This window comes from Dasypus novemcinctus, chromosome 17 (assembly GCF_030445035.2).
Source record: "Dasypus novemcinctus isolate mDasNov1 chromosome 17, mDasNov1.1.hap2, whole genome shotgun sequence".
Lineage (NCBI taxonomy): Eukaryota > Metazoa > Chordata > Mammalia > Cingulata > Dasypodidae > Dasypus > Dasypus novemcinctus.
The window spans coordinates 509,193-651,303 of NC_080689.1; the positions used below are offsets into that span (position 1 = coordinate 509,193).

At 50.0% G+C, this 142,111-nt stretch overlaps 3 protein-coding genes and 1 long non-coding RNA gene across 7 annotated transcripts; 2 read left to right on the forward strand and 2 right to left on the reverse strand.

Annotated features, from left to right (window-relative positions):
- Nucleotides 1-14,798: 14,798 nt before the first annotated feature.
- Nucleotides 14,799-20,128, reverse strand: IL1B (interleukin 1 beta). The gene is made up of 7 exons (XM_004475744.3): nt 20,059-20,128; nt 19,598-19,659; nt 19,071-19,125; nt 17,714-17,918; nt 17,218-17,373; nt 16,045-16,175; nt 14,799-15,465 (listed from the first exon to the last, which is right to left on the reverse strand). Exons 2-7 carry the CDS (start codon nt 19,642-19,644, stop codon nt 15,253-15,255), a joined length of 807 nt encoding a protein of 268 aa, XP_004475801.2. The 5' UTR covers nt 19,645-19,659; nt 20,059-20,128; the 3' UTR covers nt 14,799-15,252.
- A 36,287-nt stretch (nt 20,129-56,415) lies between these two features.
- Nucleotides 56,416-84,302, reverse strand: LOC105744398 (uncharacterized). 4 transcript variants are annotated; one of them, XR_011646057.1, is made up of 6 exons: nt 84,022-84,302; nt 71,359-71,515; nt 67,307-67,445; nt 66,306-66,579; nt 61,924-64,813; nt 56,416-58,889 (listed from the first exon to the last, which is right to left on the reverse strand). It is a non-coding gene; the product is annotated as an uncharacterized lncRNA (long non-coding RNA). The 4 variants fall into 4 exon arrangements; XR_002793657.3 differs by lacking the exon at nt 56,416-58,889 and adding an exon at nt 83,515-83,576 and having other exon boundaries at nt 64,220-64,813; XR_002793658.3 differs by lacking the exon at nt 56,416-58,889 and having other exon boundaries at nt 64,220-64,813; nt 67,307-67,441.
- IL1A (interleukin 1 alpha) lies at nt 69,846-77,180 on the forward strand. Its single transcript, XM_004475738.3, has 6 exons — nt 69,846-69,928; nt 70,689-70,728; nt 71,258-71,477; nt 72,620-72,790; nt 74,075-74,196; nt 76,198-77,180. Exons 1-6 carry the CDS (start codon nt 69,882-69,884, stop codon nt 76,396-76,398), a joined length of 801 nt encoding a protein of 266 aa, XP_004475795.1. The 5' UTR covers nt 69,846-69,881; the 3' UTR covers nt 76,399-77,180.
- Nucleotides 84,303-84,505: 203 nt separating the features above from the next.
- Nucleotides 84,506-108,318, forward strand: CKAP2L (cytoskeleton associated protein 2 like). Its single transcript, XM_004475735.5, has 9 exons — nt 84,506-84,591; nt 85,830-85,896; nt 87,153-87,204; nt 90,451-91,661; nt 94,422-94,629; nt 97,504-97,659; nt 104,576-104,639; nt 105,938-106,106; nt 107,219-108,318. Exons 1-9 carry the CDS (start codon nt 84,561-84,563, stop codon nt 107,445-107,447), a joined length of 2,187 nt encoding a protein of 728 aa, XP_004475792.3. The 5' UTR covers nt 84,506-84,560; the 3' UTR covers nt 107,448-108,318.
- The last annotated feature ends 33,793 nt before the right edge of the window (nt 108,319-142,111 follow it).

Consider the following 142,111-nt stretch of genomic DNA (forward strand, 5'->3'; position numbering starts at 1 on the left):
CATAGTTCTCATTTATGTTACATATTTGTCAGAACGCTTATCCTAATTTTAGCTTGTCCAAAAATAATTACCAAATATAAACATGGCCTTCACCATAAATTTTATACACTGGCATTATAGCTTTATTATTAATCATGATTAATAATTATTAATAATTTTAATTATTATTATTAATCAATCCCTTATGAATCTGATTATGCCCAATTATTCCCCAAAGAGTCAGACCGCTGGCGGGTTAATAGAAACAAGGAACACCTGGCCGCGCTGCACAGGCCCTTGACCTCGTGGCTGCGCCGAGACACCAGCGAGCCTTGACCTCAGCAACAGGGCTGGCTGGGGCCAGGCGAGGAATCGGTGCCACAGGGCCCCTGCACGAGCCACGTTCCCGGGCACACCCCAAGTTTCTGTTTTAGGAAACTCAGTTACCTTTCACAAAGAATCTCTCGCCTATGCGATAGACACTAAGTTCAAAAGCAGGCGGCTCGTGTGACGCTGTTGGCAGTTTGTCGCCCCTGGAGCCTGGGGGCAAGTGGGAGGAGGCGTGTCTTCAGGCATGGAATGCGAGGCTTATGTTCGGAAGTCCCCTGGAGGGGTGGAGGGCGCTGGAGGGGCCTCCGTGCGGGGTCCGAGCACGTGGGCAGAGCAAGGTCAGAGGCGTCGGGTGGGGGCGGTCGGGGCGGGGGGTGGCCCTGGATGCGCCCTGGGCCCTTCCCTGGGCCCTTCCCTGGAGCGCCCGGCAGGTGGCCTCCCACTTAGTGAGAAGCGGGCTGCGGGCGGTCAGGCCAGCAGGAGCGGCAGGAGCACCGATTAGAAGACGCCGAAGCGCGGGAGCTTGTGGGCAGCCAGGGGACAGTGTCGGTGCATCCAGGACGCCGGCCGGAGCTCGTCCTGAGCCACCGCCAGGCCACGGAGAACTTCCAGCCACTGGCTTGGGTTTCCCCAAATAGGTTCCAATTGTCGCAATGCTGTAACCTACAACCTTGGGTGACAGGAGAAAGCCCACCAGACGGCTTCTGAACACCACCTGGAAGCACAGCCGTCAGGAGGCGGGCCGAGTGCCGCTCGGTGGAGGCGGCATGGTCCTACCAGCCCTCCCCACTCCAGGCCCCCCAGAGCGGCCCAGCTGTCCCCAGGGGCCTGCCCCGGTATTCCCAGGCCCCTCAGAGCAGGCCACTGGGGCAGGGCCCCTGTATTCTTCCTCTCAGAACCAAAATCCTCCTCGTCTCGGGCACCGTCCCGGCGTGGAGCGGCTCTCACCCTCCCGCCCCGCTCTGCCCTGCCCAGATCGTCCCCCCAGCAGTCGCTGCTCTTTCCCGCAGGTGAGTGAGCGCGTTTGTCCACCTGCATGTGGAGCTCTTGCCCACCTGGGGCCTGGCGGAAGAGCAGAGTGCCTGAGAACCCGACAAGCCCAGGCCTGCCCGCCTGGCCTCTGCCTGCTCACGTCGCACAGCGAGCCCCCACCCAGAGCCCACCTCCAGCCGATGGCCATCGCCGTCCTCACCTGCGCTGCCTCCATCACCACGTCACAGCTCAAGTGCCACGTCCTCCTTCAAACAAGGCCTGACTGCCCAGTTGGGCGCACGCTGCTAATTCCAGGAGCACTGTGTCTCCTTCACCCTCAGCATCCCGGGAGGCAGGTGCAAACCCACTCATAGGTGGGGAAACGGGCTCAACGCCAGTCCGTGACAAAGCTGAAATTCAAGTCCAGATGTCTTGCCCCAAGAGCTGTTCCTTTATCCACTGTATTATTTCATGTTCCCTCCTAAGCCAGTAGCTCTCAGCCCGGACTGCAGGTAGGAATCGCCTGATGCCCAGGACACACCACCTCATTCTCAGTGCCCGGCGGCCCAAGAGCACACGCAGGCCGTGCCCCGCCATCTCAGGGCCCCTGATGGCCATGCCGCGGACACGGCTCGGAGAAGCCCCTCCCGTCCTCCCTCGCCTCTGCAAAGGTGCCCCCTCTCCCGCTGAACTCCCTACCCTTTGTTCCTGCTACCAAGCGTCCATTCACGGGTCAGTGCCGGCCCCTGCGTGGCACCGGGGGCCAGCATGCAGCAAGAACTCTGCCTCCAGCCGAGGAGGCAGGCCATTTGGCATTAGAAGGCAGAAAGGTAAAAGGCAAGACTGTGAAACACTTGGGGCAATATCTCGGAGACTTTGGGCAGGGAAGGACTTCTTACACAAGACACCAAAAGCATAACCCATAAGTGAAAAATTGATAAATTTAACATGATTAAAATTTTATACTTTTCATTAAAAGACATCATTAAAATGTGAAAAGAGAAGCTATAAACTGTATACAATATTGGCAACATATACATCTCACAAAGGATTAGTATTCAGAATATATAAAGAACCCTACAAATAAAATAAAATAAAATAAAAATAAAGATAACATCTTCAAAAAAATAAAAAAATAAAAAATAAAGAACCTTACAAATAAGTAAATAAAACATAATCCAACAGAAAAAAGGTATAAGCATTTCACAGAAGAGTAAATACAATACGAATGCATAATAAATATTTGAAAAGATAACCTCATTAAAAATTACAGAAATGGAAATTAAAACCACAATAAAATGCCGTTTTACACCAAATAGAGTGTCAAAACATTAAAAGTCTGGGCCCATCAAATGTTGCCCAGACTGTGGAGCTGTGGAGCCCTGAGATGCTGGGAGCAGGTGTGTAAACTACGGGGTCTCTGAGATGCTAGCAGTGGGTGTGGAAGTCAGTACTGCAAACAGTTGCAATAAAATTTAACGAGGCTTCAGTTGTGAGAAGATGGCAAAATAGGGAACTCCAGGAATCAGTCCTTCCACCAAAACAAGTATTAAGCAGGCAGGAACTGTTCTGAAATTCCGGAGCCCAGCAGAACGCTGTGCAGCACCCAGGGAGAGCAGGAGGCAGAGCTGGGGAAGGACGGTAGTCCAGCCAGCTGCTTTCTCTCCACGGCAGCTGTCGGCTCCTGCCCTCTCGCGGCAGGCTGCCATGGGCCTGGCTTCTGCACAGCTTGCCAGTACCAGAAAAGGGCATGAAATCCCTCTTCAAGATCTGGGGTGCGTCCCGGAGGGCCACGCTCGGAGGGCAGCCACGGTGCCCACCCAGCTCAGACAGGTGGCGGAGGAGACCTGGAGAGCACACTCTTCCTCAGGGCCGCAGAGGCCAGGCAAAGGGCAGGGCCGGTGGGGGTGCCGAGCCACGGCCGCCCAGCTCAGTGGAGAACACACAGCTGCGCGATTCCTCCAAACCCCACTGACGCACACTTTGGATGGACTGTATGCTTTATTAATATGTATCAGTAAAACTGATTTGTTTTTTAAAAAAGAAAGCACAGATGTGGGGAGCCGTGGACGAAGCTCCTGCGCCTTCCTGGTCCCTCCTGCATCCCCCCTGGAGCGGCTGGGAGCTGGCCAGTGCTCCTTTGTGGGCCCCCGACTTTGTTCCAGCTGGAAGACTGACTTGAGAAGCTCCTCTCCAGTGCGCCCCCCGCCCCAGAATTGCTCTCAGGGCAAAAGCAGCTTGAGACAACGAAAGCAGAGTAAGAATTGAGGTGGACAGCCTGCATGGGTGTACCTGCTTTAAGTCCTGCGGTGAAGGGAGGCAGCAGGGCTGTTTCCTGGGAAGCAGAGCAGGCATTAAATTCCTGAGGCCACTGGCAAGCACAGCCCAGGACAAGGCACAGGCCTAGAGAGACAGGATCAGGCACTTTGCGGCCACCTTGGGCTGACCTTCCTGCAAGAGCGCACCAGCCAACAACAATTCTCAAAGATGGTGAAATGTGTCTTTTACTTAGATTTGCTGAGCTTTGTTAACTCCCAACACTTAAGAAAATTGCTGTCATATCATCAGCTGGTTACAAACTCAAGAAACAGACATCTCAGGTAATAAATCCCAGAGTCAACATTTTAAAGTATTAAAATGTAGTGTGCAAGAAAAGATTACAATATAAACAAAGAAACAGGAAATGGTGGTCCATCTAAATGAACAAGTAAAAATTCAGGAAGTATCAACAATGAAGACCAGACTGTGGACATACTAGAAAAAGACTTTTTAAAAAATGATCTTCAGTATGCTCAAAGAGATGAAGGACAACACAAAGGAATAACTGAAGGATATCAGGAAAACAATGAATGGACAACATGAGAACAATAAAGAGACAGAAGTTTTTAAAAGGACCAAACAGAACTATTGAAATCGAAGACCACAAAAACTGAAATGAAAAATTCCCAGGAAGGTTTCAACAGCGAATTGGAGCTGGCAGAAAAAAGAATCATCAAATTTGAAGACAAACCAATTGAAATGAGTCAGGCTGAGGAGCAGAAAGTAAAAAGAATTATAAAAAGCAAAAACAGCCTAAGACACCTCTGGGACACTGGGACTGTTTGAAGTTTTTCTGTGAATCCCAGAAAAGAGCCTGTTCCTAAACTAACCCATTCTTGCAGACGTGGGGCCCTTTGATTGCCTTAAGGGGCCCTTTGATTAGATCACTTGATTAAGGCCTTTGCTTGGACTCTGTCAGTGAGGCATGATCCAGCACAGGTCTCCGACCTCTTATTGGGGTCTTTTATAACCTGAGAGCTGAAAGGAGAAACACACAGAGAATGACGGCCACCGTTTTCACCCTGCCCTGTGAAAGAGGACTCCAGGATCAGTTACAGCTGAGATAGAGGCTGAGAGAAACCCTGAGAGGCTGAGCAAGAGGCCAGAGACTGGAATCAGGGGAGCACAGAGGCACGGGGAGAGGCCCGTTGGGGGCTGGACCCATGGAGCAGCTCAGAGCTGAAGAGCTCAGCCGTGTCATGGGCTTCATCACCCACAGCTGAATTTTAGGGGAAAGTGGCCTGAGGGAGAGGGCAGAGACCCAGATGGAGAGCCGCCATCTTGCCTCACCACGTGGCCGGAGTCTAGGATCCGACCAGCTGCCAAGCTTTGGTGGGAAAGCATCTCTGATGACACCTTGACTTGGACATTTCACAGCCTCAGGGCTGTAAGCTTTTACCTAACTAATTCCCTTTATAAAAGCCAACCCATTTCTGATACTTTGTATTGGCAGTCCTTTGGCAAACTAAAACAGTCATATAGTGATCACACAATTGAATGTAAAGGAGAAAGAGAGAATTCTGAAAGCTGCAAGAGAAAAAACATGTTATGTCCAAAGGAGTCCCAATTAAGTGCTGATTTCCCATCAGAAACCATGAAGGCAAGAAGGCAGAGTGTTGAAATACTTAAAGTCTTGAAGGAAAACAACTGCCAACCAATAATTTTATATCCAGTAAGACTTTCTTTAAAAAAGGAGGAGGAAATGAAGACATTCTCAGGTAAACAAAAGCTACGGGAGTTCATCACCACTAGACCTGCCCGACAAGCAGTGCTAAGGGGAGCTCTTCAGACTGGAAGGAAAGGACACCAGATGGTGGATCGAAGTGGCCTAAAGAAATGAAGACCTGTGGAAAAGGTAACAAATGGGTAATTATAAATTCCCCTGCTATTGTATATAATGTATGTTTTGGTATGTAACTTACTTCTAACTCCCTACAGGGGCTAAAATGAAATGCATAAAAATTAGTGATAGATAGATTGAGAGGTGACTGCTAAGGAGTGTGGGGTTTTTCTTTTTGGGGCAATGAAATTGTTCTGGAATTTTTCAGTGATGAATGCACAACACTGTGACTATACTAAAAGCCATTGATTGTATACTTTGGATGGTATGTGAATATATCTCAATAAAACTGCTAAAAAATAAAAAGTAATGATAAATCTATGACTTTGGACATACAATGTACAAATATATAATTTGTAACAAGGATAGAAAAAGATAGGGGAATAGAATGGTAGAAGAACAGTGTATGTGTATACTAGCAAAGTTAGGTTGATATCAGATCAAACCTGATTGTTATAGATTTAGGATGTTAAATTTTAACTCCATGGTAGTCATAAGGAAAATATAGGAAAAATATATCCAGATAGAAACGAGAAGGAACTCAACACCGTACAAGCCAAAAAATCAAATAAACATGGTAGTAGGCATTCATAAAAGAACTGAGGAACAAAAGAGGTAAAATACTTACAAAAACAAAATAGCAAAATGGCAGAAGAAAGTCCTGCATTATCTATAGTGAATTTAAATATTAAACACTCCAGGCAAAAGGCAGAGACTGACAGAATGGATTTTTTTTTTTTAACTATATGCAGGGGAGGGAGTATACCTCAGTGGTTGAGTACCTGCTTCCCATGTACAAAGTTCCAGTTTCAACCCCCAGTACCTCCTAAAAAATAAAAATAAATTTTTAAAAAACTATATGTACAATTTCCAAGAGACTCACCTTAAATTCAAAGATATAAGTAGGGTGGAAGTGAAAAGATAGAAAAAATATATACCATGCAAGTAGCTACCAGAAGTGACCTCAGGTAGCTATATTAATATCAGATAAAATAGACTTTAAGTCCAAGAACTTTTATAAGGTACAAAGACAGTCATTATATACTAATAAAGGGGTCAATTAAACAAGAAGGTATTAATTATATACCATACATATATATAAATATTCACTGAAGAGCAGAGCTCCAAAATATATAAAGCAAATACTGACACGTTTTACATTAATAGCAGGAGACTTCAGTCCACCACTTTCAATAATGCATAGAGCATCTAGAGAGATCAATGAGGAAGTACAAGACTTAAACAATACTCTAAACCGACTAGACCTAACTGACACACCCAGCAACAACAAAATACACATTCTTCTCTCCTGCCCATGGCTCATTCTCCAGGACAGACCATATCTTAGGTCAAAAAACACATGCCTAAATTTAAAAATATTGAAAGCATACATTGTATCTTCTCTGACCACAGTGTAATGAAGCTAGAAATGAATAACGAGGGAGAAATGGAAAATTCACAAATACGTGGAAATTAAACAAGATACTCTAAACTGACCAATAGGTTAAAGAGGAAATTACAACAGAAAATAGGAAATATTTTGAGGCAAATGAAAATGAAAATACAACATACCAAAACTCATGGGAGGCAGCAAGGGCAGAGCTCAGAGGCAAATATATAGTTCTAAATGCTTACATGAAAAGGGAAAAGCTCTCAAATCAGACAACTAACCTCAAAATTGGAAGACCTAGAAAAGGAAGAGCAAATTAACCCCAAAGTGAGCAGAAGGGAGGAACTAAGGACTAGAATGGAGATAAATAAAATAGTGGTTTAAAAAAAAATAGGATCAACAATGGAATCAAATTGAGAGTTCATAAATCAACCCTCACTTTTATGACCAACTGATTTTTTTATAAGGAAGCAAATTGCACTTGATAGATGTAGGATAACCAAATACCTGAAAGTAACTTGTTCACCCTGTGGCTAGGATACAAAGAAAAGAATGGTATGTAAATCAGAAGGTTATGAGATGCAACCCTCTCTTTGTGTCGCTTTTGCTGGTCAAGAACATCCTGTTGAAGCAATGAAGTATGAAAACCAGCTTTGACTGTTGGCCAGACCTGCACAGAAGAAGCCCCTTTCTGTCCCCACTTCGACTTGCTTAATTAACATAGTATAACTCCCACCTTGCTTAATTAACATAGTAAAATACCCACCCAGCAGTGGAGTTATCCGCCCCTTTCTTGATCATGCAATGCATGTGCAAGAGTGATTTCCTGAACATACTAATTATACAATTATATAACCAGCTATGTGTGTTCATCCATATGCATAAAAACTAATGCATAATCAAAGCAAATGCTAAGTAGTAACTTGGGTATTTAAGCAAGAGCGAAACTGCAGCACAGGGAGTCGGGTCTGGGTCACTCTGGACTGGCCTTGGCTCCTCACCTCTGCAGACGTAATAAATGTGAGTGCTGGAGAAGCTGGATCTCCATTGGCACAAGAATGAATTTGGACTCCTACCTCACACTGTGTATAAAAATCAACTCAAAATAGTTTAAAGACCTAAATATAAGAACCAGAACAATAAAACTAGAAGAAAACGTAGGGAAGCATCTTGAGGACTTTGTATAAGCAATGGTTTCTTAGACTTTACACTCAAATGGGACCTCATCAAAATTAAAAACTTTTGTGCCTCAATGGACTTTATCATGAAAGTAAAATGATAACCTACATAATGCGAGAAAATATTTGGAAACCACATATCCAATAAAGGTTTAATATCCAGAATAAATAAAGAAATCCTACAGATCAACAACAAAAAGACAAGTCAATTTAAAAATGGGCCTAAGATTTGAATAGACATTTCTCCAAAGAAGATATTCAAATGGCCAAAAAGCACATAAGGTGCTCAATATCACTAGACATTAGGGAAATGCAAATCAAAATTGCAATGAGATACCACGTCATATCCACTAGAATGGCTACTGTTCAAAAAATGGAAAATTTCAAGTGTTGGAGAAGATGCATTGAAATGGGAATACAGAGTCATCACTGTTACACATGTGAAGTGGTGCTGCCCCTGTGGGGGATAATTTGTCAGTTCCTCAGCAAATTAAGTATAGAATTACCATAAGACCTGGCAATCCCTCTCCTAACTAACTATATACCCAAAAGAATTGAAAGCAGTGACTCGAACACACCTGTAGATCAATGTTCACAGTGGTATCATTCGCAATTACCAGAAGATGGGAGCAACCCAGATGTCCCACCATCCCCAAGGATCTCTGGAAACCTAGCAGAGCCACCTTCTTCAAATTCTGAAAAATAGTTAAAGGGTTTGTGGCAGTTTGAGTCTTTTGTGGACCCCAGAAAGTCCATCCCTGTGCTTGTAACCCTACTGCAGATGGGACCTTTTGATTAGCTTCAGCTTAGGGGCCTTCCTTTTGAGTAGGTCACTTCGATAGGGCATGACCCGGGGTGGGCCTCAATCCTCTTCCTGGAATCCTTTGCACACGGAGGAATGAAGAGCCACAGAAGAAGCTGCAGAGACACAGAGTGCCTCCAACATGGGAGAGGGAAGCCACAGACGAGGCCACCTGAAGCGGAAGCAAGGAGCAAGGAGGCCGGAGGAGAGGGGAGAGGCCCTGCCCTGCGCCTGATCAGCCACAGCCTCAGCTCCGTGAGTGAACGTTGCCGGGGGTTCCTTGATTTGGACACTTTCACAGCCTAGAACTGCTAGATTGTAAGGTAATGAATCTCCACTGCAAAAGCCAACCCATTTCTAGTATATTGCATTGGCAGCTTTCAGCAAACTAAAACAGGGTTACAGTAACTGGGCAAGAGCTGAATCAAGAAAAAGCCATCTAAAATGGTAAGCAAAGTCCACTGTGCTGGTCTCACCCCAAACCTCCCTCGTGAGGTGTGGACACGGCCGGCGATCCCACTGCAGGTCCCTGGCCTGTACCGGGGGGAGTGGAGCAACTCTGCATGTACCGGGGTCCCACGTGCTAGGGCCTCTCTATCCAGGCAAAGCCTAAAGACTAAACCAGGCGCCTGGCCTCAGCCCAGCAGTCCCACCGCTAGCTGTGTACGCGAGCCTCAACCCAGCAGTCCCACCGCTAGCTGTGTACGCCAAGAATGGAAAGCAAGGGCCCGGGCAGACGTCGGCAGAGCAGTGTTCCCTGCAGCATCATTCACAAGTGTCGAGAGACAGACGCAAACCAAGGGTCCGTCAACCGATGAATGGATAAACTCAACGTGGCAATGGAATGCCATTCACCTGTAGAAAGGAATGTCCTGATCCACATGACAGCATGGGTGGACCGTGACGACATGGTGCAGAGTGAAATAAACCGGACACAGAAGCACAGATATTCTCAGAGTTACTGCTGGTGCCCCCGTCCCGTCCTCCCTACCGCTGAGAGCCACAGCCTTTGACAATGCGTGAGAGGGGCTCAGGAGAAGCCAGGAGGCGCTTACACGGGCTGAGGCCGAGCAAAGCAACACCTGGAGTTGGCAAAGGATGGCCCCAGGAGAGCCGGCAGTGGCCGGGGCGGCCGGCCTGCTTGCTCTTGCTAGGCCTGGGTGTCCGCAGTGCTCAGGGAGCCGGGAGGCCTCCGACTGCGCCGGAGCAGCGACCCCAGCGCCTGGAGGCTCACCCTGCGGAGCGCACTCCTAGGGCTACCTCACCCAGAAAGCAGGAGCCGTCAGGGAAGGGCGTCTCCAGTTTCTGTCCCAGGAATTACTCAGCGCCGGGGGTGGGTCTGCTCGCCGTCACCTCCGGCCTGCGCCGGGGTGGCTTCGCGCTCCTCCCTTCGCCCTCCTGCTCCTCACTCCCCGCTCGACTGCCCGGTGCCGTGGACCCACAGGGCCCTGACAGCTCCGTCCTCGGCCTTCGCAGAGCAGCCGTCTGCGCCTTTATCCGTCCGTCCCCTCCTTCATGGGCTCAACCAGGCTTCATCCTCGCTTCTGCTATGACCACTGACCTTCCTTGTGGGACCCACCCTCACTCAGCCCCAGCACCGCTGGGCAGCCCTCTCCTTCAGCCACATCTCCTCCTGCCTTCTCCGCTCTCCAGAGTTTGCTCTCACCTCGCCCGTGCCCTCTGAGGGCCCCGCTCGTCCTTCCAACCTCCCTGCGCCGGCCGGACCAGGGCTCAGTCTTTGGTGGTCTCTCCTTTCTAGCTATGGGCTCATGAGGTGGTCTCAGGTGTCCGTGAACCTTCCACACGCCTGTTACTCCTGAATCTGAACCACCCCAAGATGCAGATTTTATATTCAACTACTCACCACCTTACGTGGGTGTCCAACAGGTATCTCAAACATAACTTGGCCAAAACAGAGCTTTCGATCCCGCCCCTCCCTGCCACGACACCTGCTTCTCCCTCAGCCTTCTCCAGGCCCTGTGGAGACCACCCTTTGCCCTGAGCTCCCCTCGACTCCTCCCCTTCATTGCCCACGGTTGCTCCGTCAGCCTGTTCTGTGCTCACCCCCTCCTGTGATGTTCAAGACCCCGAATCTCTTGCCGAGTCCTAACTGGACACCGTCCCGCCGCCCGCAGGGTCCGTCCTCCACGCAGCAGCCAGCGGGTGGTCCCAGCTTCGTCCCTGCTGCGCTCAGCTCCTCCAGGGCGCTCATGGCACACCCGGCCAGGGCCAGGCCTCCCTCCTGAGCCCGCTCGCCTCGTCCGCGGGCTTCAGCCTCACCCGCCTTCTTGCTGACCTTTGCGCTCGCAGGCCCTCTTGCCAAGCTGCTCCCCGAGGACCCCTCTCTGTCTGCCCCCACCCAATTGCTTCCCCATCACCGAGGCAGAGCTGAGACACAGAACACCAGAGCCGCCCACTGCCTTCTCCCAGGAGGGCTCAGGCCACGGCGCCCTGGCTCCGACGCAGTCACTGTCCCGCTGGCCCCTGCCTTGCCCACTCCCCGGGAGCCCAGTGCCTTGCTCGGTGCGGTCACCAGCCCGCTGGCCTCTGCCTTGCCCGCTGCCCTGGAGCCCGGGCGCATCCCACCCACCTCCAGCCCCTCGGGCATGAAAGTGCAGCCTGGACGGTGTCCCAGGACTGCGCAGCTCTGCTGGGTTCCAATTCTTCATGCCAACAAAATTGAAAGAGGACCAAGTAAGTCGTTGATTAATAAATCGTTAAAAATAACTTTTGATGATGAACGAATACGTGACTTTTGGCAAGCAACTCAGAAGGATTTCAAAGAATCAAGTGACGTTGCTGTGCTAAAATTCTTTTCATTCCCATCTACTTATTATTTATACGTACAAGTTTTGTCCGCACTTAATATTTAAAACACCAAAATAGAAGAGGATCAATGTTGAATCCTCATTATAGTTATGAGTAATATAAATATATGAAGCTATTTTTAAAAGCCCTCTCTTATTGAAATATATTGCTAATAAAATCAACATTTGTAATATATGTATTTTTATGTATTTATGTTATTTTGACCAGTTGTGTGCTGCTAATGGTTCTAATGATAACTCAACTCAGAACTTTTTTTAAAACTTAGCACCTTCTGGTCACCTAATTGATCTCCCTGCTTCTACTTTTGACACTTCAACTTTACCATATTAAATTCTGATTGAACCCATATTTTTACTGTTGTGAAGATATCATAGTATGATAAATAAACTGCTTTTGATCATAATATATTACTATATTAGATTAGCATAAAATGTCATTGGTGAAATGAGTAGAAATATCAGTTCAAGAAGAAAAAAGAATGCTGTAAATTTTCTGAGTGTTGAATATGTTCATGTAATTTTTAGGTGGATTACAGTAGGAAACTATACTGGGATTTTGCTGGGTACATTTACAAAGGCAGTAAAACAATTCCATTTTAAAATGTCACTATTTACAACATTCTGGAAACAACATTCGCAACTTATTATTTTTAATTATAGTGAAAATTTTAGATATTAACCTAAAATATCTGTGTTTAGGAGGGATCACAATTTTCAAAATTCTTGTAAACAACACATCTGCTGTGGTTTTTTAAGACCAGTGTCCCAGCCTCAAGGCTGGGCTGCCACGGCTCGGCCACACCTGCTTCCTGGGCTGGGTCCTGGTAACAGGCAGAGTCCAGGGAGGTCCATTTTAAAACCAGACCCTGTGTGCGCGGGTGCTCTACGCGTCCAGCGCCGGCACACACTGTGGCCAGGTGCTTCTCGGGGCGACCATCAGCACCAGGGAGCGCGGTGGTGGCTGGGCCTGAGCTGCCTCCTGATGCGGCGGGCAGGGGAAGGAGCTCCTGCCTTTTGCTTCTGAGGCTGCAGGGTGCAGGTGGCCGTGGTGGGGGCTGGAGAGAGGGACGGCGGCGCTTCCCAGCAGAAGCAGCGGGAGAAGGTCGTGATGGACACGCTCTGCGGCCCGTGGCCAGGGACGGCGAAGGTCACGAACACGCCCTCCTCGTTGTCAGGAGCACGCTTGTCTTCTTCCCTATCTTACCTCAATCCAGGACATAAGTTGCATTAGTTTCATGTCATAGTAGTTAAGTTACACGATGTCAAGTTTAAGAGTGAATAGCGCCTCATTACCTGAGAAAGTTGGCCTGAACCTGCCCGCCCCACCTTCCTTGCAAATGCTTATAGCGTCCGTTTGGTTGGTTAGTTGGTACCGGGGATTGAACCCAGGACCTCGTGCGTGGGAAGCAGGCGCTCAACCACTGGGCTACATCCGCTCCTCTACAGTGTTTCTTAAGGGAAGATACCAAATAGTGGAATTGCTGAGTCATAGGGCAGGTTAAAAAATAAATAAAAAATTAGACACTGGCAAATTGCTCTGCAAAGTAGAGTAGCAATTTATGCTCACGTACGTCATGTGGAATCTAGCTTCTCACGAGGTGAGATGTCTTCACAGTTTGTCATTCTTCCTGGGAGGGACGTCTGGGTGGAACTGCTTGGCTCAGCGGGGAGCAGGGCAGCAGCCCGTGAGGCTCCCAGGGGCCTCTGCCCTCTGCCCAGCAAAGGCGAGGCAGGGGTGGGCGCCGCAGGCTGCCCCGACCCCCCAGCCTCTGCCTTATGAGGCAGCCGAAGGCAGCAGGGGAGGCCGGTCAGGCGGCGGGCACCGGGAGAGCACGAGGAGGAGGCAGGCAGTGCTCCAGGGCCAGTGCTCCAGGGCCAGTGCTCCAGGGCCAGTGCTCCCGGGCTCCCTGAACCACGTGTCCTCATCATTCTCCCTGCTCTCATCATGCTTGTTTTGGGCTTTTTCACAAAAGGCTTTTAAAAAGTATGATCCTGCCTTGACTTAAATTTCTTAAGTAGCCTCCAGAAATTTTCAAGTTGAATACGAACAAGCCTCTTTGGTATGTGAAAGTTAGCAGCCTATAAACACTCTCGGTTACCGTGTGCCCTGAAGAACGTTCCGGAAGCGCAGCGCCTTCTCTCTCCCTTGCAGCTGCGAGGGGCTCCACTGCACGCAGGTCCATCTCCTTGATTGCACCACGAAGGCCGGGCAGTGGGTAATTTTGGTGTGTGTAATTTCGCACAGCTCCACGTCCCCCTCAGGGGAGGTGCATCTGCAGTCTCCACAGCTACTACCCTAGTTCCCTCCGCAAGGGCTGCGCCCGCTGACGCGGCCACCGGGACGTCGCGAGGGGTCTCCCCAAGGAGGCCAGCACGGCAGGCATTAGCTCTGGGGCCTTCTCTCTGCCTTTCCCATTACGATGTTGGGCGTTTTCACTCCACCCAGGACCGCGGTGTTTCTTTTTCTGGGGACAGCCTGCTCTCCTCCTTGCCTGTCGTCGTGCTGGGTTTCGTTCTTGGTTTTTCCAGCGTTTTGAGGGAGCTCATTGATTACGGAAACCCTCCAAACCCTCCCTCCGCCGGGGCGCGCCTTGCAGACGTCTTTCCTCTGGGTCGTTTTCTGCTTCGGCGTTTACTGGTTCGCCGGCGCGCCCCCCACCTGGCTCGCTGGCCGGTCCGAAAGGCCCGTCCCTTCCTTCCCGGGACCCCCAGTTCACCCTTCTCGGCCCGGCCCGCCCCTCACGCTGACCACAGCCCTGCTCCCTGATGCCCCCTCGCACTCTCCTTCACCTCTGCTTGTCGCCGCCTCCTTCTGGCTCGCGCAGCGCCCGCCTGTCCCGCCTCAGCGGGAGCCCCCACCCCCGTCTCTGCACTTCCCGCCCCGGCACGTGCATTTGCCCGGTGAGCGTCTGCTGGATACGCGGGTGTTGCGCCTGCCCTCCCTTCCTGTGACGCCTGCTTCAGCCTCCGCGTTCGCAGGTGAAGCTCGTGCACCAAATGCCCTTTTGCTAGAAAACAGCCCTGAGGGGGAGCGATGGGGACACTCGGCTTTGCAGCGCTGGCAGTGAGGGGCAGGCGCTGAGCCCCCGGGGGATGCCCAGAGCCCCTTTCACCCTTCTGTGTCAAATCCAAGAGAAGTCAATTACCAGGCAGAGGAAAATTAATTTTCAGTGAAATTTATTTCAGATCCCTTGAAGCAGTGTGACCACACTCCCTCATTCATAAATATTGCCACTTAAATAATCTGAGCTTATCTTCTCAGCGTCCACGACAGGACTTGATATAAAGACAGAGCACGCGCGTCCAGATTAAATCGGCTCTGTAGAAGCTGAAGACTGAGTGCTTTCAAGGCGGACACTGCCGCTTCCCAGCCTGCTTCACCTGAATTAAATAAATCAGCCCACCCGCAAATAAATAAATAAATAGGGACACAGCCGCTCTTCGCGAGCTGGAGCGAAGGACGCAGAGTTTCTCAGAACCCAGCCTGCGGCTGCCTCTCTCGGGGCGGCTTCGAGGCAGCGGCGCGGCCGGGGCGAGGGCCGCGGGGCACAGGGCGGCCCCCGGCTCCGAGCCTCGCGTGCCGGCCGCCCGGCCGCCGGCGCCGGCCCCGCAGCTCAGGACGAGACGACCTCCAGGGTGAAGTCCACTATGTCCCGGCCGCCTCTGGAGTTCCCCAGGAAGACGGGCATTTCCTCCTCCTGGGAGGTGCTGATGTACCAGTTGGGGAACTCGGCCGACTCGAATTCCACCTTGTCCTTGATCTCCAGCTTGTAGAAGACAAAGCGCTTCTCCATCTTCTTTTTGGGGTGACTTCTGGGGTCCACTGTCTGGAGCAAAATAGAAACAAGAACGTTTTGTGAAGAGCGGGGCCGGACTCTGGCAAGACGTTCGCCGGGTGCTGAGAGGAGACGGACGCAGGCGCGGGCCCCGAGTGTCCTTCGTGCAGGTCCTGGGGGGCCCTGGCCGCTCTCGGGGACGCAGTCCCAGATGCTGGGGAGCACACTGTGTGGGGCTCAGGAGAGAGGTGAAAATGGGTTTAAAGCTCCTAGGAATACCTAGTTTCCAGGAACTTCTGCCAAATTTTTCCTTATGGCCCTGGCTAGAGCGGCATCAGCTTGGAAATCAATCTTTTGCTGGGGAAGCTGGAGGGGTGTGGTTTTGGGGGTGCAGGTGAGGTGATAAGCTTCCTGTCTATCACCCATCCAATGAGAGCCGCCCTAGCAGGGTGTCTGTGGGCTCCACAGCGTCGGCAAGACACGACCTTCTGTGCCTACGTGGCACACATTTAGCAATGCTGTGGCAACACGTGCACACACACAGACTGCTCCCAGCCTTTCCCGGGGAGGAAGGGGCTGCCGTGAAGCCACGAGGCCGGGGGTTAGCTCGCGGGGCCAGCCCCCACTCACCTCCAGCTGCAGTGTGGGCTTCCCGTCGCGCATGACGCAGGACAGGTACAGGCTCTTCTCCTTGATGCCCAGGGCCACGGGGATCTTCTCTCGACTCACCTCCCCCTGCACGAAGCTCATGCAGAACAGCACTGGAGGGGAAGGGGCCTGGGTTCAGGGACCTGCGCGGGCCAAGCCAGGGCCCCACACCCAGGGGGAGCTTCTCCTGGGGCCCATAGGGTGCCCCGGGCCTAGGGGACCTGGCTTCTCAGAGGAGAGCGTCGGGTGGGCCAGGTTCCTCAGGGCGAAGGGCAGCGGCAAGGCAGAGGGAAGGGAGGCCAGCGTCAGATGAAGGAAGGGGGAGGCCGTCTCATCCCGACTGGCCCGAGGTGCCCTTGGCGGGAGCAGAGCAACTTGACCAAGACTGAAGACAAGAAAGGTCAAGCTGGGCTCCCGGAAGATCTCAGGGACCAGGGCCGGCTGCGGGGCATGGAGCCGCCGACGGGCACCGCGGAAGAGCTGGGAAGGGCAGTGGTTTCCTTGGTGACGTGGCTCCTTGGGGTCTTTTCAGTAGAGCCCTAGCAGTTGGGGCCCTGAGGCCACCCTCGCCGCCTGGTTCTCAGGAAACAGGACCGTTCTGTCCTAGCTGAGCGGGACGCGCTCCCCTGCGTGGGGCTCTCCAAGGACAGTGGCTTTGGAGGAGGACGGGCCGCGCTTGCGGCTGCCCCTTCTCTCTCCTGCCTCAGGCTGGAGCCTCGATGGGCAGAAAGAGGCCAGTGGCCAGACCAGCCAAATCCCCCCAACTCACGGCTCTCCAGCCTGAACCCTCTCCGGTGGCAGCAGAGAGATGTGTGTCCTGCCTGCCAGCAGAATTTCCCTACAGGGAACCCCTGGGGTCCGGCTGTCGGGGGCGGGGCTGGGCCCTCGTCACCACCCAGCTTCACCCCAGCCCAGCGCAGTGGAGCTCGGGCAGCACCCGGCCACCGAGGGCCTGGCCGGACCGCAGCGTGGGCTGTGCTCGAGCAAACTAATCTCACCGTCACACCTCTTCCTCACGTAGGTGAGCTCCCAGCTTGCTTTACGGCTGGGACCCAACAAGAGGCCTGTGCTCTTAGGGCCAGCTGAGCTCGCCGACGTGGGCGGTGTGCCCCCCCTGCCCCGCTTCTTGAGGGGTGGAGCCGGCTGCCCCGTTACCTTGGCGGCTCACGTTGTCCCCGTTGAGGTGCAGAGCCTGCAGCTCGCACGGGCCAGATAGCACCATGCACTTCTGCTCCACGTCCCGGAGCCTGCAATTCAGGGACCGCGGCGGCGCGTCAGACACGTATGCGTCGTCCCACGTGCTGATGGGTTCTGAAACGTGGAGCAGATCGTAAGGACCCGTGTGGCGGCACACCTGGGCAGGTACGGCCAAAGTCCTACTGCCCATTGGTGGGAGAGAGCCCGGGACGGGCGGTGGCCGGGCGGGAGCTCTGGGCGCTGCAGCTTGCTCTGCACCGGCGGGGACGCCACTCTGCGACGGGGCGCAGCCCAGCGGGGCTTGTGAGCGAGGGCACAGGCGGCTGAGCTGTGGCCGGGGGCGCCTGGCATTGGGCTGCACGGCCTCTCTGTTCCCCCCTCGGCTGGCTCTCCACCTGGAGGGTTTGCACTGCAGGGGGCAGCTGCCGGCCGAGCGTTGCCGGCTCTTGCGTACCTTCTTCGAAGATGCAGTGGAAGATGTCCCTCAGGTCTCCGTCCTGGAAGTACTGCGCGCAGGGAGCCAGGATCTTCCTGAGCTTCTCCAGGGCCACAACCATCGACACGACCTGCCTGAAGCTCTTGTTGAGGTACTGCTGGGAGACCTGGAGCCGGAGCGCCCCGTCTCCGGGAAAGCAGAGGTCGAGGTCCTGAAACCGGTGCTGTGGAGAGACCAGGAGCGTGTGGGAGAAAACGTCAGCCAGGGAACTCCCAGGGTGACATCAGAGACGGCCGCGGCTGAGTGGCTCACCCACCGGCGCAGCCCTGCGAGAGGCAGGTGCCGCTCGGCCACGCTTCTCGAAGAAAGCGCTCGTGTGTGCCGCCGTGTTTGTGCATGCCCTGCCGGGCCCAAAACTGCTCCTACCTTCCCCTCTTTATAGCTTTCTGTGACCCTAATGCTGTGCAGTTAACTTTTGGCGACGATGGTGAGCACAATATGCCTGCCTCATCTAGGCTTGTTCAACACATTGTCAGTTTTTCTGCACAAGCCTTTTTTTTTTTTCAGAAAGCTGTCTCATAGGAATTCCGCAAACACAGTAAGAATGGTTACTATTTGTGAAAGACATTCCCACTTTCCCATTTTTCAGGGAAATGATTGGGTTTTCCCCGGGGCTGGTTTAAAGGCCTGACGGACAGGGCGGCCGCTAACCGCGCAGCAGCGAGCCTGGAACTGGGCGAGCGTGAAACAAGCCTGGGGACTGGATCCTTAGGCAGCTTCCCGCAGAAGAGAAGGGCCGTTTGGAAGCTGACAGGGCCCCCGCAGGAGGAGAGACTGGTCGAAGCAGCCCATTTGCTGCGTAAGTGCAGCTGCCACTAAACCCGTCAGAACGGAAGGTCGGGCGAGGTCTGGGAACTGGGAGACGTCTGGCCCACGTCTCATTTTTCAGAGGTGAAGTGACTTGCCCAAGGTTGAAGAGTGAGGTAAGGTTCCAGGCCCGTCTCTGCTTACAACACCTCTGCCTGTCCTGAGCTCCACCCAGAGGACAAACGGCCATTCCACCTTGCAGGGGACGGACACTCGTCAGCTGACAAGGCCGAATTCTCTGGGGTTCAAGGTGACTAAGGCCCAAGGCAGGCAAAACATCTCCTAAAGGAGAACCAGGCCCTGCCTCGCAGCCTGCCGCCCACCACAGCAGACACGGCCGCCAGCTCCGGCCTCCGCGGAGCACGGGCGCGGTCAGCAGGCCCTGCCGCCTGCGCCTGACCCACTGAAGCAGCCCGAGCCCGTCCCACACCAAACACCACCACCACCCTCGGCTGGGGTTTCTCCCGGGCAGGGCTCCTGCAGGGGCGGGGCGGGGCCGTGGCCTCACCTTCATCTGTTTGGGGCCGTCCATCTCAAGGAAAAGGCTGTCGTCGTTGCTGCTGCTGCAATGAGAACAGAGAAAGCTCAAGGAGCCTCCCGGCAGGCGTGTGCCTCCTTGCTGCCCAAGGGCCTCCACTGTTAGCAGGAAACTACAGAACGCGAGCCACTCGAGGGGCCTGAAGGCTCCTGGCAAGTTCCACGGTGGCACGGGCGGCGCAGAGCAGGCAGCAGTTTCCGCCAGAGGCGCCTGGAGCACCCGGCCTCCGGCCTGGCAGAGCCCTCGAAGTCAGAGCTTTCCTCTCACCCAAACCAAACTTTGGAAAAGGGTGCCGGCTACCACCCACCAGGAATTTTTCTTCCTATCGGCTGTTTGCAGGAAACCCCTTAACCCAGGAGCCTGAGTGTCCCCAGCCTCGACGTGCGGTGGGCAGTGAATTGACCGGGAGCCTTGCCTCCGCTGAAGGAGGCAGATCTGACCCCCAGGCACGGTTAAGCCACCTCCATCGGGGCTCATGGTCTCGGCCTCCCACTGACCTGTAGTAATCCATCACGTCACCAGCACATTCCACCACCGCTGCCATGGCCACTTCAGAAACCTGTGCAAATAGGAGGAAGAGCGGCTTGCAGTGGCCACCCACAACTGCATCTCCCTCAGGACCTAGCATGCAGCAGGCTTGCCGAGAAACAACCTTCTGATGAACGAGGGAATGCATGGAAGTGCTTCCTTGGGGTCTAGAGGGAAGCATTTGGTAGACGAAACTCTGACCAGGAGCAGCCAGATGTGGAGCAGGGGTTTCGGCCCTCAGCTCTCACGTGCCTGGTGCTAGGTAAGTACTATTCATTCCCAAAAATATTCCACAAGGCACTGCATTATAGCACACCCAGCATTTCTGCAAAAAGCCAGAGAGAGACAGAGAGAGGCAGAGAGAGAGACAGACAGAGAGGGAAAGAGAGAGCCTCCCCTAGGACATCAGAAGAGCTGGTTAAAACCCTACCTGAGAAATGAAAGCTGGCTGCAGAGAACAGTGACCTGCTGTGCCCAAAGAGATTTGCTGTCTGCCAGATTCTCCCTCCCTGCTGTATTAATATAGCCTAGAAAGCAGAAGTGGGGAGCTGAGAAATTTCCCCTTTGGTTCACTGATTTCACAATCAAGTAAAAAAGGGATTGGTGGGAACTCCTGGGACAGAGGGCTGCTAAGCCGAAATAATGCTGAATACACGGAAGGGCAAGTGCTGGCCAATTATGACACATTTTGCAAATGTGTCATCAATGCAAACACATTGTCTTTCTGACAACCATTGGGCAGATGATGCTAATATTAAAATATTGGATTTTCCTAGGTTAAAAGAATATCGTCACTGAGCAGCTCTGGGGCAAAATGAGCAGGCAGATATGCCCCTGCACATGCCCCCTCTGTATCCTGCCGCAACTTGGGAACCTTCTCACTGGAAGTGGAGAGCCTCCAGCCTGCTCTGCAGGTGGTGATCCCTGCAGCTCCCGGTCAGCTCCAGGCATCCCTGGAGCACCTTTCTCGAGGCGGGGAGCAGGCTCCTGGTGGCGCTGGGCAACCTGGACACACCTGAGACAGGTGCCCCGGACAATCTCGTGCTGAAACATGCCAAAGTCCCATCAGCAGGGACACCGTTTGTTTCCAAGTCTGCGTTCAGGTGTACTTTGCAATGGTTGTGGGTAAGCCAAGCTGTCACGGCCAGACTCCCTGTTTAGGTGCAGAGGGGTGCTCCCAGCCCAAAGGCAAGGCGTTAGCGCTGAAACACCAAGTTTTGTTTTATAAGAATATCCAGCTGATACCATATCTCTAGTCACTCCAAGAGTCACCAGTCTCAAACCCAGAGGCCACCAGAGGGCCTGCCCCCAGGTACAGCTCCCAGGGCGGTGCCCCCCGGGTGCTGCCCTGAGCGTTGCCCTGCCTAGTCCCCTGCCTGCGTCTGCGTACTGCCCCGGGTACTGCCCAGGTACTGCCCCGGGTACTGCCCAGGTACTGCTCCCAGGTACTGCCCTGGGTACTGCCCCAGGTACTACACCTGACTCCTGCATCTGGATACTGCCCTTGGGTACTGCCTCTGGTACTGTCCCTGGGTATTGCCGCAGGGCACTGCAGGTGGGTACTGCCCCTAGCAACTGCCATGATACTCTCTGGGTACTGTCCCTAGGTACTGCCTGCTGGGTACTGCCCCCAGGTATCGTCCCTGGGAACTTCCCCTGGGTACTGCCCCTGGTGAGTACACCTGCGTGCTGTTCCCAGGTACTTCCCGGTACTGCCCCTGGCCAGGCCCTCGTGTGCGGACCGAATGGGCGACCTGGCCACAACGCAGGGAGTTTAGGACGGGGTCCCCGGCCCCGGGCACACTCTGCTAACACGCTGAGCGGAAGCCTTGCCCGCCCGTGGCTCCCCCAGTTCCGAGGTGGAACGAAGGCTGTGCCTGGTGATAGAGATTTGCTGCCCGGAAGGGAGAAAGGGCCCATCCACTGCTCTGTCCAAGGGAGAGAGCCCGGATTCGAGGGGTGGGAGGGAGAGGGCTGTGCTGTGGACGTGGCAGCCCAGGGGGCTCCAGTGGGCTCCGGCCCCCGGCAGCTGCTGCACCCTCGTGCGGACCCCCAGGGCTCGGCCTCAGGAACACGGACACGGGAGCTCCCCCGGCACGTCGGACGCTCCACCGGGACTCTAAGAGCCGCACCCCATCCGGTTTCTCTCGAGTTGGGTAAAGAGCCAGCGCCCAGCCCTGGGCCCTCTGGATCACCCTGCAAAGCTGGGCTGCGGCACCAGCCTGCTCCCCTGGAGCCCGCCTGCCTGGGGTTTCCCCTGGCCCCAGGCCCCAGGCCCCTGGCCCCAGGCCTCCTGGAGGAGCCAGGCCTGTGAGGTCTGGCTAGGAGCGGAGCGGCTGGTGGCAGGAGGCAGGCAAGCAGCCCGAGGCAGTGCTGGGCCTCGGTGGCTCAGGAGCTCTGCGCTCCCCTGCCACTGCCTCTAAGGGGGCACTGCAGGACCTGGCCTTCCAGCCGCAGGGCTCGGGGGACCTAGCGGGACGGTGCAGGGGGACCGAGACCACTTTCCACAGGTGAGCACAGATGAGGAGTCCTGGGCCAGGAGGAGACACCAGGGTGCATGAGCTCACGAATCTTTCTGCCTGAGGGAAATTTTGGAGCCATGAGGCAATGCCCCTTGACGCAGCGGCCTCTGCAGCGCCGCCGTGTCTCATCCTGGCCACAGAAACGGGCACCATCCTCATCCATCTCAGGAAGTGAAACCGTCTGCTCTGGCAAGCAGGCGTGTTGCACAACGCTCACAAGCATGGAACCGTCTTCCCACGGAGGCTGCTCAGACCCCAGCAGGTGGTAGAACCTGCTGAAAAACAGCAGGAGGGAGAGCAGGCGTGACGGTGTAGGGGAGGGAGAAGCGCGGCCCTGGGGTGCCGTGGGGCAGGGCAAGCTCAGATTTGGGGGGTTCTTTGGCTGGAGTCGCCAAGGCCTCCCTGGCCACAGGGTCCTCCAGCCTCCGTGAGGCCACTTCCCCAAGCCAGAGCTGGCATTTGCTCGGAGCCGCAAGTGCCAAATACCTTGTCATCAAGTGTGACTTGGCCTCCCAGCTCTTACTAGGTTGGCCTCGCCTCAGTGGTCTTCAGTCATTTTTATAAGAAGACCCTGAAACAGCGGCAGCCTAGTTCTCACGTGCCCGTGGGTAAAGTCATTTGCTCGCTGTGGTGCCCGTTCCTCCCTCATTCGCCCCTTGTTCAGGACAGGGTTCAAGGACCCTGCTCCCCCGTCTCCCCGGACCGCGCTGCCTCGGGCCTCACCCCCTCGTGGCTCAGCCTGCCCTTCCCTGCGCCCCTCCAGGGTCCTGCCCTCTGAAAGCGCGGGGTCCTCTGCATCTGGGCTACCCCCTCCTTGCCGGGCAGAGCTGGGGCGGAGCGGCCTGGCTTTCCGCCTCGAGGCCCCCCCTCCTGGAGCCGCTCCTTCGGCCTCTGCCTCTCGGGCCGGTCCTGGGGTGCAGACAGGACTCTGGGACATGCTTTTCTCCTCCCGGCCCAGGGCAGGCGGCTTGCGCTGGGGCACGGGGCGTGTCGGGGGGCCAGGGGCGCTGCGTGGCCTCTCCGTTCAGGCGGGTGGGCAGGCAGCTGCCCGCGCTTCCCCCGCTCGGGCTCCACACTCACCATGGGGTGAGCCAGGCACGAGCTCAGGAAGCGTCTTTGGAGTGGAGTGACCGCTCGGGCTTTGTGCCACGGGGTCTGTCACAGCGGGAGGCAGGCGTGGGGGTCTGCAAGGGCGTGGGCACCCCACGGGCCTGCAGGGGGCCGGGCAGCCCGTCTTAGACCGTTATTATTATTATGCCATCTTTTCTTAGATACTAATTTAGAAACGAAAGGAAGAGAGAGAGAAAAGGAGAGAGAGGGAGAGAGGAGAGGAGGAGAGAGAAAGAGAAGGAGAGAGGGAGAAAAAGAGAGAGGGAGAGAGAGAGGAAGAGAAAGAGGGGAAGCGAGAGAGGAGGGAGGGATAAGATTGCCCTTACTGAGCACCTACTAAGTGCCAGCTGTGTTTCCTCATTGCCTCTTCACAGGAACCTTTCAGGTAAGTCATGTTGGCCCATTTCACCTCTTGGGAAACCGAGGCTGAGAGAAGTGGTTTACCGCAATGCACGTGCCAGGCAGTGCTAGGACCAGGACTCCAGCCCAGGTTTGCCTGACCAGAACGGACCCTCTGCCTCATTTCTCACGCCTCTCGCATCTGTGTGTGCCGGCCCCCTGCAGACCCTTTTCCGGGCGATGCAATTATATTCTGAACGACACTGACTTGTAGACTCACCACCTCCCCCTCTGCCCCGAAATGTCCCCACCCTGCCTTTTGGGGCTCGGGTAAGCTCTGGTCTTGCCCCCTCTTCTCCTCTCCTGGCTGAGCGCTGTGCTTCTCCTCCCGCAGGGCAGCCCGGGGTCTTTCCAGGCAGGGCCTTCAGCTTTCTCTCTTCCGCTTTCCTGAGCTTCCTTATTTCTCTTCACTTTCTCACCTGCAACTGCAGCTCCGTTTCCGGCTTTCCTTTGGCCCTTTTGTTTCCTGAAGATGTTGTTATCCCACTCTCAGGGAAAAAAGCCCCCTCGGGCGTCTGTCCTTGGAATGGTATGCTTTTTTTTTTAATGGTGCTAAGATAAACTTTTCTCTGAAAACCCAAGATGAACCTTTGCCTGGTGTTCTACTCCCTATTGCGAAATCAAAGGTGATTTGGCCATTTCCTTCCAGAGCTTTGTTAACCTCACTTCTCCAGTCACTTCCTCCTTGTTGGCTGGAATCGAGTTTCTATCTTCTGGGAGAGGAAGTTCTCAGCAAGACCAGGGTTTGCCTGTTTGGGACGCGCCGCCAGAGCAGGGGTTCCTAACCGGGGTCCGTGAGCGTGAATGTAAGTTTTTGAAAAACCATTATTCTTGTGGGGACATGCTGGTGCCGGTGTGGATATTTAATAAATGCACAGCACGGGTGGACTTAGGAAGGGTCTGTGGCTCTCACCCGACCAGCAGGGGGTCCCTGGAACCGAGAAGGTTAACGGCCTGCTGCACAGGAAGGAGGGTCTGACTGCGCTGTGAGAACACAGGACGTTCTAGGATTTGCCAGCCTGGCGTTAGAGAGTCGCACGTCTACACATTCCATAAGGAATCTGTGCGGCTATCCCACAGGACCCATTTCTCAAAACAGGTTTTCACAAGGAGTGGAAATCCTAGAAAGGATGTGCCAAAGGTAACTGATGATATGAGCAAACAAAAAGCCATATGGTAAAACTCAGAGTGGTTTTTAAACCATCTTTCTTAGGCTTTTGCTCATGGGCACTCTGATTCCCAGAGGTCCAAATAACACAAAAGCACTTAAAGGGAAGGCCCTCCGTGCCGGGTCCCACTGTCCCCTCTCGTCCGGCTAGGCCACTCACTGGGAGGGGTCCTCAGCTCCCTGCCACGCCAGCGCCGCCCCAGCCACCCCTTGGGCTCCACACGCTCCCACTCCGTGCGCCTTCCCGAAGGCCTGGGGCTGCAGGCTTCTCCACCCCTCTCGCTGCCTCTGGGCCCAGCGCTCCCGCTCAGCTGCTGGCCTGACCGGCCGGCTCCCAGCCAGAGCCTCTCCAGCCACGTCCGCCTGTAGCCCATGACCACCCTCCACAGCAAATCCGGGCTTGACCACAGCCTGCCCACAGCTCCCAACCCGCTATGGACAAGCCCCGCGTGCTCCCGGGCTCTGGTCGGCCTAGCACCCACCTGCCAGCCCCAGGCACTGTCTCCCGGCCCCTGTGCCCACACACACCCTGTTCTTTAGGCTGGACCCAGCTCGCCCCCCGAGGCTCAGCCCCCTCCCCAAGCCATGCAACTCCATGCCCTGCGTTCCTTGCTTGGGAGCCCCCACCCTGGGGCTCCACAGAGGCCGGCTGCGCTAGTGGACGAGCCAGCAGGGCTGCCACTGGGAGGGCACCCCCCGACAGGAAAGTGCTTCTCAGAGAAGGGTAGCTCTGGCGGAAAGCAGGGACTCACGAGGCCACACAAGCACCGAGACCAGCTGGGAAGCGCTGCTCGGGGACAGCTTCTACCCAGAAAGTCGGCGTCTGAGCTGGAGGTGGGGGGCAGTGGCCCGAGAGGCCGGGTTCTGTGCCAGGAGGAGGAGAGCACGTCCGGCCTCGGGGCTCGGCCGACTCGCTCGCAGGGCTCGGGTGTCCGTGCAGCCCACCTGCTCTCCCAGGACTGCCGGCCTCGTGAGGTTTTCAGGGCCGGGAGACACTGCACCCAGGAAGGGCAGCGCCTTCCGAAAGTTCCCTGCCGTTTCTCTCCCACAGCGATTTCCAGGGTTCCCTAGGGCAGGCCCAGCCCGGGTGGTCCCTGCCGGTTTCGCTCAGTGCTCCTCGCTGTCCTGCTAGCCCGGGGATACTGAGGGTCAGCTGCATGGGGACCGCCCCCGGCTCCTGCCCAGGAGGCTGGGCTGGGGCGCGGCCGCCTCTCACTTCTTTCTGGGATTGAGTCCAGAGGACGACCTTCCCGACCTCAGCCTCACGCGCAGGGCTCCCAGCAACCAGGCGCCATCCGCCAGTGCCCAGGAACGCCAAGCGCGGCCCCGGGGACGCCCCGCCACCGGCCGGGTGGCGCTCTCGGCCCTGGGCGTCAGATGGGAGCGGTGCCCTTGGGGAAGGCGGCCTGAGCTCACGCCCGGCGGTGCGCACACATCGGCCAGGCTTGCCAGGACGGGCCCCGCCGGGCGCCTTTCCCAGTTGGCTTCCCTGCCAAGACAGCTGCGCAGTGCGGGCCGAGGCGACGGGGCGCTCTGCCTCCTCAGCCCATCTCCCCGGCTGGGCCAGCATCCTTGTGCGGTCGTCAGGTCACTTAACTCTCATGTTCTTCTGGACACAACAGGCCCTCAAGGAATTCGCCAGCCTTCTTCTTTTTCACCAGGAGGCCCCAGGAATCGTACCCCAGTCCTCCCGTATGGTAGGCAGGAGCTCTATCACTTGAGCCATATCTGCTTCCCATACCCCCCATTTTTAAGTTGGGCTGTCTCTTTTATTGTTGTTGAGCTGTAGAATTTCTTTACATATTCTGGATATTAAATCCTTATCAGTGGTTTCCAGATTTTTATTTATTTAACTTTGATATCTTGTTGTAGCAGTCTTAATTCCACCAATTATATCTGCAGCTATATACTTATAGATATATATATACACCATGTGTCTTGCATATCCTCTTTGAACTGGCTTTGCTCCAAATTGGTTTTCTCAGTAATGAGTTAAATAATTTTTGTCATAAGCTACTATGCATTTTTAAGACAGTTACATTTTTAACTTCTTAAAAGTTATACTTTTACAACCTCTTTATCAATCAATTTTCCTTTCCCTTTAAAACCAGAATCCCTTGGGTTGACCTGGCCAGACTGCTGCCCCGTGCCCGAGGCCTGGGCGCCCCTCCTCCAGCCCTGGGCAGCTGGAGCCAAAAGCGGCTTGGCTGGAGGACGGGGCTGGGAGCATCCAGGGAAACTGAGAGACAGGACTCCGCTGGAAACCTACGAATGACAAATGATTTAGATTAGTGACTCATATACAGATGCGTTTTCTATTACCAGATGGTTGTATCTACATGTTTGTACAGACGCTGTCTCTATTACCAATAGCAAAAAAATTAACGTCTGAAATCACTGGAGCCAGGAGAGCCCCCCCTGCCTGTGCCCCAGAACCAGGAGAGCCCCCCCTGCCTGTGCCCCAGAGCCAGGAGAGCCCCCCCTGCCTGTGCCCCAGAGCCAGGAGAGCCCCCCCTGCCTGTGCCCCAGACTTACCCTTGCCCCTGTGTACGCTCACTGTTGTGATGGCGATTCTAGAGTGAGATGACGCTTTAAAATATTAAAGCGTGCAATGTGCAAAAAAGATTACAGGACAAAGAAACAAGAAAGGATGGTCCATTTAAAAGAACAAAATAAAAATCCAGAAACCATCAATGAAAAGGACTAAACCTTGGGCTTACCAGACAGAGACTTTTTTAAAAAATGATCCTCAGTATGATCAAGGAGATAAAAACACAGAGAAAGAGGTAAAGGAAGCCAGGAAAACTGAGTGAACAATATGAGGGAACCAAACAGAAATATTTTAGTGGAAGGCTCTGAGTTCTGGGCTTCTAGGTTCTTGGCTTATGTTACATAAAAGAATTTAAGGACGTGCCATATGGTAGGCAAGGGAGTAAAGAGTTTATTAAGAATGAAGGGGGCAGCAGACTTGGCCCAGTGGTTAGGGCGTCCGTCTACCACATGGGAGGTCCGCGGTTCAAACCCCGGGCCTCCTTGACCTGTGTGGAGCTGGCCATGCGCAGCGCTGATGCGTGCAAGGAGTGCCCATGCCACGCAGGGGTGTTCCCCACGTAGGGGAGCCCCACAGCAAGGAGTGCACCCTGTAAGGAGAGCTGCCCAGCGTGAAAGAAAGTGCAGCCTGCCCGGGAATGGCGCCGCCCACACGGAGAGCTGACACAAGATGACGCAACCAAAAGAAACACAGATTCCCGTGCTGCTGACAACAACAGAAGCGGACAAAGAAGAACACGCAGCAAATAGACACAGAGAACAGACAACCGGGGTGGGGGGTGGGGGGGGGGGAATAAATAAATAAATAAATAAATAAATCTTAAAAAAAAAAAAAGAATGAAGGAAACTGGAAATGGTAAGTACACAACCCGAGGCGAAGGTTGCAGGCATGCTACAGGGTCAGGTGTGCACAGGGTAGGGGGGCGGGTTAGGCCTTTCAAAGCCTCCCTCCTCCCCTTTCCTAATGTTGGGGAGGGGCCCCAGCTGTTCGATGTTCTGATTGGCTGCTCCACCTGTTAGCTCTCAGGGGACCAATGGTGAAGCCTTTTGTTTGGAATTATCCAAGGTTTCCCTCTGACCTGGAAAAAGTTCCAAATGGGACCTCATGGCCAGGGTCTCGGCAGGGTCTTTCCAGCTTTGTTCTTTGTAGCAGGGGGTTTGCAGGCAGGTTCTCACAGCCGTGTTCTCTGCCATGGCCTCGCCATGACTTTTTTTCCCTCTTTCCCTATATTAACCTGCCTCAACTCCCTCCTCAGAGAGTTTACACCCTTATTCCTAGGGGGAGCTGAGGGGCAATGGTCATTCTCCTGTAGCTGCTTCCTGCTGGTTAGGGGGGAGTAGTCTGACAAGGCGTAAAACCCTCTGGCTATTCTGTTGCGGTTGAGGGAAGACAGGTCCAGTGCCATGGTTGAAGCTGGATGAAATCCCCATGTACCAAATATCTTGTTCTGGAAAGTAATGATTCTGGAAGAAACAAACTTAGTTAGAATTTAAAATACATCATCCTACTAAAAGGATGGTGGTAAATTGGCCCAAAAAAGGGGACAGCCAAGACATACTAGACCATGAGAACGAGAAAGGGCAGGTGCCTTCGGAGGCTGCCTCCTCACCAAGTTGATGGAAACAGCCTTCTTCCTTGAGTTATTTCCTGATGGTTAGCTCTAGGGAGAGAGAGTGGTAGACATGCCAGGTTTGGTATAAACTACGAACCTCAGCTGCCAGGGTGGTGGTTATGCTTCGGACACCTATGAGAAATATGGAGAGAGGCACTGCCTAGAATAAACTCACAAAGACAGTGTAGGCAACAACAAGACAAGCATATGGCAAGCAAAATGAAGACAGTACTTAAGAGAGCCATTCCTTTATCTTATAGGCACATTCATTAAATACCTAGGAAATGAATTAAGTTTACCAAGACTTTTAACATGTTCAGTATCCTTCTGCATATGATCTAGAATAGAAGAGATATTTTTATATTAAGCAGGTATAGCACTTAATACTAGTTAATGCACAAGTTCCCCTTTGACCTGCAGTTAATAGCTCTAAGCTCCAGGTTTGCAATACCTTACCTGTTGTCTCTCCATGGCCATAATGCCAATTGTGTTTGTTTAAGTTCTACTCTCACGCTCTGGTAATTGTTGCCCCACTTGTATGTCCTTCATACAGCCAGCATGCTGCAGTGCTGCTGATCCTTGGAGGGACGCTCCAGTGCGTCACCAGCCTGGTGCAGAGTTCCCTTCAGCACGAAGAAACAGAACCAGCCTGGAGGCAACAGCCATGGTAAACCTGGCCATACTGACCTATCACTGGCTGCCACAGGAGTCTGAAACTGCAACATGCTTTCCACCCATTTCAGGAGTATGACCAGTTGTGGTAGATACTTTTATTGTTTTTGGGGTTGTAGGGACTGACCTAGCCAATAACTCAAGTGGAGAAGTACCATGCAGGGCACTGAAGGTGGTTTGACAATACTAAATTCTATCTCTTTTAATTTTAAATACCTCCAGTGCAGTTTATAACATATCAAATGTACTTAACTATTTTAGCACTTTGCTTTTTACTTCTACATCTTTACCATGGTAACATTAATTGACAGGTATTTTACTTTAGCAGTACAGGAGAAACTACTTTCTCCATTATTTTATGAAAACCTAAGATTCCCAATGGAATCAAGGTTATCATCCCTTACCACCATTTTAATATGCAGACTGAGGTGGCCTCTGACAGGTTTCCCTGTTATGAAGTTACTTTTTGTTATTGATGTCAGTTTACACTTTTAATCAATAATGGCTTCCTGGAATTAGCCATTTAAGTACTTCGGTTTAGATAATGTTTATGCAAATTCCTTATAATTAACCATAAGTTATTTTACCTTTAAGTAAGCTTATTAAATTATAGTTAGCAACCCATGAAATTTATCTTTACCCATTTAGGAGTCTTGTCTTGCATTCGTCACTCTGTTCTATGAAAACTGATCATTTTACTTTAGGACACGTCTACCTTTCCTTCTTTAATGTCATCAAATACAAACTTAGAACTTTCATCATCCTAAAGATTTAATTTATTTTTTTAGTATCCTATAAACCGAGGGAGATTTCACCCAAACTAAATAAAATTGAAACCATTATACTTTATGCAAGGAATGTTCTTTTTACATCCTTCACAGGAGGTTGAAACCTCTTTTTTTCTTTAATAATGTTCTAAAATTGTGAACAATCTTAAAAGCATACTGACTGCCATCTTCTAGAATAATTATAATTGTTTAATTTGTTTTCTTCATAATTTAGAAAATATCTTTCTGTAGCTTTCAAGGACTTTTCCTTTACTTACTAAATTTTGGTATTGGATTATTCATTACTCTCATGTTAAGGCTGTTAAAAGGTTTAAATTGGGGAAACAAGCTGTGATTCTTAATTCCCTGGACCAGAAGATAGAGCTTTAATCTGTCACACCCAGCCCTTCCTTCATAGCTCTTGCAAAGAAAAGGCCCTGGAGGCTGGATAGGTCAAAGAGCTTAGGAAATGATTTTTTCCCTTTCCCAATAGTCTCTATGTTCAGATTTCTATATGACCTTTCCATCCTGTTTAGCCTAATTTGGGCTCCAGGATTATTTATTCACATACATAACACATATTTAATTTTTAACAATTTGAATAGAGCTCTTTTAAAGTTTTTCATTTGTTAATTTGATATTACCATCCTGATGTATGAAGATATACACTGAACAAATAGACACAGAGTTAGACACAGAAACACACAACTCACTAATGTTACTTACAATTTTCATTCTCTTACAAAATAAGTTTAACTGTAAAATAACATTTAAAAGACCGCTTTGAAGGCTATTTCTAATTACTCTAACTTGCACTGTGACCATGAAGTTTTGAACAAGGATTTTGTTCTTTCTTTTTTGGCTTATAATCATATTGTTACCAATTCTTTAAAACACAATTTACAACGTTTTCTTTGACTTCAGAGCTCTGCTTATCTCCCGTTTGACTTGGACAGACCTCGGATGAGCAGCACGAATTCCAGGGGACACTCGCTGAGGTCACTGACATCTCAGGGAAAGCTGGCTTTTCTCATGACCCCCTGCTTTTAGGAGCCTCGATGCTCACGGGGGAGGCCCCCACTTCCCTGTCCTGAGAGAGAACAGGACTCCAGCAGCCGCTGGACTGGAAAATGGACGTCCAAGCCCAAGGGTCGAGAATTCCACCAGGCAGCTACCCAGTGCACACCTGGATAATCACGAGAGAAAGCACGGCTAGTGACACCAGGGGAAAGATGGGGACAGGAGGTCTCAAATTCGCCTTCCCCTGAGCCATAGGGGGCAGAAGTTGCCGTGCTACAAACGGGAGAATAGCAGCTACCATCAAGTGGTGGGCAAGTACACCCAAGGGTGGGCCAGCCCTGAAATAACCATAAGCAAAGGCAAACGCAGGGTAGAGTGACCATCACAAGAGCAAGCACACAGGAGGGCGAGGCTTGACTTAAGTAACCACAAACGAAGGTAAGTGAGCCTAAGAGTAACATCACCATAGCAGGTCTAGGCTAAATCCACCCAGGCATAGCTATTTCAAATATCATCCTTTCTGTGGTTTTATAAAATAAAGGCATCTATATAATGATCTTAACTCTTAGTTATAGTTTCTAGTAAGTTTTCACTTTGAAAGAAAAGTGATGTTTTGGGACAACCTGCCTATTGATGGTCTAAAAAGGAAGAAGCTAATCTTTTCCTAGCACATCATGTGGCCACAGTATGGCCAGGAGTGGCCTCTGTGTGGAACCCTGAATCTGTTATTAATGTTGCTAAGTTTTCCCGCTTTTCCAGCAGGTGAATCAATTCCATGTGATGTTGACCTCAAATCCAATTGTCAAGATAGTATTAACATGGGAAACAGACTTGGCCCAGTGGTTAGGGCGTCCGTCTACCACAAGGGAGGTCCGCAGTTCAAATCCCGGGCCTCCTTGACCCGTGTGGAGCTGGCCCATGCACAGTGCTGATGCGCGCAACGAGTGCCGTCCCACACAGGGGTGTCCCCTGCGTAGGGGAGCCCCACACGCAAGGAGTGCACCCGTAGGGAGAGCCACCCAGCACGAAACAAAGTGCAGCCTGCCCAGGAATGGCGCCACACACACTTTCCATGCCGCTGACGACAACAGAAGCAGACAAAGAAACAAGACGCAGCAAATAGACACAGAGAACAGACAACCGGGGTGGGGTGCGAATTAAATAAATAAATTAATTTAAAAAAAAAAAAAGATAGTATTAACATTTTAAGACTCATTTTTAGGTCAGCTTTTACCATTATCCAATTTGTACAAGGCAAACCCCAAATCTGATTTATAAGCTCCTAGGCACAAGCAGACTGACAAAGTTAAAGCAAGCACAGGTTAGAACAGAAAAGGGAATTTTACACACTCCCTTAGCTTAGGGAATGACCTGACTTTAGAATCACCTTCACGCAAAACTCCCAGTGTCTGCCCGTGGCAGAAACCTCCTGCGGGAGTGTGGGGAGCCAAAAGGGAAATGGATCCCTTCTCCATGGTGTAATATTACATCTATACATAAACAAAAGAATTTGTGGAAAGCTTTTCTAGGAATAGCTCCTACTATAGAATGGATTGGGAATAATAGTAAGAATGGTCAATATCTGCATTTAAATCAAATTTATCATCTTCAGGCATGTGTAAGAGATCCTTATGTGTTTGTGGTTGGAAAATTAACTATAACCCAAAAATGCTCTATTCTATAAAAATGAGGCCTTGCATCCTAGTAGCCATTACCCCGCAACTAACATACTATGGAGAAGGCAAACTAAAAATTTTACTATCCCCATCTGTGTCAAAGAGCGCCGCCTTCCTCCCTATATTGGTAAAAAATTAGCCTCACAGGTTCAGTTGCTGCAGCTGCCACAGCACGTGGTGCTCTTGGTCATGGCCTCATCAGCTTGCAATACTTTGAACAACAACGACAAATTAGCCTAGAATCCAGTGCGCAGTCTCTTGACTCTGCAGCGGCAACTAACATCCCTCGCCCAAGTAGCCTTACAAAACCGTAGGGCCTTAAACTTACAGCTAAATAGGGGGAACCTGCCTCTTTTTCCAAGAGGAATGCTGCTACTACATAAATGAATATGGTATTGTTGAGCAAAATGTTAAGAAATTGCGAGAATTGCGGGAAGGAATACTGCCCTCCCAATCAACCTCCTCCTTATCCGCCTGGCTCACTTCCCCTCTCGTGACCTGGCTAGGTCCCCTCCTCAGCCCCCTAATCGCTCTCCTATTAATCTGTGCATTTTCACCTTGCCTCCTTAAATTTCTCCAAAAAAGGATGAAGCAAATCTCAGCCCACATGATGTATCTTGCCACTGTTCATCAGTACCAACCTCTCCGGACTGAAGAACAAACAACCAACCTTTGAAAATGCGAATTTCTTATGTTGTTTCATTTGCTATCCTGTACCCTAATAGCATTTCTTTGCCTGTTTTCTCCTTACAGTCACCACCTCCGTTATCACGGCTTAACCTTCTCTGTTTAATTAATATTGCTGAACAGCTTCGGCAAGAAATACAGCTTCTGTGAGGAGTGTAGTGGCTCATACGAGCAGCGGGCACCCTGGCCAAACAAGACTAGGATGGGTGTGATGACCACACCCACCAATCTCAGTACATCATGCTTGTTATACACGGTCTATGAGGGCTCCCCATTATAACTTGCTGTAATTGCAAGCCATCTGTTGCTGAGGCGCTGGACTGGTTAGCCAATGACGGGCAACTGGGCTAACCCATCAGTCAACATAAGACAGGGACGTGGCCTTTTGCTGCCGTGATTCCCAATGATGGGTAAGATTGATCGCAAGCCAGGTAAGACGAATCGCTTACCAGGTGCAGCCCTGACCTAAGACAGGCACAGCCCCCTTTCAGCACGGGAGCACCTTGCAGCCGCATGCCACTACTGAAAATAAGCCCTGCTCTATCATGAGCCATCGCCGGCTGTTCCTTTCTTCAATTCATAACAAATTAAACAGAGAAGGGGGACCTGTGGGGAGCCACCCGCTGTGAGGTCTGTTTAGAGCCTCTCACAACATGGCGGAGTTCACAAATCTGCCCTGTCATTTCCTTATTCTTCTCCTCCCTGCTTCATTCTCCCCCTCCCACCACTACTCAGGTGACCACAGCAATACGCATGCACAAGGCACGAAACTCCGCAGACCCGGTGCGAACTGTCGGCCAATCCCCTCCTTGGACGTCTGCCACCCACAAGACCAGCCTATCACATATGTACACGTTCCCTTCCCTCTCTATATATTCCCATGTTCTACCTCCAATAAACGAGGCTTGATCAGAACCCTGTCTTGCCTCCATTCTTCTCTCAACTCCTGCCCCACCCTGCTTCTTCCCACAGGTCCCTGGACTCGCCCCCACCGGCTCGGGCACAGGAGCCTCCAGCTTTATTCCTCCAGGAGACTCCCCGCGCAGCTGCTAGGTACAAGCTAAGGGTCCAGAGAAGCCCTGCCCCATTGACAGGCACATTAGGGCGCCCTGGGGTTGCCTTCCACAGCTATCTCCCGCCAGGGGAAAGGCCTGCCAGGCTTTTCCAGTGGAAGGATTGGAGTGTCACAAGGGAATGTGCAGGGGCCCAGGAAGCCAGGAACCTTTTAAATCACGGGCCAGAGGTGAGGGAGAGGTTTAGGAAGTGTCCTAGATCTCGATTCCCATTCCTTCCTTATTAGGCACAACAGAGGCTAGAGCCTCTGGAGCTTGGCTCCCCTGTTACTTAAGAAATCAATGATCTTACCTGCCACATCAAGAGTCACCTGAGGCTCCTCCTGGTGGACGGCTCATGCGTGGCTTCAGGCCGCGGAGGCCTGGGTGGGGAGGCAGCTTGGGGCCAGGGCCTGCTGACCTGGCGCCTGGGGTCGGGGGCCTTCAGCAGTGGCAGCTGGGAGGAGAGCCTGTCCAGCGCTCCTTCTCGGTCTTGGCGGGATGGTCTCACTTGTTGAAAGCTGCAAGTTTGGGGGCCCAGGGAAAGTTCCTTTCAGTTTCCTACAGATAGCCGAAGCAGACTGGCTGATCACGTGAGCTCCTGGGAAGATCTGTCCTTCTCTAGAGTCGGGATCTTCAGGAGGGTGTTTTTCTTGCTCTACCAGCCTTCCCTGAAATAGGTCTGGCTTTTTGTCCTGCCTCAGAGCAGTCTCCCTGAGCTTATTAAACTGACCACTTGGGTAGTGCGTTTCCTCACGCCTTAAGGAGACAAGACCACCTGATCTCTGGCACTCCGCTCTGCCTGTCTCCTTTCCTGTTATATGTACTTTGCTGGAATTCAGGGTTCCATGCAGAGGTCCTTCCTGGCTGTACTGTGGCCACATGGTCTGGCAGGAAAAAGATTAGCCTCTTCCTTTTTAGACCATCAGTAGGCAGGTCATCCCAATCCCTGAGAAGACACCCCAACGGGGAGTCTGCTGGCATGCTGGAGAAGCCACCATCATCCCAGCAGGACAGACACAGTCGTCAGTCTTGGTGTCGTCCCGCTGCTAGACCTCGCTGAACAGCTTCCTGGTCAAGCCAGTGTGTGGTTGGGAGCCCTGCTCGCTGTCCCCACGTTCTGGGGATCAGGATCCTTATGTCTCTGGGTGTCCCCAGAGCCTTAGAGGTCTTGGGAGACGTCTGGGTCTGGTTCCCAGACCAAAGCTTCCAAGCTGGGAGTTCCCCTAGGAATGGAGCTGGCTCGGGGCTTTTCTTTCGGCCTACTCTTGCAGAGGTCTTAGGGAGTTGTTACGGCCACTGCCAGGGCCAAGTTTTAAAAAGCAGAGACTGACTGTTGTGCAGCTTACAGGCAAACCACCTCAGGGGCCCTGCAGGAACAGACGAAGAAGAATCTCAGGACATCCTGGGGGCTGAGCATGGAACAAACCTCCAAGCATGGCCCGGGATGGGAGTCGGGCTCTTGCTAATAGAACAAGAGGGCACAGGCAGACTTCAATTTAAAAGCCTAGACCCAACAGTCTTCGCAGGGTGTGGGGAGCGTTATTTGCCTCTTTGTCTCCTGGCTGGCCTGTCAAATATGTTAACAGAAGGCTCTGGGTTCTGGGCTTCTAGGTTCTTGGCTTATGTCAAATAAAAGAACTTAAGGACATGCCACAGGGCAGGTAAGGGAGTACAGAGTTTATTAAGAAACAAGAAAACTAGAAATGATAAGTACACAACCCAAAACTGGGGTGCAGGTGTGCTACAGGGTGAGACGTGGGGCCCAGCTCAGGCCTTTTAAGACCATTCCTCCTCCCCCTTCTAATTTTGGGGAGGGGCCCCAGCTGTTTGCTGTTTTGATTGGTCACCCCACCTGTTAGCTCTCAGGGGGCCAATGGTAGGTCTTTTGTTTGGGATTATCTAAGGTTTCCCTTTGACCTGGAAAAAGTTTCAAAGAGGACCTTGTAGCCTGACTCTCAGCGGGGTCTTTCCAGCTTTGCTTTTAGTAGCAGGGCTTTCTAGTGGCTTCTCACAGCCAAGGTCTCTGCCGGGTCCCAGCTGTGACTGGTCTTTCTTCCCTATACTAACCTGCCTCATATTGGCATGGAAGACCACAATGACTGAAGTGAAAAAGTCCCTAGAGAGAGTCAACAGCAGACTGGAGCTGGCAGAAAGAAGAATCAGTAGTCTTGAAGACAAGACAACTGAAATGATTTAGTCTGAGGAGCAGAAAGAATAAAAAAGAGCAAACAGAACCCAGGGGACCTATAGGACACATAGCATTACGGGAGTCCAAGAAAAGGAGAGAAGGAGGCAGAATAAATAGTCGAAGATATAATAGAAGAAAACTTCCCCAATTTAACAAAAGACATAAATATACACAGTGAAGAATCCCAATGAACCCCAAACGGGACAGACTCCAAGAGAACCACACCCAGACACACAGCAATCAAACCATCTGCAGCAGTTTGATATGGCTTTGAATTCCAAAAATAGATATAGATTATGTTTGTAAACTTGTCTGTACCTGGGCGTGATTAAGTTATAAGGGCTTTGATTGGGCCGCATCATCAGGGAATTGAGTCCCAGCCCCTTGGTGGATGAGGACTCACAGATAAAAGGCATGGCAAAAGACAGAGTTATGGGGTTTTGATGTTGGAGTTTTGATGTTAGAGTTTGATGCTGAAGCCTTAAGTCGGAGCCCCGGGAAGTAAGTTCACAGAGGAAAGAGAAGCCAGCCCCAGAAAGAGAGGAACCCTGAGCCCAGGAAGAAGCAAGTCCCAGGAAGAGAGGAACCCAGAAAGCCTGAACCCTGGCAGACATTGGCAGCCATCTTGCTCCAACATGTGGAAATAGACTTTGGTGAGAGAAGTAACCTATGCTTTATGGCCTGGTATCTGTAAGCTCTTACCCCAAATAAATACCCTTTATAAAAGCCAGCAGATTCTGGTTATATTGCATCAGCACCCCTTTGGATGACTAATACACTGTCCAATGCCAAGCATAAGGAGCATGTTCTGAAACTTACAAGAGAAAAGCAATGAGTTATGTACAAAGGAGTCCAATAAGGTTAAATACTGAATTCTCATCAGAAACCATGGAGGCAAAAACAGTGGGACCAAATATTTAGGGAGCTGGAAGAAAACAATTGCCAACCAAGAATTTTATATCTAGCAAGACTTTATTTCAAACATAAGGGAGAGAGTAAGATACTTCCAGATAAATAAAAACTAAGGAAGTTTTTCTCCTCTAGACCTGCCCACAGCAAAGCTAATAGGGAGTTCTTCAGACTGAAAGGCAAGGGCCAGAGACAGGGGATTGAAGCAGCATAAAGAAACAAAGACCTCCAGTAAAGGTAACCATATGGGTAAATTAAAATGCCAGTATTGTTGTATTGTGTTTTTCACTACATTACTCCACTTTTTACTTCTCACAGGTTCTGAAATGTAAATGCATAAAAAGCAATGATAAATCTATGGATTGGGATGTACAATGTATAAAGATATAATTTGCAACAAGTATTACAAATGGGGGGAGAGACTGCAGGTTATCAAAACAGTGTATGTGTATGCTATTAAATTGATATCAAATTAAGCATGACTATCATAGATTTAGGATGTTAAGTTTTAGCCCCATGAAAACCATAGAGCATAAATGAAAATAAAAGAGAGGGAATCAAAATGGTAAAATTCCAAAAAATCAAATCAATATGAAAGTAAGCACTAATGGAAGAATTGAGGGTCAAAAATGGCATAAAACTTACCAAAATAGCAAAATGGCAGAAGAAAAGTCTTGCAGTATCAATAGTGACTTTGAATATAAATAGACTCTCCAGTCAAAAGACAGAGATTGGCAGAATGGCTAAAAAGCATGATCCAACTAAAGGCCACTTACAAGCAACTCACCTTAAATTCAAAGACACAAGTAGATTGAAAGCGAAAGGATATAAATATATAACAGGCAAATAGTAACCAAAAGGGAGCTGGGCTAGCTATTCAAATAACATATACAATAGTCAAAACAGTTACAAGGTTAAGTCAAAAACAGTTATGAGGGACAAAGAAGCTCTCTATATACTGAAAACCCTATCTCACGCCTTATAAAAAATTAACTCAAAATGGATCAAAGAACATAAAACTGCTAAAGAAAATGTAGGGAAACATCTTCTAGACCTGGTGGTAGGTGGTGGTTTCTTAAACCTTATACCAAAAGCATGAGCAATGAAAGAAAAAAATGGATAAACACTTTCGTCCTTCAAAGGACTTTGTCAAAAGGCAACCCACCCACTGGGAGAAAATATTTAGAAATCACATATCTGATAAGTGTTTGATTTCCACGCTATATAAAGAGATCATACAACTCAACAATAAAGGAGCAAAGAGTCCAATTAAAAAATGGGTAAAAATCTTAAATAGACATTTCTTCCAAATGGCAAAAAAGCACATGAAAAAGTGTTCTATATCACTAGTGATTAGGGAAATACAAATCAAAACTACAATGAGATATCATCTCACACCTCATAGAATGGCCACTACTAAAAAAAGAAAAAAGGAAAAAAAACAGAAAGCAAATGCTGGAGTGGATGTGGAGAAATAGGAACACTCCTTCATGTTGGTGGGAATGTAAAATGGTGCAACCTCCGTGGAAGACAGTTTGGTGGTTCCTCCGGAAGCTAAATACAGAACTGCGGTATGACCTGGCAATCTTTCTACTGAAATATACCCAGGAAAACTGAAAACAGTGATGCAATCAGACATTCACACGCAGATGTTCATAGTGGCATTATTCACAATTGCCATAAGATGGAAACTACCCAAGTACCCATCAATCAATGAAAGGATAAACAAAATATGGTATATACATATGAGGGAATACTGGGCTGCTGAAAGAAGAAATTAAATTGGGACACATACTAGAACATAAATGAACTTCGAGTACATTATGCTAAGTGACGTAAGTCAGATACTAAAGGAAAAGTATTGTATGGTCTTACTAATATGAACTAAATATGAAGAATAAACACATAGAATTAAACCTAGATTATAGTTTACTAGGAGAAAGGATGACGAGGACTGAGAAGAGGTACGGAAGCTTAGTGCAGGAAGAACTTTCAATTAGCTTGACTGTAAAAGTGTGGAAATGGAGAGAGTTGATGGTAACCTAGTATAGTGAGTATAACTAACCCAGCTGGTTTATAAATGGGATTGTGGCTGAAAGGGATAGTCTAGGGATGTAAATGTCAACTGAAAGAAAGAAAGAGAATAATCTAGGGGCAGAAAAACACAGTGAACCTGGAGGTGGATGAGGATTGTGGTTAATAGGACGAACACAAGAATGTTCTTCTGTGAACTAGAATAAATTTACGTCACTACTACAAAGTGGTAAGACATTAATAATGCATGAAAAAGCATAATTACTGTGACTTAAGGACTATAGGCAATAGCAATCCTGTAACATTCTTGCATCAATGTCAGAGAAGGTACTGTATCAAAGCTAAGGGTCAGGAATGGGGGTATGGGATATTTTATTTTGGACGAAGAAGAACATTCAAAGGTTTACTAGGGTGATGACTGCACAGTTCTGTGGTGAAAGTGAGAGCCACTGAGTGTGCACTTTGGACAGAATGTACAAGGCGTGGGGCGATATAACGCAGTGAACCCTGCGGCGGAAGACGGGCTGTGTTAACAGTACGACTATGAGAGTGTTTTCTCATGAACTATAATAAATGTACAATACTAAAAGTAGTGTTAATATTAGTGATTGTGTGAGACAAATACACCAAGAGTAAGCTATGGACCATAGTTAGTGGTAATAGGCTGATCATATTCTTTCATAATGTAACAAATGCTCCACAGCAATGTAAGAAGCTGGTGAAGGGGTGACGTACAGGAATTCTGCACATTAGGCATAATTGTTTTGTAAGCTCACAACTTCTCTAATAAAAAATAAAAATTTTTTAAAAACATGAAGTAATAACCATTCACACAAAAATATAGAATCAACAAACCAAAAGTTCGTTATATAAAAAGATCAATACAATTGCCAAACCATTAGATAGACTGACAAAGAAAAATGAGAGAGGACTCAAACAGCTAAAATCAGAAATGAATGGGGGTCAGGGCTATCAACCCCACAGAAATAAAAAGAATTATAGAAGACACTGTGAACAACTGTACAACAAATTAGATAATGTAGATGAAATGGACAAATTCCTAGGAACAGACAAGTTACCTACACTGACTCAAAAGAAACAGAAGATCTCAACAGATCAACAACTAATAAAGAGATTGAATCAATCATCAAAAACCTCCCAATGAGGAAAAGCCCAGGACTGGATGGCCTCACGGGGAAATTCTACCAAACATTCCAAGAAGAAAAACTCCAATCTTTTTCAAATGCCTCCAAAAAAATAGAAGAGGAGGGAACAATCCATAACTCATTCTATGAAGCCAATATCATGCTAATACCAAAGCCAGAAAAAGATACCACAAGAAAAGAAAATTTTAGACCAATATCACTTATGAATATAGATGCAAAATCCTCAACAAAATCCTAATGGACCAAATGCAACAGCACATTAAAAGAATTATACCCCATGATCGAGTGGGATTTATCCCAGGTATGTAGGGTAGTTCAACATAAGAAAATCAATGTAATACAGCACATTAACAGAATGAAGGTGAAAAAACATATGATAATCTTAATTGAAACAGAAAAGACATTTGACAAAATCCAGCACCCCTTCCTGATTTAAAAAAAAAAAATTCAAAAAACTAGGTACAGAAGGAAACTTCCTCAACATGAAAAGGGCATCTATGAAAAACCTGCAGCTAACATCATACTTAATGGTGAAAGACTGAAAGCTTTCCCTCTAAGATCAGGAGTAAGACAAGGATGCCCACTGTCACCATTGTTATTCAACATCGTATCGGAAGTTCTAGCCAGACCAATATGGCAAGGGAAAAAAACAGGCATCCAAATTGGAAAATAAATGAAACTTTCCCTATTTACAGATGACATGACCCAAATACAAAAGTCCTGAAAAATCCACAACAAACCTCCTAAAGTCACTAAAAGAATTCAGCTAAGTGGTGGAGTACAAGGTCAACACCCCAAAATCAGCAGTATTTCTATACAGTAGTAATGAACAATCTGAAGAGGAAATCAAGAAAAAAATTCCTTTACAATTGCAACTAAAAGAATAAATAATCTAGGAATAAATCTAGCCTAGGGTGTAAAGGACTTGTACATGGAAAACTACAAAGCATTGCTTAAAGAAGACTTACATAAAGGAGACATTCCATGCTCATGGATTGGATGACTAAATATTGTCGAGATATCAATTCTACCCGAAGCAATTTACAAATTCAATACAATCCCAATCAAAACTCCAACAACCTTCTTTGTAGAAATGGAAAAATTAATTATCAAGGAAGGGTAGAGGGCCCAAAATAGCCAAAGGCATCATGAGAAAGAAGAATGTCATTGAAGGACTCACACTTCCTGATTTTAAAACATATTACAAAGCCACAGTAACCAAAACAGCATAGCACTGGCACAAGGATAGACATATAGACCAATGGAATCAAACTGAGAATTCAGAAATCAACCCTCTCATCTTTGGCCAATTATTTTTGACAAAGGAGCCAAGCCCACTCAATTGTGAGAGAACACTATCTTTCATAGAGGTACCTGTAGAACTGGAAGTCCATATGCAAATGAACGAAGGACTCCTACTTCACATCATATACAATTATCAACTCAAAAAGGATCAAAGGCCTAAGTATAAGAACCAGAACTGTAAAACTTGTTGAAGAAAACATAGGAAAACATCTTCAGGACTTTGTGTTGGGCAATGGTTTCTTAGACTTTACACCCAAAGCACAGGCAACAAAATCAAAAATAGATAAATGGAACCTCATCAAGATTAAAAACTTTTGTGTCTCAATGGACTTTACCATGAAAGTGAAAAGAAAACCACAGAATTGGAGAAAATATTTAGAAACCACATACCCAATAAAGGGTTACTATCTAGAATAAAGAAATCCCACAACTCAACAACTCAATTAAAACAGGGGCAAAGACTTGAATAGACGTCTCTCCAAGAAGATCTACAAATGGCCAGAAAGTACATGAGAAGTTGTTCAACACCACTAGCTCTTGGAGAAATGTTAATCAAAACCACAGTAAGATGCCATTTCACACCCATGGAATGGCTACTATTTAAAAAAAAAAGCACAGAAAATTACCAGTGTTGGCAAGGACGTAGAGAAATAGGAGCACTCATTCACTGTTGGTGGGAATGTAAAATGGTGCAGCCATCGTGGAAAACAATTTGTCAGTTCCACAGAAAGTATAAAACCACTACAGGACTGGAACCACGACGTGATCCAGCAATCCCACCACTAGACACACACCCCAGAAGAACGGAAAGCAGGGGCTCAGAGACAGTCACACACAGAGATGTTCTTAGCAGCATTATTCACAATAGCCAAGAAAATGGAAGTAGCCCAGATGGCTATCAACTGATGAATGGACAAACAAAATGCAGTACGTGCATACAACGGAATATTATTCAGCATTTAAAAGGAACGAAGTCCTGATGATGCGACGAATAGCCGATGAACCTTGAGGACATCATGTTGAGTGACATAAGTCAGACACAAAGGAGCAAATATTGCATGGTCTCTCTGATACAAAAAACTTAGAATGAGCAAATTCACAGAATCAGAAACTAGAGTGGAGGCTACCTGGGGCCAGGGCAGGGGTGGGGTGTGAGGAGTTGCTGCTGAATTACACAGAGTGTGGGGGTTGGAAAAGTCTGGGTAACAGACGGTGGTGATGGAAGCATAACGTTGTGAAGACGGCTAGCTGCACTGAATCATATATCTGAATGTTGCTAAAAGGGGAGGCTTCAGGTTATATATATGATACTAGAATAAACATTTTCTTAAATACCATAGTACTGTGCAACAGAGCAATGACCCCATGGCCTGGTTAATAGTAGTTATAAAAATATTCTTTCCTCAATTGTAAAAAATGTTACACGCTAACGAACGGGGGATGGGGTGCAAATGGGAAAGCTGCATTTTCTGCATGATTTTTCTGTAAACCTACCATTTCTCTAATTTAGTCACGCCATTTAGTTTTGGGTATAAGGGGCGAGGGGTTTTTCTTTTTAGGGTAATGAACATGTTCTGAAATCATTTGTGGTGATGAATGCACAACTTTGTGATTACACTGAGAGCCACTGATTGTACGCTTTGGATCGACTGTGGGGCGTGTGAATATATTTCAGTAAAACTACCACATAAACAAGGTCTACGGCACTGACCCCCATCTTTGCTGATCCCGCTCTCCTCTCTCCTCTCCAGCATCTTTCCCTGGGAAGCCAAGTGATCCCTGATCGTGGGAAAGAGAGTCTAGATTGTATCTGAATTTTGTACGAACTGTTCCTTATTGCAGATGCTGCAGTTGTTCCCTATTATTGTAGATGATGTTGCAGTTCTGATAGCAAACAGCTGCTCGGTAGTATCCAATAAATAAGAGGTGGAAACTAGGGTGGAGGCTCTCAGTTCCAGAAGCTGAGCCCCCTGGTCCCATCTTTATCTCCTCTCTCATGTCTCTCTCTGTCCTTTATTTCGTAAAGTTCTGCGGTGCCTTCCCTTCGAGCCAACCTATCGCTGAGCTGACTCAGCAGCTGGCGCCCAACGTGGGGCCCAAGGGGAGCCCGGCACTCGGTCTTCCCTCCTCTCCCGAGAAGGCACGTTGCCTCCTGGTGGTTTTGGTGATGAGATGGCAGACTTGGAATGGAATGAAGGCAGACAAGCCAGCAAAGTAGACTACTCATGCTGATAACATAACAACCAAAACTACAGGTCATTTTTATTGCACAAGAAAAATATTCTCACTGCAAAAAAGCAAGCAAAGGAAACAAGTCTCCTCCAGTGCCCACAGACTCTGTAGCACTTTACTGTTCACGAGTTCTTTTTACATACTTTGCCACATTTTAGCCTTCAGAAATATTCAGAGGGTAAAGTTTAATTTTCATTCTAGCACTTGGCACAGTCCCAGAATCTAACATTTAGCAAGATCTTAATAAATGTGTGATGAATAAATGAGCCATTTTTAGACGAGGAAACTGAAGCTGAGAAAAGCAACACAGTGAGGCTCCTGTGCTGACCCATTTACCCACCCAGCAGGGCCAGGCTCTCGTCCAGGGCTGGACCGGGCCAGCAACCATGGAGCGCACTCCCCATGAGGGCAGACGGACAAGAAAAAAGTAAGGAAGTGAGTTTTTTCCATCAGACGTAAATGCTGCGAAGACAGTGAGACAGGGCTCCCGGGAAGGAGGTCTCGTGAAAGTTATCAAGGAGCTCCCAGGAAGGACTCTGAGGAAGGGCCGGCTGGTCAGGAGCCAGCGTGGGAAGAAGGGCGACCCGACACAGAGCTGCCCGTGAAAGGCCCTGCGGCACCACCAGCTGGACGAGCTCAAGGAAAGGCAAGAGGCCCAGTGGGCTGGAGCCGAAGGAGAACGGAGGGTCAGCAATGGCCCAGAAAAGTCTAAGCAACCAGCTCTCTGAGAAAAAAAACAGAGCCTGTGTCCACTCCCAATGTAAATGCTGCCGTGAACGTGGAGCTGGAAAGAGCTCTAACGACCAGCCCTCCAGCCCCCCCGGAGCGGTGGGAAGAAGTCTGCGCAGGTGAGCGCCACTGCCGTGCGGCTCGTGTGAGCCACTGAGGGGCTTGGGTTTTATCCTAAGATCCAGGAGACTGGTGGTGCTTTGTGACATTGCTAACACTGTGCGGAGAGCAGGCTGTACAGCAGACAGACTGGGCAGGAGCTCCCGCGTTGTCCAGGAGCTGCTGGTGCCATGGGCCCTCGAGCGGCCACATGCCTTGGGGCGGAGAAAGAAAGGAGGGATTTGGTACTAATTTGCAGGGAGAACCAATGAGCTTGCTAGTGGATGGGATGTGGGAATGAGAAAAAGAGATAAATCAAAGACAACTTCTTGGATTTTCCTTAGGAGTATTGGGGTGCAGTGAGCTGAACAACCCACATCCCAGTGTTTGGAATCTGTGACTGTCACCTGGAAGGGTAAAGACTGCAATGTAGCCCAGTGGTTGAGTGCCTGCCTCCCATGTAAAAGGTCACGGGTTCCATCTCCAGTCCCTCCTAAAAAAGTTTGCAGAGTTGGGTAAGTTATTAAGGACCTTGAGATGGGGAGGATTCCCTGGTTCCAAATGCAGTCATGAGTTTCCTTCAAAGAGGGGGGGATTCTGTGGCGATGCCACAGCGGAGAGGAGCCGGGGAGACAGAGGCAGGTCCCCGAGCCCTGACTCAGCCCATCAGAGCCAACGCAAACTCGCAGCTCCGGAAGTGAGCCTCGGTGTGAGAAGAGGAAACGAGCCTTTGTGAATCTGGGCGGTTACGCAGGAAGAGCAAGCAGGAGCAGGTTTAGAGTGGGCGGCGCCGTGCTCCTTGGGGCATGTTAGGTCAGATCCGACAGCCAGGTGTCCAGGAGCAGTGAGGCTGCAGCTCCAAGGACCGCCGGCTGGCCAAGAGCCTGGACGTGGCCAGCACGTGAAGCCCTGGATCGAAGAGGACCTCCTGGCAGAAGGCAGACGCGGGCGGCATCCCACAAGGCCGACCCCGAGAGCCACGAAGGAGGAGAAGGCGGGGGAGACTGGAAGGGGCGGCGGGGCGGGGGTCAGAGCAGGGGGAGGAGAGGGCCCCGGGGAGAGGGACAGAGGGACTGGGCGCCGGCGCTGCTGCGGGGTGGGTAAAGACAAGGACAGGGCAGCGGGCACAGAACTGGTCTGCATGAGGCCACGATGCCCTTGGCATGTGGGCTTCAGAGGAACGGTGGACCCAGGAGGTCCACTGGACTAGAGTGGAGGAGCAATGCACACGGGGCGGCAAATGAGACAATTCTGCAAAAGAGTGTGCTGTGGTTAATTTCATGTGTCAGATTGGCAAGGTTATGTGTCCAGTTGTTAGGTCAAGAGCTGGCCTATCTGTTGATGTGAGGGTATTTCGAGATGGGATTTGCATCTACAATCAGTTGGTTTATCTACACTCAATAAAGGAGGTTTCCCTTGGCAATGTGGGAAGCCTCCTTATCCAATCAGTCAGAGGTCTAAAAAGCCAGAACTGAGGATTGCAGAAATCAGAAAGAAGAATTTCTGCCTCAACATCAGCCAGCCAAATTCCCCTGGGGAATTTTTTCTCTTTTTTATTTTTACACTTTTTTATTAAAGTTAATGGATCACAAAGAATGTTACATTAAAAAACATAAAAAAAATAAGAGGTTCCCATATACCCCACTCCCCACCCCCACAAATCATTTTTGTAAATTGTATTTTTTTGGAGATACAAAAAAATATCTACAATTTGGATCACAAAACAAATGTTACCTTAAAAATATAAGAGGTTCCCGTATACCCCCCACCCGCCACCCAACTCCTCCTCCACCAACAGCCCCTGGGCAATGTGAGCTGAGGACTCAGCACCACTTGGCTGGAGCGTCCGCCTGGGGCCTGCGTGCGGTGTGGAGGTCTGAGCTGGCGGCCACGGTGCCCTCGCCAGGTCCTTGCATAAACACATCCTGCGTGACTAACGCAGCACCAACGAGGATGTGCGGTCGAGGCAGGATTTCTTCACGAGGACAGAGACTTGAGCATCTTCACAGCTGATGTAACAATGAGCAGGGAGGGAGAGGCTGAAGGTGCAGGTGAGGGAGCGGCCAGCGCAGGGGCAGCCCCAGGGCCTGCAGAGAGCCCGGGAGGTGCTGCACAGCAGGGAGGGCTGGAGGGAAGACACGGCCTGGAGGTCTCAACAGAGCGGGTTTCCGTTCCCCAGGCCGCTCACACAAATACCCTGAAATGGGTCGGGTTAAACAACAGGAATTTATTTGCTCAGGGTTTTGAGGCTAAAAGAAAGCCCACATCAAGGCGCCATCAGATGACGCTTCCTTCCCAAAGACCAGCGCTCTGGAGCTGGCTGCCGACGCTGGGCTCCGTCCCCGGCACGGCCTGTGGTGGCGTCCCCAGAGCCACCTTGTCTTCCGGATCCCACCGGTGTCGGCTCTGGCTGCCCTTCTGGGGCTTTCCTTCGTCCGAATTCATCCCACTTGTAAAGGATCCAGGAATGGGATGAAGAGCCTCCTGCCCCAGGTGGCCATAGCGCAACTGAGGCCGCCATCCAAAAGGCCACTGACGAGGACCACACCCCCGTGTGGGATATGCCCTGGGCTGCAGCAGGTGCAGCCACCCCCAGAGTACACGGTGCCTGCGGTCAGCGGGGGAGGGGTGAGGGCTGGCGAGCAGGGGGCTCCCGGCGTCCCGCTGGGCCCCAGCACACACGCGGCTCAGTGTCCTGAGCTCGTCCCTCCTCTGCCCGCTAGGCTGCCCCTCGGGCCCTGCCCTGACTCCAGCGCAGCCAGGCAAGATGCCAGCACAGGGTCTGGGAACAAGGAAAGGTCTCCGGCTGGAACAGGGGCGGAGCGGGGCCGGGGGCCCTGGCCTGGCCACTGGTGACCAGTGATGACCAGTGATGACCAGCAGGGCCCTCTCCTGGCTCCAGCACAGCCGCAGGCTCACAGCGGCCTGTGCCCACCGACCCCCAGGCACAGGAAGTGAGCTCCGCACTGTCTGCCCCAGGAGGGGAGGGGTCCCGGGACCACCTTCACACTCCTGGCTCCGGGGCAGCAGCAGGCAGGGCTGGGCACAGGCTGTGGACGGTCTACACCCCGGCACCACTCGGAACTGCTGTAAACGGATCCCTCTCAGCCACAGCAGGGGCCTGCCCACTCCCCCTTCCCAGCAGGAGCAGCAGGGACATCCCGGAGACAGGCGAGTGACACGGGCCTGGAGCCTGAAAAAAAGAATTCCTTCACCCATGGCTAATTTTCTGAGACACCGAGGTGGCAAACGGGAGCCGAGGCCGTGCAGGGGGCCCGAGGCGCGTGCGGGGGCCCCGAGGCCCGTGCGGGCGACCTGGCTCCCGAGCTCGGATCCGGAGCCCGAAGTCCGTGCGGGGGGCCCGAGGCGCGTGCCTGGAGCCCGGCTGCGGAGCCGGATGCCGAGCCGGAGGCGCGTGCGGGGGTCCCGAGGCGCGTGCGGGGGGGTCCCAAGGCGCGTGCGGGGGGTCCGAGGCACGTGCGGTGGGGGGGGGGGGCCCGAGGCGCGTACGGGGGCCCGAGGCGCGTGCGGGGGGCCCGAGGCGCGTGCATGGAGCCCGGCTGCGGAGCCGGATTCCGAGCCCGAGGCGCGTGCGGGCCCTGCTGGAGCCGCGCGGCTGAGTCAGCTCCGGATTCCCGCGGCCCCCAGGACGCGGCCCCGCCGCCTCGGGAATTCCCCAGGACTTCACAGGGTGTGGGGTCGTGCTGCTGCGGCCAGGGCCGGAGGCGGGATGTTTGCAAAACTTCCTTTGCGGGAGGAAACGTGACCTTCGCCCTTCCTCGGGCAGAGGAGGACGGGGGCCCCGCTCCGGGAGGGCCGGGACTGTCCGTGCGCGCAGGAACGCGAGGCCTCGGCCGGACTGCCCAGCCCAGGAAGGGCTTCCGCCCACAGGCAGCTCCGCCCAGGCCGGGGGGCTCCCCGCGCCTCCGCCCCCGGGGACCCGGGCCCCCTGCGCGCTCCTCCCCGCGCCGGGCGCGCCCCCTCGAGCGTTCCCCACGCGGCTCTGGGGCGCGGCGGAGGGGAGCGGCTTTCTGCCGAGCCGGGGGCCGGGTCTGAACTCGGTGGAGAACCAGCGCGAGCGGCTCGGCCCGGCAGCCCCGGCAGCCCCCGCAGCTCGGGCCGCGCGAACGTGACGGGGCGGCCTCTGGCCCTGGTGAAGGCACAGGAGGCCCTCCTCGCCTCTGGCCCTGGTGAAGGCACAGCCGAGGCCCCTGCTCGCCTCTGGCCCTGGAGAAGGCACAGCCGAGGCCCCTGCTCGCCTCTGGCCCTGGTGAAGGCACAGCCGAGGCCCTCCTCGCCTCTGCTCCTGCCCCGGGGCCCTCTCGAGGGGCGCGGAGGGCTCTTGGAGGGCCAGCCCTGGCGGGGCAGGGCCCGCGCCTCCCTGCGCGCCGCTCTCCAGGGCGCCTCCCCGGAGTTATTTTAAGCAAAAACGGTTTTGAAAGCCGGAAAGGAGGTGGACAAGTAGTGACTTATCCTAAGGAAGCAGCGGGAAGAGCTGAGAATGGGCCTCTGGGAGCGGGGTGAGGGATGGGTAAAATCAGGAAGAGTGTTTGCGAGCTGATTAAGAAGTGGTGAGGGACGAAACGCACACAACTGCATAATTCCCTTTATATAAAACTCTGGAAAGCGTAAACTGAGGCATGGTGACAGAGTACAGATCAGCGGGTGAATGTTCGCACCATGTTGATTGCAGTGATGTTTTCACGCGGATCTGTCAAAATATAGTCGTACAATTCAGTATGTCCAGTTTACTATCTGGCAGTTTTACCTCAATAAAGCCGGTTTGATGTTTCCACGCTGCCTTTGCTGTGCAGAAGTTCTCATTTGTTGCTGATTGGTTCCGTCTTTTTGGAGAACGGTATAATAATATCTGGATAATAATAAAAATGACATTAACAGGGGAAAAAGGTTAGATTCCCCAGAAGACAGGAAAGCCCCGTCCTAGCAGAAGGCAGGAAACGTACTCTGCACCGAGTGTGAGTTAAAACGTCTGAGGGCTTGGGGTCCAGTGCATTTGAATTTGGGGGCTGAGGTCGCAGGAGACTAAGGGCGGCTCCACTGGGTAACCCGACAATCGCAATCCCTGTGCAGGTCTTCCAGAACGCCCCATGTGGGCCCCGGAGCGCCCAACTAGCCTTGGAGTTGTCCACCTCAAACATTAGCAGACAGCCAAAGGCAGCACGGAACACTTCTAACCAGACAGAGATCAAAGCAAATCAACCAAAAAACACACAAAACAGGGGGAAGGGAAGAGACTTTCAAAAAGAAGAAAAAATATTTTTAAAAATACATATTATGGATATCCTCAGAGTTGGAAGATAGTAGAACCATGAAACAAGAACAGAAAACTATGGGGGTGGGACAGATAAGAAAAAATAGAAAAAAAAAATATGGTGAGAAATGAAAAATCAGTAACAGGGAAAACAACCAGCAAGATGGTGGCAGAATAAGGACCTCCTGGAGTCAGCTCACAGTACAGGCGGTTAGCAAACACCCAGAGCTGCCTAAAGCACCTGCCTGTGGGCTCCAGGAGGCCAGAAGCGCATCCTGCAACACCCTTGAGGGAGTGGGAGGAGGAGATGCCCGTCTGCAGAGAAGATTCCTAAGTAGAGGCTCCACACCCCGGAGGCCAGTGCCCACCCTGCACTGGAAGCACGCTGCCTCGGGAGCTGCTCCACTTCCCAGAAATGGGGGAGGAAGAGATGACTGGGCATCAGCTTCAGCTACTGATGAGTAAATTCGGCAGACTAAAGTATAATCCTAGGAAGAGCTAAAGTTTGAACCTGTCCAAGTCGGAAAGAGGCCAGTACCGCCATTTTAACTCAGCCCCTGGTAGAACAGGAAGCGGGATGGCCTGAGAATCCCATCGCTGGTGGGACCGGCTTCTTTCCTTCCAGATCAGATTGCGGCTCTAGCCTAAGCCCGACCCCACCTCTGGCAGAGAGGAAGGTGGGGAGACCTGCACCAGCCTCCAGAAAAACACAGGCCCCACCAGGGAGGCCGGTGAACATCCTGCTCTGGTGGCACGAGCCGCCCATGAGCTCTTCTGAGGCTGTAGTTGGAAACTTCATTTCCAAAAACAGGGGAGGAGGAGACAGGTGGCCACCAACTTCAGCTGCTGATTAGTAAACTGGATGGGCTAAAGTATAACCCTAAGAACAGATAAAGTTTGAACCTGTCCAAGTCGGAAAGAGGCAGGTGGCCACCATTTACTCTGCCCCAGCATGAGCGGAAGTCAGGCTGACTGAAAATCATAGTGACGGTAGGGACCCCAGCCCAGGCTTCAGCCCCGCCCCTGGCAGGGAGGAGGCTGGGGGCCCTGCACCAGCCCATCAGGTAACTGCAGGAAATGTGGCTGGCACAGACTGAATAATCTGAAGTCTACCCAGGCAACTGCAGTCATTTTGGACCCACACAGCATAGACTGCTGCCCACACCTGCAGCTCCATTCCTGCCCCAGGCAGGGGAGAAAAGGGCGTGAGGCTTCATCAGTCTCTCTGGGCAACCACAGTCTAGGCCCACACAACTTGGATTATTCCACACAGCTGTGACTCTGTCCCTACCCCTGGCAAAGGAGAAAGTTGAGAGAAGTTTCATCCATCCCTGGGGCAATGAGGGCAGCTTCAGCCCCCACAGCTTACCGCACCAACTACATCCTTGGCTTGTACTGCACAACCAGCAAGGGAGAAAGGGCAGGAAGCCCTAAACTAAAGAGAGAAACTGCAGCCAGAATAAATAAATCTAGTAATCCAGATGCCAGGTCACCAACAAAATATTACAATCCACACCACGAAACAGAAAGATATGGCCCAATTAAAGGAAAAAGATAAGTCTCCAGATGACATAAAGGAATTGAGACAACTAATCAGAGACGTTCTAACAAATCTCCTTAATAAATTCAATGAGATGGTAAAGAGATTAAGGATATTAAGATGACATTGGATGAGCACCAAGAAGAATATGAAAGCATACATAGAAAAATAGCAGATCTTGTGGGAATGAAAAGCGCAATAAAGGAAATTAAAAATACACTGGAATTATATAATAGCAGACTTGAGAAGGCAGAAGAAAGGATTGGTGAGCTTGAAGAAATGGCCTCTGAAAGTGAACACACAAAAGAACAGATGAAGAAAAGAATTTTAAAAATTAAACAATGTCTCAGGGAACTAAACAACAGCTAGAGATGTGCAAACATACATGGCATGGGTGCCCCAGAGAGAGAAGAGAAGGGAAAGGGGGCAGAAGGAATATTTGAAGGAATAATGGTAGAAAATTTCCCAACCCTATTGAAGGACATAGATATCCATGTCCAAAAGGCACAACGTACTCCCATCTGAAAAAATCTGAATAGACCAACTCTGAGACACATACTAATTAGAATGTCAAATGCCAAAAACAAAGAGAGAATTCTGAGAGCAGCAAGAGAAAAGCAATGCATAACATATAAGGGATACCTGGTAAGATTAAGTCCTGATTTCCCACCAGAAACCATGGAGGCAAGAGGACATTAGTCTGATATATTTAAGATAGATACTGCAAGAGAAAAACTTCAAACCAAGAATCTTATATCCAGCAAGATTTCTTTCAAAAACGCGGGTGAGTTTAGAATATTCATAGATATACAGAAACTGAGAGAGGTTGTAACCAAGAAATTGGCTTTGTAGGAAATACTAAAGGGTGTGCTACAGCCTGTAAAGAAAAGACATGAGAGAGAGGCCTGGAAGAGAGTCTAGAAATGAAGATTATATCAATAAAAGTAACTAAAAGTATCAAAAGAGTGGTGAAAATAAAATATGACAGATAAACCCAAATATTCAGGAATAACCTTAACCAATGACGTAAAGCACTTGTATTCAGAAAACTACAATTCAGTGTTAAAAGAAATCAAAAAGACCTAAATAATTAGAACAGTCCATGCACACCGATTGGAAGACTAAATATCATTAAGATGTCAATTCTACTAAAATTGATACACAGATTCAATGTAATTCTGATAAAATTTCAACAGCATTTTTTAAATGAATGGAAAACACAATTATCTAATTTATTTGGAAGGGTAAAGGGTCCTGAATAGCCAGAAACATCTTGAAAAAGAAAGCGAAGTTAGAGGACTTTCATTTCCAGACTTTAAATCATATTACCTAGCTACAATGTAAAAACAGCATGGTACTGGCATAAAGACAGACATATAGACCAATGGAACCAAACTGATGGTTCAGAAACAGACCCTGACATGTATGGTCAAGTGATTTTTAACTAGTCTGTCAAACCCACCCAGCTCAGGCAGAACAGTCCATCCAACAAATGGTGCTGACAGAACTGGATATCCATAGTCAAAAGAAGGAAAGAGGACCCCTAACTCACACTTTACACAAAGTTAACTCAAAATGAATAAAAAACCTAAGCATAAAAGCAACAAACATAAAGCTTCTAGAAGAAAATGTAGGAAAATATCTTGAAGATCTGGGGGTAGGTGGTAGATTCTTAAAGGAGATAAGAGGAGGACTGGGGGGAAACGGACTTGGCCCAGTGGTTAGGGCGTCCGTCTACCACATGGGAGGCCCGCGGTTCAAGCCCCGGGCCTCCTTGACGCGTGTGGAACTGGCCCATGCGCAGTGCTGATGCGCGCAAGGAGTGCCCTGCCACGCAGGGGTGTCCCCCGCGTAGGGGAGCCCCACGTGCAAGGAGTGCGCCCATAAGGAGAGCCGCCCAGCACGAAGGAAAGTGCAGCCTGCCGAGGAATGGCACCGCCCACACTTCCCATGCCGTTGACGACAACAGAAGCGGACAAAGAAACAAGACGCAGCAAATAGACACCAAGAACAGACAACCGGGAGAGGGGAGGGGAATTAAATAAATAAATAAAGTAAAATCTTTAAAAAAAAAAAAGAGGAGGACTGGGATGGACTACTGATGTTTAACACCTGTAGAAGTTTTAATTGACTTTACTGTAAAAATGCAGAAATACAGAGTTGATGGTAGCACATTATAGTGAGTAACAGCTGGTATATAAATGGGGATGTGGCTGAAAAGGGGAGTCTAGGATGTAAATGGCAATGACAGAAAGCTAGAGAATAGTCTAGGGACTATTAACAGTAAACCCCAAGATGGATGGGAATTGTGGTTGATGGTACAGATGCGAGAGTGTCCTTTGTGAGCTAGAGCAGATGTCACTGTTGCAGGATGGTGGGAATGTGGAGAAGCATGGGAAAAACACAACTGACGTGACCTGCAGACCGTGGTTAACAGTAATAATATAATATTCTTGCATCTATGCCAAAGATGTACTCTGTTGATAATGGTGCAGAATGGAAAATGTGTGCCAAATGTATGTTATGGACCTGGTAATAATCAGATGATATTATCTCATAATCTGTAACAAATGTTCCACCATGGTGTGGTGTGCTGATGGAGGGGTGTTGTTTGGGAATTCTGCACATGTGCATGATTGTTTTGTAAGTTTACAACTTCTGTCATAAAAATATATCTAAAAAATATATTTTAAAAATAATAATAGATGGGTTGGGGGGAAAATACACCAAATATAAAATAAGGACTATAATTAGTAGTAAGATTTTGACAATATTCTTTCATAATTTGTAACAAATGTCTCAAAACAATGCAAGGTGTGGGTGGAGGGTTATTGTACGGGACCCCTGTGTGACGTTACATATGTTTACTTTGTAAGTTCACAACTTTTACTATATACTTATTGTTTATGTATGTTCATGTATAAGTGATATAATAATAATAATAGAGTGGGTTAGGGGGAAAATACTTTTGTTAGTAGTAATATTTTGAGGATGCTCTTTAATCATTAGTTAAAAATGTTTAACAACAATGCTAGGTATTGGTGGAAGGGTGAGGTATGAGAGCCCTGTATGATGTTATATATGTGTGTTTTATAAGTTCACAACTATTACTATACACATATTGTTTTTGTATGTTCATGCATGAGTGATAAACTTCAATAAATTTTTTTTTAATCAGTAAGAGGGTTGGGAGTTACAGCTGAGAAAATCTCCCAGAAAGTAAAGAGAAAGTATAAAGACTTGGAAAATCAGAGAGACTCCATAAGACAGATCTAAGAGGGTCGGCAGCTGAAAACAAAATTTCCAAAAAAAGAGGAAACAATGGAGGGGAGGAAATAATCTAAGTCTTCAGAATTTGGAAGACATGAGATTCCAGATTGAAATGGCCCATTGAGTGTCCAACAAAATGAATGGAAAAAGGCCCACCCGTGAAATTTCAGATCACTGTGGATACAGAGACAGTCCTACCGTTCTCCAGAGAGAAAATAAAAGTCCCATGGAAAGAATTAGGAGCTTGGACATTCTCAGACTTCTCGCAGCAGTCTTGGGAGCTAGAAGAACGTGGAACAATTCTTCACTAGCGTGAAGGAAGTCCTAGCCAGCTGCGGGGGCTGCATCCTGCGCCCATCCTGGAGGGAACCCCCCTGTAAACAGGATCCCTAAGGGCCGTCTCAGCTCAGGTGGGAACTCCTCCGTGAACCGAGTCTATCAGATGAGGCCCACTGACCTGGGGCATTGATCGAGACCACTGCCGTCCCTAAGCAGGGGACATTCCACCGGAAGAAGCCAGATGTCAGCGGGAACCAGAGGGCAGACACAGAGAAGCGCGTGTGGCAGAGGGCTGCTGACGGCACAGCCTCGGAGTGGAGGGCTGCCGATGCCGCGGGCCCCGCCTGCCAGGCCTCGATGCTGGACTTCTGGCCTCCAAAACCACCGGTCAGTACACTGTCATTTAAGCCACACCGCGCGGGGCATTTGTCATAGCAGCCCTGGCACACTGAGACGCCAACCCAACATCCTCTGCCCCAACTATCAACCAAACGTCAAGGAAGAACACAAATGTTTTCAGACACATAGGTTTAAAAATTTACTTCTTACACATCTTTTTTCCAAGAAGATGCATTTCCCAAGAGATGCATCTCCTCCACTGCGGAAGTAAACCAAGACAGAGGAGTACATGGAGACAAGAGCAAGACAGCCACGGCAGGAGTGAGGGAAGGGAGATTCCCAGAAGTTGTGCCTGGGAGCAGGCAGGAAGCTCTGGGAAGATTTTTGCCCTAAGATAGAAAAAAATTTCTGTTGCAGCTAAGTATCTTGAAGAGGTTTATAAACAATTAGTGGCAAGTTCAGAGTTGAATAATCAAATGTGCATTTACCATGAAGCTAATCAAGCATAAATTTCAAGACTGTTCACTTGCAAATGCCCTTTTCAAGACCCTGTACATAATTTTGTATTGCAATTTTATATCTTTCCTCTTAAGGAGAACCTGCAATATAAGCTGGTGATAAGCACATAGATAAGTACAGAAGCTAATGGAAAAGGCAATTATTAACCCAAGGGAAAATAAAGTGGTTGGACTGGAAAGGAAAAGTACCAAGTTTACTAAATGGCTGCACTCTGAATAATATTTACATACTCATAATGACATAAGCATTGTCTGCTGACCTAAGAGAATTCAGATATGGCTGATAGGAGGGTGGGGAGAGAGGAAGGGGATGTGGACAGCTCAGCCTGGGACAGGAAAGAAATACTAAATTCTCATTTTCCAACGTGGGAAGACAATTGTTAATATTTAAACCTTAAAACTCAAGAAATATCAATATAAGAATGCCATTTTTAAATGGGGATTAAACACCAGATGGGAAGGGAGAGATGAGGGGAGAGAATGGGAATCCGATATTTTTTGTAAGAAATCTTGTAGAACTATTTGACTCTTTAACTACATACAGAACTTTTATTTTTAAAAAAAACACACACACAAAATAATCTAAGTGCACTATTTTTAACTAGATTTTTAAAAGAAGAAAAATGGTCTCATTCCGGTAATTCAAAACGCACTCCCAGGCTAGTCCAGTCATTGCATATCAAAAGTCCAAACCTGTATTCAAAATTAGAACTTCATCCACACAGGAGACCCTCGAGAGAAGCGATCCGAGAGAACAGAATCAGGCCGAGCGCACCTGCCCGGGGAGGCGGGACACGTGGAGGGAGATGAGGGGCCGCTGCTTCGGCCGGTGGGCGCGTGGACTTTTCCTGGAGGCTTGGGGGCGGCGGCCGGGAGGTGGGCAAGGAGGAAGGCGGGAGGGAGCCGGCGCCTCGGCTTTCTTTCCCCGCTCATCCTCCTCCGCGGCCGCAGCAGCCCGGGAAGAAAGCCCGGCGTCGGGGGGTCCCCACACCTGGGCGCTGTGAGAGCCGGGAGACCCCGCGGGGCGGGCGCGCCGGGTCGAGCTGAGCCCGGCGGTCGGGACGCACCTGGCGGGAGGCGGGGCGGCAGGTGCGTCTGCCCGCCCGAAGGCGCAGGCCGGCTGCGGGGCCTCCTCGCCGCTCGCTGCCAGCCGGAGCCCGCGCCTTTACGCACCGAGCGCGGCGCCCGCGGGCCTCGGGGCGCAGCAGCCGCCACCCGCGCCCTGTAGGACTGGGGCTGCCGGGCGCCGCAGGTGTTTGCGAGGTGGCCTCAGGTCACGTCCAGGGCGACTTGCGGGAAGCTTGGACTTCTTGGCCGGAAAGAGACGGTGCCTGGGAAGTGGACGCATGGCCACGGTTCCTTTGCACCCACTAACTGTGGAGCCTGGAGAGCCACGCTCTGTGCATCTCTTCTTGTTCTTCTGTAATAGACTGGAACAGCTTTATTGAGGTATAATGAACATTCAGTGAACCGCCAGACACAAAGGGTACAATTCCATCATTTTGGAGCATGCGTCCTCCAGCGAAGTTGTCACAATCCAGATCTCCAATTTACCCACCACCCCAAAAGTTTCGTGGGCCCTCTCTTTCCCCCTCCTTGGCTGCCCACCCCCAATGCTTTTATCCCTGTGGGTTAGTTTGGACTTTGTTGAATTGTATAAAAGTGGGATCATAAATGAGTACTCCTGTGTCTGCCTTCTTCCCACATAATTATTCTGAGGTCCATCTATGTTGTGTATCCACAACCCATTCCTTTTCACTGCTGTGTCGTTTCCACAGTGTGGCTGTACCAAGATTTGCTTATTCATTCGTTGGTGTTTCCCTTTTTTAACAATGACCAATAAAGCCACCTGAGCATTCCTGGACAGGCCTTGAAATGAACGTGTGCTCTTGTTTCTATTGCGTAAATAAATACCTGGGAACACAATGGCCAGGCCACATGGCAGGCGCCAGAACTGTCAAGTTGTTGCTTAAAGTGGTTGTACCATTTTATGTTCCTGCCAGCAGTGTCTGAAAGTTCTGGCGCTTCCACATCTTTGCCAACACTTGGCATGGCCAGTCCTTTAAGTTTCAGACATCCTAACTGGCTCTGCCATATCACCTGCTAAAATACCTGTTAAATTACCATGGGCAAGGCGGTGGACTTGGCCCAGTGGTTAGGGTGTCCGTCTACCACATGGGAGGTCCATGGTTCAAACCCCAGGCCTCCTTGACCCGTGTGGAGCTGGCCCATGCGCAGTGCTGATGTGCACAAGGATTGCCCTGCCACGCAGGAGTGTCCCCCACGTAGGGGAGCCCCACACGCAAGGAGTGCGCCCCATAAGGAGAGCCGCCCAGAGCGAAAGAAAGTGCAGCCTGCCCAGGAATGGTGCCGCACACACGGAGAGCTGACACAACAAGATGACACAACAAAAAGAAACACAGTTTCCTGTGCCGCTGACAACAACAGAAGTGGACAAAGAAGACACAGCAAATAGACACAGAGAACAGACAACCCGGGTTGGGGGGAGGAAGGGGAGAGAAATAAATAAATAAATGTTAAAAAAAAAATTGCCATGGGCAACTCACTTAACTTCCAAGGGGCTAAATTTTCTTATCTGTAAAGTGGGAACATTGGAAGAGCTGATTTGCCCGGGGTCATGGCAGGTCAAATTTACACAGATCAGTGACGATCTTGCTTTAACACATTATAGAAATTTAATTTCCATGAGAGAAGCAAATTTCCAAAGAGTTTAAGGATTACGTCAGACATGAAGGAGGGGAATTTGAATGTTTTTGAGTCACTGTTTGCCAAGAAATTCACTTTTCATTTAGTTTTCACAACTATCTCATGAGGAAAGAATAGTTGCCCCATTTAAGGTGATAGAAAGCTCTGATGTCGCTGCAAAGCCCGGCTCGTCTTGCTTGTCCCCTGCAGGTGCACTGGCGCTCGGCCACCCCCCACTGAGCTCTGTCCCCCACGCCAGCTGAGTCACAGTTCACAATAATCTCAGCGACGTTTCAACCTTAGCACAACAGTCTGGGCAGGCCTCCCCGGATACGCAGCTGCTGAGGGCTTAAAAGAAAGGCCGGCGGACACTCAAGCGATGCTCTGAGAGCCTTAATGAAGTGGCTTTTCCGGAGGGCAATTTGGCAAAATAGAGCACCAAAAACCTTACAAATGAAAAGGCTTTTGATCCTGAATCCCTCTTTCATGAATTTACCCTAAGGGTAAATTTATTTCACATACAATTTGTCATTTCTGCTTTTGGTGTCATGTTTAGATGGCTTACTGAAGCCAGCTAGTAAGATAGGCAATCGGCAGATGGACCTGGAACCTGGCAAGAAGTCCACGTGGACACCAGTAGCCCCAGGACGGCTGCCAGAAGACCCTCCCCAAGATTCTGCCACTCAGAAGCCCAGATACTCCCAAGGACTTTATCACTGGGCCCTCCCGGGGGACTGATGGGGGATAATCAATCAAAACAGCAAACAGCCAGGCCTCCTGCCCTGCCATTGGCAAAGGGGTGGGATAATTAATGGTTCAAAAGGCAGGCACAAGGCCTGAACCCCCGCTCTCTCCCATTTGGACCCCAATCCTGGCTGCCTTCTCCTCCCCCATGGATCAACACGCAAGGAAAACCTGGGCATTTATAATCTATAATGGGGAACTGTAGTCTGTGAATCAGCCCTCTTTATCACTTTTCAGCCCCTTCACCTCCACCTGGGACCTGTGATCTGTTATTTTCTCCCATTTCTCGTTCCTCCCTGCCTGAATAAATTACTGGCCTAACTCACCTGACTGCTCTTGAAATTCATTTCTGCAGTATAGTAAAGAACCTAGATAAAATCCAGTAACATTACCAACCCTGAGGTTACACAAATATTTACCTTTTTAAAATGTTTGAACCTTTAGTTTATTTGGAATTCAACTTGCTGTGAAGAAGAGAATGTAACCTTATTTATTTTTTCAAATGGATAGGGTTCCAAAGCACCCTGTCTTTATTAATCCATTCTTTCTGCTCCAGTTTTAACTCTGGAAGCTGGACTTGGAAATGCAATCCACTGCCTTTCAGACTGTACCTGAGGAAACCTTAGACTGAGTCAGGAGACCGCGCTGTCCCTTGACCCTGCAAGACAGGGCATCCGTCACTTCCCTCTGTCCTCTTTGGGTTCTGTGAGCAATTCCAACTTGAAGCAGAACTAAGTAACATGAGGAAACCGGGGAAATGTGTCTCCATCCATTAAGCATGCCCTAGATGGTGACTCAGCTTATCTAGAGCCTAAATCATCATTTTTCTCCCCAAACCAGTTCCTCCTCCACACTTCTCTATTTGTGCCGGGCAGACTCAAGAGCTTGACATCATCCCCGAGGCCAGGCCCTGCCTCCTGCCCACCCAGACGGCCGTCACGCCGGCCCCTCGTTTCCGAGCGCCCCCGGCCCAGGCTTCCTGGGCCTGGGCGCTCCTCGCCGCCCACGCAGGAGTGCACACCGTCCCTCCCTCACCTGCTTGGCTGCCCACTGTCATCGCGGAGAGAACCTTTGGCGTCACGTCCCCTCTGGGCTCCTGGCTGCCCAGCTCGCCCCATCGCCAGCCTCCGCTCTGGCTGGAGCGTGCTCTCTGCCTGCCCTCTGCCGCATTTTGCCGCCTCTCTCCTCTTCTACCACCAGTCTGAACTGGATTTAGGGATCTCTTTAAAATATGCCTTTCAAGTACTGAATCGAGTATTATGATACTTGATCTTAATTTTAGGAATAAGTGGCATTGTTGCTCTTTTTTTTTAAAGATTTATTTTTTATTTGTTTCTCTCCCCTTCCCCCCCACCCCCCACCCCAGTTCTCTGTTCTCTGTGTCCATTTGCTGTGTGTTCTTTTGTCCGCTTCTGTTGTTATCAGCGGCACCGGAATCTGTGTTTCTTTTTGTTGTGTCATCTTGTTGTGTCAGCTCTCCGTGTGTGCGGCACCATTCCTGGGCAGGCTGCACTTTCTTTCGCGCTGGGCGGCTCTCCTTACGGGGCGCACTACTTGCGCGTGTGGCTCCTCTACACGGGGACACCCCTGCGTGGCAGGGCACTCCTTGCGCGGATCAGCACTGCACATGGGCCAGCTCCACATGGGTCAAGGAGGCCCGGGGTTTGAACCGCAGACCTCCCATGTGGTAGACGGACGCCCTAACCACTGGGCCAAGTCCATTTGCCTGGCATTGCTGCTTAATGCTCATACGTTTACTTGTCAGTAGCCCTCACAAAAGTAAACTTCTAAGAACAGAGGTAAGTCCTGCCTTTTCCAGGCTCTTCTTTTGAAAGACACAGAGCCGGAGGTCCTGGCCATTTTGCACCTAAGATTTTACAGAACAGGGCCCTGGAGGCTGAAGGAAGTGCTGAGCCAGCAGACACAGCAGCCTGGCTCCTGCTTCCGGGTCCTCCGGGCCCAGCTGGGCGCTGCCCTTGCCCTTCTCCTCACCCCCTCCCCAGGCCGCCTCGTTCACTCCCCAGGCGTCCACTCCAGCTCGAGCCCACAGGTCCCTCCTGAGCCTAAACTCGCGGGTGCGACCCCACTGGCCTGGCCCAGGCCTCGCGGGCAGCATGCCTGCCTCTAAACTCGCTGCATTTCCAGCGCGTCTCTCAGAATGCTGCTCGGGGCGTCCTCACGGCGCCTCCCGGCTCAGGGGCTCCTGGGTCTGTCCGCCTCCCCTGCTGTCACAGAGCCTCTCCGCACGTGGGCTCCCTCCCTGTAGGGCCCAGGCAGCGACCAGAGCAGTCGCCTTAAAGCACAGACACCGCAAGCTGCCTTCATGACATGCCAGGTGCTCAGCCACCTCCGAGGGGGCCGTGCCACCAGTGCCCGCAGCCCCTTCCAGCCGCTGCCCTCGCCCTCTGCCCGGGCCCACCAGGCGTGGGAGCCGAAGCTCAGATCTCCTTCCCTGCGTCTGGCTGTACCTTCTTTGGGCTAAATCCTGCCCACTGCTGCTGCTCTGGGAAACGTTCCCTGACCTTCTGCACGAGGTCAAGACCCCTGCTACACACCTAGGACCCCCGCCCAGCAGCACCACAGCTGTGTTGTGCAGAGTGCAGCTCCTCTGGGAGACGTTTGATTACTGCCCCAGGCCTCAGCTCCCAGATCAAAGATCCGCACAGGAGCAAACAGAGGAGTGGGTGACGAGCTGATCCTGTCTAGACTGCCACGTCCCGAGGCGGGTGAGCCAGTTTGCCTCCTACTCAGAATTCCCTGCCGTAGAGCTGCGCTTGCCACCCATGCTTCCCACCTCGTGCAAGACGGGGCCTGGGCCAGCCAGGTAAGGGCAGGCCTCACTTCCAGGGCTGGACGAGGAAGGAGAACGAAAGACGGGGCAGCCTGTGCGGAGGTGTGGAGGGGCTGCAGGACCTGGGCAGGCAGGACGCGCACTCTCAAGGCGCCGTCTTGTTCAGCCTTCCACAGCCGGGGCCGTAAGCCTGCTTCACAGGCGAAATCTCAAGGCAGGGAGAGGCCGCTCCCCAGGCCCTCACGCACACTCCGCAGCCTCGGCCGGACGTCCACCGCCACGTCCAAGTCCAACTTCCTAAGAAATGGCTGCAGCGCCGCCCGGGAAGGCTCCTGGATGCCCAGGTCAGCAGTGCGGCCCCAGCCAGGGCCTGAGCGTCAGGGTCACCTTCGCTGTCTCCCCACGTGCGAGAAGCCTCTGGCCGAGGTGCCCACGCCAGCCTTTGTGCTCGGCCCACGCCCCGCCGGCTCCTGAGCCCAGGCTCCCACTCTGCGCTGTCCCCAGAAGAGCCCTTGGGGACGGAAGGCCTGGGGGCGAGCACAGCCCCTGGGGTTCAGGCAGGACCCCATCTTCTTGGGGAGGTTCATTTTCTTATCAGAATGCTCCCACACTTGCCAAAGCCTGAACTTCCTTTTTTTGAGGGTAATCGAGAGCCCAGATGGCTTTCTAGAAAACAAGGCTGAGTCATAATCACTCAACAGAGGGGGAGAAAGGGTCATTTCCCTCTGATTTATCAAAAACCGTTATTTATTTCTGTACTAGGAAAGGAATTTATTTCTATTTATGCTCGAATGACGAGTCAAATTTGCCACTGAAGTAATGAAGAGGAGCAGACTGCAATGCGGATGGGTCTGTGACTCTGTAGGTCACGGGAGGGCACGAGCCCGGGCGGCCCTGTGCAGCCAGACCTGGCACTTCCAGAGCAGGCGCCTGCAGCGGCAGTCATGGCGGGTGGTCGTGGACTCTGCCGTCGTCCTGGCGCAGCTCCCTTCACCGGCACGGAGGTGCCCGAGGCTGGGCAGGGCCGAGCCGCTTGCTCTCGGACACCCTGGTCCCGGCTCCTCCCGCGGCCCGTCCTGCTGCAGTCAGAGGTTCTCCCAAAAGGAAGGAGGAGAAACCGCGGCTGGCCCCTTCCCAGCCTGTGTGAGCCTCAACCAAGAGCTTGTGCAAAAAGCTGTGAAACACGGCAAAGTGCCACAGAAATGGTAGACTTTTCATGTAATTCATATGGTTCATATGTACTCAATAACACCAGCTTTATTGTCAGCCATTATATTTTCCCAGCTAGTTTATCTTTATGTCTGAAATCAGAAATTGGCCAAAACGAAAGCGTCTGACTAGATTTGTGATTTGTCTTTTTTGGAAAATTCACCTTCCAGAGGGTGAAGACTGCTGAGAGGAATGCTCGCCTAGACACTACTGCCCGAGAAGGAGCGTGCGAGGGGCCTCGGGTGGGTTTTTGGAGAAGGCGGGAAGTTGCAGCCGGGCAGGGTAGTCAGACGGGTGCAGGCACCCCAGGAACACCCTCTGGCCTTCCAGGGACCAGACCGCTGAAAAGCTGCTTCTCACTTGTGCAAAGTCTAAAGCAGGTTGCTCTGCGGGCGCCCGTCGGCAGCCTCCCATCCAGACCCCCGACGTCCACGTCGCTGCTCCAGGGAGTCAGGGGTGAGGGGCAGGGCCGGGCAGGCAAGGGAGAGGAAGCACAGGGCGCCGGCCAAGGCGTCCTGCACGTGCGCACACGGATGTGTGGGGAGCGGCGGCACCGCCGCACGTGCGCTCCCCAGACTCCAAGAAAGCAAACGCCAAAAGGTCCCGATCTACAGTCCTTGAAAAAGAAAAACAGGGAGGAAATACATGAATATTACATGATACATGAATACATGTATGTAAATACATGAATAATACATGAACTATAATTACATGAATAGTGATTCTCTCCAGTCATTACATTATTACATAATCTGTGGGTTTTATTTTCTTCTTTATAGATTTTATATCTCCCCAACAATACTTAAAAATATGTTTTAGGGAAGCAGACTTGGCCCAGTGGTTAGGGCGTCCGTCTACCACATGGGAGGTCCACGGTTCAAACCCCGGGCCTCCTTGACCTGTGTGAGGCTGGTCCATGTGCAGTGCTGATGCGTGCAAGGAGTGCCCTGCCACACAGGGGTGTCCCCCACGTAGGGGAGCCCCACGCGCAAGGAGTGCGCCCTGTAAGGAGAGCCGCCCAGCGTAAAAGTGCAGCCTGCCCAGGAATGGTGCCACACACACGGAGAGCTGCCACAACAAGATGACACAACACAGATTCCCGTGCCACTGACAACAACAGAAGCGGACACAGAAGAACACGCAGCAAATAGACACAGAAAAATAAGGGAAGGGGAGAGAAATAAATAAATAAATCTTTTAAATATATATATATATGTTTTAGATTCCAAAATGAATACGAGTCGCTTTTGAAATTGAGAAACAAGTTAGACCAGAGATAACGATGACCCCAATGAGGACTGATGAGGAAAATGACTCAGGAAAAGAGGGAATTTCTTTTTAAAAACCCAGTGAGGAAGAAAAGCGAGGCACAGGCACAGTCGCAGCCTGCGCCGCAGGACGCCCGAGGAGCGCTGGCTCTCGGCGGGCAGGGAAGGGGATTCAGACAGCAGACAGGCAGCTGGACGGGCTGCGGTGAAGCGCAGGAGCCACAGCTGCCGGGGGCTGGGAGGGACTTGGCGCCTCTGCTGCAGGCCCAGCGTCTTGAAGGTCCGCGCCTCCAGCCACCGCCTCCCTCCATTCATGTAATCTCAAGCTTCTTTTAAAAAAACAATAAAAAAAAGAATCAGTGAGCGCCTGTTTTAGCTCTGGCTCTCAGAAAAATTCGCCATGTGACCTTGAGGCTACACTTCCCCTCCACTTCCTTTTATAAAAGTGAGCCTGAACCAGATGGTCTAGAGCCGCACCTTTCCCTAACATACAACCCAAGGCAAAGCAGAACTGAAAATTAATTTAAAAAGCAGAGGAAAGGGAGAGGCACCTGTGGCTGACCCACTTCAACATCTGGGCAGCCCGGAGACCGTGGGCAGGCTGCGTCCTCGGCCTGCACTGGACGTCCTGGTCTGTGCAGCGTGCTAAGAGTTCTGACCTCGCAGGTTTGAGGAGAGGAGGATGCAGCGTAACACCTGGATTGCTGTTGGCTATTTCAGGCCTGTTCCTCCCTCAACCACCGTGGAATTTTAAAGCAGATTACAACTAAATGGGGCGTCCACTGTCTCCGCACGCAGTGGCTGAGACAGGTTTTACTCCTCCAGAGAGACTTTACCCACCCAGAAAGTAGTGCTTGCGCCCCTGAATGTTCACGTGGAAGAGTCGAGCTTCTCTCTGCCTCACGCGGCCCTTTGGCGCTGGCTCCACGCGGCCCTTCTGCAGCTGGCCCAGCTCCACGCGGCACTTTGGGCTGGTTCCTGAGCTATCCACACCTTCCAGTCTTGGTGGGCCGGGGTTGAGGGCAAGGCCACCGCCCAGACCCCACCGCCGCCCAGGATCTCAGCAGCCCCAGCAGCTCCGCCCCGAGCCTGGGTATCACAGAGGGAGACTTCGCTGGAAGAAGAGAGAAGAGGAAGCTATTTCAAGCTTTTCTTCTTAATCTTTTTTAAAACAACGCTCCTGGACCCAAACGGCTGGCCTTAGGGAAGGGGGGCCTGGGGGGACCTCCTCCAGCCCACCGCTGCGTGTTGGTAGAGGGAAGGACTCGACGCGGTGGAAAGAGTTTGGATGGAATCGGAAACCTGAGTTCGAGTGCTGGCCCTGCCGTTCCGTGGCGTTGGGTTGGTCGCTTGACCCCTTCGGAGGTCCCCGCTGGTGGTGGCAGCCCCCTCGTGCAGGGGCAGCGAGGGGGCAGGGAGGCCGTGAGGGGGGCGCCGGAGACCGCGAGGCAGTCCTCAGATGACAAGCGTCGCCCTGGTTCTCTGGACCCACAGCCCCCAAGCTTGTAAAGCACATCCAGTCGCCACAGACACACATCCTCTCATCCTCCGTGCTAATTTACTAATCGTGAAATATGCCAATGCCTAACAAAACCCCCGGTACAGAGTAAGTACACAGTAATTTTTTTGAAAGATTTAGGTGAAAATGAATCAAGAGTAATTTTTCAGGCCTCTTCAGAGCCACAAGGTGCATGCGTGAAGCCACTAAAAGTCCCTGTCCCAGGACAGACACACGTCCTCACACGGGCACACTTACACACGCACACCAGGCTCTGGCAGAGCTTGGTCCAGCCTGTGCCTCTCTCCACTCCCGAGGCGGGGCGGTCTGCGATGAGGCTTACCTACAGGTCAACCTTTGTTCAGAGGCGTGGACAGGCAGGCTCTCACTTCCTGAACCTCGCCCACCGCTTCTTCCTTTACAGCCAGTTTCCAAGGTCACGTGAAGGGAATGGCTGGGTGATGCCAAAGTGAGCAGCCTGCCTGCAGGAAACCAGACTCCTCTTGAGAAACTCCACAGTGCATCGGGGAATTCTCCACAGCAGAGGAGCAGCGGCGGCCAGGATGGGTGGTGCCGCAAATGGCAGGGCCAGGTGTTTTCCCGGATTGCCAAAGAGGAGCCGTGCATTGTTCCCAGAAACTATGTACCTCCAGGGGTTCCATGGCAGCCTTTGCCTGAAACTTTTCTCCCTGTTGAAGGTCCCAAAATAACTTTTTCCCAAGAACCCTCTCTTCCTTGGTGAACTGAAGTGCTGGACTGATGACTCCAGGTTCCCAGAGACCAAGCCATTAGGCTGCTGCTGTTTTGTATAGCTGAGCCATTGTTAGGCCACTGCTGTTTGCGTGTAGCTAAGCCATCGTTAGGCTGCTGCTGTTTGCGTGTAGCCGAGCCATCGTTAGGCTCTGTTGTTTGCATGTAGCTGCATCTCCATAGCAACCTCCTTCGCAACATGCAGTTGCCTCAGGAGAGCCCCAGGAGGCAGAGGGTTGATCAGGACTACCCTTTCAGCATTGCCTGGAGAAGAGGCAACACAGACGCAGAGTCTGCCCTGAGCTGCCACGCTTCTGTGCAGTCTGGTCCTGCTCCTACATTGCCACTTAGTGCAGGGACTTGTCCATAAGGCTCATGATAGGTCTATAACCAAGAGGAGCTGGACTGCTGAGGGACCGGGCATCAAATCAGAGTGTTGCAGCTGGAAGAGATCTGAACGGCCATCTACCCAACCATACCAAACAATCCAGCTGAACAAGACGGGAGAAAATAAATGCTTCACCCAACACCCACAGACCTCAGGGCTTTGCTGTTTTGCTTTCTAAACTGTGTTGCGGTGCCTGCCATTCTTTCTCAGGGCTTTGCTGTTTGCTTTCTAAACCGTGTTGCGGTGCCTGCCATTCTTTCTCTACCCTTTTTTCTCTCCTCTGTTTCCTTTATTTAAATGTATGTGGCCCAAACTCCCACCAGGAGACCTGAAACGCCCATCTGATAAACAGTCTGGTGTCCACCATCTGAACTGGGCTGGTCTCAGAGACGGAAAGAGCCTCGAGTGGCCACTGGCGCACTCAGCCTCCTTCGAGGTCTCCAGGCCCTGGGGCTGTCCCGCTGCAGCAGTGTGCACCCGAGCGTGGGCGCAGCGCTAGGCGCCGGCTTCTCAGGGCCTCGCCCGCCTCCCCTCGCACGTGCTGGGTGTAGCCTGGAGAAGCCCGGCCTGCTTTTGGGCTCTGGCAGGGACTTCTCTCCTGCAGCTCTCTCAGCTCTGTAGCAATTGCATTGACAGTATTCAGAGCAGCAAGAAGATGAAAATTTCTGTGGTAGAATATGACTTTTCTCTCCTCTGCTCTACCCTCATCACCCCATCAAGCAAATCTTCCTCTTCAGAAAAGATGGGTCATCTCTCTTCCCTGCCACCCCTTGGATGCCAGGGACTGACCAGCAGTGCATGGCTGGGCGTGTGGCCCTGAGCACATACACCAGCCCAAACGCAAACCACGGCTACCACACACGCCTTCACCCCAGCCACCTATAAATTCTTATTTTTGGTCGCCCTTCCTCCCCCACCATATTTTTTAGAAACTTGATACCCTTCCTGCTCGTCTTTCTTTCTCTAACACCACGGTTTTGTAATCACATACAGCAAAGCAATAAATAAATGAACCAAGTTAAGTAGGTCCTGGAATCTCTGCAAACAATTTTTGAAAATTATCAAGTATAATTTTCTTGACAGACATCTGTCATTAGTCTGGCCAGTATCAAGTTGAAATGAGCAATAACCATCAACAGATTCCTTCCTGTAAATTCCCATGACGTGATGCACTCACTGCCACGCCTACTGCGGAAAAAACAAAAGGCAAAGGAGCCTGTCTCAACAAGGCTCCCGGCCAAGAGGAAGCAACTGCAGCAGAGCTCCAGCCACAAGGTACTGCCCTGGTCACAGACCTGGCTTCTGCGTCGTTTTTCCTGCTGACAGCTGGCTGTCAGACTGCCCTCTCTGAACTGTCGCCTCTACCTTTCTCTGGCTGGGGGTGAGCTGAATCACAGGCAGACCTCAAAGAACGCCTCTCGTTCTGTGGTCAGGGAACTTAGGGAGAGGAAACTGCCTCACTCAAGGGCCTACCCTGTCTCTGCCAAGCATCTCTATACAACAAATGCCTCGTTCTGTTTTTTTAACCAAACTTTGCCTGAGAGCCTACTATGTGCCACACATTCGGCTGGGCACGGACAAGATAACTTGATAATTAAACCGATCCTAAAAGAAGGTTACAATCTAGTGGAGGAGACAGATAAATATAAACGCAACACAAAGGAGTGACTGCGGGGAAGGGGGGAATGCTGAGTGTGGCTGTTCCATCAGGTTCCCTCTCTCAGGCATCTGGCTCCGAGGCCGCGCTGCCAGCGTCAGTGTTCCCATCGCAGAAGCTACAATGGCCACAGTCCCTGACCTGTTTGAAGACCTGAAGAGCTGCTGCAGGTAACAGATTCTATCTCTCGATCTGATGAGGGATTGGCTGGACCCCTGCAGGGCCAGGCTAGGCAGAGGCTGTGGAGATGACTGAGCCGTGTAGAAACACAGCTGCCGAGGTCCGCTGAGGCCCGCGTGAACTCAGAACCACGTAACACAGTCTCACTGGGCTCATATGCTCTGGGCACGGGGGCTTTGACGGATTGCCTGAGAGAGAACCATCTCAGAAAAATGTTCTGATTCCATTCAGAAATGGGAATTGACTGCACAGCTGTTTGAGGGGCAACATAGTCAAACCGCATTCAGGCATAAGAGAAAGGTAAATGAAGAGAAAGTTAAACTCTAGAATATTTTAATCAGAAATGGCACTCCTATACCTGTAATACCAGCTAACACGATCTGAACTATCAAAATGTTGCTTGGATGGTACTATTAGTGAATACATGAAAGCAATGCGTAACATATGATCTATTTCATTTTAAAAAAGAGAGATACTTCAAAAGTAGTTGTTTTTCTTGAAGAGTTTAACATGTTTCTCTGGAATTCAGTTAAAACTCTTGAACTTGTTAGCTAAGCCCAGTTTTCATAGATAAAGCTCAAAATTCAAGCCCAGTCCTTTATTCCTAATTCCAAATCATGAATTACTGGATGTGTGTGCACTGAAGTCCTAATTTTCAAAGATGCCGTAACGGCCAAGTGTGTGAGATGCACTAAAAGGCGCTGCCCAGTGACTGTGGAGATTTACATTCTCACCATCCTGTTCTGACAGTGAAAATGAAGACAGTTCCCAGGACCTGCCTCTGGACCAGGTGAGCAAATGGCTGCGGGCGGCAGCGCCCCTACCCCGGGCCCGGAGGGAGGAGTGGCAGCTCGAGCCCCAGATACTTGCGCTGGGCGCTCACAGCTTTTGACGCCGGGGACACACACCTCCTCGTTGTGAGCGGGGCCGGCTGCCGCCCTAAGCACTGCCTTGCGTGTCTCTGGTGCCGGCTTTAAACACTGTTTCCAGAGGAGCCTTCCTAGAGCATACTGAGCACTGTCAAGCAGGGGCTCCACCCCAAGGGGCTGATCTGAAGGCCACTGTCACCGTGACCACAGTTAGCCTATTTCATCACAGCACCTCACTTCGAGTCTTTGCAGATGAGTGACAAATCTTCCTAAGAGAGCGTATCCTTTCAGGAAGTCCTGAAAGGAAGGAAAGAGGGATGGGAGGCAGGGAGGAGCAGGAGAGCAAAGGACTGCGTGGCCTTCCCCTCGCTGCGCGTGCTGGACACACTCCTAGAAAGGAGGCTCGTTCTGTCACGGCAGCCGCTCAGTCGCCCCTTTCCTCCCTCACAGCAGTCCTTCTATGACGCCTGCTTCGGTCCACTTCCTGGGGACTGCATGGATAAAATGAGGTCTCTGGGCACCCCTGACTCCACGAAGACACCCCGGCTTACCTATGAGGAGAGCGTGGTACTGGTGACAGCCGGAGGGAAGGTTCTGAAGAGGAGACGACTGAGCTTAAACCTGCCCATCGTTGAGGACGACCTGGGCGCTGACAGTGGGCCCAAAGCAGGTAAGGGGCTGAGCACGAGGTGCCCTTCCTTTCCAGCCCTGTAAGCAGGGACAAGAGGTGTGTGGAAAATAAGGTCTAGAACCAGCAACAAGAGGCCACCAGGCCCTCGCACGGCAGCCTACACGGAGAGAAAATTAATTTTGATCCCTCTCCAGTGGGGAGGAGTCTAGAATACTTGCCCACAGGCTCATTTCTTGGCAATATTGCAAAGGTCGTGTGACCTTTAGCCTTTAGAGAGAAAAGTTATGTGCTGTAACTGGGAGACCACACATCAAAGTCAGGTCTATCCAACCATAAAAACCATGATTTTTCTCACATGTCTTTACTGTACAAACCTCCCAATAATTCTTATTTTTAAGATAACATCTAAATAATATGTTCATCTAGAAAGTTGGAAAATACAAGAAAATATAAGAAAAAATAAAAATCACTTAGAGTTCACCAATACCAACACTACAGTGTGTTCCATGAAGCCATTTCTGTGTACACACACATGCATAAACATATATATGTTTAACTTTGTTAGGATCATAGTATACATACTGCACCCAGCTTTTTTCACTTAACAAAATATCAAGGACATTTCAGAATACCAATTTTTCACCATTATAAATAATGTGATGATGAACATCTGAATCCCTAAATCTTCATTTCCAACTCTATTTCCTTAGAACAGATTCTAGAAGAGGAATTTCTCAGTGTCACAAGGGTTTGTGAAGCTACTGATACACACCACCTTCCAGAAAGATGGGAGACAGGCTGCGCCCTTGGTTACATAGATGGCTCTTAACTGATTCATTTTTTCCTTAGAATACATTAATTTGAAAATATAGATGGAAAATAATGGTAGTCTTCCTGGTTACTTAGAAACATCCAGACAATGAAAAAATGAGAAAGTTACATAAATAATCTTGGCAGGGGGAGAGCCTATTGCCCGAGGACTCTATGTTTTAAAAGAAGCAAATAAGTAATCTTAGAACAATTCCACTGCTGACAGATGATCTCATTTCCCTTCCACTTTCTCATGTGGACTGGAATGTTCCTATTGTCCCTTCCATAGCTACTTCCACGGTTGTATTAGGTTGTGCATGTCACCTGCGTTTGTACCCAGACAGTAATCTGACCTTGTGATATTGGTTTAGAAATCAAGCCCAGATCAGCACATTACACCCTCCAGAGCAACGTGAAATACAGCTTTATAAGGGTCATCAAGAACCAGTTCATCCTCAACGACGACCTTGCTCAAAGCATAATTCGAGACCCACTGGGTCCACACCTCAGAGCTGCTGCGTTAAACAATCTGGAGTATGCAGGTAAACAACCAACTCTGACTGCCACCCCCCACACACACCCCTCAGTTTTAGTTCTTCATTTCTTTTGGCTTTCTGCTCTCAAAGAATAATCTTCTCTAGATTATGGCTTTGCATAATTGTTCTAAAATAGGATGAAGCGTATAATCCCTGCAAAAATCCTAGGGAAACACAGACATTTCAGCCAAGTCTGGACACTGAAATTGGAATGTAAGACTTTCTGATGTAGCTCTCATTTGGTTCTCTTAGACACTCTTAATCCCATTTTTAAAGATGAGGGAATTTGGAGCCTCAGAAATAACTGACAAACTCAAGTTTACCCAGAAGGCCCTGAGCTGCAATCACTCTGCATTAGAAAGGCTGCTGATCAAACTTAAAAATAACACCAAACTAGAAAGAATAATTATCTTAGATAACATAATTGTGAGGAAAACAGCCAATAAACTTCAAATGTGGTCTGAAGGATGAAACTTATTGTCCGAAAAGTTTGTCATATCCAATTTCCATGGAGGACATGTTTTAGTTTCAGGACATGTGTATAAAATTATTTTCAAAGATCCAAAGAGGCAATTTTGCAATAAGCAAGTGGGGCTTTTCCGGATTGAACACATTTCAGCGAACATGCTCTCCACTCTATGACATTTCAAATTTATTTTATGTTCTGGTTTTCTGCTTAATGTTATCTGACACAGGAGTCCTAAATATTGGCATGAGTACATGCAGTTGCCATTTTTAAAGGCACAAGAGTGTCCATCATGCTGCCTTGCAGATCCCCTGGATTGATTCTAAGTCGCTCTGCTGCAAACATCTTTGTATATATTATTGTTTCTTCCCTTTGAGGTTACTTCTTTGGAGCATATCCCCAAGTGGAATTCTTGGGTCAATAGGCATAATTTTGCAGTTCTCATTAAACATTGTTCTCTAAGAAAATGTGAACTGCTTTTCAGAGTCTCTAACAACTAATGACTGTATCAGTTTCCTCATACCACTCCCTTTGAGGTCATTATGAACTCACAACCTAATAAATTCCAGGGTCTTATTCCACTAAGGTAGTTAGAAGAGATTCAACAAATACTTATTCAGTCCCCAAAAGTCCATTCAACACAGAAAACCCTGAAGCCATTAATCAAGCATTCACCTGCCTGGGATACAAAGACACATCGAAGATTCATCCCTCACTCCAGGGACTTACACTGTATTTGGGGACGTAACCCAGCACCGACAGAAAGTTTTGATTTTATGCAACTTTGACAAATTCACCTTCTTTTTGGCTCTTCTCTTTACCAGTGAAATTTGACATGGGTGCTTATAAACCAACAGAGGTTAATAAACGTCCTGTGACTCTAAGAATCTCAAAAACGCGACTGTTTGTGAGTGCTCAAGACGAGAGTGAACCTGTGCTCCTGAAGGTCAGTCCCCTCGGTCTCCACTTCCCCTCACTTACAGCCCATGTGTTTGCAAGTGACCACACAGTCTCCCGGCCAGGTGGCACAGTCCACTTCCCTCCCTACCTGGCCTCCCTCCTCCCTACCCCACTCCCAGGGGCAATCCAGGTAGGCTCTGGGAGAGAGTGAAACGGAGGTGGCAGAGTAAAGAGGAGGAAACTCTCCTCCTTCTCCTCTCCCTGCCTGACCCCACTCACCTCCCATCCCAGGGCACCCCACGTCCAGGCTGTACCACCACCCACTCACACCTACAGGAACGAGAACTGAGAGCAACGGGGTTGCCTCCAAGGAGCTCAGAGAAGCCAAGTGAGGTCAGAGAGCCCAAAGGAAAACTCAGAAGCCAAGATTCAAACCCTGGCCTTCTGGCTCCAGCGCCCTCTCTTCCCACTATGCCAGAAGTATCCTTCATCCCAGCCCCACGGCTACCACCATTCGCCCCCTCTTAACCATACAGACACGCCCACCCACCATAGCCTTCAATGTTTTCTATATGGATAAACAACTTATTTCAGTAAATAAGGTTTATGTGGATATGTTTCTTTACCTGGATCAAGTGAGAGGACAGTGATGTCGGCAGAGCACAGCAGTAACTTCATTCATTAATTCATTCAACCAGCACTATTGAGAGCCTTCTATTTTTCAGGCATAATGCCAACAGCTATGTAGATAGCAGTGAGCCAAAGTCTTAAGCCTTATCACCTCCTGCGAGACACAGACAATAGACAAGACAAACAACCAAAAAAGGGTGCGAAATGCTGTAAAGAAAACAGAATGCTGAGAAAGAGAAAAGGGAGAGTACGGTTTAGATGGAGTGGCAAGGGCACAGCTGCCTGAGAGGCGCGGCGGCTGATGAGAGGGCCTGAGCACCCAGCGATGAGGCGGTTACAGCCGTTCTCCACGGTGAGAAGGGGTGCTCTTGGAGCTGGGGTGCTGTGCGAGGAAGACAGAAAAGCCCAGCGAGTGCCTGCCCAGCCTTGCATGTGAATTTCACTTGAGGTACAGTAAAAAGCCATTAAGGGGTTTCAACAGGCGAACGTCGGTCCTGCCTCATGTATGTTTTCTAAATCGGAGACCAGATGAGAAGGAAGGCCTCAGCGCAAGCAGAACGTCCAGTTAGGAGGCCATGATGGTAGTCACGGGCAGGGGAGAGGAAGACAAGTGGACAGAAGGAGCCAGAATAAGATTTATAATTTTGGAGATGGAACCCACAGGAGGAAGAGGGGAAATTCCATTTACTAACATGAGAAAAAGGATCATTTTAGGAAGTGAAATCCTTACTGGCCTTGAAAATACGAGGAAACCTTAAAAAGATATTTATTTGCTTTAGATTAGAAAGAGTAGGGTAGAAGGATCTCAAGTTGAAATTTGAAATTGTTTTTCCATAAAATGTTGTTAGATTCTATTTATACTCACAGAAACAATACAGTCTAAAAGGATCACAATTGCCTGAAAATTGTACTGACAGGGCTGATATACCTGGGAAGGTGTGTGGGTTTCATCTTTGATTGCTGACGTATATACAATCACCCAAATGCTAAATTATTTGCCTTCAGGTATGATTTGCACACTTGGAGGTGAAAATGTTTAGAGGCCTAAGAATCACCGGTGCTGATTAGGTGCAAAATGCCTAATGCAATGTTGAAGGTAGGGCAAGAGCAAAGCTTCACCCCACACCTGCAGGGTGCAGCAGCCACGCGTGTCACGGCAATCTTCATGACTCGCTGGGATTTCTCTCTGGTTAACCGAGGAATCCAACTGTTATGAACAACCTGGGCCATACGCTAAATAGGCATGCCATAAATGCTAGTGGCGTGAACAGATGAGCATGGGAGCTGTGTGCCTCACAGGTCAGAGTCACAGTCCTGGAGCACTGTGACTCTCATAAAAGCCACATGCCAAGGACTTGGCCTGTTCTTTTCCCGGAACTTTCTTGTTCTCTAACAGAGCTCTGTTTCCTTATCGTAGGAGATGCCTGAGACACCTAGGATCATCACTGGTAGTGAAACTAGCCTGCTCTTCTTCTGGGAAACCTACGGCACCAGGCACTACTTCAGGTCAGTCACCCACCCCGAGCTGCTCATTGCCACGATGGAAGACGCACAGGTGCACATGGCCAGGGGGCAACCCTCTATCACGGACTTTCAGATACAGGAGAACCAGGCTTGACTATGAAGACTCCGTACCTGAGAGGTGTGGGCCGTCTGTATGTACCATGTACAAGAAAGTCAAACACCGACCTCCTAGTCACCCGCTGAGCACGTGCTGAGCCTTTGTAATTCTAAGGGAATGTTCACCTCTCTGTGAGAGAGGCAGGTTAGTGGGACCAACACTAGCTATTATTTAAAGAGCCCTGCACTTTGCGAAGTACCAATCACATTATTTTTCTTCCTGACACTCTTGGTTGGACCAGGCTCCTGACGAAGCCACTGCATTACAGGTGGGTCAACGAAGGCGTGAGAAAGCAAACACCCACGGGCAGTCAGGATGAGAACCCAACTGCTTCCTTCTGCTTTTAAGTTTCTGGGACCTCCGTTTTATCATCTACAAAATGGAGGGATCATATCTGTGTCCCTCCTGCCTTGGTGGCTTCTCTGTGCCAATCACTGGGGTCATTTTGGTAAAATACTTCTTGAAGCTGAGCCTCAAGAAAAAGGCAAAGTGTAGAATGCTATTTTATGTTATTTATGTATATACACATACCTGTATTTATAAATTGTTTTTAAGATTATGCTAACTTATTATTATATTTATGGCAGTTCTGAGGTGGCTTTCTGAGAAGGCCAAGGCAGTGTTTTCCAGGCCCATGACTGAGGGAGTTGGTTGAGGGAAAGCAGGAAACTCAGCCCAAGTTGCGCTTTTCCACAGCCATGAAGATCTGTGCTCTAGTACCCAGGAGTCCTGCAATTATGATAACAAACCAAAATAAATTACTTTTGTTTGAGCTTTAATGGGTCGGTCCTTTACTCCTCTCCCTTTAAACATGTTTTGGCATTAGTGTATCACTCGATTTCATCTGTAGTCGGGTCTACTAAGAGGGGATGCACTTAACTTTGGAAACCACAGGCCCACCGTTATCTGGGATGAATCAATGTTCTTTCTGGGTCTAAAACTGTGATCAGAACATAGCACTGCATGATCATGTTATCAGTCATAACCAATAAAACTGACAACACAGTTAATCTGATAGTTACTTGTTGTCTCATTATTTTACTCTATGGTAATTAGGGACACATGGTAGAAGTTCCCATAAACAAGTATAAAGTAGTGTTACTTTTACAAAGCCAAACCAAGATTTAATGGTTTTTCTCTTCTCTGTTAACTTGCCAGTGTGCATGACTGGCATTGCTATTACCAGATTCAGTTAAAGTGTGCCTCACATGTAGACAACACGTGCATTCCTGCATCCGTACAATCTCACACACACAGGGGCACACTGAACACAACCACTGGGCCTAGCTTCCAAGTGGCAAAGGGTCTCTGTAGCCCCTTGGCCTGCTGCGGTCCACCGCCTCTCGTGCCTCACTGCATTCTAACCACATAGTCAGATGCTTCCTGCTCCGTAAACCCAGCTGGGAGGACTAGCTCCAGGGTTCCTAGGAATCCAAATGCTCAAGTTACCAGACTCTCTAGAGCATGAAGTACAGCTGACCAGCCCCATGGACAAAATCGGGCCCACGTACTGCACAGGGAGACACAGGTATAGCCTGTGCTCAAATGCTGTGGCTCTAGAGTACAGACATGCCCCCAGGAGGTTTTCCTAAGCCTGGCCAGCAACCAGCTTCTCCAGGTGTGGGTCCCTGAAGACCTCTTTTGCTAAGAGTCAAGCCAGAAGGAGAAACCACCTGCTCCTTGTGATATCACCCTATAACTTGGCAATTCTGGAAGAGGACAGGAAGTGCCCAGAAAGCACAGCACTCTCTACCTGAATAGATTTTAAGAGGAACAATTACTAAGCAAATGGATCTGAGAAAAAACAAATAGTGTTTCCTCTGTCAGGACACTGGCCGCCAACTCTCCCTCTTAATAGAGCTCCTTCCTCTCGAGCACCGGTATCTCTCCTCTCCCGCACCTGAGAGCATCCAGCCATGCAGCCAGAAACATAAGCAGCGCAGTATGGCAGGAGAAAGAGTGACATGCACAGGTCTTGGAAGATGACATGAGACAAAGAAGCTGGGGCCGGCCTCTGGAGAAGCAGGAAGAAAAATTATCACACTCAGATGTAGAACGATCACTCTAGAGAGCAGATTAGCATGAGCAGTGGCTGTGGCAGGGAATCCACCAATTTAGGAAGCAGTTGCAAGGTTCAGATGAGATGCTGGATTGAAGCAACTGCAATGGTAAAAAAAGGAGACAGGTTCAAAATATCTTGTGTTGTAAAAAGTTAAAATCAAGAGAAGCTGGAGATGAAGTGGGAGCCATCTAAGATGGCCCTCGGCTTCCCAGTCCTGGAGATGGGTGAGTGATGTCATAATCTGGTTTTTCGGTAGGAATATGGAGTTCTTCTCAGATTGAGGAGGAAGAAGGATGAGTATCATTTTAGGCACGTAATTGAGCTATTGGCAGGATACCCAAGTTCAGAGCATACTGGGCAGACGATAATGTGTCTGGAACTCACGAGCTGAGTTCAAGATACAGATTTGGAAGACATCAGCAGGTACGTAGCAGATAAAACCCTAAAAAAAGAGACATCAGAGAGAGAAGACAAAAGAAGCGTATGGCTAATACTATGGGTTGTCCATTCACTGCCATTTCCCCCTCCTTCCTCACTCACAGATCCGTGACTTCCTTCAGCCAGCAATGTGCCCATCCCAAGGACTCAATCCAATTGATTTAAGAAACCATGGCCATTCTATCCTCAGGTAAGACTTAGTCCTGTCTACTGAGATGTCAATATGCTGCAGTGATTCCTATGAAAGATTTTCTACCCTGATAAAACCTCTGGGAAGAACATACTTTTACCTCCTTCCTACATGCTTAAGACACACGCAATGGGGATGTGGAGCTGGGAGCCACAACCAACTCGCAGCCACTGGGAAGGCCAGCAGAGTGGAGGGAGAAAAAGAACCAGCATCCACTTTTTAAGGAAGTAAGAGAAGTCATTGCGGTTTAAGTCATTTCCATCTGGTTTGCTATTATTTGAAGCCAAGCTCAGTCTGACTGATAAAGAACAAAGAAAGCACAGAGAGAAAAGGAGACCTGTCCTCCTTTCCCTGTTCTTTCTGGCTACCACTACTTTCCTAGGATTTCCCTACCTTAATCCCAGGATTTCCGTACCTTAAGATCTAAGTCTAGATTATCTCTGGTTTCCTCACCCTTGGTTTCAAGAAATACTTAAGAACTATTTCAATATTACTCAACATTTTAAGAAATAGAGAAACATAAAACACTGAATAAACAATGCAAATTCAAGAAATCTTTAAAAAGTATTGATAGCTGCTTTGTCTCTGATCAATAGTGAAATACTGAATCATAATAGAAATGGCCTCAGAAGGGTATACTGACATATTCTCTGTAATTTTCCCTAAGTCTACCTTCACCCCCACTGCCCTAAACAGTTGGGCCACCCTGATGAGATAGTTCTTTCATTAAGGTCTTAGACATCAGTCTCTAAACTGAGGAAAGTAAAACCAAATCCCTGCCTTTAAATCAAAGGTACAGAAGCAAAAGGCCAAATGTTTCTCTAACCCTGCTCCCCACTGAGTCATCTCTTCTGACATTCAAAAGCTCCTACAGCTGGGGTGATGGAAATAGTTGAGATAGCAATACATATTGTGATGGTTGTGAAATATGCTTCTGTATGTATAATTATTGTGATGGTTGTTTTATGACCATGCACATTTGTCAAAACTGTCATTTCACTCTTGACCAACACTGACTTGTCAATCTTTCATAAAATGTATTGCCCCGAATTGAGTATAATACTCAGGATATGGTCAGAGCAGCACAGCCTGGCATGGGCTTTTTCCTTCCTTTTTTCAACACCATGCCTTTGTTAATATAGACTAGGCATTGGCTTTTTAAAAGTCAGCTGGCATTGTTGGTTCTTACAGTTCTTGTAGGCAGCCAAGACCTGTAGACTGTCAACCTAACTTCAGAACTTTAAACATATCCCTGTCAAATTAAACCTTGTTAGTTTGACCCTGAGATCTTTCTAGCCTATTTTGGATTCTGATCTTTCATTTGAAACACGGATTTCCCTCCTAGCCTTGTAACATATGCAATTTGGTACACATCTTTATTTTATTCATAATGTAGTACTGAACATAAAAAATGGGTTAAAAACATTTTCACAGTGTGATCCTGTTTTTATTTAAAATGTTTATTGGATGTATTAAAAAGAGTATGGGAAGGTATACATCAAAATAGTAAGTCTTTCTGATTGATTTATAAATTTTATATTTTCTTGATTTTCTGATTTTTAAAATGATTTAGATGATTGTGCAACACAATACCAATTTACCCAAATAAAATTTATTTAAAAACAACTCGTTGAAACTCTTCTGCCATCGTGTAAATTGAAATTGGCTCGCTATCTTATAATCCAGGCTTTTGAGAACTTAGACTGCTATGGAGACAAAGAGAACAGACTTTAGACTCAGTGAGTACTAGATTCACACCTCATTGAGTTACCTGATGTCACTTAATCTCTCATCTTCATAAAAATCAAGATAGTAAATGTCTTAGTTTGCCAAAGGGATGCCAATGCAAAGTACTAGAAATGATTGGCTTTTAAAATGGGGGTTTTTTCTAGGGTAAAAGCTTACAGTTCCAAGGTCATGAAATGTTCAAATCAAGACACCATCAGAGATGCTCTGTCAACAAAGTCAGGTCCTGGAGATCATGGAGCCCTGCCACGTGGCAAAGATGGTGGCTCTCTGCCAAGGTCCCTGCCTTCCCCTCCAGAATCTACCGTCTCCCAGAGCTCAGCTGATGGCAACCAGGCATAGGATTTGTCTCTTTCTGGGCCTCCTCTCTCAGTCTCAGTTGCTCTGCTTGCTTCCCGAGTTCGGCTGTGAGCTATCAGGATACGGCTCATCTCTTTATCCTTGAGCTGCTCCATGGGCCCAGCCTCTTGGGGGACTTTGTGCTTTAGTGTTGGCTGCTAGTGATCCTTGAGTCTTCTTTCACATGGTGGGGTCAAAATGGCAGTTTCCTTTCTCTGTGTTTCTCTTCTGTGTCTTCATTTATATAAGGCCTAGCAAGAAGGTAGAGACTCAACCTGAGTCACTCCTCACTGACATGGTCCAATCAAAAAGGGTCTCATGCTCACAGGAATAAATTAGTTCAAGAGCCTAATTTTTCTTTTCGAGATTCATAAAAGAACTTCAAACTGTCACAGTAATCAAAAGGTTGTTGGATTAAATGAGGTAAAATACCAAGAGCTTAGTATGGTAGCAGGTATTTAGAATGTTCAGTCATTCACTGACAAGCAGTTGATATAATTTTTACTGAGTAAATACTCCCGGAGAGACTGATCCACAGCCAGGATGACAATGAAATCAAGTCCCTGAACCCACAGAACTGAAGTTTGGACCTTGGTGATAGAAAATGCCCTACAGACAAGTCTCTTAACCAGCCAGCCAGCTAGCCATGGTGGCTTCAACCTAGCCACATAAATTTCTTTCCAACTTCTACATCATTGATTTTTTTACCATGCCATCTAAGAAAGTCTTCAATGATAGCCATGGATAAGAGCAGCTCTCAAGTTGGAATAGCCAACAGTATGACTGAGTGGACTTACAACTTTTTCCACAAAATAGTGTGGTCACTGTACTGAAAGAAAGTTTAGAGAGAGAAAGGTCCATGTATTCATTCAACAGGTACCTACTGAGTTCCTTTTGGGTGCCAGGAATGATGCATACAATGGTCTACTCTCATAAGGCTTACAGACTAGCAAGGAAAGAGACAAATAATCAAACTAGTCAAAAAATAAGACTAGAAAATGATTCCTTGAAAAAGGGATGCCTTGCCTAAGACAAAAGGATGATTAAGACAACTTAGAGATACTCAATAATAAAAAGATATAACCCAATTAAAAATGGGCAGAGGATTTGATTAGGTATTTCAAAAAAAAAAGACATACAAATAGCCAATAAGTATATGAAAAGCCGCTCAGCATCATCAGCCATCAGGAAAATGCAAATCAAAACCACAATGAATACCATTTCTTACCCACTAGGATGGCTATAATCAAAAACAGACAATAACAGGAGTTGAAGAGGATGTGGAGATTGGAACCCTCGTGCAATGCTGGTGGGAATGTAAAATGGTACTGTATACTGTGAAAACAGTTTGGCAGTTCTTCCAGTGAAATGGAGAACTACCATATGATCCAGTAACTCCTCTCCTAGGTATTTATCCAAGAGAATTAAAAACATCATCCACATAAAAACTCGCACATGCATGTTTGTAGCAGCTCTATTCACAATAGCTAAATGTTCATCAACTGATGAATGAGTAGACTATTCAGTCTTAAAAAGCAACAAAGTACTGATAAACACTACACCATGGGTGAACCTGGAAAACATTTCGCTAAGTGAAAGCAGCCAAACACCAAAGGTCAGGCAATTTATGATTCCATTTAAAAGAAATATCCAGAACAGGCGAATCCAGAGGCAGAAAACAAGTTAAGGGTTTACAGGGAATGGGCACAGGAGGGGGAAGTGGGGAGTGCTTGCTTTATTGGTACAGGTTTGTGTTTGGGGTGATGAGAAAGTTCTAGAACTAGATAGCAGTGATGGTTGTACAACATTGTGAACATACTTAATTCCATTGAATTTTATACACTTTAAAAATGGTTAAAATGGTAAATTCTATGCTATGTATATTTTGCCACAAAAGCAACTAACTAAATAAATAAGTACAATGGCAGCCTGTTATACATGATTAAATGATTTTTTTTACTTCCAACAATATTTCATTATTTCCAATGGAGCTCCTTATAAATATATGTGCATAAATTTACACACCTTTTTCCCTAAATGTTCTAAAGTTGAACTGTATACTTTATATGGGTGAATTGTATAGTATATAAATTACATCTCGACAAGGTGTTACATTAAAAAAAAAAAAGTAACTAAAGAGAAAGGGAGCAGAAGGCTGGGTTCCCAGAGAGAGAGGAGTTATGTAGGACTGAAGAAGAAAGCAGTGTCAGGGAGCGCCTGCGAGGGGAGAGGTGCGCTGAGGCCGACAGGCACAGGCCAGGACAGCGAGAAGCCGCCAAGGCCGCCAGCCACCAGGACAAGGACAAGTTGCTGGTGGGCTGAGAATTGTTTGGCCTACCTAGTTGTTTTCTCCACACGTTGTGTCCTTTTACGAAACAGTCCTTCAAGTGTCCAAAGGACCTAGGAAGGGGTGGAGAGAGAGGCTGGCAGGCCCATTTGAAGGCGTTTCTTAACAAGGGGCACGTGCTCCCCAACAGCAGGCCAGGGGACTCGCCCGGCAAGGCCACGCCCCAGCCCCGGCATTATTTCAGAAACGGCGGGAGCCTAGCAGGGACTGGAGGACACCTGGAAGGAGAGGGGTTGAGCGCCCGCTCCGCCGCCCAGGTCCGAGGTTCCATCCCCCGTACCGCCTAAAAATCAATTTTAAAATGTGAGTGAAAGCTGTTCAGTCGCTGGAATTCTAGGAAAACGAACGCAACGCCCTTCTCTAAAACTGTCTGGACAGGACTTCCTTAAGCAGAGACACTCACTCGTGAACAAAGCCGTTCATGAAAAATGCCCAGTTGCTAGATTTAATATTTAGGCACAGATTCCTGGTCCTCGACAAACTGTCCAACATGCTCACCAAAATAACTTTTCTTATTCTACACATATCTTCCACACTGTTCATTAATCGCCAAGATGCGCGGGGAAGGGCTGCGGGACGGCTTCAGCGGCGCCCTCCGCTCACCGGGGCGGGCCTCGAGGGCGCGGAAGGGCTGGCGCCGGGGCGGTGAGACCGCGCTGCGTTCCACCTCAGGCCCGGGCCGCGGCGACGGGGAAGGCGGCGGGCCGGGGTGCGGGCCTCGGGGACGCGGGCTGCCGGGAGGGACCGGCCGAAGCCGCCCGGCCGCCAGAGGCCCCAGCACCGCCCGACGCCGACGCAGGGGCGGGGCCCCGCCTCCGGAAGCGGCGGCCTTCAGCGGCGCAGGCGCGGCGCGGCGCCCAATCCCAGGGCGCGGGGGGCGGGCTCGGCGGGCCGGAGCCAACCGCGGCGCCCTGCCCGTCCCGCCCCTCCCCGCCTCCGACTGGAGGGTTTCAAATCCGCGGGAGCCAATGAGCGCGGCGGGCGCGGGCGCGCGGGCTGCGGGGCGGCCTGGGAGGAGAAACCGCCGCGCAGGAGCCATGGTGCGGCCGGGGGCCGCCGGCGCCGTGGGTGAGTCCCCCGCGAGCCCTGCCCCGCGTCCTCTCTCTCGCCTGCCTGCCCCGCTCCCCGCGGCGTTTCCGCCCAGGCCCGGCGCCGGCCCCCCGGGTCACGCCAGGTCCCCCCGTCATCAGCATCCCGGGGTCAATGCCAGACCCCGTCGTCTGCGCCCCCGGGTCACGCCAGGTCCCCCCGTCATCAGCATCCCGGGGTCAATGCCAGGCCCCCGCCATCTGCGCCCCGGATCAATGCCAGGCCCCGTCATCAGCACCCCCGGGTCACACCAGACCCCCGCCATCTGCACCCCGGGTCACTGTCTGGCCCCTCGTCATCAGCATCCCTGGGTCACGCCAGGCCCCCGCCATCTGCGCCCCTGGGTCACACCAGACCCCCATCGTCTGCGCCCCCGGGTCACAGCCTGGCCCCCCGTCATCTGCGTCCCGGGGTCACAGCCTGGCCCCCCGTCATCTGCGCCCCTCGGGTCACGGCCCTGCCTCTGCGCTTCCAGCCAGCCTTTGACAGCTGCGGAGGGGTGGGGGGTGGGGTCCCTGCTCCAGCGCGGAGCCCTGGCCTCCAGCGCGGAGCCCTGGCCTCCAGCCTCGCCAGCCCGCAGCAGCCTGGGGCTGACGGGCAAGCCTGCAGCATCCCACGCCCCCGCCTTGGGCCTGGGCTGGAGCCCCTTCTGCTCTCCCTCAGGGCAAACCCCAAGGCACCCAGGGGTTTGAAAATGCCTCGCCTCCTTCGTCCTTATTTCCAAATGAAACCATGTCAGCGGTTGTGGGTAAAAAAATCTTCATTCCTGTCAAAAGACATCACTAAAGACCAGGCCTGGCCCTCCAGCTCAGGTGGGCCAGTAGCAGAACTTCTTGCAAAGCAGAGTAGTTACAGCCTAGAGCAGCAGCTACGGGCAAGGGCTCTGCACCAGACAAACCCAGTTTCAAATCCTGGCGCTGCACATGTTGGCTGGGTAGCCTTGGGCAAGGTATTTACTCTCCCTAAATTTCTGCCTGTAAAATACCTCAAAGCATTGTGGTGAGGTCTAATAAAGTAATGTAAGCCTAAGGAGCTTAGTGTAGGGCCTGACGTAGCTCAGTACTAATTTGAAAGCAAATTTATAGAACTACGGACTTTATAATTATATGGTCCACAGCCAAAATTATTGCAGAGAAGTGTCACCTTTTAGAATATAAATGAACTGATGACAAGCCCACGCTAAAGTTCTGTTGTTTGTTCGCACACCTGTTCTGCAGAGGAACGACAGAGAAAGCTCCAGGAGTACCTGGCAGCCAAGGGGAAGCTGAAGTGCCACAACACCAAGTGAGTGTGCCTACCCACAGTTTGCAGGCTTGGTGGCCCAGTTGCCAAGAGCAGCTTAAAGCCCTTTCAAAGCATCGCCCTTTTGCTTGCTTCTACTCAGACTGCACTGGGATCCTATGAGAGCTCAAAAAGGACATTTCCGTCCAGGCAGGACAGAACCCCTGGCAGCACCTGGTCCATTGTGAGGGACTCCGCAGGACGGAGGGGAGGCCGGCAGGATTGCAGCCCGTGTTGGAAGCCTTTCCTGGGAAAGTGGTTCTTGTGAAGGCGATTCTGGTCACGTTGCTGAACAGCCCTGGTTCTGGCGTTTCTCCTAAGAGGAGAGCTGTGCCGAGTCCTTGGTAGCAGCCCTTTCTCCTCCAGCTGAACGGTGCGCTTGTCCTTGAGGCAGGCTGGCCGCTTCCCTCTCATGTTGGCCGCCCTAGCTTCGCACTCGTGTTTCTTCTACCCACTTGGGTTTCTAAACTCTTATTTGAAAATGAACTTTTACGTTAGCTTTTACCCTTTTAGTTTCTTTTTACCTTGGGTTTTTATTCAACTCTGTTTCCCGGATTGAGTGAATGTAATTTATTAATTCAACAAATAATTATTTAGTACCTAAAACATAACTTTCCTTCTTGGTGCTGGAGACATGGTGAGGACAGGACAGGCCTCTGCCCTGCCAGCACTCGGGTTCCGATGGGAAAAGACTTCCGTGAGCAGGACCAGAGTCCCTGTGGGCCTGGCTGCTGGTTTTGGTCCTTGAAGACCGAATCCTTTAAATTCTCCATCCTCCCCTTTTTGTATTTTCTGTCTCACCAGCAAGATTTCATAGATGTCCCTGGTTTTTTAATTATACCACTTTTTCCCCCTGAGAATTCACTATTTGAAGATACATAAACTAAGGAATTTTTTTAAAATTAGCAGTTCCTTATCTTATTTTACATTATACCTCAATGCCCAGCTCATTGTGTGATCAGGGAATGATATTTGAATTAATTAATAAAACTATGCAAATATGAAGAAACACATATACTTTATAAATATTAGAACTATGATTAAGTATTGGATATTTCTGGAAAGGTGGGTAAAGCAGTGATAGTTTGCCAGAGGGGAATATGGGACAAAAGGAGGGCTGGTAGGAGACTTTTTATTGGATATAATTTTGAATTACTTTATCATGTAACTTAAAAGTCTATCTACAGTAAGTTTTAATTACTGTTTCCCAAGCCTTGCTGATCTTTGGTACTAAGGGTTAATTTTATTATCTTTTATAGGCCTTATCTAAAAGCCAAGAATAATTGCCCAAATCCAGCACCTTCTAAATCTGTAAGTAGAAATTAATGTTTTAAGAAATATCCTATTTGGAACCATAATTAGTAATAAAAATAAAGATACTGGCAACCTAAAGAACATGTATTACAAAGATATTTCTCATAAATACAAGTAGTTTGTTTTAATAAAAGACAGAATCATTTTTGAGGACAGCATTTAAGAACCTCGGGTGGACTCGGTCCTCTAGCTGCTGAGGGGCCTTGCCTGTTTCTGCTTGCCTGAGGGCGTTGGCACCTTGGGTGGCCTCGGAGGCGGCTCCTGCCGGCACCCGCCTTCCACAGGTGAGGCAGCTGAGTCACTCATGGGATAAGTAACGCCCAAAGATGGCAGAGCTAGGAAGTGACAGAGCCACGGGCCTGCGCTCCTGACCTTGCCCGGCTGCCGTGAAGCTCGCTGGCTCTGGTCGTTCAGTAAGGGCAGCGGCAGTGGACTCCAAACCCCGGGTGTCCTGACTGGAGCCCCTTCAGCCGGACTGTGCATAGAGCGGTAGAGGGTCCTAAGGTACCTAAGGATTAAGTTGGAGGAATTTATCTCCTGAAAGGGCCATAAATTCTTCATCTGCAATAAAATAGTCAATTAAAAGTCCCACTTTACTTGTTCAATGCACTTTATTTTTTAGAGTAGTTTTAGTTTTACAGAAAAATTGAGCAGAAAATACAGGGCGTTGCCTGTACACACCCCACCCCACTCCACACACAGTTCCCCTGTTATCACCATCTTGTGTAGTGATGAGCCGATAGCGACAGTGTTGTTACCCAAAATCCACATTTACATCAGGGCTTACCCTTTGTGTCATGCGTAAGGTCACAGTTCCACCAGGACAGAACTCATGCAGAATCGTTTCACTGCCTAAAAACCCCCCGCTCTCCCTAAACCACCCTGGCTGCCACTGACGTTCTGATGGTCTCGATAGCTTTGCCTTTTCCAGAACGTCATCTAATTGGAATCAGACAGCATGCAGCCTTTTTAGATGCCCCCTTTCACTTAGCAGGATGCACTCAAGTTTCCTCCATGAATTGCCTTTGCTCCCGTGTCAAAGATGAGTTGGCTCTATCTGTGTGGGTCTACTCCTGGGCCCTCTATCCTGTATCCTGTATCTACATGTCTCTTCTTCCACCACACTGTCTTTTAATCACCTTAGCTTTTAGTGAGTCTTGAAGTCAGGTAGTCAGTACCTTTGACTTAGTTCTTCAGTATTGTGCTTGCTATTCTGGGTCTTTGCCTTTCCTTATAATTTTAGAATCAGCTTGTTGAATCCACAAAATAACTTGCCAGGATTTTGATGGGGATTGCATTGAATCCATAGGTCAAGTTGGGAAGAATTAATATCTCAATAATAGTAAGTCTTCCTAGCTTAAGTAAATGGAATCTCCATTTACTTAGATCTTCACTGATTTCTTTCAGCAGAGTTTTGTAGTATTCCTCGTATAGGTCTTATACATATTTCGTTAGGTTTAACAAATTTCATTTTATTTGGTGATAATATAAATGGTGGTGTGCTTTTAATTGACAATCACTAATGACAAGCATGTTTTCTGAGAATAAAGACAGTTTTATTTCTCGCTTCCCAATCTGTATAGCTTTTATTTCCTTTCCTTTCCTCATCTTATCACATTCACTAGAACTTCCAGTACTATGTTGAATCAGTTGTGAGAAGGGACATCCTTGTCTTGCGTCTTGTTCCTGATCTTCAGGAGAAAGCACGCAGTTTCTCATCAAGTGTGATATTGGCTATAGATTTTTTCGTAGATGTTCTTTATCAAATTAAGGAAGTTCCCCTCTATTCCTAGTTTGCTAAATCATGAATAGGTATTGAATTTTGTCAAATGTTTTTCTACATCTATTGATATGATCATATGATTTTCCTTCTTTAGCCTATTGATGAGATGGATTTTATTAATTGATTTTCCAATGTTGAACCAAGATTGTATATCTGGAATAAATACCCCTTTGTCATGATGTATAATTCTTTTTATACATTGTTGGATTTTACTTGCTAATATTTTATTGAGGATTTTATATCTATGTTTGTGAGAGATATTGGTCTGTAAGAAAGGTGCAGAGAGAATATTTAAAGAAATAATGGCTAGAAACTTTGCAAATTTTCTGACAGAGGGTGTGGAAACCTCCCACCATCATAGTGGATTATGTGTTCTGATGTTGGGTGGAAGTCAGAACGTGTAAGCGATGAACTTAGATATTTAGCTGAGGATATTTGCAAGCTGTGTGGAAGGTGTAGCCTGGCGTCTCCTTGCAGCTTATAGTACAAGGCAAGAAGCAAGGAATAGGTTGAGAACTGAACTCTTAAGCATAAAGAAACCAGAAATTGATGGTTTGGAAAATTCTGAGCTTATACAGATAGGATACTCTGAGACTAAGGACAGCAATGTCTCCATCAGGGACTTCCCTGAGTTTTTGTGAAGCGAGTCCCCAGAGGACAGGGCTCCACGGGGGGTTACCAGAACGTGAATCCAGTCAGCCATTTCAGTGGCGTCAGGCCTGGGGGTACAGTTACCCAGGATCTGTGGAAAGTCCTGTTATCCAAAACAACCTGCTTAAACTGCATGCAAAGCTGATGAGATCTTTGCAAAACTTGTATGAGCAGAACCACTGCCAGCCTAGACTAAGAGAAACAGAGAAGGGTCAAACTGAAGGACGAATGACTTCAAGGGCAGATCCAAGGAGGCCAAGGTCTGGACCAAGAAGGGCTCGGGCCAAGAGAGTGGCCCACCCATGCGTGTGGGAAGGGTAGGTCCACCCCTGGGCTGGGAGTGGGCAGGCCATCTCCCCTGGTGCTTTACAAAGGCAGTATTAAAAAAAAAAATTAGTGCACTAGCACAAAGTAGGGGGAACTTGTTGGGAGGTACTCTAACATAAGCTTATTATGTGTGTATCTCTTCAGAGCCCTAAAAGGACACTTCTTTGGGATGTAGAGGGCCTTCAGCAAGCATTTGTTCCATTGCAGCAAATTCGGGTTCTAAACGACTTTTTGTATGTTCACTGCATCTCTTTTTAATTCTATCAAGCTAAAAGATCTGATATACTTCTGGTAGACATGCACATTATGAAAATAACCTTTGAGTGAGCCTTTCTTTACTTTCTCAGGATTGAAATTTCTTAAATTATAGTCTAACTAAAATAATTTTTTCTGGCATAAAGAAGATTTTTTATTATAATTTTAAAAACAGTAAACTATTGTCATGAATTTGCTTTTTTTAATATTTTTCTTTGTATTTTCAGAATATTAAACCGAAAAAGTATGTTTCTAACCATATTGCTTTGCCTGTCAAAGCTACAAGGCCCATCAGCATCAAACTCCAGCCCAGACCTGCCCATATCACAGGGCCCCAGAAGCCAAAGTTGGATCCACCAAAACTTCTGGGCAAAAGGCTAACTTCAGGATGTGTTTCTTCTGACCCAAGCTGTAATCAGCAACAGCATGAAAACAGATCATCCACTCTGGAACTATCAGGAAAACTTGTCGGGCCACTTAATGTACAGGAATCAAAAACTACCAAGCAGCAGGTGGCAGACCAAGGAAATGCTAAATGTATAGGCTCTGTGGGCAATATCCGTGTTGGAAATGAATCCCTGGGTAGCCTTCTCACAGAGATAAACAAAGAGAACCTGCCCCAGACCCTGTCAGACTCTAAGAAGAAGCCCGATCCTGAACTGAGCACTGTAAGTAAGCCAAAGGCTCGCTCTTATAATCCAGCCGAAAGCAGTTTGGCTCCTAAACAAGTCTTGGGCAAAAGCTCAATGAATAGTGCTATTCTGAAAGACAGAGTTAATAAACAATTTTCTGGGAAAACACAAATCAGGATTCTACCAGAAAAGTCACAGCAACTCTCTAGAGGAGCAGATCTTGCAAGACCAGGAGAAAAGCCCCGAAGAACAGTTCCCTCGAGCTTTGTTCAGAGCCTTGGTAGGACTCAGGCATCGCAGAAACCAGTGGCCAAGGGCCAAGACGTGAAGGTTAATTGGGGTAACCGTGAAAGACCGAGGGACACTGAGGGACAGTCACGTACTGTTCCTGAACAGAAAGCAAAACCCACCAAGCCCAGCACTCACCCCAGTTTGCTTCAGGGAGGAAATGATGATGCACATCCACACGTTAACCAAGCTCAGAGGTCCACTCAGCCTTGCTTTAGGCCCCGGACATCAGGTGTGCTGCAGAAATCAGGAGCCATTAGCCAGAGGCCTCGCTGGCCGGTTGGCACCCCTAGCATTAGAGCAAACGGAGCCAAGGGGAGTACAGCCAACAATGGCCTTCAACAGAACGCGCAGACTTTAGACCCCAGATTAAAAAAGGGTGTTCCCCAAAGCCATTTTCTGAACAGGGCAGCTCCCAAAACTCAGGCTAGTGTCACAACCGTAAATAAAAGAAGAGTCTCCGATGAGACCCAAACGCATCCAGCTATTAAAAAGAAGGCAACAGCAGAGAATCGAAGGTACTTTGCTTTTATTCCAAATTCTTTTGCAGCTTGAAATGAGTAGACAAATTGACCGTCAGAAATACTCAGTCAGGATATAGGACATAAATAGCAAACAACCTGAGTAGTTGTTCGCTAAAACCTGGGGAAAAAAGATTTGAAGCAAATAAAGAATGTTAAGATCTATGACTTTCTGCATGCTTGAAATAGCTCATTTTTAAATAAATTGAAGCACAGAGGATGGGTGAGTAAAAAATGGAATTGCCACAATAGAATTCGTGTTCGAGGAATATCGTGCAGGGGCTGAGTAGGTGAGGACACGGCAAGTTAGGAGGAGCTAGCGAGGAGATCACGGCAACCAGGAGAGGGAAGGCGGTGGTCCCTTGCTGGGCCCTGTGGTGGCGTTTTGGGAGGTAAGCTCGGAAGGGGAGGAGCGGCAGGTTCAAAGCCAGAGTTCAGTAGAGTCGGGTAGTAAAATTGGGTCTCAGGTTGCAGGGCATTAATATTAAACGGGAAGCTTGAAACTGAGCCAGAGGATCACAGACACATCTCGTAAGGGGGCAAACCAAAGGAAAGTAAGGAGGTCACTGATAAGGGTGAAAGGAGCAGATAAGATTAGATGGCGGATGCCGCAGCCTGGAGTGTGTGTGTTGGGGGGGTGTTTCTCAGCATACAACCCTGAGCACCACTGGCAAGCTCTCGCCCTCCTGAAGAGGCGGAAAGTGAACAACTCAATTCAGGGTGTCCAGCTGAGGGGCGCTGGGTGGCTTCTTTAGGAGGCTGGCAGAGGTGCTGTCTGAGGGAGCGGCAGTGGCTTCTGAGCCAAGACATAAGGCTGAGAAAAGATGAGAGACAAGGAGGACGAGCCTCTGGGGAGCAAGAAAGCTGCATGACAGACCCTTACCTGGGGACAGGGAGGCCCGGGCGCACGTCAGGCAGCAGTGCGCTGTCCTGGACGGTGCAGTAGTACAGAGGAGAGAGTGGACGTTGTCCCCGGGGCTCGGGTGCCTGCAGCAAGCGGGACACGGGGACACAGTTGTCTGGTGCATGTCAAGTGTAGAGAGAAAACTACGGCATGAGGTCCTGGGAGTGGAAGGACGGCTAAGGAGACAGGAAGAGGGTTGGAACTGGGAGGACGCACATGCCAGGTGTTTCTAGTGTCAAGGAGATAAATGAGGCCAACAGAAGCTGGGGTTTGGGGGTGGGGGTGACTGCCAAGTTGCTGAGCGGATTTTTGAAGGCACTGGAACTGTTTTGTGTCTCGATTGTAGTGATGGTTACACAACTTCATAGATTTGTGAAAATTCACAGAACTACACACTGAAAGTTGGGTTGTGCTGTAGGTTGCTGAACACCTGTGTGCCAGGCTGTGCTAGGTTCTGGGCATCCAGTGGGAGACAAGACAAGGTTTCTGCCTTCCTGCAACTGGCGCCCCAGGGGGCAAGACAGAAAATGAACACATGATTCTTGGAGACAAGGCAGGACAGAGAGAGAATCACCTCTTTGGGGAGGTGGCATTTCAGCAGGGGACTGACGCCTGAAAGCGCAAGGCGCCCCGACAGGAACGAGACAGGGGTGAGGTTGGAGAGGCAGGCAGGAGCCAGATTATTCTGTGCCTTCCAGCTGTGGAAAACACTGAGTCTTATTCCAAGAGTCAGAGGAAGTCCCAGGCAGTGACAGGATCTGATTTACATGTTCAAGGTCGCCCTGGCTTTTGCCCAAAGAATGAATTTAGTAAAGTGTAGGTGGAAGCAAGGAGAAGAATTAGGAGGCTTCTGCAGCATTTGGGCAGAAGGAGACACAGACTAGGAATGGTGGTAGTGGAGAGAGACAGATGGACAGGATGTGTCTGCTGTAGGGAAAGGAAAGGAACTACTCAAAGGCAACTCCTAGTTTGAGGCCCTACAGCTGGGTGGATTGGGGTGCTCTTTACCAAGGTAGGAAAGATTGCTTAGGAATAGATTTGAAGATGAAAATCAAGAGCTTTGCTTTGGATTATATTAAATGTTAGGTACCTTGACATCAGCTTGACAATACCAACTAGACATCAGCTTGACGATACCAACTAGGCAGAGGGTTTTATATGAAGTTTGGAGTTCCAGGGGGGATCTGGGCTGAAAATGTGCATTTACACGTCGTCAGTATGTGGTTGTTGCTGTGGAGAGCCTCCATGCCCAGACACCTGGGTCTGCGTGTCGTGGTGCCTCCCCCAGCAGCAGACATGGAGCAGATCCACGCTTAGAACCGGGCACCACCGCAGGCCAGCTACTCAAGGAAAGAGCCCTGGCGTCGTTGATCTAGTTTAGGAAAGGAGCGCGCGTGGTCAGGAGAGGGCTAAGGAATGGGTGAAGTGGGTTGCTGCGAGCCACCGAGGCCCTTCTGAGGGCAGCGTGCTGGTTGGTGAGTCTGGTTAAGTGGCAGAGAAAAAGCTTCTGGTAGAAGAAATGGAGTACTGAGTCAGTGGTCCAAGAGGCAGAGGGGATGGCTCGGGAAAGCCAGTGTCACAGGTAGCATGCAAGGAAAATGAAAATTTTCAGAAAGAAGGAATGAAGAACAAGCAAGAAGTTGGGTTTGGAGCCCAGATGCTGCCCCCTGCAGTCCTGGGGCTCCAGGCGCCTGCCCACAAGGGTGGGCAGCCCAGCTTTGTCATTTGCAGATTGCTTGGTGTTCTTTGCCTGAAACTGAAGGTCTTCAGTGATAGTCAATCTAGAGGCTTGACTGTGAAAACTAAAATTAGTCTCTCCCCCCACCCCATCCTACCCTTTGATTGCTTTACAGGAAACAGCTGCAAGAATGGCAGAAGTCTAAGGGGAAAATCTATAAACGGCCTCCTATGGAACTTGAAGCAAAAAGAAAAGTAATAGAGAAAATGAACAGCTCATTCTGGAAGAGCATTCAACAAGAAGAGGAAGAGAAGAAAGCGCAGCTTGAACTGTCCAGTAAGATCCACAGCACGCTGACAGGATGCCTGCAGCTCATCGAGGAGGTGAGTGAGGAGGGTGCCTCCTAGGTTACATGCCCCCCGCATGGCTAAGTAGAGCTCAGCGATTCTTTCACTATAAACCGTACTATCAAGAGCATGCACCTGGTGGGTCTTGCTTGTCAGGCACTGCTGTGAGCACTTTACTTGTAAATAATTTAATGACTGCCACTCTCCCCACAAATGAAACAGGCCAGGGAAGTTGGGGTTCTAACCCCAACGGTCTAGCTCCAGGGGAACCTAAAAGAACTTTGCCTTCATCGTGTGTCAAGGTCCAGAGAGTCAGCCCTGGGCATTTCGAGTATGAAGCTGAAGTCAGAGGCAAGGTCATGTGTGAAGTCGATTGCTCTAAATACTCTGGGGAGCTATAAGTGATGCCTAAATTATACTTGAATTCTCAGATAAGAATAAAGTATATGCAAGGCAAAGGTATGATTCTTAGGTGATTCCCTCAAGGAAAACTACGTTAATTAAAAATGATGGAGTGGATGTGGTTCAAGTGGTTGAGTGCCAGCTTCCCACACACAAAGTCCCAGGTTCAATCCCCAGCCCCCAGCACCTCAAAAAAAAAAAGAGACGGAGCAGACCTCTCTACTAATGCCCCTGCCGGAAACAAGCCCTGTTCTGTCCTCTGGCTGACAACATCAGACAAGACCATGGACAAAAACAGAAAACTTCGGTTAAACGCTGTTTTTCCTTTGTAGAATTCAGCTTCACTTCCTTTGTTTTCATTTCTTTCTCTTTTAGAACCTTTTTTAATGGTTGCATCTCTAACAATGCAGGTTAATGACCAGCATTTGTCCCTGTATCCCTGATACACTTACACACACTTACATTCTTACAATCCTGGGAGGTGCCCACTGTTGCAATTACCTTCCAGATAGTTTCATGCATGTATATACAGACTAGGTGCTCTAAGAAACTAGTATATAGTTGCTTTTTGTGAGCTGCAGTTATCTTATTTCAGATTTTTATGTATGTTCTTGACTATCTTTACTTATATTCTCGTAGTATCAGGATCCTGGTTTTGTCAAATCAATTATGTATTTTCCTTTTTTCCTGTACTCTGAAAACAGTTTGTACAACTTGAGAATTAGCTTGTTCTTTGATTGTTTGGTAGAACTTGCCCATAAAATCCTCTGGACCATGCTTCTTTCGGGGGTTAGTTTTATGTGCACCTTTTCCATTTCTTCGATCGTCATTGATCTATTTAGGTTTTCTTGTTTCTTCTTGAGTCAATTTTAGTAATTTGTTTTTGCATCCTTTTTTAAAAACCAGACTTTCCAAAGATATCTCTATTTATAAATTTTCTAAAAAGCCATCATTTGGTTTTTATTATTTTTTCTCTTAACATTCATCTTTGCACCTATTTTTATGTTTTTTCTTTTTCCAGCTTTTTTAGTTGAAAGCGCAGGTCATTTGTGTCCATCCTTAATTTTTTATGCATATATTTAATGCTAGAGATTTGCCTCTGGGTTTCTCTCTGGTCTTATTCCTTGGATTTGAGTAGGGCTTGTCAGAGTCAAGTCAGAAAGGCAGGCGCCTTCCAGGCAGGTCCACAGGAAGACTGTAACGTGGGAGTTGGCTGCACACTCCTCTGGCGGTTCCCTAGAAGCAGACACTGAGGCAGGGGTTTGTATGAACAGAATCTATCAGGAAGAGGTTCCCCGAAAGCTGTTTGGGAAGGGCCCGGGAAGGGAAGCACCCAAGCAGAGTCCTGCAGGGAGCTCTAGGGAAAGCACGAGCCACCCTTCTCCAAGCTGTCCAGGTCAGGGCAAGGGCAGGAGTTGGCAGTCATTGGTCATGCTTGTCCCTGGGTCCTGAGAGCCCTGACACAGACAAAGAGGTGCAGGTGGAGGTGCAGGAGGGAGAGGGCAGCAGCCGGGGCACAGAGAGGTAGAGGGGCTCAGGCTGGCCAAGCAGATGGGGCCTGAGGCAGCAGCACCCACAGGGCCCAGGGAAATGCTTGGGGTGTCAGAGCTAGAAGCTCAGCCTGGAGCAGACCTGCCTCTCAAGGGTCTCGGAGGCGTGTTTGGGCTGCCAGTGCAGAAGCAGGGAGTCCCTTCACCTTCCCAGAGCAGAGCCACAGGTGTTTGGAGCTGGGGACAAGAGCGCAACAGTGGGCATATGTCCTCCTTGCTGTTCATGTCTAGATATTTTAACATGTCCACTGTGAGTTCTTCTTTAACACAAGAGTTGTCTTAGAATAGGGTGTAATTTCCAGATGGGTCATTTTGTGGTGTTGTTTCTGGCTCCCTGTTAGCTTCCAGGTAGGTCGTTGTGGCTGTGAGTGTGTCCTGAATGTGTTATGCTTGATGGGATTTGTTCGTTCACTTGATCCGCTGTTACTGAAAGAAAGTGTCAGATTCACTCACTGGCGCTGTGTTTATTGATTGAGAATTTATCTTTGTATTTCTGTCAACTTTTACTTTATATATTTCAAAGGTTTGTTGTTAAGTACATAAAGATTCATGATTTATTTTGATCTCTATTTTGTCTGATTTTAATCATGCCACACCTGCTTTTTGTTGTTGCTGTTAGTATTTGTACGATAAATCTTCTTCCATCCTTTTATTGTTAATTCTTTCCAGACTGTTTTAATTTTAGGTAGATCTCTTATGAATGCATATAATTGAACTTTTTTAACAAAGTCTCAAACTCTGCTTTTAAAAAGCTAAGTTAGCCCATACACTTTGGTAATACCAAAACTCATTGAAATGTACAACTAAAATGTACAACTATATTTTATTATGTATAAACCTCAACCTCGGTAAAGACTTAAAAAGTTCAAAAATTAATGACCAGGCTGATTTCTTATACCTGCCAGGAGAGTAACAATGAGACGATAATAATTACCTCTGGGCATTTCCTTTTTTCCAGGGTATATTTTCTAATGAAGTGTTTACCATATTGTCTAGTATTCCTGAGGCTGAAAAATTTGCAAAATTCTGGATCTGCAAAGCAAAATTGTTGGCACGAAAAGGCACCTTTGATGTCATTGGTCTGTACGAAGAGGCAATTAGAAATGGGGCAACCGTGAGTATCATCTGTCTTGGGTGGCAACGTCTTGAAAATCCTCTTTCACGTGGGTTCCTGTTGTTTGCAGTATGGCTGTTATATGGTGCGATGTAAAGTTCCACACATAATATGAAGTGCCGTCTGCCTTTTATGAACATTATGGATTAAAGTGTTACTTGGGGCATCTCCCCGATATCCCTGTGTGCCTGTCAGCCCCCTCCATGCAGAGTTTCCTGGGATGGGGAGTCGTTATTCCAATTTCTGCCCATGTCCATTTATTTTGTTATTCTTGAAGGAGAAAAAGGCTTTTCTCAGTGTTCCATCATCCTGAAGCAGCTGGATTGATAGAATGGTGGGATGGCCTTTTGAAGACTCAGTTATTGGTGGTAATACCTTGCAGGGCTGGTGCAGTGTTCTCCAGGAGGCTGTGTGTGTCTAAATCAGCATCCACTCTATGGTGCTGTTTCTCCCATGGCCAGGATTCATGGTCCAGAAACAGCAGGAGGCTCTGTGATAGGTCCAGCCTGCTGCGCAAGCTGCACTACTACTTGGGCCATATGATCCAGCAGATCCAATGGTGCTGGAAGTTTTGGTGGCAAATAGAGATGCTGTCTGGAGCCTTTGGCAGGCCCCTATAGGAGAATCACAACGCAGGCCCTTAGGATCTTGGAACAAAGCCCTGCCATCCTCTGCAGACAGCTACTCTCCTTTTGAGAAACAGCTTTTGGCCTATTACTGGGCCTTAGTAGAGACTGAACGTTTAACTGTGGACCACCAAATTACCATGAGGCCTGAGTTGACAATGAGCTGGTATTGTCTGACCCACCAACCATAACGTTGGGCGTGCACAGCAGCACTCCACCATAAAGTGGAAGTGGTGTATATGAGACAGGGCTTGAGCGGGTCCTGAAGGCACAAGTAAGTCACGTGAGGAAGTGGCCCAGATGTCCGTGGTCACCACCCCTGCCACGCTACCTTCTCCTTCCCAGCCCACAGCGTTGGCCCCTTGGGGAGTCCCTTATAATCAGTTGACTGAGGAACAGAAAACTCAGGCCTGGTTTACAGATGGCTCTGCATGATATGCGGGTACCACCTGGAAGTGGACAGCTGCAGCACTGCAGCCCCTTTATGGGACATCCCTGAAGGACAGTGGTGAGGGCGAATCCTCCCATTGTGCTGAACTTCAAGCAGTGCACCTGGTTGTTCATTTTGTGTGGAAGGAGAAAGGGCCAGAGGTGCATTTGAACACTGATTCATGGGCTGTTGCCAGTGGTTTGGCAGGATGGTCAGGGACTTGGAAAGAACATGATTGGAAAATTGGTGACAAAGACATCTGGGGAAGAGGTATGTGGATAGACCTTTCTGAGTGGGCAAAAACCATGAAAACATTTGTGTCCCATGTGAATGCTTACCAGAGGGTGACTTCAGCAGGGGAAGATTTTAATAATCAAGTGGATAAGATGACCTGCTCTGTGGCTGATGCTTAGCCTCTTTCCCCAACCACTCCTGTCATTGCCCCGTGGGCTCATGAACAAAGTGGCCATGGAGGCAGGGATGGGGGTTATGCATGGGCTAAGCAACATGGACTTCCCCTTACCAAGGCTGACTTGGCTACAGCCACTGCTGAGGCCTAATCTGCCAGCAGCAGAGACCCACACTCAGCCCCCGATACGGCACCGTTCCTCGAGGTGACCAGCCTGCTACCTGGTGGCAGGTTGACTACACTGGACCACTTCCACCATGGAAGGGGCAGTGATTTGTTTTAACTGGAATAGACACATACTCTGGTATGGGTTTGCATTCCCTACATGCAATGCTTCTTCCAAAACTACAATCCATGGACTTACCAAATGTTCTATATACCACCATGGCATTCCACACAGAAGCAGATACACAGGGAGAGTAAGTACTCCATAGGCATGGCCCTGGGAAGAGAGATGAGCCTGATAGTCTACAGCTGACCTTGTGAAGAGAGCAGAGCAGTTGAGCCCAGAAAGAAACGAGCTCTAGGGAGAGAGACAAGCTCTATGCCAGCCTACAGCTGAGATCAGAAGAAGCTGGGTCCCTGGAGCTTTAAGAGGAAGGAAGAAGGCTGAACCCTCACAGACGTGGCCCACCATCTTGCTTCAACACATGGCAACAGACTGGGTGAGAAAGTACCTCTTATAGTACCTTGAGTTGGACTCTTTAGGGCCTGGAACTGTAAGCTTCTACCCCAAATAAACACCCTTTATAAAAGCCAACAGAGTTCTGGGTCCTTGCATCAGCACCCTTGGCTGACTAGTACATTCAGGGACAAGAGGGTCTCATGATTTGAAGGAGAAAGGAAGAAGTGACCTATGGGCAGGATTTTGTTCTGTTTGAACAAGTAAAGCAGAAGCCATGGCACACCTCCAGATGCCCATCTTGGAGAAAGGAGCCAAAGATGATATGACAAAGGACTACACCACACTGTTTACTAGAAATAGACAATGAAAGGTGTGATGAATGGATGAATGCAAAAACAGGCCACTCAGCCAGTGAGCACATCAGATCCTCACACCATGGATTGGATGACAGGTCAACTGAGAGCATGTCTGGAACTTGAAAGAAGAATCAGTGAGGGACGCAGACTTGGCTCAATGGATAGAGCGTCTGCCTACCACATGGGAGGTCCAAGGTTCAAACCTAGGGCCTCCTGACCCGTGTGGTGAGCTGGCCCATGCACAGTGTTGATGCACACAAGGAGTGCCGTGCCATGCAGGGGTGCACCCCACGTAGAGGAGGCCCATGCACAAGGAGTGCACCCCGTAAGGAGAACTGCCCAGTGCCAAAAAAGTGCAGCCTGCCCAGGGTGGCACCGCACACACGGAGAGCTGACACAGCAAGATGACGCAACAAAAGGACACATATTCCCAGTGCCCCTGACAAGAATACAGGTAGACACAGAAGAACACACAGTGAATGGACACAGAGAGCAGACAATTGGGGGGTGGGGAAGGGGAGAGAAATTGAAAAAATAAAAAAGAATCAGTGAGAAGGTCTCAAAAGAGCTAAAACCTCTAATATTAAAACAGACCTAGAAAAGAAGGTCTGGGAAATAGAGAAGAAGGTGTGCCCTCCTGGAGGGAAAAAAAATGTTCTCAGGTCTCAAAAAAGCTGGAACAAACGTTTGATGAAGATGAACTGTAAACCCTTGAGAAAGTTGTTCTCAGGAGAGCCAGCCCCTGTGGCGAGACCCAGAATTTGGAGCAGATGTCCTGCAGTGCCCAACCTCCAGATGCAATTCTCCAGCTCACCTCCTGCCCTCACTTCTCCTCAAAATGTGTGAGAAGAAGAGAAGCAGCCCTTCTCCTTGGGAGCTGGGAGCCTCAGCTCAGTCCTGGTGTTCTGCTAGAGAACACAGACAGTTCACAGAAAACCAACATCAGACAAGGCCACTAAATGACCATGGTGGACCAAGGCACACAAAAGTGCATCTGATCATGTGTGGCCATGGGCAAAGTGGGAACATTGTCCCAGTCTCTGGAAGTGACTGCTGTTTCTATACCAGTTGCTGCCATGGCTTTGCACTAGTCTGACTTCCCACAAGGTAAGATTTATTAACGTGACAACTGTAGAATTATTTCTGCTTTCTGGAAGCACATAATCTGAGCAAGCCTATGCTTCCATTAACCTACCGCAAATCAATTAGAAATGCAAATCCTAGTATAAGGCCCTTCTCACACCTTCTTAATCAAACACCCCAAGGTTCCATGGAGTACTTGTTCTCTTGCTGAATGGAGTAATAAATCCAATTTTGTCAAACTTAAAAAAAAAAAATTACGTAGAAAACAGGGTTACAAATAAACCATTATAGAATCAGTTTTCTTAGTCCACTGAGTGTATCTCAGCATTATTGTAGAAATATGAACTTATGGAATATAATAATATAGTTATAGCATACCATCAATATGCAGTACTTATAAAATCATACTTTACCATAAAGAACCTAAAAATATTTTAAACCCATCACATCAATATCCACAAGTCATCCAAGCCATCACATGAAATAACCGATGATTCTAAAAAGTCTCTGTATAATGTTTTACTACAAAAACTATCAAATAGATTTATGACTCTTTTCACTTAAATAACTTTCTATGTCATTACATATTCTATAGTACCTTTTTCCATGGTTTTTCAAAATCAAATAGTTCATTTAGGTTTATACGAAAAAATATCAGTCCTCTGCCTCCCACGTGCCACATGCCAGAGCAAACTTGCTTTGATATTGGCCTCCGTAGCTTCAGATCACGTGCTTATCCTGCTTTCAGGTTTAGACACGACCTGTGGGCTTCTACACGTGTGTGGACACACATGACTGCTGGGGGAGGGCGTGTGCGACATGCTGTGATTGCTTGGCCTTTTGTGCACAACTATCTACTTCTCCCGAAATTACTTCTTTTCTGGTTATTCTTTTGCTTAATTTTCTGAGTCCTTATCATATAAGTAATTCTCTAATTATCGAAATTTCTCAATACTTTCAAAACATCAGCTACTCTGTTGAATTCTTTTTCTTGGAGACCTGCCCCCCCAGAGTCGTCTTGTGTTCTTTGCCGGTTGCCATCCTTGGATACCGTTGCACCATCACCCTCAGATTCCATTTATAGCCCTCCTGACCCGGGCATGTCCCACTGCCCAGAGGCTGTCTTCCTCCTTCTTGGTTTATTCCCTCATTTTGGCAGAGTACATCCTCTAGTAGCTTCATAGATTTGCACTTGGGAGGTAAAATTGGTAGCTTGGCTAGGTAAAGAATTCTAGGTTAGAAACCATTTCTCAGAATTTTAGTACATGGCTCCAATATGGGAAAGTCTGAAGTCATTCTAATTATTGACCCTTGTGTTTGGTTGGTTTTTTTCTCTAGGGTAACCTGAAGGATTCCCCATCCCCCCACCCCAGCTACCCTGACCTTTTGCTAAGATGTACTGTGGCATGGTCTGGCTTCCTCTTACCTTGTGGCCTGTTCAGTTCTGGAATGTTTTCTTAGGGCCAGCATTGGTGATTTCCTTCCCTGCAGTTTCTCTCTCTGGAATTCCATTATTTTGACAGTGGGCCTGTTGGACTTATTCTCTAATTTTCTTTTTATCTTCTATTTTCTGTCTGTCTTTTGCTAAAGGGTTTCCTACAATGTGTCTTCTAACTTTTCTATTGAGTTTTTGAGTTTTTCATTTGTCATATTTTTTTTATTTCCAAGAGTCCTGTTTTAATTTTTTTTACATATAGTCTGTTATTTCTTGGTTGCAGTATCTTTCATCTCTTAAAATATTAACAATAGGTGTTTGTTTTTTAAGTTTTCTTCTTCCTGCATTATCTGTTTCTTCTCCAAAGCTTTACTTTTCTTTCTCTCTTTTTTATTGGTGTCATTTCATTCTTTATTATTCATTAAGGGCTTTACTCAGGTACAGGTGAAAATGGGTTATTTACCTATATTTAAAAGTGAGCTTGAAAAAGCCTATCAAAAACTCAGACCCATGGAAGAGGCGTCACCTGACCCAGCTGTAATCTGGCTGAGGGAACTGGTTGGAAACCCTCAGTATCAGTATCTTTAGGTCTTTCCTCTTAGCCTGGTCGGGTTCCCAAGAGCAGATTCTTCCACTCGCCTTTCCTGGCGCTATAAACCAGGCCACTGTGTTGTGGAGGGAAGGATGCTGGGAGCCCTGGCCTTCAGCATGCACCCCCGCCCCAGCCTTGCCTGGTGCCCCCCAGGTCGGGAGAATAGGGCGAAGTCAGGGTGCAGAGCTGCAACGCCTGGCGCGTGGATGGGGCTCAGGGATGGTGGGTGGCCTTGGGAGTCCAGGTGTGCACGCGTCTGCTGCGGCAAGCCTGCCGCTGGCGCCAGAGCCTGTCTGGGCCTCGGGGTGCCTGGCGCTGTCTCCAGCCCACTGCGGCCAGCATCCGCTCGCGAGTCTCTCCTCGGCCTCCTCTCCTTGTGCCGTCAGCTTCCGGAATCCTGGTGCCATGCCTTCCCTCCAGTTCTCCTGTCCTTTGTGGGTTACCTTCTACTACCTCAGTAGTTTCAAGAGGGAGTAGAAATAAATGTTTATTCAATTAACCGTCTTTCACCAAAAGTCGGTAAAAATGCAAAGTACATTTGATGAATGCTATATGTAATTCAGGCTCTTTGCAGCGTGTTCTGTTCATATATAAAGCATAGATCTATTTTAGATTTTGTAAGACTGTATGAGTAGCTTTTCTTTTATGCTATATTGTCATTTTTTATCTATTATTTATTTGGTAGAATCCTCCAAATACAATGATCTGTGAGAAAGTACAGTACACTTTATGATGTCCTGCTTCTAGGTGTGGTTTACCTAATTTCAGAAAGGGAGGCTATCTCAGATAATTTTATCAGAAAATTACTTTTTTATAAAGTTTTTTTTTTTAAGGCCAAATTGCTAAGTTATGTTATAAAATAAAAAAAGAAAGAAGGAAAAACTTGCCCAAAATCCTAACAAAAGTTGTATTTGCATGGTAGGATTATAAATGACTTCCTCTTCTGGCTTGACCGTTTTTTTTGGTATGTTTTTTTCTGTTTTCAATTTTTCTGTAACGAGGCATGTGACTCTTTTAATAAAAACTTGGGTAACACTAAAAGTGTATGGGGTTTTTCTCTGTGGCTAGCTTTACATCTTTGGGTCAAAATGCATCTTCAGTGTGATCATGTGAATCTATAAGAAAATGGAATTTGATTTAGAGAAATTTCATTAAAGACAACTTTCCATAAACACATCTTCATTCAAGTCCAGTGTGTCAGCCTTTAATGAACACTTTCCCATGATGTTATATATCTGAAACTTTGTGTCATTTATAGCTAGACAAGAGTTTTTTAAAAAGCTCACGTGATGTAATCAAAGTCCCTTGGATCGTTTCCGTGACTGTCTTTGGTACTGCTCATGTATTTTCTTCCTTCCAGCCAATACAAGAGTTGCGGGAAGTTGTCCTTAATATTTTGCAAGACCCAAACAGAACCACAGAAGGTACCGTTATTTTTGTATTTAAATTCATTCCTTCTAGCTGTGCAAAAAAAGTCATCCAAGGACACAAAGGAAAAAGGAAAAGAATCATAAGTCCCCTAAAATGCCTCTTCTCAATTTCCATGGCCTGGCCCTGTCAGCTACCGGCCACAGCAAATTTCTTTCTATTATTACAAGTTAGTGTCCTGGCCAACCTGGACAAAGCCTCTTTCCACCAGCAGCACCCAGACTAGAGTCTCCCTGGAGCCCTGGGTGGGGAATCAAATGGCTCTTATCAGAAGAGAGCAGGGCACTGTGTGGGTTGCATGAAGTTTACTCATAAACCCACCAACACTACACGTCTAAATTTATGCCGTCCCTTTACAAATGGCTTTTCCCTTGGTTTCCTGTTGCTGGCATTGGCGGGCACCCATGGAACACTCTTCTTTGAGAAATACTGAGCCAGCACCATGGGTGGCACCTTTTAATGGCTAAAAATACTTGCTATATGAATTGAAAGAATAAGTTACATTTAGAAGATAAAGCATTATTTTTATTATCTTAGAAGATAAATCTTATTCCTTAAAGAGCAAATTTAATTTTGAGGAACAACCAAGGCATTTGGAATTCCAGCCAAATAGCCCGTTGCTCTGGGGAACAGGTATGGAGTGGACGTGCTCAGCGGTAGACCTTTGGCTGGAGATCTTTGGCTACGGTGTATGGCCATGGTCTTCAAAGGGATGGAAAGAAGCAGCAGGGAATCCAGCCTCCACCCGCCGGCCCTCTGGCCTCTCTCGGTCTCGGCCCCCAGCTGCAGTGTCTGCCTGCCTTGGCCTGCACTCCCTCCTTTTGTTTTGGTCATTGTTGATGGAGTACCATGAAAATTGCACTTTCCACCGCTGTCCACGGTGAAGGCCTTGTGCTCATCCCAGCGGGGGAAGTGCACGTGAGTCAGCTCCAGCTGAGTCCAGACAAGCGGTCCAAGGTCAGGTCGGCGGGCAGAGACCCCGCAAGTCCAGGGCAGCTCTCGAGAGTAAGACGTGAGGGGTGTGTTTGGGGAATGGAAGGTGTTTCAGGGACCCTCCTCCAGGGCAAGGAGGCCCACAGCTACCTGGAGTGCCGCTCTGATGCAGCAAGGCGTTGCTGCAGAGCTTAGCTGGACAGAGTCCTTGTTCCGTTTACAGAGCCCTCAAGCATCACCAGGAACTACTGTACATGTTACTCTTTCATTTGGTTGATTTTCAGCTTGTTAAATTGCTAAACCTTACTTTCCTTCTTGGCCTTGCATCCATGGGAATTAATCTCTCATTCTCACTCTGTAGTTGCTGAGACCAATACAACATCAGTGGAAGAGCTGGCCGAGAGGAGGGAATCTGGGAAATCTTGCCTTTGTCCAAACGAGAGGGAACAGGTTACAGCAACACCCCGAGTAACCAAGGCAGAGCAGGACGGTCACGCCGGCATCAAGTTCCAGGTCGCCCCGGTCCCTCGGTAAGCCGTTCGGAGCGGTCTGTGTTCCAGAGCCAGAGGACGGCGGCTCGCGGGGCCTTGTGCTCATGGGGGCCGGGCAGCTCAGTCCATCTTGGAGCCCAAGGAAGGAGCTAGGGTGCGGGGAGCTCGGGGCCCCCAGGAGGACTTCCCACGCCCCTCACCTGGCAGGGCCTGGCTCTGAGGAAGGTGCTGCTGGGGCAGGGGTGCTAGCGAGGTGGGTTCAGCACCCCCTCCTGGAGTTGCCCCCACCACACCTTTGTCCTGTGCATGCAGGTCCTGCCTTCCTTTCCTGTCAACACTGTGGGGGGCCCCGGGGGCACGGGGGACAAGATGTCCTGAGCAAGGGCAGCCTCTGTAGCTGTGAGGGGATAACAAACAGCCCTGTGAGAACAGGGAGGGCAGCCGGTAGACAGGGTCAGCAGTGCTCGTGTACTGATCGTCAGGGTGTCGGCGTCATTTCTAAACCACTGACGCAGCATCACCCTGCTCTGTCCACGATCGTTCTCACACAGATGAAGGCAGGCAGTGACCCAAAGACCACCTCCTGCTGGCCTGGCACTTACTCTGAGCGCCGTCCAGCCGGCGAGTGCTCGCGTGACCGAGGCTAAAGTCCCGTGGTTTTGTGCACGGGGCCTCACTCACTGCGCGGAGGGTCTGCAGCCAGCCCTCCAGGCTGCGCTTTCTCACGATGCATTCAGGTTTACCAGAAAAAGGCCCACTTTGTCCCAGTTTTAGTTTGTGGCTTCATCTTTAAAGAGGTTCTGTGAATAATTTCTGTCAAAGTTAGAAAGAATCTGAGGCTTCATCAGTCAACCCCACCTGGTGATAGGCCTGATTTCCTCAAAACCCTTCAAACAAACTCCAACTCCAAGTAGCGGACTTTAAATAAAACCACACTTCATCCCGTAACTCCCTGTGCTTACAGCTTCTAAGAGCAAACAGACAGCACCCCGTTCATTCTGGACGCAGGTGAGAGCCGAACTAGACATAGCTCTTGTGGCAGCCTATGTTGAAATGTCTGTTGTGTTTACTACGGAATAAGAAACAAAGAATAATAAGCACGATTCAAAAGAAGCTATAGGATTCTGAGTGGATTTCTTGCTATCTCCTAGAATAAATGGAATGCCAGAAGTGCAGGACATGAAGCTCATCACGCCCGTACGGCGCTCGGCGAGGATTGAGCGAGCAGCGTCCCGCTACCCAGAAATGCTGCAGGAGCACGATTTAGTGGTGGCTTCCCTAGATGAGCTGCTGGAGATGGAAGAGGCCGAGTGTTTCATAGTCCGTAAAAATGAGGCTTTGCCTGTAACGTTTCAGATCCTTGAGCTTCTCGATGCTTAGAACATTTTCTGGTATTTCAAAGCCTCCATGAGATAAGAAATGCCCTTATCTGGGGAACCTGGAAAAGAATGTACAATGAAGAGGCATCACGGATGCAGATTATTGGCTCTCAGGACTTGGAAAGCGATTCCCTGGGCCCACGCTCACACTTAGACCCCAACGGGAATGAACGTCTGGTATACTTAAGACTGTGGCTTGCCGCAGTTTCACAGTGTACATAAATTTCACATTATTGAATATTTATTATCCATCCCACAGGTATGGTAAAAATGTGCGCTTCGTTGGTCTACTTTAATCCCAGCATGGTTTTTCTGTCACCAGGCCAGTGCCACAAGAGGGCTAAGTTTCACTTCCGCATCCAGCTCAGCAAAGAAGGCAAGGCCTTGCGGCTTGAGCGCTGAGGCTGGTGGCGCCTGGAACCCCCAGACCGTCTGGTCAAATCCCCTCGTTTTACAGGTGCTCTTGGGCCGTGCCTTGGGGTTTCCTCTGACGTGCCCTGCAGTGTTCCTGAGCTGAGGAGAAATTCCCGTCCTTTCCATACAGCGTCCTCTAACGGAACAAACGCCCAACTCAGGGCGGTCATCTGACTTCACATCCAAGCCTGTTTCCATTGCTCTCTAGATGTGCTTAAGTAGAGCTGAATGGGGGAGAGGGCGTGGGGCTACTTGCCTCTTCACTCCAGCTCTTTGCTGTGCTAGGGAGACTGGCCTGGGAAGGAAGCACGCTCCTCCTGGAAACTGCCATTAGAAAGGTAAACCAGCATCATTATGTAAATATAATGTATAGAAAAACAGTCAACACGTTTTTAATTCTAGCTTTCTCAATATTTAAGTTTTATGTAAAAAAAAAAATAAATTTTATTAGTCTTTTATGGTTCCTGCTTTTTCATTTCTCTTATTTATGTAGGAAACTGACAATAGTTTGGCCTCAAGAGTTCAGGCTTTGCCTGGGGAAACACCAATAAGCTATCCATGAGGCCTCAAAGTAAGTTTCCATTCCTTGGAGAGCTTAATTCAGAAACTTGATTTTTTCAGTGGGAGGGAAGCGGCTCCCTCTCTCAGGGCTCCTAAAACTGAGCTATGAAGCCATGTCCGTAGACTTCAGGAAGAAATTGGATGGTCACAGCAGCCAAATGCAGCAGTCCACACGGGCAGCCCTTTCCTCTCCTTTGGACAGACTCACCTGAGAAACCAAACAATGCCCAGAGGGCTCCTTGGAGACTCAAAATGAAAGATTCAGAATTGCAGGCCAAGAGCACACGCAGGGACGCCCTCGCCCTAGGCGCCATTCCACGCCTCCGTGGCGTATCCGTCCGCCGCTGGCTTCTAGAAGGGCTGGTCCTCGCCACCTGGCCCTCTCCCCAGGCCTGCAGCCCGCTGTCTCCTTAGTGTGGCTTGCCGGACCTGCTCAGAGCCCCAGTTGGCGTTACAGCCTGTGCGCCTAAGGGCAGCTCTGTTTCCTTAACGGCCAGTTCCTTCAGGGTGCCTCACGGTCCCACACTGCGCCAACAGCGCCGTCAGGGGGAGCTCCTTAGTCTGATGCCATCTGGTGCCCCAAATGACACACCAGGGGCTGGAAGTGACACCAGGGGCTGGAAGTGACACCAGGGGCTGGAAGTGACACCAGGGGCTGGAAGCTTAAAGACCACGCAGCAGATGGGAGGGCCGAGGTCCCCTGCCTGGGGCGCGAGTCTCATCTCAGGGACGGCTTCTCAGAGGCGGTGGCCTGAGGCCTGTTTTCAAGGAGGCCACGCAGCCCGTGCAGGACAAGGCAGCGAGGCGCGTGCACGCTAGCACCCCACACACTCCCCCCCCGGGAGAGCCCCCCAATTCCCCAGGGCCGCCCCTTCCCCAGGCTCCATCCAGCCTGGCCAGCAGGGCCCAGAGCCTCCCCAGATGCAGGGGAGGGCTGGGCGGCAAGCGACGTCTGGGTCCAGAACAGTGAGACGCAGGCCAAGTCTCCCTTCCTGGAGTGCTGCTGAAAGGGCAGGGGACGTGCAGCCAGAGCAGGCTTCGAGGGGAGCACCGCCGAGGATGGGCACTTCCTGGAGTGTGCTGAAAGGGCAGGGGACGTGCAGCCGGGACAGGCTTCCAGGGGAGCACCGCCGAGGACGGGCCTGCGAGAGCGAGCCCCTAGAGCCGGAGAGAGCAAGGCTGCGCCCTCTGCACCGTACGACTCCAGCCAAAGCAGGCAGGCCCAGCCTGGCCTCCTATAAAGGCCCGCTCCGGAAGCCGGCTCCGTGGCGGTTTCCGCGGTGCTGGTGAGGAAGTCCTGGCTGGCACACACAAGGTCAGACACCCCCAGCCCTCCTGTGCCCCGTCACCGACTCCAAACGATGGCCTCGTGACAGGGATGCTGGGAAGCGGGCTCCAGACGGGGCGGGGCCGGGCCCCATGTCCTGGGCTTTCAGCTCCTGCCTCTGAGGAAGGAGCCCCAGGCGGCGACGGGAGCAGAGCTCTCGAGCAGAGCGGCGGCTGACCGCCTGGCGCACGTTTCTACCGCGCAGCCGGGCCCGCCCCAGGGCGCCTCGTCTGTTCCTCCTTGCCCCGAATGCTCACGACAGGCAGGACGCGGTGGCTAAGCCAATGGCCTCTCTCGGCCCGGCCCAGGCCGCTCGGCCGACCCACGCTCCTGGGTGGAGGAGGGCGGAGGTGGGGAGACCAGCCCTCCCAAGGGGACGCCTCGCGGGAGGGGCCGCAGTGCTCGCGCGTCCCCACGGTGGCAGCAGGAGACCCCCAGGGAGCTCGCCCTAACCGAGGCAGCCACGGGGGAGTGCGGCCCGACGGCGGGTCCTTTTAAAAACGCATCAAGCAGAGCTGCCCGGCCCGCCCTGTCCAGGCAGGCTCCTGCGCGTCTGGGGCTTCTAACAAAGCCTCGCAGCCTTGCCCGCTGCCCCCTCCGCCCGCTGGCCTCAGTTCCAGGAGCAGCGCGGGTGGCGCGGGAAAGGGGCCCACGAGGCGCTCACGAGGCCCGAGGAGGACAGGCCGGCCCGGGCTGCGCTCTGCTCACCGCTGCCCGGGCCTGTCACCCTCCAGCCACACGCTGCCCCTGCGGGCTCCTGGCCGCTCCCCGCTGCGCCCGGGTGGGTTTTGCAGTGCTGCCCCCAGCGCGTCTCAGGAGCTTTGCAGAGGAGCCCCGTCCGCGGTGCAGACCAGAGCCCGTGTTTACAGCGGAGGCCGCGCTGCCTGGGCCTGCGGAGAGCCCCGCCCTGCAGGCCGGGTCCTGAGGTGCCGGGTGTGGACGGGGCCAGCTGCTGCCGCCAGGGCCTGCGGGCGCAGTGCGCCTCCACGGGTGGGCGCCGCCCCTCACAGCCGAGCCCGCGGAGGGGCTTAAGGGCTTAATACCACAAGTAGCAGTTCGATATGGCTATGAATTCCAAAGACAGATATTGGATTATGTTTGTAATCTGGTCTGTACCTGGCATGATTGGGGTTTTGATTGGGCCACATGGTTAGGGCATTGAGTCCCCATGCACCAAGGGGCGGGGACTCACAGAATAAAGGCATGGCAAAGGACAGAGTTAGAGGGATTTTTTGGTTTTGTTGTTTTTTAAAGATTTATTTTTTATTTATTCCCTCCCCCCCAGCCGTCTGCTCTCTGTGTCCATTCACTGCGTGTTCTTCTGTGACCGCCTCTCTCCCTATCAGCAGCACTGGGAATCTGTTTCTTTTTGTTGCTTTATCTTGTTGTGTCAGCTCTCCGTGTGTGCGGTGCCATTCCTGGGCAGGCTGCACTTTCTTTTGCACTGGCCATCTCTCATGGGGCGCACTCCTTGTGCGTGGGGCTCCCCTATGCGGGGGACACCCCTGCGTGGCACGGCACTCCTTGTGCGCATCAGCACTGCACATGTACCAGCTCCCATGTGGTAGGAGGATGCCCTAACCACTGGGCCAAGTCCACTTCCCAAGTTAGAGGGTTTTGATGCTGGAGTTTGATGCTGAAGCTGGAGCCCCAGGGAGAGAGACAAGCCGTTCGCCTGATAGTCTACAGCTGACCTTGTGGAGAAAACAGGAGCTGAGCAGGAGACGTCGGCAGCCATCTTGCTCCAACATGTGAAAATAGACTTTGGTGAGGAAAGCAACTTATGCTTTATGGCCCGGTATCTGTAGGGTCCTTCCCCAACAAATACCCTTTATAAACACCAGCCAGTTCTGGTATTCTGCATCAGCGCCCCTTTGGCTGACTAATAACCACAGAAGCCTTAAACCACCATCACCACTTTTATAGGGCTCAGACGTTGTCATACAAGTTCAAAGCCTTTGGGCTCTCATTTTAAGTCTTTAGAGTTACTGAGAATGAAAGCGTTAATGACGTAATCTGTGGTCAGTCAGGTGTTATACCAATAACAAAAGCACACAAGAGGGGAGTGGGCTCAGCTCAGAGGTCGAGCGCCTGCTTCCCATGTACGAGGTCCCAGGTTCAGGCCCCAGACCTCAAAAAAGAGTATACAAAAATACTACTGTTTCCAAAAAGAAATGTTTAGAAATAAAACTGGATGTGAAACATGATGCATCTCAGAGGAAGTGGGTAGAGAAATTCCCCTTTTGACATGTATTTCCAAGAGGTGGCTGGGAGGACAGCAACCCCTTCTGTAACCAAGAGTTAAGAATTAACAAATAATTATGATGACTGAATCATTCTATAGATGCCTTTATATTACCAGTAGCCAAAGGTTAAATCAGAAATTACTAAAACTGGCTAGACTTAGCCTAGAACTGCCCTTGTGATGCGTTCTAAGCAGGTTCACCCGCATACGGTTTAGACGTAGCCTCACCTTTGGGCGTGCTTATTGCTGTGATGTGATTCTGGACAGGACGTGCCCTTGTTCGTGGACGAGGCTCTCCCTGTCCCTGCTCACTGCGCGATGGACTGCTCCACCCTCCTCTGTTTACTGTCCACCTGGAAAACCTTGTAACCGACCTCCGCTCCGTACCCCCTCTCCCAGGCCCTTGTGACTCCCTGGCTTGGGGCCCACCACCCCCAGCCCGCCCTGCTCAGCCCCTCAGTGTTACTAAGAGGAACCTGGGCCAGCTCCACCCCAACACTCAACAGAAAACTGACGCCATAAAATACGAGAATTTCTGCAAAATCCAGGAGGCAGTTTGGGGGTCCCTTAAGGCCACGGACTTCCTTTGCTTGCGCAAACAAATAAATTTTCTCTCTTTGAAACCCTCGTGTCTCAGAAATTGGTCTTTCACTGTGTCAGGGAGGAGCCCGCATTTGCTGGGTATCACTTCCTTCTGCCTAAAGGAAACGCCCTCGGACTCCAAATCTGTTCATTAAATGACATCCGCTTTCCCTTTTATCTGGGCGGGGAGCCTGTCTTTGTCCTCAGCCTGGCCGGGGACGACCTGCCCGAGCGAACAGCCCTGTGGGAGCCCCGGGCTGGCTGGGGAGTGTGAGCCCCCGACAAAGACCCCCAAGTCACCCCGCTGCGCGTCTCCCGGCGCAGCCCCAGCCCTGGGCTCCCCTCCCGGCGCCGCACTTCCCTCTCTTCAGGGTAAGAGGATAGAGACCTGCCCGCACAAGCAGCGGAGGCAGCCCGGGGTGACGGAGCAGGGGCAGGGTCTGGATCCCGACCGCACCCTGCGGCACCAAGTGGGAACACAGCGCTTGGCTGGGAGAGCCGGGGTCCGGCACCCGCGCAGCCACAGCCGCCTCAGCCTCCTGGCTCTGAGCCACGGAGCGCCCGGTCACTGGAGGGAGCTGTCCTAGGACCTCGCACCACTTCTCCCACGTGGGCTCGACTTGGCACAGGTCAAGGCTGGCCTCAGGAATGTGCTGCGCAGAGGTGTCTCGTCTGCACCACCTTGTGCCCCAGTATGTCTAAGGTGCTGGCCACCACCAGCAAGTACTTTCCACCCCTTGTGGCTGGAGGCGGGAGGCCAGCTCCGGCCGGTCCCTCTGAGCAGAGGTCAGGGATGGCACGGAGAGCCTGCAGGGACTCACCAGCTGGGGCCCCCGCGACAGGAGCCGAGCGGGCAGCTCACAAAGGGGCCGGCGGCAGCGTGGAGGGCGGCGCGGCGCACCCGCAGGCTGCCAGGGCGACCAGCGACAGGCGCCGCGGACGGCGCTGCCCTCGCCCGGGCTCAGCTCCCGCCACCCTCTGGGGCAGCTGGACGGGGCCCCTCCACCGACGGGCACCACTGCGGCCCTCGTCGCCCTCCCTGGGGCCGGCCCTGCGGCCCGCGGCGCTGGGGGGCGTCCGCTCCAGGCCCCGTCCCCGGCGCTGCTTCTCGGGCTGCCGTGGACCCTCGGTCCCTGCGCTGGGCCTCTGCCCCTCACCCTGAAGGGTGCCGGCCCCTCCCAGCCCACCCGCTGGGGGAGGAGCCCTTCACCTTCCTGCTCCATGGACCCCTTGCCCAAGCACACTCTGCTGTGGCCTGTTTCCTAAGCACACACGCCCGCTCCAACACGCCCCACAGGAATGACGGTTGCTTCGTTTCGACTCAAGCGCACGGACCCCGGTTAAGAGCCCCTGCCCCGGGCTCTGGGCGCTGGGAGGAGCCGACGGTTTGCAGAGCTCAGGCGCCTGCGAAAGGCGCCACACGCCTTCATCGCTCGTCCCCGCTGGGCCTGGGATTGCCCAGGGGCCCGGCCCCGGGGGGGGGGTCGCCCAGCTTTGGTGCTGGCCAGTAAGGCCACAGGGGACTTGCGCTGACCTCCTCGTTTCCCAGGACCCGAAAGCTGACCGGCCTGGCGCTGGTCACAGCTGGGGCTAGCCGGCACCCCCCCGCCCCGGCAGGCAGGCCTCCCCAGGTCACCTTGGGGCCCGCATGCGGCCCAGCAGGCGGCGCCCCAGCCCTTCCTCGCCACGAGCGGCGGCCACGCGGGCCACCAGGGGGCGCCGGCCGACAGGGCGAGGCGGGGCCGCGGAACCCGAGGGCAGCGCGCTCAGGCGCTGGACCTTCCCCATGGAGCCCAGCGGCTCGCGCCCTGCAGCCGCCAGACCCCGGGGAGGGGCCGGGCCTCCGCGGCAGGTGGATTGGGAGGACGGGCCCAAGGCCCCAGCACCATGAAACCGTTGGCATTCCCGTGGCTGTGACCTGGGAGGGCCGGCCCCTCCCCTCCACCCCCTCCACCCTTCCCCTCCCCTCCTCCCCTCCCCTCCGCCTTCCCCAGGGCCCCTCCACCCCCTCCTCTCCCCTCCGCCTTCCCCAGGGCCCCTCCGCCCTTCCCCACGGCGTCTCCGCCGCACCTCTTCCCCTTTCTGCCAAGAGGAGGGTGAGGCCGAGGTGCCCACCTTCCGCCGGTCCTGGCACTGCGCGTCCAGCACCAGCCCCTGGGGACAGAGGGCGGGCGCCGCGGGAGGAGGCCCAGTCCCCAGCCGCCCCTGGCCCCCGGCCCAGGCGGAGCGCAGCCCCTGGCGGGGAAGCGCCGTCGGCGGTGGCGCGGGCTCTGGGGGTGCCGGGCAGGCAGCGGGCGCTCCAGCGCGGCTCAGGGCCGCACCCCCTCCCCACAGCCCGGTGAAGTCCAGGCAGGCGGGAGGCGGCCCTTGCCCAGCGCAGGGCGTGGGGTCAGCGCCAGGGCCTGAGCCGTGGGTGAGCCAGCTGGTGGTCCCGCCCTGGGCGGGTGGGCGTCAGTGTGGGGTGGGCGCCTCGGGTGCAGAGGTGACAGGGCCCCGCCGGCGGCACGGGGCGCAGGAGGCGCCTCTGGCCAGGCTTCCCTCACGTCCCTGCGGGCCCCGCCCCTGGCAAGGCCGGCCGCAGGCCTGGTGGTCTGTGGCTGGAGTGTCAGGTGCGCGCTCGGTCACTCTGCCACTGTGCTTACCCGCTAGACCCCAGCCCCACCCCAGTCGGCTCCCAGCCGGCCCCCTCGGCTCACCCACGTCCACCTGGCCATCGCCACATTCCCTTCCCCAGCCCCTCCACACTACGGGTGGGCTCAGCCCCTCCTCTTGTGCTCAGGAGCTTCAGGTGGATGGTGAGTGCATGGACAGGTGGACGGGCGGGTAGATGAATACGTGGACAGGTGTTGGTGGGTACATGGACAGGTGGATGGGTGGGTAGGTGGGTGGGTGGGTGGTGGGTATGTGGACAGGTAGGTGGGTTGATGGGTGTATGGTGAGTAGATGGATGGGTGGACTGGCGGACAGGTGGGTAGATAGGTGGACAGGTGGAAAGGTTGATGGGTGGATGGTGAGTAGATGGATGGGTGGATGGGTGGATAGGTGGGCAGATAGGTGGACGGGTGGATAGTGGGTACATGGGCAGGTGGGTAGATGGACAGTGGATGGTGGACAGGTGCACGGTGGGTAGATAATTGGACAGGTGTGTGGTGGGTAGATGGATAGGTGGATGGGAGGATGGTGAGTAGATAGACAGGTGGACAGGTGGATGGGTAGGTAGGTGGACGGGTGGATGGGTTCATGGGTGTATGGTGAGTAGACGGATGGGTGGACAGGTTGGTGGGTACATGGATAGGTGGATGGGTGGAATGGTGGACAGATGAGTAGATAGATAGTGGATGGTGGACAGGTGCATGGTGGGTAGATAATTGGACGGGTGGGTGGTGGGTAGATGGATAGGTGGATGGGAGTATGGTGAGTAGATAGACAGGTGGATACTGGGTTGATGGATAGATGGACAGGTGGGTGGTGGGTATGTGGACTGGTGGATAGGTTGATGGGTGGATGGTGAGTAGATGGACGGGTGGAGGGGTGGACTGGTGGACAGGTGGGAAGCTGGACAGTGGATGAGGTGGACATGTGGATGGGTAGGTGGATGGATGGAGGATGGACCACTCCTGGTCGCCTCTGTGGAGACAGTCGAGAAGAATCAAGTACCAGAAATCAGGGAGATTCCTGGTGTCCCTTCCAGCCGTGCTCAGGGCTTCGTCCCCCTGGGGGTGTGCTCTGCACCTCTTCCAACCCTGCGCTGCCCGCCTCTAGGTCAGGAGCGTAAGCAGGAGGAGGGCCGGTAGGTGAAGAGCCGGCGGGCAGTCAAGCTCACCACAGCAGCTTCCTCTGCCCTCCTGGGAGCCAGGGGGCAGGTGTGCACAACTCCCCCGTGTTTCTGGTAACCACCCGCCTCAAGCCTCCCTCCCACCCGAGGACAGAGGAGCATCCGGGCAGCTCTGTGGCCCCTCAGGCCACTCTGTCACCTCCTGGGTTGGATGAAAAAGCCGGGGTTTGTGCCTGGTCACCCTGGTGCTTGGCCCTGGGGTGACCTGTCCGGCGTTCCGGCACCTGCCGCGTTGCTGTCCTCCCCCGCCCGGGACACAGCCCTCGTCCAGCCCCAGGGCCCCGTGGCCGGCTGCAGGTGGAGGGCGGCCCTGTCGGGGGCCCTGTGCCCCTGCTTCAGGCGCCCCTTGGCGAAGAGGAAATGTGTCACTGTCACGACGTGGGCAGACTTGCCTCGACTGTGTGCCAGGCCCCGGCTGAAGTGGCCACACTGACTTTGCAGGCGGCAAAACCGAGGCACGGAGCAGCTGCCCAGCCCCTCAGCAGCCAGAGGCCTGACGAGGCTGGCACACCAGCCTGGCACTCTGCCTTCGTCCCTCCCCAGAGCTGCTCGGCTCTTCAACTCCGGGAGGAACGATGCAGGTGGAAGGAGGTTGGCGCGGGGGCCGCAGAGCACACCAGCCCCCGACGCGGGCTCCGAATGTGCGGGCGACAGCGGGAGGGCGTCCGGGGCCTGCACGGCCGCCTGAGGAGGTGCGTCCAGGGCCAGCCAGGAGCCGGGGGCTGCACTGTGGGCAGACGCTCTGGGGACTGGGCCACGGCCAGGGGTGTGGGCGCCGCCTGCCACTGGCTCGGGCCCCACGCGAGGCATACGGGTGTGTTGGTGCTGGACTGGGTGGGGCACAGGTGCTCTTTGAATTGCTTTTCATTGTCACAGCTTCTCATAAACTTACGATTATTTCCAAAGGGAAATGCTTTTTCATTGGAGCGTCATGGTCCGGGGGCGCCGGCCTCCCACTTCCAGCCCAGCGTGGAGCGCCTCCTCCAGGGAGACCTTCAGGCTCCTACAGCTCAGCCGACCTCCCCCCATATCGTCCGCGTGTGCTTCCCCTGCCTCCTGCAGGCTACGCGGGCCTGTCCCCCAGGCCGAGGGGCCTGTCCTGTCCACGGGCAGCGGGGAACGCCCCCCAGAAGGGCCTCCTGGCAGGCGCACGCTGCACACACAGGCACACACGGGCACACACACGCACACATGAGCACACACAGGCACACACCCCAACACATACATGCACACACTGCACACAGGCACACACCAGCACACACATGCACACATTGTGCACACACAGGCATACACCAACACATAAACACACCCTGCACACACTGGATACACACTGCACACACTGCACACACCAGCACACACACACTGGTACACACATCGTACACATCAGCACACACTAACAGTGCACACACCGCTAACACACTGGTACACATGCACACATACTGCACACACTGACACACTGCACACACTGGCACACACTGCATACATGGGCACACATTGGTACACACATTGCACACATCAGCACATGCTAATACATCACACTACACACACCACACACACACTGGTACACACTGGCACACACTGCACACATACTGCACATGCTGACACACACTGCACACATGGGCACACTGCACACACCAGCACACACACTGCACACACCAGCATGCACACACTGGTACACACATTGCACACACCGGCACTCATCAGCACACACTGCACACACCAGCACACACACTGCACACACCAGCATGCACACACTGGTACACACATTGCACACACCGGCACTCATCAGCACACACACACTGGTATACACACTGCACACACTGGCACACACCAGCACACACCAGCACACACACACTGGCATACACTACACACACCAGCACACACACACTGCACACACACTGCACACACCGGCACTCATCAGCACACACACACTGGTACACACACTGCACACACCGGCACACACCAGCACACACTGGCATACACTGCACACACCAGCACACACTGCACACACACTGCACACACCAGCACTCAGCACGGGCCTTTGAGGCCGCGCACAGGGAGGCCCTGGATGAGGCGGTCTGGAGGCTCAGGTCCGGGTGCGACTGGCCGAGGGCGGAGCCTCGCAGAGCAGGGCGGGCGCGCGCCGAGGCTGGAAAGGCCCTGGGCTGGAAAGGCCCTGGGCTGCGCGGGGCCTGGGTGCGCCCCCAGCAGCGCCTCCCTCGGGTTGGCTGTGCGGCCAGGGTGGGGGGCAGGACGGGCAGGACGTGACGGCTGGGCGGGACGGGCCTTGGGGCCCGCAGCCCACAGGCAGCCCCGCCCGGGGCAAAGGCGGCGCTCGGGGAGGGGTCCTGGGGCCGAGGTCTGGGTGGAGTCAGGGCCCCTCGCCCTCCTTCCTGCGGCGCCATCAGAACCACAGAAGCCACTGGGAGTTAGTGGTGTGTGTGAACGCACTGGTGCGCGGGGGCTGCAGGGGCGGGTGGGGCGTACGTGTGTGTGTAGTCTGTGCGGGTGTACGTGTGTGCGGTGTACGTGTGCGGGTGTATGTGCACGTGGAGTGTACGTGTGTGCGGTGTACGTGTGTGCAGGCCTTGTAAAAAATTACGGCTGGAATTTAGGGTTCCAGGTGTGGGGCGGTCCGGGGCTGACAGGCAGGTGTTGTCTCGGTGGCGCGGAGGTGGGGAGGGAGAACGAGCGCGGTCACGCCCATTCAGTGGGCGAGTGGAGGCTCCGGGGCCAGCTGCGCTGCTGCAGTCACAGGCTCGACCCGCGGGCCCCTGGGCCACCAGCACCAGCTGTCCCCAGTTCTGTCCAGCCCACTGGGCAGTGTGGACGCAACCCCCACCACCCACAGCACACCGTGTTCTCACACTCACACTTGTGCACACACTTGTGCAGTCACTCGTGCACACTCACACTTAAGCACACGCACTTACGCACTCTCACATGCTCACACTTGTGTGCACTCTCGTGCACACACTCCACATTCACACGCAGTCACATGCTTGTGCTCTCGTGTGCTCACACTCCACACACTCGTGCACACTCACACGCCTCCCACTATTCACGAGATGGGGCCGGGGTCTTCCACGGCGCCTCCTTGTCCTGGGTCCCGGCGGGAGGCTCAGCCCGATCTCGGGCCTCGCGGTCGGGACTGGCCCAAGACCTGGGCTGGGCTGGGGTCACTCCCATCGCCCCGCTGGCCCTGAGGAGGGTGGCAGAGTGGACGGGGTTCCCTGGGGGCTCCCCCAAGGCAGGGCTCGCGCACGCCCCGCTCGGCACCAGGGCACCTTGGAGAGGCCTCCTCCTGCCAGCCCAGCACCCAGCCCCGGAGCCCCTGCTGGTGAGGGGGTCCCTGGGCTGCCCTTCGCGCAAAGGAAAGAAAAGACGGGCGTGGATTTGCGTACCTACGTTAGCAAGTGTGTCCACAGAAAGTAACGACGGTCGGTCCCCGTTAAGAGAAGCCGAATGAGGTCGCGCTCTAAGAGCGGAGCGGGTGCCGGCGCTGGCCCAGGAGAGGAAACGAGAAGACCGAGGAGGGAAAGCCTGCTTTTCACCGACACTTTTTTACCCTTTTAATTTCTTCCCCGTGTTTGTATTATTTTCTCCCCCCATCAAAGAAAAAAATTTTAATTAAAAAAATGTAAAAATTGTTCTTCCAGAGGAGCTGTCCTCCATTGCGCCCACCCATCGGGACGCGCCCCGATCCCCACACCTGGAGCCTTGGAAGACAGCTGCGTGCGGCCGTCACAGCAGGCTGCCGCTGCGAAGCCGGTGAAGGCAGGCCGGGGCCGGAGCTCCACAGCCGCCAGGGTCCCTCGGGGCCGCCTCCGGGCCTCGCTGCTGAGACCTGCGCTGTGCCCCCTCCCCAGCCCTGCCCCGCGCCGCAGGCTGGCGGGCAGCAGGGCCCTTCATAGAGACCTGGACGCAGGAGCACGGGCAGCACCCATGGCTCCCAGGGGTGGAATGCTGGGGGGACGCAGACCTTCCAGCACCTCCAGGCCCAGGCACCCAGGCCACGAGATCCACGGGCAGAGCGGCTGACGGGACAAGGACCCCATGAGCCGCGCGGGCAGTGGCACCAGCACCTCGGCCACCCGCTGTTCCCCCACCCTGGTGGGACCAGGGCATGGGGTCACGGAGTCGCAGTGTGATGCGGGGTGCCTCGCTCAGGCCTTGCTTGAGGTCTTGGGGCAGGAGCCCCCCAGATGGCCTAGCAGAGCCCCCGGACTCCAGGTGCACCCCAGGGCCCGGGGCAGCCGGGCATCGCGAGAGGTCCACGGCTTAAGAAGGCCTGGGTGTGGGAAGCAGACGGGGCTCACCTGATAGGGCGTCCACCTACCATATGGGGGTTCAGGGTTCAAACCCAGGGCCTCCTGACCCATGTGATGAGCCGGCCCACGCGCAGTGCTGACGCGCGTAAGGAGTGCCATACCACGCAGGGGTGGCCCCCACGTAAGGGAGCCCCACGCTCAAGGAGTGCACCCCGTAAGGAGAGCCGCCCAGCATGAAAACGCAGCCTGCCCAGGAATGGCGCCGCACACACGGAGAGCTGACGCGGTGAGATGATGCAACAAAAAAAAATGTATTGCCTGATAATGCAAACAGACGCAGGAGAACACACAGTGAATGGACACAGAGAGCAGACAACGGGGGAAAAGGGAGAGAAATAAAATAAATCTTTTTTTAAAAAAAGAAAGTCTGGGCAGCCCTGGAAATCCCGGACGCGGGGCTGTGGGACTACTCGGAGCACCGGTGCTCTGGTGTGCGCAGAGAGCTCTAGGAGGGAGGTGCAGCTGAGGGAGTTTCCCAAGCTCCCGGCCAGGAATCCTTCCTTTCACAAGTGTCCCAGGCCAGGATCAGGGAACTCAGCCTTTAGCACTCCAAGGACCCAGCCACAGGCAGGCCCATGGGAAGCGCAGCCTTCTGGGACAGCGATCCTGGGGCCCGAGCCACTCCCATCCAGCACTCGAGCCAGGCCCAGCACCAGCGGGCACCCCGCCTCCCCGGGCCTCGGTGTGGCTCAGGGTGCCGGCAAGGTCTGCACCTGAAGCCCGCCGGCAGTGGGGCCAGGGCGTCACACCCACTTTACACCCTTCCACTGCTCTTTTTCAAAAGTATCAAGCCTGGGGTTCTTTTTCTTTTTCTTTTTTTCTTTTATTATTATTTTTTAAAGGTACTTTAGATTACATAAATGTTACATTGAAAATATAAGGGATTCCCATACACCCCCCCCTTCCCCATGTTTCTCCATTAACAACATCTTTCATTAGAGTGTACATTTGTCACAGCTGATGAACACATATTGAAGAATTGCTACTAACCACGGACAACAGTATACATTATAGTTTACACTTTGCACCGAACAATTTTATAGGTTTTGACAAAATATATAATGGCCTGTATCTGTCACTGCAATGTCATGCAGAGCAATTCCAGTTGTTGCCCCGCGTTACACCTACTCTTCGCCCTTCCTCCCCTCGCCCTACTGTGCATCACTCTTACAAGTTCTTCCATTGCTAGAATAATGTAATAAGAAGTCTACTTTAGTCCATAGTTGCATTCTCTCCTTATGTTTCCCTCAATCTTGAGGATTTTGGGATGGTGATACCCACTCTGTTTCTGATTGAATCTGATAGATCCCATGAGTCATGTGGGCAGAACTGTCTTTGCAGTTGTAAATACTGTTTGTTTTGCGGGATGGGCATTGTCCATCATTCTTTTGTTAGATGTCTTGGGTGAGTCCAATGAATTGGAGAGTAGGTGTTAGCTGCAACTCTGCTGAGATTCAGGGCTCAACTGGCATATAAACAGCCAGAAGATTTAATGAGTATAGTGCTAATAAAAGGGGCCTAAGAACCATGTGTAGGAAAATTATAAATGAATCCACCTCAGATACATTAGGGGAATACATTAACATATATTCCAAAGTAAGGCCTGGATTTGTCTGCCCTGCCTATAGTGTCCAGATATCTCTAGAGCCCTCAGGAGCACCCTGCTTGAGGCACTGTTTACTGCAGCAGTCAGTGAGATCCTCCTAAGACATGCATAAGTATAACCTCTGGAATGACCTCCCAACTCACTTTGAAATCTCTTAGCCATAAAAACTCATTTGTATTTAATATTTTCCCCTTTTTCCAAATGCATTGCTAATTGTCACTTGGTAATAATCCCCTGGTGCCAGGGAGGCTCATCCCTGGGAGTCATGTCCCACAACAGAGGAGAGGTAGTGAGTTTGGCTTTGAGAGAGGATGTTAGAACAGCAAGGAGACTTTCAGAACTTAACTCTTGGGCAATATATAATACTAGGCTAAGTTTCAATTTCACAAGAACAGGATTCATTAGTACAAGCATCAAAATCAAGAGCCTGCTGTATTTTTTTTTTTTTGGAGGTACTGGAGATTGAACCCAGGACCTCATACATGGGAAGTAGGTGCTCAACCACTGAGGTATACCTGCTCCCCAATGAGAGTTTTTTTTTAGCTTTATTTTGTACATTTAATAATTGAAAATATAAACAATTAAAAACTAAAAAGAAAACACAGTTGAATAAAAACATCCATTTCTCAATTAAATGTATGGGATGCATATAATTTTTTCTTCCCCTCCCCCTCCCCTACCCTGCTGTTTTTGCTGAGTGTCCATTGGCTGTGTGATCTTCTGTATCTAGTTCTCTCTCTTTTCTTTTTTTGTCTTCTCTTCTTGTCTTTCTCCTCTAGGATTCACTGGGATTCAATCCTGGGGACCTCTGATGTGAACAGAGGTTCCCTGTCAATTGTGCCACCTCAGTTCCTGGTCTCTGCTGCACTTCACCTTGACTTTCCCCTTCATCTCTCTTTTGTAGCATCATCATCTTGCTGTGTGACTCACTTGCATGGGCACTGGCTCACTACATGGGCAGTCGGCTCACCATGTGGGCCCTTGTGTGGGGACTTGGCTCACCATGCAGGCACTTGTGTGGGCACTCGGCTCACCACAAGGGCACCCATGCAGGCACTCAGTTTGCCATGCAGGCACTCAGCTCACCATGCGGGCACTCAGCTCGCCATGTGGGCACTGGCTCACTGTGCAGGCTTGTTTTCTCTTCTTTTTCACAAGGAAGCCCAAGGGATCAAACTCAGGTTCTCCCATATGGTAGATGAAGGCCCTATCACTCGAGCCACATCTGCTTCCAATAATTTTTTTTTAAATCATACAGTATGTTACACAGTATATTTGGTTCATAGTAATGCAATCCTGCAGTATTTGTCCTTTTGTGTCTGGTTTACTTTGCTCAACATAATGTCCTCCAGAGAGTTGGGTTTTTTATTTGTTTGTTTTGCTTTTAAGAGGATCAGGGGTCGAACCTGGGATTTTGTACATGGGGTGCAGGTGCTCAACCACTTGAGCTATATCTACTCCTCTCCTGTATTTCTTTTTTTTAAGTATATTTTTTATTGAAATATATCATTCATACATGAACATGCCTAAACAATAAGTGTATAGTAAAGATGGTGAACTTACAAAATAAACATACATAACATCATACAGGGGTCTCATACATCATCCCTCCACCAACACCTTGCATTGTTGTGAAACATTTGTTACAAACTATGCAAGAACATCATCAAAATATTACTACTAATTATAGTCCCTATCCTACATTTGGTGTAATTTGCCCCCAACCCACCCTATTTTTTTTAATATATTTTTATTACAGAGGTTGTGAATTTACAAAACAATCATGCACAAGTATAGAATTCCCATACAGCACCCTGCTCCAACACACCATACCATGGTGGAACATTTGTTACAAATTATGAGATAATATCATCAGACTATTACCACCAACCATTGTCCATACCGTGCATTTGGCACACTTTTTCCATACACCTCCATTATCAACACAGTACATCTTTGGCGTTGATACAAGAATAATATAGTATTGCTGTTAACCACAGTCTATACGTCACACCATTTGTAGTTTTTCCATGCTACTCCATATTCCCACCACCCTGCAATAGTGATATACATCTCCTCTGGCTCACGAAGAACAATCTTGCATCTGTGCCCTCAACCACAGTTCTCATCCACCTCTGGGTTCACTGTGTTATTCAGTCCCTAGATTATTCTTTAGCTTTCTTTCAATTGACATTTACTTCCTCAGACTACCCTTTTCAGCCACAATCTCATTTATAAACCAGCTGCCACTCACTATAATGTGTCACCATCAACTCTATATCCATATTTTTACTGTCAAGCTAATTAAACTTCTACATACATTAAGCATCACTAGTTCTTCTCAACCTTCCTCTTATCTCCTAATAACCTGTACTCTAGGTTTTAACTCCATGTGCTTATTCTTCATTTTTAGTTCATATTAATGAGACTATGCAATATTCATCCTTTTGCGTCTGGCTTACTTTGCTTAGCATAATGTCTTCAAGATTCATCCATGTTATCATACATGTTCCAATTTCATTTTTTCCAATGGCAGCATAGTATTCCATCATATATATGTGTGTGTGTATATATATATATACGTGTGTGTATATACCACATTTTGTTTATCCATTTATTGGTTGATGGACACTGGGGTAGTTTCCATCTTTTGGCAATTGTGAATAATGCCACTATGAATACGGGAATGCAGATGTCTGTTCATGTCATAGTTTTTAGTTCTTCTGGATATATTCCTAGTAGAGGAATTGCTGGATCATATGGCAGTTCTATATTTAGCTTCTTGAGGAACTGCCTATCTTCCACAGAGGCTGCACCATTTCACAATTCCACCAACAATGAAAGAATGTTCCTATTTCTCCACATCCTCTCCAGCACTTACTGTTGTCTGTTTTTTTCATAATGGCCATTCTATGTAATGTTAGATGATATCTCATTGTTGTTTTGATTTGCATTTCCCTAATAGCTAGTGATATGGAACATTTTTTTCATGTACTTTTTGGCCATTTGTAGTTCCTCTTTGGAGAAATGTCTATTTAAATCTTTTGCCCATTTTAAAACTGGATTACACAGCTGGGCCTGGCTAAGGACAAGACCCACTGATGAATGCAAGTTACTAGGGAAAAACTTAAGGAGAAACAAGACATTTACATGCCTCAAAGTACCTCCCCCCAAATATCTGATAATTAATTACAAGGAGAGCTTATAGCTTTTCAGTGGAGACACCAGCAGCCCCTCTGCTAGCGCATTAGCCCATGTTGCACGGCTGTTGTGGCGTTCTTTCCCCAAATCCACAGCCTTGAGCTAATCATGAGAGAAGACCAGGCAGACCCAAACTGAAGGCATGCCATAAACACCTCCCCGTCTCTGCTAAAACTGTCGAGGCAGTGGAAGACAAGACTGAGGAACGCCCACAGAGGGAAGGTGTATTAGTCAGCCAAAGGGGTGATGCAAAATACCCGAAATTGGTTGGTTTTTATAAAGTGTGTTTATTTGGGGTAGAAGCATAAGTTACTTCCCTCACCAAAGTCTTTTGCCATGTGTTGGAGCAAGATGGCTGCCGGCATCTGCCAGGATTCAGGCTTCCTGGGTTCCTCTCTTCCCAGGGCCAGCTTCTCTCCAGGTTTGGGGTTCCTCTCTTCCCATGTCTTGCTTCTGCCTGGACTCAGGTTTCCTCTCTTCTCAGGGTTTGCTTCTCTCCTTTCCACGTCCCTTTTAGTCCAGGCTGACAGTGGTTTTGTTCATACAGTTCTCAAAAAGCTTATTGGTTTAGCATGTAAGAAGCAGGGGTCCAAATCATCAGAGAGTAAGACTTTCCACAAGCCTTTCCGAGATAACTGCATCTTCAATCCTGATTTCAAGTTCCAAGTTTAGTTACGTTTTCAGATGGGGCACTGTCATCTGGGAACTTGATTTCCAGAGGTCTGGAATTTCCAGAATCAGTTTCTGTTTTCTTTATGGCCAACAGTTCAGTCCTCAGCATATTTCTCCCATCTAGCATTTTGCTATAAGCTGCAAGGAGAAGCCAAGCTACATTCTCTGGGTTTACTTTGAAAGTTCTTCAGCTAAATGCCTAGGCTTGCCATTTTCAATTTCTGCCTTCCATAAAACACCAGGAGTCAATCTTGCTAAGTTTTCTGCAACTTTAAAACATAGATTGCCTTTCCTCCAGTTTCTAACCATAGTGTCATCATTTATTTCTAAGCCATTATAAAACGTCTCTTTATCATCCATATTGCTATCAATTGTCTCTTCAAAGCATCTAGGCCCTTTCCATCAAGCATTTCACAATTCCTCCAAAAAAATACTCCTTACCCATTTATAAAACCATTCCAGCATTTTGGTAATTGCAAAAGCACTACCCCACTCCTGGTACCAAATTCTGTATTAGTCGACCAAAGGGGTGCTAATGCAAAATACCAGAAGTCTGTTGACTTTTATAAAGGGTATAGGGGCTTTTAGATACCAGGTCATAAAGCATAAGTTACTTCCCTCACCAATTTCTATTTCCATGTGTTGGAGCACCAGAGTTCAGGCTTCCTGGGTTCCCCTCTTCTTGGGGCTTGCTTCTCTTTCCTCTGTGTGCTTACTTCCTGGGGCTCCAGCTCAAGACTCCAGCATCAAACTCCAACTCTGTCCTTCGCCATGTCTTTTATCTTTGAGTCCCCACCCACCAAGGGGCAGGGACTCAATACCCTACTGACATGGCCCAATCAAAGCCCTAATCATAATTTTATCATGCCCAGGTACAGACCAGTTTATAAACATAATTCAATATCTATTTTTGGAATTCATGAACCATATCAAACTTCTACAGAAGGGAATTAAAGGAGTAGTGAACTAAATGCAAAATGGGATCCTGGATTGGATCATGGAACAGAAAAAGGACATTAGGTGAAAAATAAAGGAAACCTAAATAAAGCCTATGCGTTTTCGGGAGTTGGAGTTGCCCTGGATGGTGCTTCACGGACAATTACGGGACATTGTAGATCCCCCCAGGGCCCACTGGATGGAACGTGGGAGAGTGTGGGCTATGATGTGGACCATGGACCATGAGGTGCAGCGATGCCCAGAGATGAACTTACCAAATGCAGTGGACGTGTCATGATGATGGGAGAGAGTGTTGCTGTGGGGGGAGTGGGGGGTGGGGGCGGTGGGGTTGAATGGGACCTCATATTTTTTTAATGTAATATTTTAAAAAAATGAATAATAAAAATTTTTTAAAATGCTATATTTTTAACAAACCACATTTAGAGAAGCACAACTTGGTAGTAGGTAAAAATGTTCTGCTACCTCTGACCTCTAGAGAACAAACATGTTTTATTATGAAATAATAAATAAAGCCTATGGGTAAGTCAAGCAGCCACCTGGACACGCGGTACCTGTGCTGTGGGTAGGAGCCATGCTAACACAGGGAAGTGGGGAAGGCAAAAGAGGCTTGGCACTGTCTTGTATCTCTTTAATCCTGGAATTATTTCAAAACTTTAAAAACAATGTTTAATGAGAAGGTATAACTCAGTGGTTGAGCACCCGCTCACATGTTTGAGTCCTGGGTTCAATCCCCGGTGCCTCCTAAAAACAAAACAAAACAAAAAAATATTTAAAATCCATGACAAAACACACGCACACAGCAAGGATGAAATAAAAACATCAGAAGCAGGGGAACAGATGTGGCTCAAGCAGTTGAGCGCCCACCTCCCACACGGGAGGTCCCAGGTTAGGTTCCTGGTGCTGCCTAAAGAAGACAAGCAGACAACAGGCAAAAAACAACAAACAGACAATGAGCAAAAGCAGTGAACAGACAATAAGCGAACAATGAGCAATGAGCAAAAGCAAAACGAGCAGGGAGCAGATGTGGTTCAAGCAGTTGAGCACCCACCTCCCACACGGGAGGTCCAGGGTTCGGTTCTCAGTGCCTTCTAAAGAAAACAAAAACAACAAACAAACAAAAACACCATAAGCAAAGCCAAAAGACATGTGATGACCCGTCATACGACACATAGGGACTGGTGCGGCAATTCCTACCACCGACCGAGGCTAACCTCCTCGACTCACAAAAAGCTTCTAGAAGAAAATCCATAACTCAAAGGGAGAAAACTGAACAAACGATTCAAAGTAAAGAAATACAAAGGGCTTTACATGTATAAAAAAGATCATCAAACTCACTCATCAGAGACCTGAAAATTGAAACGACAGGTGGCAATTTTCACCTATCCGACTGCTAAAAGTCTGATGCATTCTCTGTGGAAGTGTAATTGCTACAGCCCCTCAGGAAGGCTGCCAACGTGAGGCAGCACAGAGACAAACACCTGGCCAGCGGCTCCACCTGGCCAGCGGCTCCACTTTCATACATTGGCAAACAGTGAACATCCATCAACAGGGACCGTCCAAATCAAGTAAGGTGCCTCCACATGGGACACTGTGGAAAGGGAGGAGAATTCTTTGTCTACCAATAGGGAAAGATGTCCAGGTACATCGATACCTGAACAGCACAGGGTGCTGCCTTCTGTGTCAAGAGCAGGAAGAAGCAAGAATCTATATTCATACTTGTATTTACATAAAAACTCTAGAAGAATGTGTAAGAAACTGAAAACACGGTTACAGAAGTTGGTAGAAAGTAGAGATGGAGGACAAGGGAAAGAGAAACTTTTCGCAGTACCCTGATTAATACTTGGACTGTGAGCTCTGTTAACATGTTACCTATTCGGAATATAAAGTTAAAAATACAGGGGTTTATAGCCAAAGACATATTGAAAAAGAAAAACGAAATAGGAGGAATCACACTTCCTGACTTCAAAACATACTACAAAGCTACAGTAGTGAAAACAGCATGGTACTGGCATAAGGAGAGACACACAGACCAATGGAATCGAATTGAAAGTTCAGATATAGAACCTCATGTATATAGCCATATAATATTCGATAAAGCCACCAAACCCTCTCAACTGGGAGAGAATGGCCTATTCAACAAATGGTGCCTGGAGAACTGGATAGCTATATGTAGAAGAATGAAAGAGGATTACCATCTCACACCTTATACAAAGATCAACTCAAGATGGATCAAAGACCTAAATATAAGAGCCAAGACCATAAAGACCTTAGAAAGCAGTGTAGGGAAACATCTACAGGACCTTGTAATAGGAAATGGCTTCATGAATATCACACCAAAAGCACGAGCAGCAAAAGAACAAATAGATAAATGGGACTACCTCAAAATTAAAGCCTTCTGCACCTCAAAGGAGTTTGTCAAGAAAGTAAAAAGGGAACCCACACAATGGGAGAAAATATTTGGCAACCATATATCTGATAAGAGACTTATAACTTGCATATATAAAGAACTCATAGATCTCGAAAACAAAAAGATAAACAACCCATTTAAAAAATGGGAAAAAGATTTAAACAGACACTTCTCCAAAGAAGAAATACAAATGGCTAAAAAGCACATGAAAAAATGCTCCAAATCCCTAGCTATCAGGGAAATGCAAATCAAAACTACAATGAGATACCATCTTACTCCCATAAGATTGGCAGCCATGAAAAAAACAGTAGAATACAAATGCTGGAGAGGATGTGAAGAAAGGGGAACACTCATCCATTGCTGGTGGGAATGCAGAAGGATCCAACCATTCTGGAGGACAGTTTGGCAGTTTCTCAAAAAATTATCCATAGATTTGCCATATGACCCAGCAATACCACTGCTGGGTATATACCCATCAGATCTGAAAACAAGGACACAAACCGATATATGTACACCAATGTTCATAGCAGCATTGTTCACCATCGCCAAAAGTTGGAATCAATCCAAAAGTCCATCAACAGATGAGTGGATCAATAAAATGTGGTATATACACACAATGGAATACTACTCAGCTGTAAGAACCAATACACTACAATCACACGTGATAACATGGATGAACCTTGAGAATCTTATGTTGAGTGAAGCAACCCAGGCATTGAAGGACAAATACTATATGACCTCAATGATATGAAATAAGTTAACTGCCTCAGAGAGCTAGAGTCTGGAAAAGTGGCTTACTGGAAATCGGGGGGTGGAGGAAGGATGTGAGTTAATGTCTATAGGGGTGGAATCTGTGATGAGCTGGGGGTAAGTATGAGCACAAAGAAGGGACAAAATGGGGGCAAGGGGTTACCTTCGGGTGGGGTTTTCTGGGTTTGAGGGGGGCTGGGGATGGGAAGAGGGGTAATATGGTCCAAGAAATAGGTGGGAGGGAGGGGCAACATACAAACATGGGAGAGTGCCAGAAGTTCATTGAGAACTAAATGTTGAGTAAAACGTATCAAAGTATAAGTAGGAGGGTTACCTGGTTAGGATGCTCAGGGGGTATGGTCTGATGCGGGAGGACTCCGGAGGGAATAGCTGAAGGCTCATTTTGCCAAGGTGGGTTCTACCATTGGGTGGGGTGGACCCATATCCTGGGGAAGACTAATGCCGTCGAATAGAGAGAACTGTATCTCTCGTGAGAAAGGACGGCTCCCAGGGCATTAGATTGGCAGGCGTTGTGGGCCCTAAGGGGAGGGGAAAATGGACGTGCAATGGATGGAACAAAGGTAAATAAGGGGGCAAAAGAGGAGTTATGTGAGAGTACACGAGGATGAATATAAAACAGCTAATATTACACCAAAAACATATAGGGGACGACAGACTAATAATGAAAACCATAAGACAAAACATAGGATAACTAAAAAATTTAGAAAACTGTACAACCTAAAGTATGGACCACATAGTAAGCACAAATGTTACCTTGTTTGAAAACTATAGTTTCGGAATCTGTACATCAGTTTCAGGAAATATGATATGAATAAGTTAAAAGATTATTGCTGTGGAAGGGAAAAGGTTTTATGGTGGATCTGGGGAAATACTGTATATTGTATATATGAATTTTGGTGATCTAAGACTCTTCTGAAGCTGACATTATGTTGGGATTCACTTTACGGGAAGTTTTGGATCACAGAGTGGTTCAACAATGGCAGCGGAGGAATACTGATATGGGATGTTATTGACAGGATATATATGGTTGACAGGGAGTTATACAGGGCATATGCCCAGGGTATATGGTAATGTCTATATATACTCATAGTGGAAACAATTAAAAACAACAGCTGGGGGGGTACTGGGCTCCTGGCCGGGGGGTCACTGTTGTGGGCCCTGGGAGAGCAGCGGCAATCCTCCAGGTGCAACGGCAAAAACCAGGAAGGAAGGAGGGCCCAACAGTGGGCTCTTGATACTAATGGCTACACTTTTGAGCCTATGCACCTGCAATAAGAACAAGGCCTAGAGTAGCATTGTGCTTGGGGGTTTCCTCCTGACAGCCTTCATGTTACTCAAATGTGGCCACTCTCACAGCCAAACTCAGCGTGTAGATGTGATGCATTCCCCCCAGCGTGGGACACGACACCCGGGGATGAGCCTCCCTGGCACCGAGGGATCACTACCACATACCAGCTGAAGAAGCAACTAGAAAATGACCTTGAATTAAAGATTCAATGCGGAACAGCAGAATATACCTATCTGCATATAATAACATGACTTCGGGAAGCAGTTTGACCTAATGTAAGGGGGAAATGGAAAGGAGAAATGAGATTATAAGGCTTTGAGTCTCTAAAAAAGAGTCTGGAGGTTGTCAGAAGGAATAGCCCTATGTACAACTGAACAGAGTCTAAGAGACAGATAAGGTAGATACAACCCCAGGTATTGGTTCTTTTGAGGGATAAAGAGACCCACGGGTTCTATGGTCATGGCAGAAGGGGTTCACTGCCATGACAGATGGCCCTTCTTTGGAGCTGGTGTTTCTGCGTGATGGAAATGGACTCAGAGGGGATCTCTTTTCACAAGACTTGCATGCTACTTTATTGGAATTGTAGTTGGTGCTGGGTTTAAGATATATGTATGGGATTTGAATCTCTGGACTGATAATATGACACCCAGGCCCAGAGCCTCAACAGACTTCAGCTCCTACACTTTGACTTATTGGACTTACTCCACTCAGCTAACATGGAGTTGAAGAAGGTCAACCACCACAACATGGAGCCTAGAGTGTCTACAACTAGAAGCGGGAAGAGTGCATCCAGTACCCAAGTGGAATCTAAGCCCTCACTTGACATAGGTGTGCAATGGACACAACCAATCCAATGTCCACAGAGAAAATGTGGAATGGGTGTGGGAACGGTAGCCATGGGGGCTGCTGGGTGTGGGGAACGGGAGGAAGAGATGAGATGTGGAGGCGTTTTCGGGACGTGGAGTCGTCCTGGATAGTGCTTCACGGACAATTACGGGACACTGTAGATCCCCCCAGGGCCCACTGGATGGAACGTGAGAGAGTCTGGGCTATGATGTGAACCATTGACTATGGGGTGCAGTGATGCTCAGAGATGAACTTACCAGGTGCAATGGATGTATCACGATGATGGGAGAGAGTGTTGCTGTGGGGGGAGTGGGGGGCGGGGGCGGTGGGGTTGAATGGGACCTCATATATTTTTTTTAATGTAATTAAAAAAATAATAAAAAAAAAAAATCACTTGACCACACATGTGAGGGTCTGTTTCTGAAAAAAAAAAAAAAAAAAAAAATACAGGGGTTTTGTGTGATCTATTTATCTTTTTAAAAATTTTAAAAATAATTAAAAAATAAATTTAAAAAAATAAAAATAAAAATATGGGGAAATTATAATGTAAATAAAGTGGAATTACAACAAAAATCAAAATTTAACAACCTGAGCTCAAGTCATTTCTTAGAATGTAAAATGCATTTGTTTCTTTTTCTTGACCAAAAAGCATGCATAAAAACACAGAATTTCAAGATATTTTAAGTCATATGAACACACCCAGTGTTAGTATAATATGGTGGTGGAATTTAAAGTAAAAAGATAAGTAGTTAGGATTCTAAATATGGGAAACTGTATATAGTTTAACTTTGTAAAGTTCTTGTTTGTTTACTAGTTAGGTGGAAGGAAGGGAGGGAGAGGGGAGGAGGGAGGGAAGCACCAGCCGGTTGGCCGGTGGTGGAATGTAGACAAGTGCAGCCTTCGCAGGGTCCCCGTGCGACAGCTGTCAACGTTGGGAACACACATGCCCTTGAACTGAGACCTCCGTTTTCTGGGAATTTCCCAGGCAGATATATTACCACAGGGTAAAGCTGGGAATAAAGATATATAATGTGGTATTGTTTATACAGCAAAAATCTGGAAGTAACTAGAAGGTTCATCAGCCAGGAGCTGGTTAAATCAGGGCCCCCGGCAGGATGAGGTAGATGTGTCTGTGCTGAAACGGAAAGACAACGCAGCGATATTAGCAAGTGAGGACACAGGCTGCGGTAGACGAAAAAGCGCGGTTCTTTTCGTGTGGAGGTAAGATGTGACGGACAGGCACGTGCGGAGCAGAGTCTAGACGGATCCTCCAGAACCCGCTGACTGTGGGAAACCGGGAGTGAGACGGGGAACCCGGACCCGGAACCTAATGGAAACACGGCTTCTTTAGACAATGACTTGCTTACCACGGGCGTGCACTGCTTTTATAACTGAAAATGGATTAACTTTTTAAGTTTTTGCTACTTTAAATTCAATAAGATGGTTTCTAATTTTTTTTCTCATTAAAAATATTGTTAGGTTACAGAGTCCCGGGGGCGGGGATGATTCTTTTCTGATACATGGGCCATTTGCTAAGGACTGCGCAGTGCACGAAGCCTCCCAGGGCAGGAGAAGAGCCCCACAGAGCTGCAAAGCTCCGCGCCCAGTCCCGGGGGCGCGGCCTGGCTGGGGGCCTGAGGGCAGCGCAGAGCCGGGCGCCCCTGTGCGCGCTTCCCTGCAGCCGCGGTGGGGCTCGCGTTGGCGCCTTAGCCGCCCGGGGGTCTCCCTCCTTGTTGAGTCACCCCACTGCCCCTAGGAGGGCCAGCTGCAGCCACGGCGCACCTGGAGCCAGGAGACCCCACCCCACGGGCTTCGAGGGGGCGTGCAGGGCTGTGGGTGCTGTGGGGGAGGAGCGGGGACCAAACTCAGGGCAGGGGGCCTTCGCAGGCCCCCCGGTCTCAGCAGGGCCCACGCATGGCTTTCCCACTCCAAGACGGGTGCTTTTCCATCTTTCGTTCCCATTTCCCAGCAAGCTCTGCTCCTTCCCCCATTTCCCAAATAAATTCTTTTTACTGGCCTAACTCAACTGGTGTGTTCATAAATGCATTTACGCATCATAGCTCTGTCTTCGTTTGGTGAACCATTGCCTGGAGAAAAATAAGTGAGTCGTCCTCCCCCCCCCACACACACACACACCCCGGAAACTGCTGCTAAAGTTAAAGGAGTTGCCAGCTGGGTGCACTTACCCAGAGTCAAGCCAGCCGCCCGGGGAAGCGCCAGCTCGCCAGAAGCACCTGGCGGGACGGACGAGCGCCAGCCAGTGGGCGGCCTGAAACACCTCTTCAAGAGGCAAAGCTCAGCAGTGTCTGTGTCAGAGCCAGCCATTCCCTCTAACTCCAGCCCAAACGCCTATTGCCAGGGGGAGGGCCAGCCAGACACCCCTTAGGAAACCTTGTCTGTTTTCATTTCCTGCAGTTTCTCCCTATTCAGTAGCTAAAAGGACAATGCCTCTTCTTGACCCCCTCTTAGCTGTCCTAGGCATAACCACCACCCTGGAAAATGGGGGCTGGCAATTGATACCAAATCCCGTTACCTATTACAATCTCTCCCTAAAGCCAACTAACAGCAAAGAAGAAACCAGCTGTGCCTTAGAAGTCCTGAAACAGCAGACACTCTTGCTGCAGTGGTGCTGCAAAAATCGCAGAGCCCTCTACAAGCTAACAGCAGCAGGGCAGGTAGAGAGGGGATATGCCTGTTTCCCAAGAAAAAAATGCTGTTTCTATATAAATCACTCTGGAATTGTCCTAAACAGCCTTCGAAACCTGGAAAGGGCAGCCCACCAACTTCAGGAGGACGCAGCCTCGGGCACCTGGCCGTTCTCACTCTCGTGGTCCAGTATGTCAGGGCTGCCCCCTTTTAGGGTCCACTTACCACCAGCTTATTTATCCTTTTTGTGGGGCCATATATCTTCAAAATTCTAAGTTTGTTTCTTCCAGAATCAACATGTTCCAAAACAAGATATTAGTCATGCGGGGATTTCAGCCAGTTCCAACCACAGGGCGGGACCCACCTTCCCTCAACCTCAACAGACCAGCAGAGACGTTTACGCCCCGCCGGGCCGGGACCCCTGCCCTCACAGCAGGAAGCAGCTCCCGGAGAAGGACCCCCAGCCCTCAGCAGCCCTTTAAGAATAAGGGCGGCAGCTCTGAGGAGAAAGTGAGGCAGTTTATCAAGGAAACCAGGAAAAGCGAGCCAGAGCAGGGCCGGCAGCACGGCTGATAGACCGCATGGCCGGCAGGCAGCATGGCCACAGACTGCATGGCCGACAGCATGGCCGACAGACAGCGTGGCGGGAGACCGCGTGGCCGGCGGGCAGCACGCGTGCACGGCCATGCTGAGAGCGTGAGTTTAACCCTGAGCTCCCAGTGTCTCTTCCCAGGACCTCCCTTTTGTCCCGGAAACTCCAGACAGGCCTCCCCATTGGCCCCCACAGGTGGGGTCCCCAGTGACCGCTGGGCCCTCCCTCAGCATTAGCGGGGAGGAGGGGGGACAATGAACAGTTTAGACGGCGACCACATGAGGCAGAGCACACGTTCTCTGTCTAGAGGAGCCACACCAAATCTTAGTGTGCATCTCCATCTTTCTCTCCCATTTCTCAGCAAGCTCTGCTCCTTCCCCCTTTTCACAAATAAATTCTTTTTACTGGCCTAACTGAAAAGAAAAAAAAATTGCTGAGGAAGTTTGTCGCTCCTAGACCAGCCCACAAGAGACGCTGAAGAGCTCTGCAGGTTGAGAGGAAAGACAGCAGACAATAGGTCAAAGCCCCTGAAGAAATACAGATCTCCGGGAAGGGTGATGGCGGGGTAAGTAAAAATGCCAGTGCTGTTCTAGTCTTGGTTTGTAACTCCATTTTTTTTACTTCCTACAGGACCTAAAAGGCAAATGCATAAATTGTGATGAGAAATCAGTAGTTTGGGACTCAATGTAAAAACACGTAGTTTGCAACAAGAGCCCGATCAGGTGAGCAGGGCACAGGAGCGGCTGTGAACGCTGTGAAGCTGGCGTCCAAGCAAAGGGACGTTAGAGTCAGGCTGTTGGATTTAAGGCCATGGTAACCACACGTACTGGAGAAGGCGCGAGCTCAGAGAAACGGACATTTAAAGCACAGGCGAGGGGACAGAGGCAACGAGGAGCTAACGCATAATGATACAGGGCTTCTGTTTGGGGTGAAGGAAAGTTCTACTAATGGAGGATGATGAGGGTCCCACAATGTCGTGAATGTGGTTAATCCCACTGAACGGTGGCTCGGGAGGGGTCGGGATGGGAGAGTTTATGTTGTATATCTGTTCCCACACACAAAAAAAATTCTTTTAAAGAGCAACTAAAGAGATAATGACAAAAACAATACATAATCCTGGATGGAATCTAACAGGGAAGGAGAAAAGGGACATTATTGGGACATATGGAAAAAATGGAGCACAGATTGGTAAGCTTTATACCAATGCTAAATTTCTTGAACCTGATAGCTCCACTTAAGGTGCTTCCCTAAGAGAATATCTTTGTTCTTAGGAAATGTACCTGGCAGTGTGAAGTGTTCAGGGAGGACGATGTGTGCAGCTTACACTCAGGGGTTCAGGAAATGGACTGATAAATAGACAGACAGATGGACAGCTGGACTGATGGGTAGATAAAATGATACAGCAAATGTGGCAAAATGTTAAACTGGTTGATCCAGGTATCTCGCCCCCAGAGGGAAAGTCTGGAGTTCCCTGTATGGAATTTGTGTTATTTTTGTAACTGTTCTATAAGTTTGAAAGTATTTCAAAATGAAAAGTTAAAAAAAAAAAAAAAAGACATGTAATACAGTTACAAATGTATCAAACCAGAGTGTCCATATAACAGAAAAGATAAAATATTCATTCTGGCAGTCAGGCTTTTTAAGAAGCAAGTGGCAAAGGAATTGCTTGTCTGCTGAAGTCATTGAGGGTCTTCATTTGGTGGGAGTCCTGACAGCACACATGCACCTTCAGTTTCTTAACGAGTTTCCCTTGATGGTGCTTTGTGTCACTTGATGTTGCTTTGTGTCACGCGTGCAGGAAATGGCCATGCCTACCGATGTCTAAGGAGCAGGACTGTGGCTCTGCAGCCGCAGCCCGAAGGGAAGGGAAGGGGGGTGGTAGCAGGGAGGGGCTGGCGACAGAACCCAGAGAGAGACCCTGGAGCCCAATAGGGGAGACCATGGGCTGCAAGGCCAAAATAAAGGGAGAGATTTTAAAAGTGTGGTTCTCATAAGATGGAATAAAAAGGAAAAAATTACTTATGCACAGCAATGTGTAGGAATCTCAGGGGCATGGGGTTGAGTTAAAACCAGACACAAAGATTACATGCTGCACAGCTGCGCTGATGCGAAAGTCTAGAAAAGGCAAAAATGTGGTGACAGTAGGAGGGGGAGACAGACTACACAGGGGCAGGGGGCATTTGTGGGGTGATGGAAATTTTCTCTAACTTGATTGTGCTGTGCTTATGCTGGTATATACATTTGTCAAAAATCACCATACTGCATACTTTAAATGGGTCCAATATATTGCATATAAAGTGTACATCAATGTAGCAGTTTGATATGGTTATGAATTCCAAAAATAGATATTGGATTATGTTTGTAATCTGGTCTGTACCTGGGTGTGATTGAGTTATGATTGGGGCTTTGACTGGACCATGTCATTGGGGCGTTGATAAAAGGCACAGCAAAGGACAGAGTTGAGGGTTTTTGATGTTGGAGTTTGATGCTGAAGCCTTAAGCTGGAGCCTTGGGAAGTAAGCTCACAGAGGAAAGAGAAGCCAGCCCCAGGAAGAGAGGAACCCTGAGTCCACAAAGAAGCAAGCCCTGGGGAAAAAGGAACCCTGAACCCAGAGAGAAGCCAGCCCCAGGAAGGGAGGAACCCAGGAAGCCTGAGCCCTGGCAGCTGTCGGCAGCCATCTTGCTCCAACACGTGGAAATAGACTTTGGTGAGGGAAGTAACTTATGCTTTATGGCCTGGTATCTGTAAGCTCCTACCCCAAATAAATACCCTTATAAAAAACAACCAATTTCTGGTATTTTGCATCAGCACCCCTTTGGCTGACTAATAAAAGGTCAATTAAAAAATTTACTGAGGGAGGGGCTCAAGTGTTGGCCCCCTTTGCCCTGTGAGTGTTGGTGATGCCCACGAACGAGGGACGTAAAGGCAGACCTAAGAGTGCCCACTGCTGCCTGCTGGATGTCGGGTCTGACCAGACAGACGCCGTGTTTCCAGCACCAGGGAGAAGTGCGCCGGAGCCCCTGCCCATCTCTTCCCATCGTCCGCGTGGCACAGAGGAGACCGCAGAGGCCGCGGGGGCGGGTGCCAGGCAGGCTGGGGAGGCGGCCCGAGCTGGACACCTCTGTCAGGAGCGCACCTGCTGTGTGGCCGCGCAGGGCCCTGTCCCGTCTTCGGGATATGAAATCCATCGCTCCAGCGAAGTGTCGTGAAAAGCACACGCAGAGAGAAGCAACGCGGCGGCAGGGGACAGGGCCCTCCCCAGCCCAGGGCCCCACCAGGCCCTCTGCGCCCTGGGCTGGAGCCCCGGGGGGCCTGGGCATGCCTGGCCCCATGGGGGTGGGGAGAGGAGCCAGAGCCCCCGTCAAGTGCTGAGCCCAGGCCCCCATGGCTGGTCCCGGGGGCAGGGCAGACGAGGCCGGCGCGGCCAGGACCCCGTATCCGGCCTGTGGACAGGGCGGTGGCCTTCAGCCCAGCAGCAACGGCAGCGCAAGGCGGATTTATGAACCCAGGGCAGAAGGGGAAGGCAGGCGCCGGCCTTTTCATGCAGGGAATTTAATATTCTTGGAATCTCCAAGAATTACTGTCAGTTGCAGTTGGGTTCAAAGAAAATTAATAATGATACTAAAACACTGAAACTGCTCTGCTTGATACAAATGTGGATACATTTACTCATTGCCCAAAGGAGAATGACCCTGGTGTAAACTCTGGGCTTGAGTGGGTGATACTGTATCAACACTGGTCCAATTGTAACAAATGGACACACTCACCAGCGGTTACTAATAGAGGAAGCTGCGGGAGGTGAGGGGGTGTGTTTGAAATCTGTACTTCCTGTGCACATTTTCTGGAAACCTAAAACTGTCCGAAAAATAAAGTTTATTGTTCACAAAAATTGATAATGCAATCATATTAACCTCCTGGCGTACAGAGGACTTCCATTTATTTTCTTTCTCTCGGTCCTCACAGCAACATTAAAATCAGGAAGTGTGTGATGCAGACCCAAGTTCCTGCTGCAAGGCGTGAGAGTCAGAAAAGCGCTGCCTGCCCAGCTCACCGACAAGGCAGAAGTTAGAGGTGGGACGGCTGTCACCAAACCCCCGGCGCAGGTCACAGCTCACCCAGGGTTGTGGCGAGGGCGTGGCAAGGGCGAGGGAAACATGGGAAAGGGGGGGGAGGCACACTGCTGTCACCCGCCTCGGCAGCTCCAGGGCTCCTGCCCTCGCACCTCTGGGCAGGTAAAGCCTCTGCGCCCACGCGGCCCTGCAAGCCTGGGGCTGGGGTGTCCACGCCCAGCGCACGTGCCTCGGCCCCCACCTGGCTGGGTGGGCCGGAGGGCAGGACTGCGCAGTGGGCTCTGGGGGAGGGCCTGCCTCGGGAGGAGCAGCGGGGCGTGGGGCCCATCCGGAACAGCTGAAGGCCAGAGCCTCTCACCCCCTACCCTGAGGGTCCAGTGCGGCAGCCACTGGCCACACGTGGCCACGGGGCCCTGAAGGGAGACTGCCCGTGTAAAAGGCACACGGGACATCAGAGGCTTCACACCAGAAAAGAATGTAAAAATCAACTGCTTTTCTATTGCTTACATGATGAAAAAGTATTCTTGATATACTGGTTAAGGCAAATGCAGTATTAGTTTCACCTGTTACTTTTAACTCTTTAAAAATGTGCGTCTAGAAAAATTGGAATCACCTCCGGGCTTGCAACCTCTTTCTCTTGGGCGGTGCTAGCTCAGAAAGCCACGGCGCCTGGTCAGAGCTCAGGTGGACGGTTCCTCCAGCCCCTTCTCAAGAACGTGAGCAGCTTGGCTGGCTCTGCCGAACGTCGACGACCTGGAATTCTTCAGACCACAGAGTCAGCTAGTTCAGCCGTTCACACGCATGCACGCACACGCACGCACACACTCACACACACGCGCGCATGCACATGCACGCACGCAGACGGCGAGGAAGGAGACCTGGAGTGGACCAAGCGCCCGCTCCAAGCCGACGCCCGGTCTGAGGACGCCCCCGGCCACCGCTGCTGACCTCTCGGGCGCTGGCCTGCTGTCCTCTGCGCTGCCGCTGGCATGCCCTCGTCCCCTCGGCTGGCTCTCCAGGCTCTCAGCGTGAGGAGCCCTGCGTCCCCCCCACAAGCGGCCCTGGGGGCGTCGTGTGGACCGAGCCCGGAGCCCAGCGCACGGCTGCGGGGGCCGGGGCTTCAGCCTGCTCGGCCCCTCACCCGCCTCCACGGGGGCAAAAGCCAGCGAGGGGACGGATGTAGACTGGGGCCAGGAACTGCTGTTAGCAGATAAGAAGGGGCGCGTCCTGGCACCACATCCCCGGGCGCTGGTCGGCTTTGGCAGCGGGGCGGCCGAGCCCGGCCCCTGGAAGCCCGAGATAGTGCAGCCACCTTCACAACGAGAAGGCGACGCCACCACGGACGGGAGGTGCTGGCCCGGAGACCAGAACCGGGAGTCTCCACACGTCTCCTTGTGAAAGGCTCAGGTAACATTCCTACCACAGAAGCAGTGTCTTTGTATATAAAATGTGTGAAAATACATGAAAATACACAGAAGAAGTAGTGCACGACCTCCCAACCAGGCAACTGTCTGGTGTCCTTTTCCTACTCGTCAACAAGAATGTGATTCTACCACAAAATTTTGAAACTTGTTTTTTCCTCTGCATTGAGTCAGCATTTTTTCAAGTCTAATACCCTTTGCACTATTGTTACACCATCATATTTCTTTGAGAGGATGTTTAACTGGTCCCCAATTAGTGGATATTTAGGTTTTTTCCCTAACAATGCTACAGTGAGCATTCTTGCAAATTTTTTGCAAGATTATTTCCTTTTTAAGGTTATTTATAATATTAATTGTCCCTCCCAAAAATGTTACTTTTATACTTCAAACAATACTTGAAAATACCCATTCTTCAATCCTCAGTGCTAATGGTTTTTACCTTTTTTTCATCTTTGTCAGTTTCATAGGTAAACACAGTATCTCTTTTTAAGTTTGCATTTCTCTGCCTACTGTAAAATTGAACATTGTTCATGTTTTCTTAGCTACATGCATTTTTCTTTTGGTAAACTTTCCAGTTATCCATTTTTCTATTGCAGGGTTTGTCTTTTTCTTAATTATTTCTAAGAGCTCTTTGATATATATAACTATTATCCCTTTGTCACACATGTTCAGTGCTTTTTATATTATTTACAGTGTTTTTTGAATATTATATAGTTTAGTCTTATTAGTATTTCTTTAATCATTTCTGCTATATGTGATTAGAAAAGTTTTTCCACCAAAAAAGATGATAAATATACCCATTTTCTTCTAAGTCTTTTTTGTTCCACTTACGGAAATTTATATATTTCATCCAGCTTGAAATTATTTTTTTGTGGCATGACTCAGAGTCCAG

Bases quoted from the DNA above. Each gene is read 5' to 3' on its own strand.
- IL1B (XM_004475744.3), bottom strand. From the start codon at position 19,644: ATGGCAGCGGTGGTGGAATGTGCTGGTGACGTGATGGATTACTACAG. The intron at 19,126-19,597 runs GTCAGTGGGAGG...TTCTCATTGCAG, and splicing joins GACGTGATGGATTACTACAG to CAGCAGCAACGACGACAGCC. The intron at 17,919-19,070 runs GTGAGGCCACGG...GTCTCTCCACAG, and splicing joins ACGGCCCCAAACAGATGAAG to CACCGGTTTCAGGACCTCGA.
- IL1A (XM_004475738.3), top strand. From the start codon at position 69,882: ATGGCCACAGTCCCTGACCTGTTTGAAGACCTGAAGAGCTGCTGCAG. The intron at 70,729-71,257 runs GTGAGCAAATGG...CCTCCCTCACAG, and splicing joins AGGACCTGCCTCTGGACCAG to CAGTCCTTCTATGACGCCTG. The intron at 71,478-72,619 runs GTAAGGGGCTGA...ATATTGGTTTAG, and splicing joins TGACAGTGGGCCCAAAGCAG to AAATCAAGCCCAGATCAGCA.
- CKAP2L (XM_004475735.5), top strand. From the start codon at position 84,561: ATGGTGCGGCCGGGGGCCGCCGGCGCCGTGG. The intron at 84,592-85,829 runs GTGAGTCCCCCG...CCTGTTCTGCAG, and splicing joins GGGGGCCGCCGGCGCCGTGG to AGGAACGACAGAGAAAGCTC. The intron at 85,897-87,152 runs GTGAGTGTGCCT...TATCTTTTATAG, and splicing joins CTGAAGTGCCACAACACCAA to GCCTTATCTAAAAGCCAAGA.